The sequence below is a fragment of the Meriones unguiculatus genome, chromosome 1 (genome assembly GCF_030254825.1).
Source record: "Meriones unguiculatus strain TT.TT164.6M chromosome 1, Bangor_MerUng_6.1, whole genome shotgun sequence".
Lineage (NCBI taxonomy): Eukaryota > Metazoa > Chordata > Mammalia > Rodentia > Muridae > Meriones > Meriones unguiculatus.
Window position 1 is genome coordinate 1,688,572 of NC_083349.1, and position 133,482 is coordinate 1,822,053.

The 133,482-nt window shown below is 49.9% G+C and overlaps 11 protein-coding genes and 1 long non-coding RNA gene across 23 annotated transcripts in view; 5 read left to right on the forward strand and 7 right to left on the reverse strand.

Moving 5' to 3' along the window:
- Positions 1-1,353: 1,353 nt before the first annotated feature.
- Sit1 (signaling threshold regulating transmembrane adaptor 1) lies at positions 1,354-2,959 on the reverse strand. Its single transcript, XM_060387411.1, has 4 exons — positions 2,774-2,959; positions 2,521-2,656; positions 2,375-2,433; positions 1,354-2,267 (listed from the first exon to the last, which is right to left on the reverse strand). The coding sequence occupies exons 1-4, from the start codon at positions 2,844-2,846 to the stop codon at positions 1,891-1,893; spliced, it is 645 nt and encodes a 214-aa protein (XP_060243394.1). The 5' UTR covers positions 2,847-2,959; the 3' UTR covers positions 1,354-1,890.
- Positions 2,960-7,295: 4,336 nt separating this feature from the next.
- Ccdc107 (coiled-coil domain containing 107) lies at positions 7,296-9,804 on the forward strand. 2 transcript variants are annotated; one of them, XM_060378622.1, is made up of 6 exons: positions 7,296-7,528; positions 7,610-7,846; positions 9,095-9,155; positions 9,254-9,336; positions 9,408-9,520; positions 9,597-9,804. In XM_060378622.1, exons 1-6 carry the CDS (start codon positions 7,311-7,313, stop codon positions 9,773-9,775), a joined length of 891 nt encoding a protein of 296 aa, XP_060234605.1. In that variant the 5' UTR covers positions 7,296-7,310; the 3' UTR covers positions 9,776-9,804. The 2 variants fall into 2 exon arrangements, with proteins under 2 accessions (XP_060234605.1, XP_021514143.1); XM_021658468.2 differs by having other exon boundaries at positions 7,368-7,528; positions 7,610-7,755; positions 9,246-9,336.
- A 236-nt stretch (positions 9,805-10,040) lies between these two features.
- Positions 10,041-14,607, reverse strand: Arhgef39 (Rho guanine nucleotide exchange factor 39). Of its 3 annotated transcripts, XM_021658467.2 has the most exons (9): positions 13,811-14,600; positions 13,627-13,721; positions 13,296-13,416; positions 13,019-13,137; positions 11,933-12,003; positions 11,600-11,728; positions 11,096-11,325; positions 10,795-10,883; positions 10,041-10,646 (listed from the first exon to the last, which is right to left on the reverse strand). In XM_021658467.2, the coding sequence occupies exons 1-9, from the start codon at positions 13,946-13,948 to the stop codon at positions 10,604-10,606; spliced, it is 1,035 nt and encodes a 344-aa protein (XP_021514142.1). In that variant the 5' UTR covers positions 13,949-14,600; the 3' UTR covers positions 10,041-10,603. The 3 variants fall into 3 exon arrangements, with proteins under 3 accessions (XP_021514142.1, XP_060234601.1, XP_021514141.2); XM_060378618.1 differs by having other exon boundaries at positions 10,041-10,701; positions 11,600-12,003; positions 13,811-14,607; XM_021658466.2 differs by having other exon boundaries at positions 11,600-12,003; positions 13,811-14,604.
- Positions 14,608-21,545: 6,938 nt separating this feature from the next.
- Ca9 (carbonic anhydrase 9) lies at positions 21,546-27,792 on the forward strand. Of its 2 annotated transcripts, none has more exons than XM_060378614.1 (11): positions 21,546-22,133; positions 22,874-22,903; positions 23,130-23,300; positions 23,389-23,531; positions 23,612-23,704; positions 24,841-24,907; positions 25,903-26,060; positions 26,183-26,318; positions 26,465-26,491; positions 26,940-27,021; positions 27,117-27,792. In XM_060378614.1, exons 1-11 carry the CDS (start codon positions 21,794-21,796, stop codon positions 27,196-27,198), a joined length of 1,329 nt encoding a protein of 442 aa, XP_060234597.1. In that variant the 5' UTR covers positions 21,546-21,793; the 3' UTR covers positions 27,199-27,792. The 2 variants fall into 2 exon arrangements, with proteins under 2 accessions (XP_060234597.1, XP_021514110.1); XM_021658435.2 differs by having other exon boundaries at positions 21,749-22,133; positions 27,132-27,792.
- Positions 22,365-23,334, reverse strand: LOC132652530 (uncharacterized). Its single transcript, XR_009590148.1, has 3 exons — positions 23,209-23,334; positions 22,749-22,895; positions 22,365-22,535 (listed from the first exon to the last, which is right to left on the reverse strand). It is a non-coding gene; the product is annotated as an uncharacterized LOC132652530 (long non-coding RNA).
- Positions 27,793-28,690: 898 nt separating the features above from the next.
- Tpm2 (tropomyosin 2) lies at positions 28,691-36,930 on the reverse strand. 4 transcript variants are annotated; one of them, XM_021658461.2, is made up of 9 exons: positions 36,618-36,930; positions 36,095-36,220; positions 33,169-33,302; positions 32,948-33,065; positions 32,786-32,856; positions 32,236-32,311; positions 31,999-32,061; positions 31,812-31,881; positions 28,691-28,856 (listed from the first exon to the last, which is right to left on the reverse strand). In XM_021658461.2, the coding sequence occupies exons 1-9, from the start codon at positions 36,729-36,731 to the stop codon at positions 28,774-28,776; spliced, it is 855 nt and encodes a 284-aa protein (XP_021514136.1). In that variant the 5' UTR covers positions 36,732-36,930; the 3' UTR covers positions 28,691-28,773. The 4 variants fall into 4 exon arrangements, with proteins under 4 accessions (XP_021514136.1, XP_021514137.1, XP_021514135.1 ...); XM_021658462.2 differs by lacking the exon at positions 32,236-32,311 and adding an exon at positions 32,565-32,640; XM_021658460.2 differs by lacking the exon at positions 28,691-28,856 and adding an exon at positions 28,875-29,916 and having other exon boundaries at positions 36,618-36,889.
- A 7,729-nt stretch (positions 36,931-44,659) lies between these two features.
- On the reverse strand, positions 44,660-74,169 carry Tln1 (talin 1). 2 transcript variants are annotated; one of them, XM_021658436.2, is made up of 58 exons: positions 74,042-74,169; positions 68,424-68,586; positions 68,086-68,183; positions 67,652-67,781; positions 67,398-67,550; positions 67,073-67,215; positions 66,858-66,985; positions 66,126-66,186; positions 65,263-65,367; positions 64,535-64,690; positions 62,983-63,084; positions 62,773-62,849; positions 61,972-62,152; positions 61,705-61,818; positions 61,489-61,597; positions 61,088-61,296; positions 60,852-60,950; positions 60,432-60,482; positions 59,741-59,908; positions 59,272-59,566; positions 58,498-58,664; positions 57,668-57,796; positions 57,384-57,500; positions 57,169-57,282; positions 56,850-56,984; positions 56,560-56,688; positions 56,303-56,405; positions 55,984-56,192; positions 55,558-55,677; positions 55,175-55,372; positions 54,887-55,026; positions 54,626-54,719; positions 54,453-54,542; positions 54,218-54,340; positions 52,454-52,597; positions 51,983-52,144; positions 51,660-51,800; positions 51,390-51,571; positions 51,167-51,299; positions 50,742-50,843; positions 50,496-50,666; positions 50,260-50,409; positions 50,049-50,150; positions 49,853-49,972; positions 49,518-49,664; positions 49,217-49,383; positions 48,926-49,109; positions 48,712-48,837; positions 48,496-48,612; positions 47,654-47,839; positions 47,461-47,568; positions 46,938-47,043; positions 46,627-46,751; positions 46,389-46,514; positions 46,179-46,241; positions 45,900-46,082; positions 45,289-45,417; positions 44,660-45,174 (listed from the first exon to the last, which is right to left on the reverse strand). In XM_021658436.2, the coding sequence occupies exons 2-58, from the start codon at positions 68,551-68,553 to the stop codon at positions 45,049-45,051; spliced, it is 7,677 nt and encodes a 2,558-aa protein (XP_021514111.1). In that variant the 5' UTR covers positions 68,554-68,586; positions 74,042-74,169; the 3' UTR covers positions 44,660-45,048. The 2 variants fall into 2 exon arrangements, with proteins under 2 accessions (XP_021514111.1, XP_060234615.1); XM_060378632.1 differs by lacking the exons at positions 60,432-60,482; positions 74,042-74,169.
- A 303-nt stretch (positions 74,170-74,472) lies between these two features.
- Positions 74,473-79,830, forward strand: Creb3 (cAMP responsive element binding protein 3). Of its 2 annotated transcripts, XM_021658441.2 has the most exons (10): positions 74,473-74,627; positions 74,715-74,870; positions 74,952-75,117; positions 75,193-75,263; positions 75,380-75,469; positions 77,300-77,406; positions 77,501-77,569; positions 78,296-78,380; positions 78,466-78,550; positions 78,630-79,830. In XM_021658441.2, the coding sequence occupies exons 2-10, from the start codon at positions 74,724-74,726 to the stop codon at positions 78,953-78,955; spliced, it is 1,146 nt and encodes a 381-aa protein (XP_021514116.1). In that variant the 5' UTR covers positions 74,473-74,627; positions 74,715-74,723; the 3' UTR covers positions 78,956-79,830. The 2 variants fall into 2 exon arrangements, with proteins under 2 accessions (XP_021514116.1, XP_021514117.1); XM_021658442.2 differs by lacking the exon at positions 75,380-75,469.
- On the reverse strand, positions 78,075-91,607 carry Gba2 (glucosylceramidase beta 2). The gene is made up of 17 exons (XM_021658438.2): positions 91,273-91,607; positions 86,429-86,520; positions 86,128-86,243; positions 83,554-83,772; positions 83,013-83,252; positions 82,679-82,781; positions 82,374-82,527; positions 82,175-82,300; positions 81,844-82,016; positions 81,549-81,653; positions 81,242-81,349; positions 80,991-81,142; positions 80,758-80,864; positions 80,498-80,640; positions 80,302-80,417; positions 80,025-80,216; positions 78,075-79,603 (listed from the first exon to the last, which is right to left on the reverse strand). Exons 1-17 carry the CDS (start codon positions 91,605-91,607, stop codon positions 79,337-79,339), a joined length of 2,748 nt encoding a protein of 915 aa, XP_021514113.1. The 3' UTR covers positions 78,075-79,336.
- Positions 91,608-92,120: 513 nt separating this feature from the next.
- Positions 92,121-100,734, forward strand: Rgp1 (RGP1 homolog, RAB6A GEF complex partner 1). Of its 2 annotated transcripts, XM_021658439.2 has the most exons (11): positions 92,121-92,251; positions 92,597-92,731; positions 93,117-93,253; positions 93,459-93,542; positions 93,629-93,778; positions 94,012-94,158; positions 94,332-94,459; positions 94,632-94,821; positions 96,118-96,230; positions 96,999-97,106; positions 98,192-100,734. In XM_021658439.2, exons 1-11 carry the CDS (start codon positions 92,166-92,168, stop codon positions 98,195-98,197), a joined length of 1,284 nt encoding a protein of 427 aa, XP_021514114.1. In that variant the 5' UTR covers positions 92,121-92,165; the 3' UTR covers positions 98,198-100,734. The 2 variants fall into 2 exon arrangements, with proteins under 2 accessions (XP_021514114.1, XP_060234620.1); XM_060378637.1 differs by having other exon boundaries at positions 96,118-97,106.
- On the reverse strand, positions 96,567-98,192 carry Msmp (microseminoprotein, prostate associated). The gene is made up of 3 exons (XM_021658443.2): positions 97,335-98,192; positions 97,071-97,179; positions 96,567-96,747 (listed from the first exon to the last, which is right to left on the reverse strand). Exons 1-3 carry the CDS (start codon positions 97,462-97,464, stop codon positions 96,567-96,569), a joined length of 420 nt encoding a protein of 139 aa, XP_021514118.1. The 5' UTR covers positions 97,465-98,192.
- Positions 100,735-126,227: 25,493 nt separating the features above from the next.
- Npr2 (natriuretic peptide receptor 2) overlaps positions 126,228-133,482 on the forward strand; it is a 19,852-nt gene continuing 12,597 nt past the window's right edge. For both annotated transcript variants that reach the window (XM_021658449.2, XM_021658450.2), the window contains exons 1-2: positions 126,228-127,688; positions 128,397-128,602. In XM_021658449.2, the coding sequence (XP_021514124.1) occupies positions 127,022-127,688; positions 128,397-128,602 (873 nt within the window). In that variant the 5' untranslated portion in view covers positions 126,228-127,021. The remainder of the gene's footprint in view (positions 127,689-128,396; positions 128,603-133,482) is intronic.

Genomic DNA, 133,482 nt, shown 5'->3' on the forward strand with positions numbered 1-133,482 from the left:
AACCTGTTTCTCTATTACTGTTCCCATAAAACTACTCTCTCTCTCTCTTTCTCTCTCTCTCTGCTTTGCCCCTTAAGTACTTTCTTTTTCCTTTCTTCTCATGAAAACTGGGTGTATCCTATTCTGTCAAATCTTTCTCTGATTTGTCACTGTTTCTGCCACTCAATTAGACGTTACTTTCAAACATGAGAGCTTCCTTCTACAAACTAACTTTACTTTCATAGTTTGGGATTAAGGGCATGTACCACCAGACTTCTTGGACCTAAGCTTTTTTTTTTAACCTGAAACTTTCTTTATACCAGGCTGGCCTTGAACTCAGATCTGCTTGCCTCTGTCTCCTGGATTACAGGTGTGTTTGTATTCCAGACAGATCACACAGATCTAGGTCTTTGGATGTGATCTCTTGCCAGAGCAGCCATGTTTTGAATGAAAATTCCTCTACAATTACTGCTACTAATAAATATGACTCTTAAAAATTTTAAATCCAACAACAAGATAGACAGTGCCTGACAAGGAATATCCAGGGTTAACCACTGGCCTCCACAAGTACACACACACACACACACACACACACGTGCGCGGACCCTCCCTCATGAACACATATAATAATAAATGACGAGAATGTCTTCCCCATCACACAGACCAGAAGCGGAGGCCCCGTTACTCAGGAACTCGCAGTGGTGACCGGAAGGTGTAGAATTTGAACTCAGGCAGTCTGGCTCCCGAGCCCACAGTTCTCTCCTTGTTGCCAGCCTGCCTGCAACTATTGCATGTTATGCAGTGCAGAAGGCACAGGCCAAGAGTGAGGCAGGTGACGGCTGGCCAGGCAGGACACACTGGATAAGGGTTCCAGACAGGAACAGTGATACGCACAGCTGTGCCAGGACTATAAGTGACAACTAAGAAGGTAGAGTGAACAGTTGCCATAGTCAACAACAAGATAGACGAGGAGGACAAGGAGGCCAATAGAGGTATTTGGCCGATAGAATAAAGACAGGGCAGCTGAAGCCAGGTAAGGGCACAAGCAGCACTCACAGGGGATATGGGGCTGATGAAGGAGCTGGGCAGCAGGTGTGGGGACACAGTTAAAGAAGTCATGGATAGTTCAGGACTGGTGAGATTTCAACCCCACATGGCAACGGGTGGCTCTGGATATATGTCCTGTAAATGTTCTAGAACCGGGAATAGCATCTGGGCAAGCAGCTAGGCTCGAAGCCTTCACCAGCATCTACTTCTTCAACACTTCCCTGGCAGGGCACCCCAGCAATGCTCTACACAGTGACAAAGCTCACACCCCCACACTTGGGAAGTCTGTTCCCAACCTGCCGCTCAGGTTAAAATATAAACAGTTTTGAGATGCTTTATTTGAAAACCAGGGTATGCCAGATAGCAACATGGAGACCATTCTCCGTCCAGGGTTTCAGGTCAGAAACCAAGCCTGAGACCCCAGGAGCCTTCCAGTTGTGGGCTCCCATGCCCCGACACCCACCCACATCCTCTCTGGCTTTTACCTCCTCCTCCCTGCCCACTTCCTGTGTCTGAGGAGACAATGAGATATCTGGGTACACTGAGAGGGGAGACGGGGAACCCAGTTAAGCTCTGAAAGGAGGACAAAGTGTAAAGCAAAGAGTTGGGGGGTTACAGGAGAACATAGAAAAGATAAGTGCAAAGAGGTCTCCCTTTGCAACTCCACCCTCAGGAAGCCAGGAGTCTTCGTACATCTGAGATGTATGCCTGGCAACTTAGGAAGTTCCGGGGAGGTCTTCACCTGTCACTCAGCAACGGCTCAATGTTCTGGAGGCTGGTTAGGAACTGGGCATGTCCTAGCCGGGACAGCAGGAGTCGCTGACCTAGTAGCTGAGCCGTGGGTGCCCACAATTCGGGTCCTCCTCAGCTGGGTGCAGGCTGGCTGTTGGCATAGGCTTGATCTGGGAAGGAAGCCCTGGCTCTGCGTGTCTGGGCGCACACGGAGGCGTAGAGTTCCGGTTCGGGACCTAGGGCCTGCGGCTTTGACTCAGAGTCCAGCACCACCTCACAGTACTTGATGGGGGTCCCAGAGCTGGGGGCCCGCCCCTGAGGAGGCCGCAGCTGCAGGCTAGTGTAGCACATGGCCTCCTCTGCAGCCTGGAGAGGCGAGGCTTTTAGACGTTCTCCGGACAGGTCCCCTTTTCCTTCCCTCCCCTTTTCTTCGGCCAGCTGACTCACCCTGGCAGGGCCTCCAGAGGATGGGCCCTGTTCTTCCGGCCTTGGTTCTTGAGACAGCCGTCCTGGGACAAGGGCACAGAAATCTGGTCAGCTGCTTGCCCCTGGCATCTCTGTCTGTGCACTAGGCTCCCGGCCCTTGCGCCCTGCTCCTCCCGTCCACAGTGCCTACCTGTTTGTAAGTAGAGCAGGTTCCCGTACAGGGGAACTTCCTCCACGGACCCTCCAGGGCTGCAGTATAAAGTTTGGGAGATGAATGGGGACTTCGTAGTTAAGAGGGAGCACCCAGTTAACCCATCCCAGTTACCCTTCACTCACGGTCCCTGTCTCTCCCGATTCCTGCTCCGACCACAGGTCCGCTGGCTCAAGAGTGCCGCCAGGGAGATGAGAAGCAGCGTTGTCACCACCCCAAAGAGGGTCCATAGTCCCCACGCCTCGGTTACGGAGGGGATCCCTGCGGAGTGAGAATATGGGGTTACTACCCTGCATAACCCCCTTCCCCAGCCAGCAGCAGACAGAACAGGGAACGGCGTAACCCCTCCCCCAGGAGCCCCCGCCCCGCCCAGCTCACCGACGGCTAGTAGAGAGCAGGAGCAGTTGACATCTCCCTTCACGACTGCCGCAGGCGCGAGAGTCTGGCCCATAACCACAGAGTCCTGAGCCAAGGGCCGCCCTCCTCACGCCCTGACAGTTGTCACAGACCGCCCAAGCCCCAGTGTCTCTTAAACCTGGCCTCCACAGCTCAGCATCGCCAATACTGACGGTGACAAACTTGCTGGTTTCCGGAGAGGAAGGCAGAGAGGAGGGATGAGCAAAAGAACAAAGACCCCGCCCTGTGCCAGCACCTGCAACACCCGAGCTCTCAGAAATCCCCCACAACCCTAGGTGCCCTTCACCAGAAAGTAGACACAGGCCTTTATGTTGTGCAGCTGAGTCCAGAGTCTGACGAGCAGGTGATGTGAGACGGGACTAACAAGGACAGAAGCCATGGGATGTCCATCTTTTCTATCTGGCTCACTTCGCCATGAAGGAGATGGCACGCTCTAAGGAGGAATGGCTTCGGAATTCGTACTTCCATTACAGCAAATACATGTAGCCCAGGCTGGCTTCAAACTCAATATGAATTCCTGACCTTCCTCCACCTACCAAGTTCTGAAATTACAGGAATGTACCACTACACCCAGCTGAGAAACATCTGTGTATTATCGCTGTTGCTGTTATTATTACTAATTGGGACTCGAAAGATAGAGGAGGCTGGAATCCTTCCTCCCAACCTACCTCTTCCAAACTGTCCATTAGAACCTCACTCCATTAACTGCATTAAGGGAATCTCTTCCTAGGCTAATTCAGGCAAATTGGGCCTGTCTTTGCAGTTATTCACTTGCAGAGAGCCTAGTAGGGAGTTTCAGGGCTGCACAGTGAAACTCTGTCTTGGAAAGCAGCATTCTTCACAGGGGCTGGGTGGGGTAGTCAGTCGGTAAAGTTCTTGCCTAGCATGTGAAAACCACATGAAGGCCAGGCTCGGTGGCACACGTCTGTAACCTCAGCTTTACACGGTGGGAAGGAGACGGTGGCCCACTGGAGCTCACTGGTTCAGCGAGAGACCCTGTCTTAAAGAATAAAGCGGAGAGTAACGGTGAAATAAGTAAAGACAGTTGGTTTCCAGGCCCCACGGGAACATGTGGACACACGCGTTTCTTTTTAGATGTTTTGTAGATCTTAGTTCTAAACTGTCGTGAACATTGACGTGTCCCTCTGCTCACATGCCTCAAATTAGCACCGGGGTGGGGCAGGGTCTTACGTAGTCCGAGCTCAGTGGACAGTAGAGACTGGCCTTGAGCTGCTGCTCCCCTTCTGGGTGATGGGACTGCAGGTGCACTCAGCCAAGCCCAGCTGTTGCTTATCTTTTTAAAGAACATTGTAAAACAGGCGTGGTGGCTCATGCCCATAATCCTGGAACACTAAATTAGAGGCCAGTCAGACTGTTCCTGGAGCTATAAACAAGTAAAGAAAATAAAAACATCGGTTCTACATAGACATTGAATCAGAGAACATGAGCCTATGCAAAGGGGCCTTGACACAAGCAGATTCCTCTAAATGTGTTTTTATCTAGAATTAGTTTTTGAGAGTTTAAAATTTTTCAGGTGTCCAACTCCACAGATAATGAAATATTTGTACTCTTTAACCAGTAGATTTAAAACAACCAAGTTGAGCTGGGTATGATGGCTCATACCTTTAAACCCAGCATTCACAAGGCAGGCAGATCTCTGTGAGTTCAAGGCCAGCCTTGTCTATGTTAGAGAGTTCCAGGCCAGGCAAAGGCTACAAAATGAGACCCTGTTTATATAGGAACATACATACATGAACTAAATAATGATGGACTGAGGGTGTGCAAGCTCATTGGTAGGGCTTGTCCTGTGCTCAAGGCCCTGGCCTCGTCCCCAGCACCAGCCCCTAGCTCAACATTTAAAACAAACAAACAGACGGGGGCTGGAGAGATGGCTCAAGGTTAAGAGCACTTGCTGCTCTTGCAGAGGCCCCAGGCTTGGTTCCCAGCACTCACATGGAGGCCAACAACACTCTGTCACTGAGTTCCTGGAGATCCACATTCTTTTTTGAAAAGGGCACCAAACAGGCACACGTCACACAAGCATACATGGAAGCAAAAGATTCCAATGGCTCAGTTGTTAAGAGTGCTGGTTAGCCGGGCAGTGGTGGCGCACAGCACTGGAGGCAGAGGCGGGTGGATCTCTATGAGTTCAAGGCCAGCCTGCTCTACAAAATGAGTCCAGGACATCTGGGACTACCCTGTCTAGATAGATGGATATCTAGATGGATATCTAGATAGATAGATAGATACATACATACATACATACATAGAGTGCTGGTTACTCTTCCAGAGGTCCAGAGTTTGATTCCCAGCACCCGTGTGGTAGCTCACCACCATCTCTAAATCTAGCTCCAGGGGCTCCAACAGCCTCTTCTGACTGCTCTGGACACCAGGTATGTAAGTGGCGTACAGACAGACAGCTATGCAGGCAAAACACCCATACCAAAATCTTAAAAAACAAAAACATTATATAAAATAAATAAATCTAAAAAGACAATTTAAGCCCAAACATAACAGGAAAAAAGTGCTGGTTACAACATACAGGGACAAAGACCTGGGTTCACTCCCCAGAGCCAGTAAATAAATGAAACTAAAAATTATGGAATAGTAAGTATAAAATTGAGGAAAATAAACCTGTTATTTCATTCCCAATCCCCAATTCTTCATTCAAGGTGACCATTTGATGTTTTAATATGTATTTAAGGCTTTTCTTAAATTTGTTGTGAAATCTGAATATTTGCTAAAAGTTTCCTTATACTTAAGACATTTTCTAGTTATCTATCTGTTGTTTCATATACAAATTTTTAAAAATAAATTGTACAGGTGCCTGTGAAGGCTGGAATTACAAGTAACTGTGACCTGAATGCTGAGATTTGAACCCTGGTCGTCTGGAAGAGCAATCCCTCCAGCACCCTGAGGAACTTTTGAAATGAAATGTACGGCTGGGGGAGGGGGCTCAGCAAGACTGCTTGCTACGGAGGGATGAGAACTCGGGTTCGAATCCCCATTCCCAAGCCAGTGTTGGGAGCAGGTAGATCCTTAGGGTTCTCTGGCTAGCCAGTCCAGACAAAATCCATGTCCTTCCTACCTCCACAGGAGCGTGCGGGTGCACATACCCCTAGACACGACACACAAAAAGAAATAAAATGTAAAAATCAAAACACTGCTCATCACTCATTGCAACACGAAGATTCACTGTACTTTCTTTAAAACGTAATAATGTAGTTATTAAAGTAATACTTTTAAAATTATGTCCCACGCCTGTGTCTTTCCTGGTTTTTATTTTTTAATTCATTGAAAATAATTTTAACATTCAGAGAACTAAAAAAAAATCTACTTGGGTCTTGAGATGCGGCACCACTGATAGCATACTTGCTAGGAGGCACACAGCCCCGGAGTGGAGCCAGCACCAAATAAACCACACCTGCAGCCCCAGCACTCAGGCGGTTGTAGGATCTGGAAGTTCGCGGCGTCCTTGCCTATACAGCATGCCGAAGTTCGTCCTGGATTACACAGGATTTGACTCAAAATGTTAAAATCTACTTGGGTGTCAAACACAGTAGGTACAGCATCTGACTTCTTGTCAGCACTCAAAAACAGATTTCCAGCACTTGGGTGCTGAGGTGTGGGCTCATGAGTGTGAGGCCAATCGGCTCAGTAGTTCAGAAGATCAGGAGCATACTTGGCTGAGTTCTGAGGCCAAACCTGGAGTTCACGACTCAAAAGAAGAAGAGGAAGAAAAAGAAGAGGAAGAAGGAGAAGAGGAGGAGGAGGAGGACGAAGAAGGAGAAGAGGAGGAGGAGGGGGGAAAAGAGGAGGAGGAAGAAGCCAGCTGCTGAGCCACCCCTCCCACTGGAATGGACTTGAAGGCAGTGTCATGCACCGTGCCAGCTGGCAGCAGCTCCAGGTTGGTGTGTGTCCTACTTTTCCATGGAGGCCACCTGGTAGCAATCAGGCTTTAGGGCCCTGCCGCGCCCTGCCCTCTGCCCCCTGTCTTCCAGGCTGCAGGAAAAGAGCAGCCGCGCTGAGAATGAGCCCCGTGTGGTTGGCGCGCCGAGGGCGCGCTGCCTGCGTCACTAGGAGAGCTGACGGCCGACGCCCCGCCGCACGCCGCTCGGCTCGGGGCTTCTTGGCGGGGTAGCCGTGCGGCGGAGGGGTCTGCGCGCGCGCGCACGCGGCACTCTCTGCCCGAGGTCCGGGGACTTTCCCCTAGGCGGAAGGGGGGAACGAGTCCCCGTGCGTAGCCTAGGAAACAGGCCTTCAGAGCGAGCTGACGGGGGCTGCGGGCGGGGCCTATTTATGGCTCCACCACGGGCCTCATTTCTCGCTTGTGGTGAGGAACTCGGTCGCCTCACCCTGAAAAACAACCAGCCATTGCTTTACCCGAGACACGTTTACTCGAGACACTTTCGGCTGAAAGACTCTGGCGGCATTATCGCTTAAAACCCTGTAAGAAGACGGAAGGTAGCTAACACAGGACGCCGGCTGGGCGTGGCTTATGCAAATATGGCCTCGCCCCCCGTGTGGCCACCCTAGGCGACCGGGCGCGGGAGCCCTGCGGCCGCGCGCGCGTGCGCACTCCGGCGGGAGGCCTTCCCGGTGGCTCAGGCATGGCCGGCGTGGGCCGGGCGGCGAGCGTGCTGGGGCTGCTGCTGGTGTCCGCGCTGTTGGGAGTCCTCGGAGAGCGTCCTGTCCCCGACCTGGGGGCACACCCAGGTACCAGCGACGGTTGCTGGAGGGGGCTGGGGCCGCCCGGGAGAGGCGTCCCCGCCGCTGACGGCTGGCCTTCCTCCACAGAACGCCGCTCCCAGGGCCGTCCCGGGGCCGCCGAGCCTCGGCCGCCGCCCCGGGACCAGCGCGAGCGGGCCGGGCCTGGATCGCTGCCTGTGGGTGCGCTGTACACCGCGGCCGTCGTGGCTTTCGTGCTGTACAAGTGTTTGCAGGTGCGCTGTGGCTGTGGGCTGGGGGAGCCCTGTGCCTCCGTCTCCTGGGGTCCTACGGTGCCGAGAACAAGACACCCCTTCCCGGCTACCCGTAAGATGAAGTCTAGTTCCTTGGCTTTTACACGTCATGGGGGTCGAGGGTCCAGAGAGGTGATGGATGTGAGGCTCACGGGAAACTGTAGCCCAGGACAGTTGCATTTAATTCGCGACCCCAGTCCAGTGAAGCGCGCCGGTCTTATTCCAGTGGATCCACTTAGTGTCTCCTGGAAAGGGGATTTTAACCCAACACGAGTGCGGTTAATGCCGAGGCTGCAGCCTGGGCCCGGGGGGTTAACCGCTGCAGCAGCCGTGTGTCCAGTGAGCCAGCCGCCAGGCCTGCCCCTTTCTCCTGGGGAAGGCAGCCCTGAGGTGTGAACTGACAGTACATTCTGATGGATTTGAAAGTGTTGAAAAGATACCCAGTGCCGTGTCTTCAACCCTCACCAGTTCCTTGTACTAGGAAATAGAGGCTGAACTAGTGACAGAAAACTAGACGAGATTAATGAGCCCAAGCACACTTGACAGGCTAAGATTAATACTGGAATTAATGATAGGTGAATAAAGTGTAGCGGCACTCGGGAGACAGAGGCAGAAAGATATCTGAATTGGAGGCCAACCTCTAAAGAGCTAGTGGCTGCTACACAGAGAAACAAACAGAAAAGTGTGTCCTGTCTTATGCATGGAGTTAAACAGTCAGGAAGAGCTTTGGCACCTGTGGAAGGGATGTGGGCATTTCAGCTGACAGTTTCCCACTTTCCCGTTAAAGGCTCTGAATAGAGGCTTGCGCTTTATTTACCCATGGGAACGCTGGGAGAACCTAAAAATAAACCCAAGGACACTGCCTTTAAGAGCAAAGAGCACCATCTAATCAGTAAAAACCTGGAATGGGGATGTGAATTGAAAACTGAACAGATCAGGGATTTTATACCAGCGGAGACTGAGGGAATTGGACCTGGGAGGCACAGGTCTGTTATCCCAGCTACTCTGGGGGTTAAGGCAGGAGGACTGAAGTGCAAGTCCTGTCTCAAAGACAACGGAGGGTAAGGATGCTAAATAAGAAGGCAGAAGTATGGCCAGTCTTCAGATTCCTACTGTAGTTTCACATTCCAAGGAGTGCTTTAGCAGTCTGGCCATGCGTGGGCATACTGACACCTTGCTTCATGTTCTGGGGAAGCAGCTGGAGTAGAAGCAGTCGTGATTCTCTGAGGTGAATGCCCAGAGCTTTCTTTATGGCTCTTCTCTTCACTATGAAGTTCTGGGGCCTTTGCTGCAGCTTCACTCCTACCTGCTTCCACAACAGGGCCCAGATGAGGCGGCCACTCTCCAAGAGGAAAAAAACAAGAAGAAATCCTTGCAGTCAGGTGGGCTGAACAGCAGTGGTTCCTGGGCATGGGGGGTGGTGAGCAGATCAGAGGACTGCAGGAGTAACCGTCCATCTACCTTACTCCCAGAACAACAGCTGGTACAGCTGACACAGCAGCTGGCCCAGACGGAACAGCACCTGAACAATCTGATGACCCAGCTGGATCCCCTTTTTGAGCGGTGAGAATTTGTGGGGTGAGGTGGGAGCCAAGGAGGCAGATGGAGCAGCCCCTGAGTGGGTATCTCTGCAGAGTGACCACGCTGGTTGGAGCCCAGCGGGAACTCCTAAACACGAAGCTAAAGACCATCCACCAGCTTCTACAAGACTGCAAGCCTGGCCCAGGGGTGGAACTTCCAGAACCAGGTAATCGGTTGGGAGGTGTCTGATGGCTGGGAGACAAAGGCTGTGCAGCTGGAACAAGCTGATCTTTTTCTCACAGAGGCCAGCGTACCCTCTCCTGAGGACCAAGAAGCTGGAAACAGTCAGGCTTGGGAGGAGCCCATAAACTGGAGCCCAGAGACCTGGAACCTAGCTCCCTCGTGGGAGGTGGAGCAGGGGCTGCGGAGAAGGTGGCACAAGGCTGTGGCAAAGGCCCAGCAGCAAGGGGAACAGCACTGAAGGTTTAGTAAAACAAAGCTTGTACTGGGTGCTCCTCTGTGCTTTTCCCACTCCCAGCTGCTGGTGGACACAGGCATACTAGGTGCTTAAGCCAACCGAGCCTCCCAGAAAAGGTTCCCTTATTAGGAAGAGAAAGACTGCCTTCCAGACCGTGAATGGAGAAGACGAGGGAGCTATAGTTCTTCGCTTGTGTTCCTGAAGCTACCAATAAGCCAGCCATCAAGGCTCAAACTTTTTTTTTTTTTAAGGTTTAGACAGAAAGGCCTTTCCAAAAGCAAAACAAAACAAAACTTTATTAAAATCCAGTGGGAAAATAAATTATAGAACTTTTACAACATGAGAGGTAGTTCAGGAAGATCTGGAATTCAAGGCCAGAGCTACATGAAACCTTGTCTCAAGAAGAAACTAAATACAATAGCCAGGTGAGGCGGGATGGCAGTACACACCTGTAAACCCAACACTTTTGAGGCTGAGGCAGGAGGAATTCAAGCTCGTTGCCAGCCTGGGTCACATAGTAAGACCCTGTCTCAAAAATAAAAACAACCACAGGTAACAGAAAGTGGCTTCCTTTACAAAGCTACAAAATGAATAAACAGCTGGCCACAACAGCAGGCGCTTTGCAGTCCTGAGGCCCCTGGTGGCATGGTTCAACTGAGGCCCAGTTGGGTTGAATGCAGCCTGCTTTCTGATTCTTCAGGAGCTATTTAAATGGCTCTGGGGTGTCCTGAGTTCCGTCGTCTGTAAGCTTCTTCACAGGCATGCCCGGCTGCCATATGTACCCCGGGAGAGGTGTGACTATGGCCCGCACATCATCTGTAGGTGACAGTGTCATGTTGCATTGACACTTCTGTGAGTTGAGCTCTTCTGGCTTCTGTGGGAAGAATAGAGTCAGCCCAGGCACTGGAATGAGTACCCTCGTCCATCACCTGTGGGGGTGGGGGAGGCCCTGTTGTGAGAGAAGCACTCCCTTCCAGCTCTTCACGGCAAGCTCCCACTCCCCAAGGGAAGACAGGGCCTACCTAACAGCCAGAGTCAGGCTGTGGTACCACTGTGATAGTTCCTCTTGGTCAGCAGACATGAGCAGGAGCTTCTCATGGGGGAAGGACAGCTAGGGAGAAACCACTTAGTTCAGAACAAGTCAGGCTGAGGCCCTCACTGGTTCCACGACATTAATTCAGGTTTAAGATGATGATCAATTATGAAAGCTTAGCCCCAACAATCCCCTTATTCTTATAAAACAAGGGACCCAGGCCAAGCGATAGGCTGGTCTGTAAGTACTTGAAGTATGTTCTGGGCCCAGATGTCCCAGCTACTACTTACACTGAGCAAACCACCACAAGGTCCTCCTGAATGGCCAAAGATCTGGCTAAGTTGACACTGGGACATGGGGTACAGGGCTCTGCAGGCAAAGGTACCACTCTGCAGCAGGTGCAGTGGGGGCCGAGGCTTGGCCATGAGGAGCACATCAGAGAAAAGGAAGAACATGCGGGGCCGAGGCTCCCCAGTGGGAGGCACCACCAGTAGCCAGCCTTGTCTTAGGAACCAGCGTCCTTGAAAACAAGAGAGCATTGTCGTACAGCTCAAGAATCCATGGGAACACAGAAAGACAGGAAATCCGGGTATGGGAAGGTAATATGTATGTACGTGGAGTTAAGTCAGTTCTCTACTTCCACCTTCTCTGGGTTCCAAGTATAACTCAGTTCATCAGGCAAGTGCTATTACCTATTGAGCCATCTTGCCAGCCCAATATGCTGGCTTTGTGGAGGAAGAGGAGTGAGTAACAAAGGGGCAATTGAGGACTAAAGGGCAAAGTCCACAGTCTACCTGAAGTAAGCCCTTTCGCCTTTCGTCCACTGAGAAGAGCCTGGACACGCCGCAGGTGCTGGTCATTCTTCTGACTCTGGCCAATGGCATGGACTCTCTGGGCAGTCTCACTCACCAGGCGGGCAGCCCCTGGAACAGCACCCCGTACCTCACTCCCAACAGAACATTGGCTTTGAGTGGCTATCGACAGTGAAAGACAAGCTAGTCTAAAGGGGCCTGGATCAGGACTAGCTTGAAGGCAGGGCAGATAGGGACAGAGCAAACACTGTTGGGGGCCAGGGGCAGAGGGGCACTCAGCACAGGCAGCCTGAGTTGGGGAGGACGAGAACCTACGTGTGAGCAGGTGGTAGTCAGGGCTATTGGGAACTGTGTTCTCAGCCAAAGCCACAACAAGAGTCTCGTACCTGGAAACAGACATTAGGAAGTGAAGCAGAGCCTGGCAAAAGGCCTTAGTTTCATATGACCTGAGATCAGCTCCCAGGTGTTCCTTTCTTTCTAAGATTTATTTATGTATATGAGTGTTCTATCTACATGTAGCATCAGATCCCAATCGAGATAGCTGGGAGCCACCATGTGGTTGGATTGCTAGGAGTTGAACTCAGGATCTCTGAAAGAGCATACAGTGCTCTTTCCAGCCAGATACACATTTCTTAATCGTCAGATCAGGAAAGGCCTGGCTCCTCTGTTGCCCCTCTTTAACCTGGGACCCAGAATCTGGGCTCATTATAGTCAGGATGAAGAGTCAGGAGGCTGGGACAAGATGAAACAAAATCAAACCCAGAAGGCTACCACAGACAACCTGTGAGCCCTGGAATAGATCTTGAAGACTAGGCTTACCCCTCTTGTCAATCTCCAGCCCTTAGTGCAGGTTACCTCACTTCAGAATACAGTCCCATAGCCCCAGGCCTGAGGCTCAGGCCCTGGACACCCCTTGGGCTCACATTTACTCTGGTAAAAGTTCCTTAGAGGGGCCTGGAGAGTTGCCTCAGAGGTTAAGAGCACTGGCTGTTCTCCCAAAAGTCCCGAGTTCAATTCCCAGGTGGCTCATAACCATCGGTATTGAGATCTGGTGCCCTCTTATGAGCTGCTGGCACACATGCAGGCAAAATACTATTTAAAAAAAAAAAAAGTTCCTTAGAGGCGGGCTGAGATGGCTCAGAGGTCCTGAGTTCAATTCCTAGCACCCACATGGTGGCTCACAACCATCTATAATAAGATCTGGTGCCCTCTTCTGTCATGCAGATGTACACGCAAATAGAGCACTCATAGGTAAAATAAATAAATAAAATAAATAAATAAATAAATAAATGTTTGGCAGAGAAAGGCAGAATTGGGATGGAAAGTATGGCTTCAGCATACTCGGGGACAGCAGCTATGAAGCCTGAGAAGATTAATCCCAGTCTAGGGGGATTCACTCACTGCTGGAGCCGCTGCAGGGGCAGAGGGAGCAGGTCCTGGAGCTGAAGACCCCTAAATTCAGGGCGGCCTTCCTGAAGCTGTACGAACCTCCGAAAACGCTTATTCTTCTTGAGCTGCTCCTGGATTCAGAGGGTGAGAAGCCTCTCCTCACACTGTGTTCATCTGTGCGTGCTCTCAGCTAGGTTTCCCTCCTCGGGATGTTAGCTGGGCTCTAAGTGCAGGAAATTTTAGGTGTCTAGATTTAAAGTGAAGGAGGCAGAGACAGCCTGCAGGTTACCTGAAGGGTAGTCCGAGACTTCTCTGCATTGGCAGCAAACTGGACGTAGAGCTCCAGGTGTGGGCAGAAGCCTTGTAGCCCGGGGCCCCACTGTCCTTCTTCCAGGTAGGGAAGCAGCTCCCTGTGTGGGCAAAGGGCAGTAAAAGCGCAGACCAACGACTCATACACCTCCCATAACCCTGCCTCGGAGGTAGTGCTGTGATCCCATTTTACAGCTGCAGACGCAGGCAGGTTAAGGCACTGGGCCAAGACCACAGGTGAGAGAGCTGGCAGACGAACTTGGCCTCTCTGAGTCGGCTTGGTGCTCCCTCTCCCTGCAGCTTCCACTCACAGGCTGGCGGCATAGATAAGCTCCCAGGTTCCAAAGAGGGTCTGGCGCTCCGGTGGTCGCAGTGTCCCCTTGGCCTTCAGGATCCCCAGGAAGTACTATACCAAGAGGACGCCAGCGTCAAGTGCAGCCAGAGCCTCGGGGAAGCAAAGGCCTGCGGCCCTCCCACTCCCCCACCGCGCCCCACCGTGGCCACCAGCCCCAGTTGCTCCTGGTAGCGCCGCTCGGTCTCCAGCAGTTCCCGAGCGGTGCAGACGCGTTTCCGCTCCCAGCGAGCACGCTGCTGGCGCACCGGGCAGCGCGCGGCAGAGCCGGGGCTCTCCATGCTCGGCCCAGGGTTGAGGCTTCCCGCAGCGTCGCGCCGGAGATTCAAATTCCAACCGCTCGCGGGGCGGGGCGGGGCCGCGGCCGGGAGCAGAGAGCATGCGCGGGCCGGCTGGGGCGGGTCCCCCTGCCTGTCTCTGCCCCAGCCGCCAGGGCGGCGCCACAGCTGCTCGGTCGCCAGGTGCCGCCGGGGTGACCGGCCTCAGGGGCTGCAACTGTTAACGTGGGGATGATCGCGGTGCACACTGCGTCCTGGGCCCTTGCCAGACAGTAAAGCGACGGCCCCGTCACTCCCAGTGCTTTCCCTGACTAGGAACCTTGCGCTTTGGACACTGTGTAAGTCTTAGGTACTGTCTGTCCTGCAGCTCGTCTTTGCCGTCGTGGAGACCTTTAGCGTAGGCCGCCCTTGCACTGCTTTTGAGGACCTTAGCTTACCCTGCCGCTCCGGCTTCCAGTACCGAGGTTAGTCTTCACCTCCGTTACGCGGTGTGGATGGAGCCCACTCCTGCATTCTAGGCAAGCACTCTACAGTCTGCATCCCAGGGTCGGATTTTTTCATTTGATACTGATCTAAGCTGGACACCAACTAGCTTCCGGTGAGGAGTTAGGAGTGCGGCAGTCCGTGTTTATGCTCTCTTTCGCTCGGTCTTTCGAGACAGGGTTTCTCTGTGTAGCCATGGCTGTCTTGGAACTCTCTCCGCAGACTAGGCTGGCCTGGAACTCAGAGACCCGCCTGCCTTTGCTAGGACTAAGGGCGCGCGCCACCACTGCCCAGCCTTTTTATTTTTTTATTTAACTCTTCTCTCATACAATACATCCCAACTGAAGTGTCCCCTCCTCTCCCCGCCATTCTGACCAAAGCGGCTTTTTGACTCAGCTCCGTGTTCCCTCTCTGAGTGATTCACAGGCTGGCGGCATAGACGCGTTGCGTTACCTCATCAAAGAGAAAATGTTCTAAATTTTCCTTAGGACTGTGAGGAACTGGAGGTATACCCCTGTAAGGTAAATTAGCAGTGCTGTCTTGCCAGTATGCATCAGGAAACTCTTTTTGAATATTTCTTTTCACTTTTTTTTTCTTTTTAAGATTTATTTATTTACACAGCATTTGCACTCTAGAAGAGGGCACCAGATCTCAGTGTAGATGGTTGTGAGCCATCATGTGGTTGCTGGGACTTGAACTCAGGACTTTTGGAAGAACAGCCAGTGTTCTTAACCTCTGAGCCAGCTCTCCAGCCCTTATTTTCACTTCTAAAAAGTATATGTTCATGTGGGAGGGTATGTGTACATGGGAGTAGGGTATGTTTCTATGTGAGTCTGGTGCCCACAGAGTCCAAAGATGCCCCAGGAGCTGGAGTCATGGGCAGTTGTGGCCACCTGATGTGAGTGCTGGGAATCAAATCCAGGTCTTCTGGGAAAGCAGGGAGCACTCTTAACTGCCCAGCTATCTCTCATACAGATACAAACATAATTGTCTGCAGCTCTAGTTCCAGCAGATCAGACACCCTCTTGTGACCTCCTGAGGCACCTGGCATGCATGTGGTACACAGACACACACATAGGGAAAACACCTATACATGTAAAATAATAAAACAATTTTAAATAGAAAAAGTTCATAGCTGGGCACAGTGGTGCATGCCTGTGATCCCAGCACTCTGGGAGGCAGAGGCAGGCAGATTTCTGTGAGTTCAAGGCCAGCCTGGTCTACAAAGTGAGTCTAGAACGCCCAAGACTACACAGAAAAGCCCTGTCTCAAAAAAACCAAAAGAACAAATAAAAATATATATATACATATATGTGTGTGTTCTAAAAAACTATCAAAATTAAAAAATACCCAGAGTAAGTATAATGCCAAGAGAGAAAAAGAGTCGTTTATGTAATATGACTTCCTCTGCATAAAAATGAACATAAAAGACTGAAAGGCTAAGCAGTCAAAACCTAATTGTGGTTTTTAATCTCTAAAGATGAGACTGGAGATTACTGAACAAATGAGCGTCTCCCTGTGCCAGGCAGTGAAATACTGAGGTTAAGAGTCTAGGTGAAAATGGTACAAGTAGAGAGATATTTTAAATTCCCTAAGACTCTTCTCCAGTTCCCCAAGTTTCCTGAGCATGTGCTATTTTGTAACTGTAAAATACATTTTGTATTGGGAAACTAAATGTAAGAAACATTAGACCACTTTTCTTCCATTTTGGACCTTAGGAATCTGGGCCTCAAGCCAAGAAGCAGGGGACTGCCAGGGTTCTAAGCTCCCTCCAGCTCTGACATTCTAAGAATCCTAAAAATGTTAAAATGCTAAGCCTAGGCCAGAGAAGAGCAACCTGAAAGCCTTGGAGAAAAGGGCAGGTTGGACCAGATTGTTTCTTCTGTTTGGGTTCCACGAAAACTGTTGACACCAGGTGAAGGGCCAGTGACACTGTCTCGAGTGAGCAGAGACCGGTGGCTTACACCTCCAATCCCGGCCAGCACATGGAAAGCTGAGGCCGGTGACCGCTGTAGGTGTGAGACCAGCCTGGGACCAGTTTCCATGCAGCTGAAACTCTCTCAAATAATCAGCACGAGAGAGGAGCAAATGGAGGACAGTCCACACTAGAACAGTTCAAATGTGGCTGAGCACAGATAGCGGATCATGTCGACCTGAGCAGTAAGACTAGAACTCAGGACTGGAGACATGGCTCAGAGGTTACGAGCACTGGCTGCTCTTGCAGAGGACCTGGGTTCAATTCCCAGCACCCACATATCAGCTTGCAACTGCCTGACGCCCTGACGCCCCCTCCTAGGGCTCCTGCATGCACATGGTACACATAAATGCATGCAGGCACACACATGTGAAGAACGGAAGAGTCAGAGAACATGCCTCAGGTATAAAACCTGAGGCACAATTGGTTCTGGGTATGTTTGACTATGTTGTGAGCTTGTGAATATTCTTTTTTGTTTTTGCTTTCCGAGACAGGGTTTTTCTGTGTAGCCTTGGCTATCCTGGACCAGCTTTGTAGATCAGGCTGGCCTAGAACACACAGCAATCTGCCTGCTGGGGTTACAGGTGTGTGCCACTGAACCCAGCTTTGTGGGGGGGGGGGTGAGTATTCTTTAGGTGGGTGGGAGAAGGGCTGGGAATAGAGACCAGTATAAACTCAGGTTGGGAGTATTGTCTATTTGGCAGAAGAGGGTAAGGGTGAGGATGCACCCTGAGGGCATCTTGAAATTCATCCACTTCCCTTACCCTGCTGAACTAAATGGTGGCTACATAAAAACGTATTCATTTCCATGTCCATGGTAACCCCCAGACTTGGAGAAAGGGTCTTTGCAGGTATAAGTAAGAATTTTTGTGGCCTCATTTTTTTTTCTTTATTTGTTATTGCTGTTAGATTTTGAGACAAAAGTTTTACCATGTAACTCTGGCTAGCCTGTCACTCTCTATGTAGGTCAGGTTAGTTTCAAACTCACAAATCTCTGCCTCCCTCTGCCTCCTTCTGCTGGGGATTAAAGGTGTACACCACTAGAATCCAGGAATGCCAACGAAAGAGCCTTCCACAGAGCCTGGGAGGGAGCTTGCGCCTGTCAATACACTTCATTCAGCCTGAAGGCCTACATAACACTGAGGTTTTTCTTTAAAAAAATCCATTGCCATAAGACACCCGGTTTGCGGGTTAATGGTGTTTTTTGTGGTTAATGGTGCAGTGGGCTAGAACTACAGACCTCAAAGCAGCTTTGATCTTTGGTTCCGCCTCTTTTTTTTTTTTTTTTTTGGAGACGGTTTCTCTGTGTAGCCTGGCTGTCCTGGAACCCTCTCTGTAGACCAGGCTGGTCAAACTCAGAGATTCACCTGCGTCTGCCTCTCAAGTGCTGGGATTAAAGGAGTGTGTCACCAATGATCACCCTGATCTTTGCTTCCAATCCATCATGAGGAAGAAGGGGGCTTTTCTCCTACTCTACCAATAACTCCCTCTACTGGAACTGAGGGTTAGAAACCAGACCCCAGTAGCCAAAGACCTGGCTTTAAAAACTTGGAGGTGTCCTGGGCCAGGCAGGGAGTGTCCCCGTTGGTTAGATTCAGGATTCAAGGACTCGGAGCTCTAGCTTCAAGGTTTGGCAGAGTCCTGAGTTATAAAGGTGTGATCCAGGATCAAAGTCCACATCTCCACCCAGACCAGGGAACCAGCCGCATGAAGAGGCTGATACAGAACTGTAGAGAAGAACACATGGAAAGTTAGTGAACTCTAACCCAGTGCTGTACCTGCAGGCAGATCTGGGCTCCGAAGCACAGACACAGGCTCTATAGATGGAGAAAAGAGATATGGGAGCACAGTGATGTCAGGAAGTATCCAAAAGCCTGACCGGACAAATGTTCAGAATATTTAGAAAGAAGGGAGAGAATAAGAGCTGAGATTAGTGTTGGAAAAAGGAATCCACACAGCCTCTAAGCTCCAGTTAGCCTTTGCTCCTGTGGCCTCTTCATCCCAGACTAGACCAGCTCTTACCATAGTCTGCCTTTGACAAACCCAACCAAGGTTCTGAAAACAAAAGGCTGCTCTCAGAGTACACGAGTGAAAATGGCGGGGATGATGCTAAACTCAGCTTCAGAAAGGCCAACAGGGCCTTGTGCATGCTGAGTGACCACATTGCACTCCCCAAAGGCAACCTAGAGTCCTTGGCTAGCTACCCTCTAAGATGAGACAAGGAGAACAACTTTATTCAGCCATAGAAATGTTGATGTACAATATGACTGGCAGACAATTTGAAGTACCATAAAACTAATTTCACGTTGGTCATGGTGATACTTCCCTGTAATCTCAGCACACAGGAGGCTAAGGCTAAGGTTTAAGGTTACAGACTGAGTTCCAGCCCAGCCAGGACTACATAGTGAGACCATGTCCCAAACAACAACAACAGGAGGGTTTTGTGGGGGGCACTTGTGGTTTGGCACACCCAAGTCATTGACAATGAGCCCCTAAGATAAGAATACCTGACAGGGTGTTCTACAGGGAGAAAATACTTGATAATAGCCCTTGAATAAAAGATTGACTCCATGAACCCTGCCCTCATGGGGTACAAGGTTAATGGAGCAGATAAATGTCATCAATCATCATAATGTGAATTAAGCTGTGAGCAAGATTACTACTGAAGTCAAGCATCAAGCACAGGAGGGTTCAGAAGCACCACTGAACTCTCCAGACTGGCAGCAGAGGGTTGGCCAAGAAAGGCTCCCTTGCTTTAGCAAGGTGGTTCAGCAGATAAAGCCACTTGCCTGCAAGCCTGGCATGATGGGAGGAAGAGATGTGCCTGAGATGTGAGACCAGGGTGCTGCCAGGAAGTATGCAAAAATCCTGAGAAGGCTGAAATGTTCAGAGTATTTAGAAAGAAGGAAAATGAAATAAAAGCTGAGATTGGTATTGGAGAAAGGTATCCATGCAGCCTCTAGGCTCCGGTTAGCAGTATGGTCCTCTCTACTCCCGTGACCTCTGACAACCTGAGTTTGATCCCTGGAATCCACACAAAGTTAGAAGAGAACTGACTCCATAAAGTTACCCTCTGGCCTCCACATCCAAATACACACACACACACATGGGTCCAACACCATTGGCATCTATGGGTATCTGTTCTTACATGCATATGCACACATACAAAAACATACATGTATACTCACATATATGTACATAATTAAAAATTAAAAAAATAAAAGAAAAAAGCTTCCTGGAGAAGTTGTCTAGGAACTGAGTCAAAGTATAGAAGGGATTTAGAAAAGTAAGATAATGAAAACATTTAACACTATGGTGTTTAACACCATGGTTTACAAAGATGAATAACCAAAGTTAAGGGCTAGGGAGATGACCCTGTAGTTAAGGGCACTAGCTGCTCTTCCAAAGGACCTGAGTTCAGTTCCCAGCACCTACATGGCAGCTCACAACTGTCTGTAACTCCAGCTCCAGGGGCTCCAAAACCCTCACACAGACATACATTCAGGCAAAACACCAATGCACATGAAACAAAAATAAATAAATTAAAAAGTAATAACCAAAGTTAAACCTGATTGGGTCTCTCAGATGAGGGTCCTTGGACCCTTGTGTACTAGGCTTTACCCTTCAGACCAGGAATCAGCTAGAAAGGGCTAAGAGGGAAGCTGGGGAGGCAGGGTTACCTGGAGCCATGGGATGGACATGTATGCAACAGGAATAAAAACAGCTCAATGCATTCAGTTAACCTTTTCAGCCACACCAGTGCATGTCACTGCATAACTGAGATTTGAAGTGGCCTTCCTTTTGTAATTGCTGAGGCCACGGGGATCCCCTCTGGGTGTGCGCTGCAGAGCTAAAGGCTGTCTTTTATTTTAGGCTGCATGTTTGGAGACAACAGCAGGCTCTGGAAGACTTCGAGAGGCTGGGTAAATGTTCGCTAAGTGAACAGACTAGGAGCCCCACATCTGTTCTTTAGATCCAGCTCCCTGTGCAATCCATGCTCATAGCTGTCTTCAACACGGCCTAATATGAGAGCTGAGTTCTTCCACTCTCTTCAGAGGGTTTCTTTTTGCATCTCTTTATTTATTCATTGTGTGCATGTATGCACACATAGGGACAGAGGACAATTTATAGGAGATGGGTCTGGGGTTCCAAGTCAGGTCATCAGAATGGTGGCAAGTGTCTTTACACACCGAGCCATCTGGCCATCCTCTGTTCAAGATATTTCCTGTATCTTCTTTGCCCAGAATACCATCCTCCTTACTGTGATTATCAACCCCCAACCCATGGAGCTCCTACTTCTTCAAAGGGTGGGAACAGATTTTGCCTGCTTCCATATTCTTGAGGCGGAATTATGTTATTTTCCCTCACTCACTGGCATGAGAGCTCCTCAGATAGGGAGTCTTCATTTTCATTTCCGTACCCCTAGTCCATAGCCCAGTGCTTAACATACCGGATACAGAATGCAAACATGAATGGCATTCTAGACACCAAGCCTTAGATTAACAAGAGCAGTGAGAAGTTTGAAGAGAAAAATGAATAGTTCAGGGCTGGGAGTGTAATAGAAAAATGAATAGTTCAGGGCAGTAGAAGAGTGATTGTCTGCATGCATGTCACCTGGATTCTGTCACCAGCACTGAAAAACAAAGAAAAAAGTACACACACACACACACACACACACACACACACACACACACACACGAATAATCTGACTGGAACATTAGGGGAAAAAGCAAGAGACAAGACAGAATGGTTTCTTGGATGAGGTTTTTGAAGACCTGGAAGTCAGGAAAAGAAAATGGTCACACTTTTGGCAGGCAGTGGGGGAGACATCAGAGTCTCTCTCTCATATGTTCTCTCTCGAAAACATTCATGCCTAAATTCGCCTCCGTCTTCCCTGTGCGCCTCTCGACCTACTCAACCGTAGGCCCCTCCAGTATCTTTACCTGCGTCCTGACTGGGCCAGGATATATACATGGGTTTCTTGCCTTCTCAGCCCATCTACATGGGGGCACCAGCTCCCCCCCTTCTTTTGCCTTCCCTGTCGGGGCTGGGAAGCAGGCCAGGCCTTCCAGAGGCTGGCAGGCAGGAACTGGGTGGTGCCAGGGAGAACCTATACAGTGCCAGGTGGTGCCTTGGGCTCCAGGCTGAGCTGGTGACCCCGATAACCCTCTGCCTGTGGACACACCTGCCCCTCACCCCTGAGTCCAGGCTTTGGTATCGGGGAGGGGGCACATGGCCAGTCAGACTTGTGGGACTTTGGCTCCATCTCTACAAAAGGGCACTCTGTGAGTCAGCCTGCTCCCCTCAAGGCTTGCTCCTCCCCCACCAGCTCTTATTTCCGATGCACGTACAGCCCGTACACTGTGTCCTGGGACACCCCAGTCCGCAGCATGGCTTCCCTGGGCCCCAGCCCCCGGGCTGCTTTCTTGATCCCCGCCCCTACTGCGCAGCTGCTGCTGTTACTGCTGCTCCTAGCTTCTGCTCATCCCCAGGGCCTGTCCGGGATGCAGGGGGAGCCCTCCTTGGGAGAAAGTTCATCTGGGGAGGATGATCTGGGCTTGGAGGATCTGCCCAGTGAACAGGACGCACCTGGAACGCTGGATCCTCCTGGTGGAGAGGACGCACCTGGAGCGAATTCTAAACCCGGGAAGGAGGATTCCCTCAAGTTAGAGGGTCTCCCCGCTGTGGGGGCTCCTGAGGACAGTCAAGGTCCCCACCGGGATGAAAAAGGTAAGTGGTTATTAGCTTCCCGGTCTAGGCAGGTAGCCTATGCCTCCCCTCCCCAGCCAGCCTCAGCAGGGAACATGTGGCAGCTGCTCTACGAATAGCCTTTCTCCCTTTCAGGGGAGGACAGAGCCCACATTAGTTGGGAGAGATGGAAAAGAAAAAAGGGCAAAATTGAAGGGAAGGGAAGGAAGGGGCTTCTAGAGGACCCACGGGGAACCCACAGCCATCGCTCACCTCCAGTTTGCAGTGCTGGAAAGCAATCAACAGGTGGAAATACTTGGGATTGCTTTGTCGGGGAGGGGCAAGCAGGCTCGCCTTGTGTAGATCAGGGTGGCCTTGAACTGCTTTCACCTCTGAGTTCTGGGGCTTCAGGTGTGCACCACCACGTTGGCTCTAAGCCAGGAACTTTGGGGAAAAGGGGGATGAGTGGGAAGGTGAGATGAGTGAAAAAGAACGCTGATCTGGGTCTGCAAACTGAAGCCACTGTACAGATCCTAGCAGGTTCGGAACTGTCTCCAGTGGGTCTGCTGATGGCCCCCCCCCCCCCCCGTTGGCCGGCCATGGTCGGTGGTAGTTCACCATGCTTGGTACCTGTCCTGATGCTTTCATTTCTATTACCTGTAACACTCTTGCAAGACAGCTTTGAAGCCACTGCCAGAGTGGGAGAAAGTCTTTTTCATTCTGGGCGCCGGGAAGGAGCTGGGCTTTAACAGGGGGCTTGTGAATTCTTCTCCTTTATGCAGGGAGTGGCCACAGTCTTTGGAGCTATGGAGGTAAGACACGGTTCACTACACAGACCAAATCCGCAGATGGTCCAGCCCTCCTGATCCGCAGCAAAGGCACCCAGTACTAGTTCTAGTCTGGACCCAAGTCCACACTCTCCTCCCCTCCCCTCTCCCGCCTCAGCCTGCCTCCTAGAGTCTTGACTCCACCCCTCACTCGTCCTAACGGTGCCTATCCCAGTCAGCAGACTTCTTGCACCTTTTCCTCTCATCCTAGACACCCTACTCTGGCCCCAGGTGTCCCCGGCCTGTGCTGGCCGCTTTCAGTCCCCCGTAGATATCCGTCCGGAGCTCACCGTCTTCTGCCGCGCTCTGCAGCCCCTGGAACTCGTCGGCTACGGGCGCCAGCCTCGCCAGGAACTGAGCCTCTGCAACAACGGCCACACTGGTGAGGTGTCGGCGGGACCTACGGAGGGGAGGGGCGACCAGGCTGCGCTTTGGAGTTCTGCTGGTGCTCACTTGCTCCTCCCACGCAGTGCAGCTGACTCTGCCGCCGGGTCTGAGGATGGCTCTGGGACCTGGGCAGGAATACCTGGCCCTGCAGCTGCATCTGCACTGGGGAAGTTCAGACCGCCCAGGATCAGAGCACACGGTCAACGGTCACCGGTTCCCTGCTGAGGTGGGCGCTGGGATCCCAGGAGGAGCCAAGAGGGTGTGGTCAGAGCTCTAGCCTCTCTGTGTCCCCTACGTCCTCTCTAGATCCACGTGGTTCACCTCAGTACTGCTTTCTCGGAACTTCGTGAAGCCTTGGGTCGCCCAGGAGGCCTGGCTGTTTTGGCTGCCTTTCTGCAGGTACCACACTTGTCACTCAAAGCCAATGGGTCCCCGTGTCTTGCTAACAGAGAACCCATTCCAGCACATGCTCAAGCTGCTCAATCAGCTGTCAGCCCCATTCAGTCCTTTGTTGGTTCATTCAGCACCAGCAGGAAGGCTTTGTTTAGGGAGCCCTCAAACAGCAGAAGGCTGACTTGACAGTCGTAAACGGAGAACACTAAAAATAGTGGCTGTAGAGGAGGGTGAAACTTAAATCTTCACTTAAGGGAAAGAAGGAGGACTGTTACACAGAGAGAGGACAGTGAACAAAGACAGAGAGAGTATGGACCATTCAGGGAACGCCGTGTGCCACAAACTGGGCGGGGGAGGAGTCGTTTCTCTGTGTCTTCTATCACCCATTGCTTTCCTTTTATCAAGTGCAGTAGTCAGTGGCCTCTTTGTACCTGTTAATGATCAAGAGTGCACATGCCACGTAGAAGGAGGCCAGGAAGCGAGGAGATGAGACCCTACAACACTCACTAGTGTGAAGTTCACTGAGTTCAGAGAAGTGCCCCAGAAGCAGCATGCAGCACCGCGCTCCAAGAGTCAGATCCGGGGGTCTGGAGAGGTGGCTCCGAGCTTAAGAACACTCACTGTTCTTCCAAGGGTCCTGAGTTCAGTTCCCAGCAACCCCATGTTATGGTGGCCCATAACCATTTATAGTAAGATCTGGTGTGCAGGCAGAATGTTGTATAAATAATCAATAAATCTTTAAAAAAAAAAAAGAGTCAAATCCGTGAATTAGTAAAGCTCACACAAGTGCTAATACATTATGGCTTTCTTCAGGAGACCATGGAGTGTCTGTGGAAATAATGATGAGTTAAACCATGAAAATTAGTAGGGCTCATATCCCAAAGGGCCAAGCATCCTAGTAAATTTTCTCCTCCTTCAGTTTGCCAGTGAAATCCAGTATACCAAGGCAATTCATTTGCAAAGCAATAGTAATAGAATTTGAATAATATGATTTTATATTCCTCAGCATTCTTAATGGTGAGGAATGGAGAAAGACTGTGGGAGCCCCATCCTGAACCCCATCTTGTATTCAGGCTTCCAACTGTGGTCCAAAAAACAGGTATCAATCTGCCTTGCATTGTATCCCACGTCCACCCCTGCAGGAGGGCCCAGAGGAAAACAGTGCCTATGAACAATTGCTGTCACATTTGGAAGAAATCGCTGAGGAAGGTCAGTTTGTGGCTTGCCCAAGGAACTGCAGAGCTGAGAATGGAGAAAGAGAGGAGTTGAGGGTGAACTGGCTCTAATATTGGTAATAATGGGGAAAATGGGAACAGGGACGCGCTGTCCACAGGCTTGACAATTTGAAAGCAAGCCAAACAGAAAATAAAATTGGACAAGAAAAAAAAAAAAGCAGAGTTGAGGCCAACCTGGTCTACAGAATGAGTTCCAGGCCAGTCAGGGCTACATAGTGAGACCTGCTCTCAAAAACAAACAATCAAAAAGCAAAACAACACAAAAAATGTTTGGAACTTATAGGGTTGAGTGTGGAAAGCTAAGCTTTTTCTTTTGAGAACTGTCTGTCATTTATACATATCAAATATTTTGTATTTATAAACGTTTTAGAGCAGGAAACGGTAGTGCATGCTGATGCCAGGTCTTGGGAGGCTGGCTACATCCCAAGTGGGAAGCCAGCCTACGCTACACGAGATGTCTCCAGGAAGCCCAGGGATCTAGCTCAGCAGTACAGCAGGGCACTTCGAGGCCTGGGTCTATGCTGCAGACCTACTTCTGTTGAAAGCTTGTTCCCTTCCCAGTGACTGAGCTATTTAACCTTCCTTTAACTAGACTTCTAGGTTTCCTGTCTGGTTTCTATAGTTACAAATATTAAACTGTATTTACATGTTATTGTCCGTGGGGAGGGGTGTGTGTGTTCACTAGACAGAATGCAGGGCCTCTGCAGCCGAACTACATCCCAGCTCCACTTTATCCCACTCTGGGTGCAGGCAGCAGTCCTGCATGGTAAGGCAGTGCGCTCAGAAGAGCAAAGGCTCCAAAGGAGGCTGGAGCACTGGCTCATTAGTTCAAGGCATCCTCTAAGCGCTCAAAGCCCTTGCCTTCCTCTTGGATTAACCACACATAGTGAGAAGCGCTGAAACCGTGCTTGTGCCTGGAGCTTCCAGGGGAAGTGATGGAGGTGAGATCTCACACAGACCTGTCCCCAGGCTCCAAGACTGAGATCTCAGGTCTGGATGTCTCTGCCCTGCTGCCCTCGGACCTCAGCCGGTACTACCGATATGAAGGATCTCTGACCACCCCTCCCTGCAGCCAGGGAGTCATCTGGACTGTGTTCAACCAGACGGTGAAGCTGAGTGCTAAGCAGGTCAGAGTGGCGTGTAGTATTGGAGCATGGGAATGGCGGAAGAAATGAGATCGGGTCAAGGGGCCACGCAGTGAAGATGGAGGGTTAGCGACTTCCTTCTTTCGTCTGTTGACACTCCCCAGCTCCACACTCTCTCTGTTTCCCTGTGGGGACCTCATGATTCTCGGCTACAGCTGAATTTCCGAGACACGCAGCCTTTGAATGGGCGAACGATTGAGGCTTCTTTTTCTGCCGGAGTGGACAGCAGCCCTGAGTCAGGTGAAGGCTGTCTGATAGCCCGTGTTGCCATGCCCCCCCCCCCCCCGCGCCGCCATGGATCCCTCTCTTCCTGCGTCTTCATTTGTGCCACAGTTTGTCACAGGTTTTCATGCGCCCTGGCTCTAATGTCTCCTTCTTCTTTTCAGTCCGCTTGAATTCCTGCCTCACTGCTGGTGAGTCTGGGTCCCTCTCTCGTCTCTGACATGGGCGGGGGTTGGGGGACGGGGGTCGGGGGACGGGGGACGGGGGACGGGACTACAACACCCTTTCGGTGTTGGTGCCCAGGAGCTACTCTTTTCTTTTTCTGCAGAATAAATTTCTTCCTTAAATCAATGTAATAGGTCAGGTAGGGACCTATGCCTCTGGTTTAGTTCTCAGAAGGAGGTTCCAGAAATCTCCAGTTGATGCTTCTCCCACAACACACCTTTCACCTAGCTGCTGGGAGGGGAAATGGTGCTTGTCTTAGCCCTGTCACTATCCACCTCCATCCTTTAGCTGGTCTGTTCTGGAGACTGACCCCCCTGAGGGCTGCCTGAGCACTGGGGAAAGGCTCAGGAGGTGGGAAGCCAGCTCGGAAGGGACCCCATGGCTTCCCCTGAGGCAGCCCCTTTTCCCTTCCAGGTGACATTCTAGCCTTGGTGTTTGGCCTTCTTTTTGCTGCCACCAGTATCGCCTTCCTCATACAGATGGGGAGGCTGCACAGGTATCTATGGCCCTCCCGTGGCACAGCCTTTTTTGCATAACCCAGAGTTCCAGGACTGCAAATGAGCTCATTTGGTGGTGTTTTTCTGATTCTAGTTCCTTGTTCTATAGGCACAGAAGTGGGATCAAAGATAGAGTTAGCTACAGCCCAGCAGAAATGACAGAAACTGGAGCCTAATAAGGAGAAGCCAGCTAGAGGAATCTGGAAACCTTGTCCTGCCATTATACAGCTTCTTTTTAATCACTAAGAAATAATTTCCATCTTCTTAATTTTCTTCTTTTCCTTAAAGAAATGCAATGGAAACTTATAGTGAAAAGGCAAGACTGGACTTAATTCTTGCTCCTTTCTTGTTTGTTTTATGAGACAGGGTTTCTCTGTGTGCCCTGGCTGTCTTGGAACTCACTCTGCAGACCAGGCTGGCCTTGAACTCAGAGATCCAATTGCTTCTGCCTCCTGAGTGCTGGGATTAAAGGTGTGTGCCATCACTGCCTGGCAATTCTTGTTCTTACTATGCTCTACCACTGAGCAGTATACCCCTTGATCTTGCTATGTAGCCCAGGGTGGTCTTGAACTGTGTGTGTGTGTGATAATGGAGTTTGAACCCAGGCCCTTGTACATACTAGACAAGTGTTCTACCACTGACCTTCCAGGCCCTTTCCTTGAGCTCCCTAGACTCCTGTCTCAGACTCTTGAATGCTGGGATTACAGGCATGTACCATCCTGCCTGACTCATCCTGATTATTTAAAAAAATAAATATTTCTAATAAAACACATGTAGTTGCCTTTGTTCCTCGAATTGAAAGTATATTGCATTAATTTCTTATGGTTGCTGGGAAAAAACAAAACAACAACTCCCATAAGCACGGGTCATGCTCCTGTGACGCTCAAGACTTTATGCTAGTCCAGGCATGAGAGCACTGTTTCCTTCCTGACCTTCCTAAGTGGAGCACTTCCCTTTTCAGATTTTACCTCACTCAGGTCCCCTTCCCTACCTCACTCCAAGTCCTTGCTTCCATCGTCACCTCTTCTGCTGCCCTTGACCTTATTCTCACCCCTACCATCCTTCCCTTCTAGACAGTTACTCTGTAGCCCAGACTGGATCAAAACTTACAATCCTTCTAGACTCAGTGCAGGATTACAGGCCTGCACTGTCATGCTTGGCTCTTTCCCTACCTTTAAGGAACTTGCTGTTACACCGGCCCTGACCCGTTAGCCTAAAGAACCTCCTCCATCTCAAATTCTTTGCTCAGCCACAGCCCCTCTTTCTGGATTAGAATATGAACCTCCTTAGGGCAAGAGTACATAGCAGTTTGTTTGAAGACCTTGGCTTGGCCACCCCTCTAAACTTCGGTTCACACTGAGTGGGCTTTTTCCCCCTGTTGGAGGAAAATCTGTCCCTTCTTGCAGCTTTGCCTTCAGGATATCTGGTCCAGTGACTGTGGGAACAGAAATGTGCCATGGATGATGGATGGCTCTGCCCTGTAGGGACTAAAGGTCAGGATAGTTCCCCAATCCCTGGAAACCTGCTTCCTATAACGTGCTTGCTGAGTCCAGAACCCACACCTCATTGTCCCCATTTAAAACAGAAACCCACTGCGGGAATCAGAACCAGGCCCTGCTCAATCTGGGTCCTTCCAGCTCCACTGGCAACAACAACAACAACAAAGGCTTAACAGGCCCTGGCACACCAGGAACATCACTTTATTGGCTTGAGGAGGCAACTATATAGTCTGGCAGCAGCTGGGCCAGCCCTTACAGGTTGTTGAGTTCCAAAAGGGTCTGGTCCAAGGTCTGGTGAATCTCCACGTTCTCTTCCTTGGCACTAGCCAAAGTCTCTGTGAGGGGAAGCAGCAGGTGAGGTGGGGTAAACAGGAGGAAGGACATAAGGGAGGGAACCTTCGACAGGAAAAGGTGACAACGCATGTTAGGAGACACTCTATGGCCCAGGGGACATGTTAGGCTACGGACCTGGGGCCTGCAGAAGGGGCAAACGGGTGGACTGACCAGACACAGATCTTGCTCCAGGCCTTGGAGCCAATGGTATGGGGAGCGGGGGTGTCTGTATCATAAACAGGTTGGGTTGCCTTCCTTTAAAAGGTTTGGGGAAGTTGGAAACAGAAGGAAAGACAAAGGTCCAGCCAAGAAAGGGAGGGTCAGACAGACAGGACAGGGACAGAAAACAGACCTGCAGCTGCTGTGAAAGCCCCTCTTGGAGAGATCCAATACTTTTACGACCTTCCCTGGACAGTTTCTGATCTTCTGGCTCCTCTCCTGACCTCACCAACCCATTTCCCTTCTAGCCATTCCTGGAATCCCAGTTAAGTGCACCAAGGTTGGTGATGGGCTGCTGAGAGGGGGTAAGGCTGTGCTTGATGGATCCCCATATATTCACATGCACTGATTATCAGAAAGTGACAGGCTGGGAGTGCCATGCAGAAGAGTCTGTGTGAGCCACGGTGTTCTGTGGGAGGGCTGAGTGCCACAAGATTGAGGGTGTCAGGAAAAGCCAGGGTCTCAGGAGTAAACCAGTGCTTTGACAGTGATGAGGAGCTCTCTGGAGGTAGGAAAACAGCATGGAGACCAAGTTCAGAGTTTATTAAGTGGTAGAGGGGGTAGAGGTCAGTGGATGGTGACAGCAAGATGAAGCCAGTGCCAGAGTGGGTAGCAGGAGTGGAGATACACATGCTCCCTAGGCTGCCCTCAGCCTGGCTACTCGAAGTTGCCAATCATGCTCCTCCTTGGCTGCACCTCCCCTCAGAGAGAAGGGAAAGAGAAGAGAGAAGGGGTCTGTGATGGCCATGGTATTGTGGACTCAGAGGGAAGTGATGTCATTGAGTGCGTTGTCCAGCTCTTCACTGATGGCCTTGTACTTCATCTTCTGTGCATAGACTTCATCTGGACAGTCCGAAGAGGGGGAGGGAAGGGAGCATGGGGAGAGGAAATGGAGGAGGGGAGAAGGAGAGGATGGAGAGAAGATGATGAAATGGAAACTAGAACTAGAGGGATGGACAGAAGAGAGAGGCCGGAGGACAGGCCAAAGGCAGTCGGGCTTCCTCTTCCCCTTCTCTACCCTAGCTTTTCTTTGTCCTCTGCACCCCGACTTTTCTCTCCCCACATTGCAGTGTCCCAGAAGCCTGTGGGCAGTGCTCTGAGCAGACAGGCAGGCATGCTTAAGAGGGAAAGGTAGGGTGCTGACCAGGAAAGTCTAAAGTCCTAAAGTTGGAGATAAAATCCCTGCTTGCCTGAGAAGATTAGAAACAGAAGACACCAGAATTAATGAAAGTCAAAGGGTTATCAAAGTCAAAGGGGAAAGGCAACCTTTGTTGATAAAAGGAATAACCACAGGCCAGCAAAGACCTGGATTTCTGTTTTTGCTAAGTGTAACTCAAAAGTAGTATCTTCCATGAGCAGTATTGTGTAAACCCTGATTTTTGGTCAAATATTGGCTGGGGATATAGCTCAGTGGCAGAGAACTTGCCTAGCACACGTGGGGTTAGGTGTTAGGTTTAATCCCCAGCACTGGGGGCAGGGTATCTCTGTAATATGACTATTGAATTGTCCTTAGAGACGCCACTTGCTAGACTGGTGTTATACAAGACCAGCAACATCAGCTTTAAGATGCTGGTGGCCCAAGGCTGCAATCCCAGCACTGTGGAGCCAGCTTCCAGCCTCGTCTACGTAGCAAGACCATATTCAGTGAGTGAAACCAGCAATCACTTGGAGAAGGGTCTAGAACTGTGGGGTTTGGTGTTTTGTTTTGAACCAAAGCCTACTGCTCCAGCCCTCAGGAATCCAATTGAATTCTGTGAGTGTGTATGGTGTGTGTATGCTCATGTGGGGTGGGGTCTTAGCATCAAATGCTGGGCCAGAGCTTCCAGCCATTCTCCTGTCTCCAACCCCATTTCCTGTCCTGTGGTGACAGGAGCGCTGGGATTCACACAGGCTACTGTGTCCAGCTCTTCCATGGTGTCTGGGTATCGCATTCACGCCCCCATGTTTGTGGGACAAATGCTTTACCCTCCTTCCAAGCCTAGGAGGAATACACTTTCTTCTTTTCAGATTAAAAAATAAGTCAGGTGGTGGTGGTACACACCTTTAGTCCCAGCACTCAAGGGGTACTTGGGTCTCTGAGTTTGGGGCCAGCCTGATCTATACACTGAACTTCAGGACAGCCAGGGCTACTCATGTATGGGCGTGTGTTTCTCATGTATGGGTGTGTGTGTTTCTCATGTATGGGCGTGTGTTTCTCATGTATGGGCGTGTGTTTCTCATGTATGGGCGTGTGTTTCTCATGTATGGGCGTGTGTTTCTCATGTATGGGCGTATGTGTTACTCATGTATGGGCGTGTGTGTTTCTCATGTATGGGCGTGTGTTTCTCATGTATGGGCGTGTGTTTCTCATGTGTAGGTGTTTGCCTGCTTCTCTGTGCACTATGTGCACGCATGGTATCTGCAGAAGCCAGAAGAGGGTGTCAGATCCCCTAGGACTGAAGTTACAGAAGGCTGTGAGCGGCCACATAGGTGCTGGGTCTCAAGCCCAGCTCCTCCGGAAGAGCAGCCAGTGCTCTTAACCACTGAGCCAGCTCTCCAGCCCAGACATCGGTTTTTAACTCTTGAGGTAATCCTCACTTATTCAAAACTGGGAAAAGCACTAGAACAGCCTATCATGATTCCCTGGACTGTAGACACAGCCTACCAGTCTGTGGAACCCTGGGTGATCCACTTATTTAACAAACACAATGTGGTAAAGGTCAGGCTGATTGTGGGGTGAGGGGGAGTATCCTTTCTACCTTCCAGGTCATCGATGGTTTTCTCCAACTTTGCCACAGATCGTTCAGCAAACTCTGCTCTGGTCTCAGCCTGGAATAAAGAAGGAACAGGAGTATGGCCAGGACAGAAGCCTTCCCTGAGAGGCTCCCTGAAGTCACCATTCTTTCTCAGCCACACCCCTCAATTTCCTGCCACAGGCATTCTCACCTCCTTCAGCTTCTCCTCCAGAAGTTTGATCTCTTCTTCGTATTTGTCCTCTTTGGTGGAATACTTTAAGAGACATAAACGCGCCATCAGTGAACCGTTCCGTGATCCCAAATCCTTCAACTCTCCATTGAGCCCTCGGGCTCCTGCTCACCTTCATCAAGCACCTGGCCCTCCCTACCTAAGCCCTCTCCGCCCCACTGCACAGCCCCGTCCTCACGGCCCCTCTGACCCCTCTACCTTGTCCGCTTGGGCTTCCAGGGATTTCAAGTTGTTGGTAACAATTTTCAGCTCCTCCTCTAGGTCCCCACATTTACTGCAGGGGTGTGTGGCAGGATGGAGCGTGAGGGTACAGTGAGGTGAGACAGTGGGGGTGGCACAGTGGGGAAGGGGTAGAGGAGAAAAGAAAAGAGCAAAGTGATGAGAGTGACAGCAGGCTGAGTTTGAAGCCCCCACTCCACCCCTAGTTCCTACTGCGGGAGAGAAACAGCAGCCTGAGGTGCTGAGCTGGGAGGGATGTGAGGTGAGAAATGGAGCCAGTGCCTAGGAGGTCCCAGAGAGGCTACTACCTCCTCCTCTGAGGCTATCAGCGACTTGAGGGCCTGGTCCATGGTTCGGAGCTCCTCCTCCAGCTGCCTGGCTCGGCTGGGGGCAGCAGGCATAGATCAGACGACAAGGCCTGTTCCTGTGGCCTCTGGCCTGGGGAACTGCCTGACCACTGTGTGCAGTGCCCCACAGCCGACCCTCAGGCGAGTTCTACCGGTCCCCTCATGCCCCAGGGTGTCCTTACCTCTCAGCCACCTCTGCTCTCTCTTCTGAGCGCTCCAGTTCGCCTTCCAGGATCACTAGCTTCCGGGCCACCTGAGGGGAAGTGGGAGGGAGAGGTAGGCCAGTGGTGAGAACTGGAACTTTGGGGATTGCGGGTGAAAGTGAAACAGGACAAGGCTGTCACCTCCTCGTATTTGCGGTCTGAGTCCTCAGCAATGTGCTTGGCTTCCTTCAGCTGCATCTCCTGCAGCTCCATCTTTTCCTCATCTTTCATGGCCCGGTTTTCAATGACCTTCATTCCTCTGAGAAGCAGGGACAGCAGTGCATGTAGGTCCAGTAGGAGCAGAGGCAGGACCCTCCCTCTGCAGTCCCTGACCTGCCTCCCTCCAGGGACCCCTTCCCCACCTCTCGCTCTCATCAGCTGCTTTCTCAGCCTCCTCCAGCTTTTGCAGGGCTGTAGCCAGGCGCTCCTGTGCCCGATCCAACTCCTCCTCTACCAGCTGAATGCGGCGGTTCAGAGAGGCCACATCTGCTTCAGCCTGTGGGTCAGAGGGCAGGGGTCAAAAGGCTTTTACACCTTGGTGAGGATCTGCTAAGCTCCAGAATCTTAGCTTTCTGCTTTCTAGGTGTTCAACTTATTTCCCCCCATCTCAACAGTCCTCTGCCTGGGTGAAAACCTGAGTCCTCCACACAAGTTCCATTCTCCTGAGGTGGTGCCTCTTCTGGCACCATGCATGGTTAGCAATTAGGTAGGTAGATTGGTTCCTGTAGCTCCCCTGAGAGCACTCCAAATGCTGACGCCCACACCTGAGGCAGCTCGGATTCCTACAAAGCAGAGCCCAGCACAGGGGAGAGTAGAGAAAAATCAGGACAACTGGACTTTGCCGCTGCTAAAAAGCAGCCAATCCCAGAATCAAGGTTCTGTGATATCACCAGTTGCCAGGCAGACTTCCCAGAGAGGGACTTTAGAGGCAAGCCAGGTCTGTAAGAAACTGTGGCTGTATTGAGGGGCTCCCTGCCAAGGTGACGTGGGGGAAGGGAACATAAGCGATGATACTCAGACTCTGAATATGGAAAGAGGCTTTGGAGACGGTCCATAGGACTTCACACTCCACCCTGAGAGGTTGGATGAGGCAGCGTGACCTGTGGAGGAAGAGGGCAACCGCGGTGTGTTTTTTAAGGACTCTGGCTCAGAGTCAGGCTGTTGTCTCTGAGCCATAGCTCAGCTACTCCACACTTGCTATATGACCTTGGGCAACACGTTTGGCCTCTCTAAGCCTCAGTTTCCTCCTTCCTAGATGGGAGCCGACAACCACAGATCCTCTGAGACAATGAACTGTTAATCCACAGGACCACACAGGAGGCTCACCAAAGTGAGCTGTCCAAGAAGGGGTTGGGGCCTCTTTAACAGAGACACGTTTATCTCCTTCATGTGTGTCAGTGCATTGCCTGCGTGTATGCACACTGCACGTGTGTCCGGTGCCCATACGGTGCGAGCCACCGGCCACTGAACCCAGGCCCTCTGCACGAGCACTAAGAGCTCTTACCCACTGAACCGTCTCTCCAGCTCCCTCCCCGTCTTTTTTCAAGGCTCCCAGTTGGGTCTGACGATATAAGCTACTATGGGAAGTAGCGACACACTCTGCAAAGAGCATGCGCATACGTTGCCGGTGGAGCCCTTCCTTCATAAATGTGAGATAGCCTCAGCCCATCCTCCAAGATGAAACTGCAGAGATTTAGGAGACCAGAGACTTAAGACCAAGAAGAAGAAAGGACTGGACTGGTGGAGGGGAAGAGCTTGGTGGTAGCATGGGGCTGGGTGGGGCTGGCACAGAGGGCAGGCCCTGGGCAGCCCTGCGGGCAGGAGCGACACCATATATAGCAAGTGGTTTGGTGGTTTATAGCTTGTCCTCCAGGTGCCTTCGGTACCTGGAGTTTGGCCACTTAGAACAAGAGCCCATCATGGGCACAGGACCCAATGACTCAACGTGGAAACACTCTGGAGACAGAACGGGGAAGGACGACACTGGAGGACAGTGGGAGAGTAGTCTAGAGAGATGAGGTGGAAGGACAAGAAATGGCTGCCAAGCTTGGGAAGTCCTGGGGTCATCGCAAGACAGATATATGCCATGTCTGCTCTTCTATGGATGCTGGCTGCTCTCCTGCCACATGACAGTAACTACTGTCCCCACTGGATAAATGGCAAACAAGAAAGAAGAGAGAAACTGAGGCACTGCATAAGTTAACTGCTGTTTTCAAGGTAACACTATAAAATTGGGCCGCATTTCCTGTTTATTATTGGCAGGGCTTCCCCACTTCTCCACACCCCCCCCCAAGCTCCTTGGGTTTCCAGTCTTGCCTCCAGCTGCACTGAGCCTTGGTTATTTATAGAGTATCAGATGCCCAGGGTCAACTTTGCTAGCAGTTGCAGGTCAGTTCCCTCCCAAGTGCCAGGGCTGGTAGAGAGACTGGACCAAGAAGCCCAGCTGGGGGGTAGGGGGGGCTAGGGAATAGAAAATGATCAATACGAATGCCAACTCAGGTGTTCAGATGATGGCTTATGCTACTCACCCCCAGGCCCTACTGACAGACTCATCTTAAATTTAAAATGAGAAACTGAGGCAGGCACTGGAGATAGTGCCACGTCTAAAGTTATATGATCATTCTGCCTGAAGGTGTGAGCTGGGAAGAAGAGAAGTCTGGTTGGGGATGGGCAGAGAACCCTCAGGGCGAGTGGAGCCTGCCAAGGTGGCTACTTTGGCAATGGTGGCCCTGTCCCTCTGCCCTGTGGCCTGGCCTGGGCCTGAGGTTGACAGCTTAATGAGGGTAAATGAGGAGCCATTAGAACCTGAGCTGAGGCTCCAGGGTAGTAGGCCTTCTGGTGCCAGAGGTCAGGGGTGGGGAATTCCTAATGGCCCCTTAGTGCTGTAACTCAAATCAGGGCCCCATCTTTGGAGCACTCTCCACTCCTGCCTGCTGGCTGCTCACACTCAACCCTAACCCTCACACCCACCAAATGCAGCTGCAGTCTCCTCTCCTTCCTTCTTAGAGGGAGGATTAACTAAGGTGGGCGGTAAATTCTCACCTCCCACCCTCACTGTGACTCACCACTTGATCACTGTACATTCTAAGGGCTGAAATGAACAGGAATCTCAAGGCTGAGTCCTGGGGAAGTAGTAGGTGTCTTGGGCTACTTGTGTAAACCTGCCCTGGGTGGTGGTACAGAGAAGAAACTACGTCCGTTCAGAAGTCCCTTTCTTCCTTCACAAGCATGCCTGGGGCTCCTCACCAGTGTCCTAGTGCCCCTAACCCTCCCCGAGCCCACACTCACATCGGTGGCCTTCTTCTCGGCCTGCTCCAGTTTCTCCTGGGCATCCTTCACAGACTCGGAATACTTTTCCACCTCATCCTCTGTCCCCTTCAGCTTCTTCTGGAGGGCCTGCTGTTCTTCTTCCAGCTGTGGAAGAGGGGCGATTGATCAGCTAGGTCTGGGTCAGGGCCCTGAGGCAAGGAAGGCAGGTCTGGGAAGGGTGTGTGTGTGTGTGTGTCGGGGAACTCGTTCTAGAAGATACTTGGAGACTGTTGTGGGAGAAGAAGGATGAAAGGAAGGACAGTCCAGAAGCAGTGTTAGGAGGCCCTGGGAGGAGAATGTGACAAGCCTAACGGGACCTATTGCAGCTTTTTAATGACAGGAGTGGTAACTGGGGGCTCCCAGGCGATGGCGGGTGGGTGAAGACTCTAGGAAGGGCCGAACTCTGGACGGTGCTGTTAAGGCTCAGCCCCACACTGATGGGAGGCCTTGGAGAGCAGACCCGGGGCCGGTAGAGGGAAGCGGAGGTTATACTGGGCCCCACCTGCTTGCATCGGTCCTCAGCTTGCTTCTTGTCGGCTTCAGCCTGCTCTGCGCGGTCGATGGCATTTTCCTTGTCCAGTTTCAGCATCTGCATCTTCTTCTTAATGGCGTCCATGGCTGCAGTGGGAGGTGGGCCGGCGGGTGGGCTGTGAAGAGTGGGTAGACCGGGCTGGCTGCGGGCACTGGACGCAGGGGGACAGGTCAGGAAGAGCAAGAGGGACTGGGATGTCCCAGCAGCGAGGGCGCCTAAAAGGAGGGGAGGGACCGGGCGGAGCCAGGGGCCAGGACCCTCCCCCACCGAGGCCCAAACCTTGTAGGGGCAGAAGCACTGCCCGGTCTCGGGGCGCGGCCGCCCTTTGCGCCCACCTCTCGGGTCCTCCCCCTCGGCCCCGGCCCCGCCTCCTCTCTTGGCTAGCCAGCCGTCGGAAGGAAAAGAGCTACAGGCTGTGAAAGCCTTGGTCAGCAGAGGGGACGGGACCCTCGGGCCGGGGGCTCAGCACTTCCTCTGAGTGACAGGCGGGCCCTGCGGCAGCTGCGGCCGGGGGCCCTGGGGCTATTTCAGGGCGTGAGCTCACGGCAGCTGCCTGGGCGCAGGGACCGCATGCCCTCGCTCAGCTCGCAGCAGCCGCTACCCTTAATTTAGAAGTTTCCTGTAAATCCCCCCCAGATTAAATGTCTCTTGGGAGGCGGATCTCCTGCATGCCTCGAGTGCCTCAGTTTACCCCGAGTCCCAGAATCCAGGTTTGCGCTACCGACGTGGAGGTTGTGGTTGTCTTTTCTGTGCTTGGGGAAACTGAGGCAGGAGGCCTGCTGCCCCCGAGGGCGGGCCTGGCATCTGTTAACCTAGCGCTCCCTCCCAGTCTCGGTGGTAGAGCCAGGTCCTCCGCGCCTGCCCGCCCCGCCCCCCACGTGCCCCGCATATTTTCCACGAGGCTGAGGCCAGGCTGGCCGGGGCGCGCTCCCCACCCCCACTCCCACCCGGGAAGAGGCGCTCCCGCCCCCCCCCCCCCCGGGCTCTGCCTGCTCCCCCGCTCGCCTCCCTCTCCTTCCCTCGCGCCCGCCCTCCTCCTCCCTTCTCCCAGCGGGCTCGCCGGTCTTCCCCAAGGGGCCAACTTGACTCCGAATTTTCTTTTCTGCCCTTTTTTGGGATGTTTCCCCGTGGGGGAGGCGGGGCCGGGCAGCCGCGAGCCGAAGGGAGCTCGGGGAGGGATTACGCAGCCACCGCGAGAGGGGAGCGGGCGGTGAGGCGGCCCCTCCTCGGAGGCTGCTCTCCAGCCGCCGCCGAGCTGGGCGAGGGCGGCGCGGTTCTGGGTCTGCTCACGGGGGTGGGCAGGGGGCGAGGGCTGCGGCGGGGTGGGGGGGCAGGGCGCCCCGGGAGGGAGGACCCCCGGGAGGGAGGGCGCCCCGGGAGGGAGGGCGCCCGGGAGGGAGGGCAGCCCGCCCAGGACCAGCCGATGCAGAGGGGTCTGAGGCCCGGGGCCGCCGCCGTACTGGGCAGAGGGGCTGTCGGTCGTGGGGTCGTGGACCGCACGGGGTGAATCCCCGTCTGCTAACTACACTCATAACACTAACCGGAGCACACACGACCTCGGTGTTGACTCCAGCCCACTGCTGCGTGTTTCCTAAACTCCGAGAAAGTCCCATCCATCCAACAACCTCTGCTAGACTCCTAGGGTTTAGCTTTCTCCTTCTCCGAACTCTTCACTTTTCATATGCACAAAATTCTAGAGATCTTTTAAACTACGAGTTAGATTGCTCCTTGAAGTTGACGTGGTCTCTGAGCTTGCTTCCTTGCAGTCACATTCTGGGTCGGTTGTGGCCTTCCTTGTTCCTTGTTCTCTAGTTCATCCATTTATCTAACTACCCTTTGTTTTTGCTGCCAATGTTTTTTTTTTTAAGTAGTGGAATAGAAAAATCCTGCAATCCCCCCTCCCTATTCCTTTTGCGCCTTCAAGATTAAAAAAAGAAGAAACTGACTCATGTTTCTTAATATGGTAGAGCTGCTCTTTGTTTGGGTCCCAGCCTACGCCGCCAGCTTCATCTCCCAGCCTCATCTCCAATACTCAGACTTCCTCTTGCTTCATATTGAGCTATGGACGGGGGCTAAAAATGGCCATACCTTTCTGAATAGCGTCCACATTTTATGCATGCTGTTCCTGCTCTAAACACCCTTCCTCTAAACTGATTCCTCCTGGCCTTTAGGGCACAGATCAAGTATCAGCTCTTCTGGGAAGCCTTCCCTGGCCGCCTCCCTCCCGGCCCCTTCCATCTCATAGGTGCTTGTGAGCGTTGATTCTCAGCCTAGTGTCCTGCTACAAACTCTTACACTCTTGCGTCCTCTAGAGCAAGGTCCTCTAGAGAACTATTGTTCTCAATTCTGAGTGCTCAGCCCCTTGGACAGTACCCGGCTTAGCCAGAGCAGTCTTCATAAACGTTTGGGCAGATGTTTTTACACAGAAGCTTCCAGGCACTCAAGTATAACGAGTAATACGGCGAATTTAGAGAAATGAATGGCCTAATGCAAAATACTTTTGGTCCTAACCCTTATGTAGCCTGGCATGGTGGCACATGCCTTTAATCCCAGCACATGGGAGGCAGAGGCAGCAGATCTCTATGAGTTTGAGGCCAGCCTGGTGTACAAAGCAGTCCAGGACAGTCAAGGCTACACAGAGAAACCCTGTCTCAAAAAACACAAAACAAAAAACCTTTATGCTCTCAGAAATTATTGAAGATTACCCAATAGCCTTTTTTGAAATGTCATCAGACATCAACACTTACTGTATTAAGATACAAGCCCAGAAAACATAAAAGAAAATTTATGAATTCTTTATGAATTTACGAATTCTTTCATAAATTTATAAAATTTATGAATGTTTAAAAATCACAGAATCAAAGGCTAGAGATGTGGTTTAGTAACAGTGTTTGTCGAGCATGCAGCAGACTCTAGGTTTGTTCCTAGCACAGCAGGAACTGATCAGGGTGGTGCACTCCCGTGACCCCAGCACTCAGGTGGAGCTGGGGGGATTGGAAGCTGTCGGTTATCTTCTGAGGCCAACCTGGACGACAGTTAGATCTGCATCAAACAAAATACACACACCTATCATACATCACCATGTTAATATAAATACACCTGAATAAAAAGTATATTTTCCTCCTCAAATTAGTGAAGTATGCCAATTATATATATGGGTTGGGACAGGGCCTCACGTACCTGACCCAGGCTGGCTGGTCTTGAACTGCTGAGGACGACCATGAACTTTTTTTGGCAGGGGCACGGTCTCTTCTCCATGTAGCTCTGGCTAACCTGGAACTTGCTATGCAGACTGGCACTCGTAGTCATCTTCCTCCACCTGGGGTCAAAGGTGTGTGCCACCATGCCCACCCTGAACTTCTTACTTTTTGGGTAATTGTTTACTCATACATAATTTTGTCATGTCATTCATTGCTCATTTGGAAAATATTGACTCACTGAGCCACACTGATGTTCCAAATGTTGACACATCTCAACAAATGAATTGTATCAGAATATCACATTCTTTAATACCTTGATTTGTTTCGTCAGAGAGTTTACAACTATGTTGAGTGTTTGGGGAAGCTGTGAAGTCACAGTGTTCAGAGAAAAGCTATTCAAAATTAGAATTTTCACTTGAAAAATTGAATTGTAAATTTGATAACAAATCCTGTCAGATTTTCCCCTGAAGTTCCTTTTTGAGAACAGGTCTGTCTGAGAACCATAGTTTGTTTGTCAGTCATTTTTCAAGTAAATGTGCTGTCACACACACTCACACGTGGTCATGTGGCTCACACTTTAACATGGTCTGCTTTTCTCAGGGGATTCATCACACTTCGGTATGCACACGTCAAAGTTCATCAGAAGACTGCTGAAAGGGCCCCTGTGCAGACACAACCTGCTCATAGTTCTAGCCTGTGGGAAGCAGAGGCGGAAGGTTGAACAGTTCAAGGACAGCTTTGGCTGCCTAGTGAAGGAGGCCAGTCTGGTCTACATGAGACCCTATCTCAAACCAATAACAATCACTTGAGGAGGCGAGAGGAAGGGAGGGGAAGAGAAGGGGGAGGGAAAGAAAAGAGAGGAGAGGAGAGATGGGGAGAGGAAAGTTTTTGCTTAAGAATCAAGATGGGGACTGGAAGAGATGGTTTAGTAGTTAAGAGCTCTGGCTGCTCTTCTGAAGGACCCAGGTTCAATTCCCAGCACCCACATGGCATCTCACAGCTGTCTGTAACTGGAGTTCCAGGATTTGACATTTTCACATAGACATACATGCAGGCAAAAAACACCAACGCACATAGAAAATTAAAAAGAAAGAAAGAAAGAAAGGAAGGAAGAAAGAAAGAAAGAGAAAGAAAAAAGAAAGAAAAAAGAAAGAGAAAGAAAGAAAGAAAAAAGAAAGAAGAAAGAAGGAAGGAAAAAAGAAAGAAAGAAAGAGAAAGAAAGAAGAAAGAAAGGAAGGAAGGAAGGAAGGAAGGAAGGAAGGAAGGAAGAAAGAAATAAAGAAAGAAAGAGATAGAAAAGAGAAGAAAAAAGATCCAGGGCTGGATAGCTGGCTCAGTAGTTAATAGCGCTTGCAGCTTTTGTGAAGAACCCAGGTTTGGTTCCTATAGAAGCTCACAATTGCCTGAAACTTCAGTTCCAGAGGATACGGTGCGGTGCCCTCTTCTGGCCCATGCAGGTATTTCACACATGTAGAGCACATGTCAGGTGCACCAGGGTATGGAAGAACCACACATGAACATTAAAAACAAAAACAAAAACAAAAACTTCCACACCTGGAAGGCCTGTGCAGGCAGAGCTCTATGAGTTCAAGGCCAGCCTGGTCTACATAGCAAGTTGCAGGCCAGCCAGAGTTACATAAACAAGACCCTTTAAAAAAAAAAAAGAGAGAGAGACCATTCGGGACTGAGGATGTAGCTCACTTGTAGAGTGCTTGAGGCCTTGAGTTCAAGCCCAGAACTAAATAAACTGGTATGGTGGTGCACACCTATACTTCCAGTACTTGAGAGGTGGAGATAAGGAGATCAGGAGTTCAAGGTCACCCTTGGCTCTAAAGTGAGTTCCAGGTCAGCCTGGGTTACAGGAGAGCCTGATTCAGGTTTCCTGGATGTGTGTGTGCAAATGTGGAAGCCAGACATTGACACCAGGATCTTCCTCTATTGCTCTCTACCTTAGTTTTATTACATATTTTATTCTTAAGACAGGATCTTGCTATTTAGGCTAGACTGGCTAGCCACTGAGGCCCGGTACCTGCCTGTCTCTGATTCCCAGCACTGGGTTATAGCCACACCAGCTTTTCTGTGGGGACTGGAAATCCCAAATTCAGGTCTTCATGCTTGAGATTTCTCCACAGCCGTGAGGGTTGTTTGTTTGGTTCTGTTTCTAATTAAGGGGACTGGGATGGTTTGAGCAGGTAGAACTTACCCAGTGCCAGGCTCGAAGTTCATATCCCAGCACCCACATAATCTGGGTGTGGCCTTTAACGGAACTTTAACCCCAGCGTTGTGGGAGGTTGTGCACTAGACACCAGCCTGGGCCAGCCTCAGTGCCAGAGCCAGCCCCTAGGGGCTGAGTCAGAGGCCAGCAGAGCAGGGCACCGAGTGTCTTTTTCTGGCCACCTCATATTAACATACATATTAATACATACACATTCAGACATATTAAGTGTGCACACACACCAAAAACCTGAAAGACGGTAAAATTAATCATTTTTTTTTTACAATTTACTCAGGACTTTTTTTTGAGAAAAGGTCTCGTATAGTAGAGTTCAAATTGGCTTTGAACTCTTGATTCTTCTGCCTCATACTGGAACTTCAGGGCCATGTCAACGTGTCTAGGATACTCAAGAACATTCTTAAATAAGCAGGACATGGTAGTTTACACTGTTAATTCTTGCACTCGGGTGGCAGAGATAGGTGGATCTCTACAAGTTCCAGGCCAGCCAAAGCTACATAGCGGAACCCTGACTAAAAAAAAAGAGCGTTCTTAAGTCGCATCTCTGTCTTCTGTGCTAACACAGCGAGTAAATGAACATAGTGTAACTTGTGCTGAGGTAGCTTTACTCACGGAATTTTTACACCGTGTAATGCATGCTATGAAAAAGGAGTTCTTTCCAGGGCTTCGTTATGAACCTAATTTTGACCTCTGGATAGCTGAAAGGGTCTAGTTGAGTCTCCCGAGGGGAAAACCTCATCTGAAGAGCAGCCAAAGGCTGCCGGAGCATCCTTCCCGGTTTCTGAGCTACCGCCATGGAGATGGACGTGACTGGGGCAGTTCCTGAGGGCGCCATAAGGAAGCGGGCAGGAATAAGCAGCTGTGCTGGGCTCAGAGCTGGAGCTTAGTCTAGATTACTGTTCGTGTGGGAGGATGAGGAAGAGGCTTTGCTCCGAGGCTCTCACGTCGCAGTACAGGACACTGAATCCGGGGCTCAGAGCTCACAGCAATGTGTGCTGGAGTTGCCAGTCTGTGCGTCAGAGAAGCGATACTGCATCTTGATTTCCCAGTGCTTAGCACAGGCAGGGCTTGGTAAATATTGAATGAATGAATCACAGATGACAGCAGTGCTGGTAAAGTTGGCACTGTCCCTAACGGGTTGCCCTGGGGAGGACACAGTGTTTCCATCTACTTTAAACTCACCGTACTGGGGAGGAAGCTGATGGTGCTAGGTACCCAGTGCAGCAGCAAATGAGCACGGTCTTCTGGTTGGAGGGAGAAATATTGCAATAGTAAACTGGACAGCAGTGCTGGCTGAAAAGAAACCCACACAAAGAAGCACTAACAAAGAGGACTGTCATGCTATGAGCAGGGGTCGGGCGTGAATGCAGAGGGAGACAGAGGCAGCACTTCGTGACTGCTCTCTCCTGTAACCTTCAGATTAGCCCAGCAGCTATAATCCGTAACCAACTAATTCTAAATGATACAGATCTGCCTGGCCACCAGGGGACGCTCTGACCACTAACGATAAAGTCTCAAGCATGTATCAAGTGACCCTATGTTTTACAGAAGCACCCCAACCCAATCAGCCAATTATACCACCAGAGAAGCCAGAGTTTAGGTTTTTTGTTTGTTTTTGCCTGATAACTGCATTAGCCAATCTTTCACACACACACACACACACACACACACACACACACATTTGAGACAGGATCTCATTATGTAGCCAAACTCAGAGACGCACCGGTCTCTGCCTCTTTAATGCTGGTATTAAAGGGTGCATCACCATGCATGCCTAGCATTCTCTCTCTCACACACACAAATTAAAAAAGATTTGTGTGTCTCCCCTAGGGGCCAGAGAGGGCGCTTATAGCCTAGTCTTATTTAACGTATGTGAGTTGCCTGAAGAAGCATGCGGCCAGAAGCGGGCATTGTGCCCCCTGGAGCTGAAGCTACAGGCAGTTGTGAGCCGCCGCGTGGAGTGCTGGAAACTGAACCTGTGTCCTCTGTAAGGACCGCAAGTGCTCTTAACATCTGAGCCATTGCTCCAGGCCCTTAGTCCTATTTTTTTCTTTCTTTAGTAAAGTTGCTTTTGAAAAGTGGAATTTGGCCCCGGGCCAAATCTGAAATCTCATTATACTCTTCTGTTTTTTCAAGACAGGGTTTCTCTGGGTCCCTGGCTGTCCTGGACATGCTTTGTAGACCAGGCTGGCCTTGAACTCAAGGCATCCGCCTGCCTCTGGCTCCAGGTGCCGGGATCACAGGCACGTGCCAGGATCACAGGCACGTGCCACCCCGCCCGGTTTCCTTATGCACTACTGGTTATGGAGAATAGTGTACTGCTGGCCACAGGGAGCAGTGTGAGCTGCTGTCCCAGGTGCTTGGCCAGTGAGATGGGAGTAGAGAATGGCTTTGCAGGAAGTTTCCCATAGTGTGACTACTGGGTGCAGGGGAGGAGAAGTGGGCCCGATGGGCAGACTGCTCTAATATCCTCTGCTCCCATTTTGAACCAATCAAGCCAGGTAACGGAACTTACTCCTATTCTCCCCCAATGCCCCTGGGGGAAGAGGTCCCAGCTCCTCACAAAGCCAGGCTGCAGCTGTAGACAGAATCACCTTTATTGGAGCAGGACTTGTTTGGGGTTTGCAACCTCAAGCTCCATAGGTAACAAGGGTAGGGGATAGTATCAAAATGGGGTGGGTTGAGCTGTGTGGCCATGGGCCTGGCAGGTTCAAACGGAGGTACAGCAGCGTTAATAATACTCTGGGAGCGTTAATACTCTGGGAGGGGTAGGCACTTAGGGGTGCAAAGGCACTTGGAGTCGGGGAGAGAACAGGGCTTGCAGTGGGACTGGGCAGGGCCAGGTCCAGGGTCTGGCAGGCACTTTGGGGAGTGCTGGGGCTGGGCAGGTGGGGCCCACAGCCAGGAGGCTTTGGTAGTGGCAGGCACAGTCTCTGGGCTGGGTCTGCATTAAATACAAGGGGCTTCCCTAGTGCTCATCTCGAAGTTCTGAAGGCAAAAATTTGTACTGCTGCTGCCGGATCTGGGCGAGCTTTTTCCGAGCCTCTTCCAGCTCTCGCTCCTTCCGAAGCATCTCTTCCTGTGCTGCGATAATCTGAGGGATGAAGGGCCAAAAAGCTCAGCACGGTGTGCACTGGGAGCAGAGGCCGGGCAGGACAGCACAGGCAGCACGACTGTCCTCCCAGCACCGTCCCGCTGGGCGGCTCACCTGGGCAATGCCCCCAACCATCTTCTCCTTCACCACCACTGTCTCATTCTCCTGGTCTTCAAAGGCTGCAGCCTTCTGGGCCGCCTTCACCAGGTTATCCGAGGCTCTCTTTACTGCATTGCCAGCAGCCTACAAAAGGAGCAAAGAGTAACTCCTGAGAGCTTGGGGTTCTAGTTCAGAGAGTTCCTTGACTCCCTCAAACACAATTGTCTCAGGAGTGACAGTGTTAACTGCCAACTACTCACAATGTGGGACCACCTGGGAAGGGAGTGTCTGGATTAGGCTGGCCTGTGGGGACATCTGTGGGGAACTGAGCTAGGAGGAGATATCCACAGGGTGGGACTGTTCTTAGGCAGGGACTCTGGATTCTGTTGAGTAGGAAATGCGAAACACTAGCATGTACCTAGTAATTCACAGTTCCTGCTGCCCTGAGTTCCCAGCAAAGATGGCCTGTGACCTGGAATTGTGGGCCAAATAAACGGTTTCTCCCTTAAACTGCTTCTGTTAGGGTATTTTTTTATCACAGCAATAGGAAATGAAAATAAGACATCAGCATGGCCTTCTAAAGCAGAGCAGCTACATAGGGGCGGTGGATGGCCAGAGTTTCTTACCTGAAGCCGTTTCATTGCCTCAGAGTCCTGATCTGCTTTGACCTTGCAAGCTACCAGGAGCTGGGCTGTGGAGGCAGCTACCTGCTTGGCTGAGGAGATGAGTTTCTCCTGGCTAGCATGGCCCTGGACAGCTGCATTGGCTGCCTCACACAGATTGTTGGTGGCTGCGGCTACCATACGGGCCTAATGGGGACAAAGAGTTAGGATTAAAGTAAGTCCAGTCCATTCCAGCCTACAGGTCTACCCAACTCAGAAACACAGTGGGCATGATGCACTCACAGCAGAAATGAGGCCCTGGGACCACTGCCCGTCATCCAGAGCGTTGGCTGGGATGGCTCCTACCTGCAGAGGGAGGAAGTGAGGCCACTTAGCCCTAGGCTGGCCTTACCTGAAGGCCTCTCATGAGCAGCCTTCACAAGCTGAGCTTGTGCGGGGTGGGGTAACCAAGCTGCCACGTTGCCCTCACTCTTCTGGGGTTAAAACACTGACCTTCCCTTGAGCCACCAGCTCCCTCTGAGCTGCTGATGCAGCCTTTACCAGCGCACTGGTGGCTGCTGCAATGGACTTGGCAGCTTCCAGGATCTGTTCCTCGAAGTTCAAGGACTCGTCTGCCTCCTGGAAAGAGAAGATTGCAGAGGTGCAGTGAGTGGGGGAGACTGTGAGGAAGGGGACAAAGGTGGAGACCTCTTGCTGCTGTGAGGGTGGAAGGGGAAGGAGCAGGACTGACCTTGGGTTTGGCCCGGGGCTTCAGCTGCTCCAGCTTTTTGGCTGCAGCCTCAATGGCAGCGGCAGCTCCCAGGAGCTCATTCTCCGCAATGACAGTAGGGTCCTCTGGGTCCACCCATTCTGTTCCTGTTGGATAAAGATGGAAGGGGGAGGCTGAGGTAGGGCAGGGAGGTCAGAACCACTGGGGGTTTGCTTAGCATCACCAGGCTCTGGCATCGATGAGGACTAGACGCACAGGCCATCCAACCAGGAAGCAGGAAGCACACCATGACAAGAATTTACCCTCCCTCCCTGTCTCTCACTACCACTTACCCTTCATGGCCTCAGCAGCCTGGATAAGCTCAGTCACTGAGCCAGCCACCCGCTTTGAGTGTCCTGTCAATTGCTGTTTCAGCTCTGGGTTTGGCTTCTGAAGAGTCTGGGGGACGGAGTGAGCACAACAAAGAACATCAGATCCTAGGTTCCCTCCACCTTGATCTGTGAGACCAGGCAGCCCACGCTCCTGACTCCACACTAGAGCACAGCACGGCCCTCACACACACAGCGCATCATGCTACATACACAGTGCAGAGTGGAGCTGTCACTCACCGGCTGACAAGCAAGGAGAATGACGAAGTGAGAAGAGACGGGGTAGAGAAGGGGGAGGTCACATGGGAAAAAAAGGAGACAAGAGAAGAGGAAGAAGAGGTGAGTGGAAGAAGCAAAGACCAAAAGAACAATGGGGTCCCAGAGACAGGAGATTTGGGAACCTGTGGAACGGTGGTCTGGGAGTGTGAGAGCTTAGGAGACTGACTGTGTATGCAAAAGGCAGGCAGGAGGAGCAATGACTCCTTACCAGCAGCACATGGTCCAGCAGCTCCAGGTAGCCATTCGCACACTCCCGGCCATAGTGCAGAGCTCGAAGCCTCACATCAGGTGCCACTTCCGGATGGAAAGCTGCTTCCTGTTCCCAGAGCAGCAGGTTAGCTTTAGAGCTTCAGGCCTCCCGAATCCCTGTATTCTCACCAGCTCACCACCAGCATTTCTACCTTGCAAGCCCGAAGCATATCTGCAATGGCACGTCGGCTCAGATTGGCTGTGGCAATGACATCTTCCTGTCGACAGGAGTTGCCAGCAGCAACAGCTTTGGCTGTTGCCATAGTAATACCCTTGGTCATTCTGATGAAATCTTCAGGGGTAGAGGTCTTGGCAGGTGGCTCTGGGGAACAGAAGACCTGTTGGGAAAAAAGAACAGTGTTGGGAAAAAAATAGTGTCCAAGACTAGAAGACAACACGGTCACGTGATTAGGTCACACAGTCATGTGTTCAAAAAGAGCTTTTTTTCCTTTATTCTTCTCCCATACTTTATGTCTCAAGCAAAGTCCCCCTCCCCCAGATCCTGGGGCAGCCTCTCTGGGACAGCAACCAAACATGGCCTAGCAAGTTACAGTAAGACCAGGCGCCTCCCCTCCGCCCAAGGCTGGACAGGCGGCCCAGGAGAAGGAAAAGGGCCCAAAAGCAGGCCAAAGAGCCAGAGTCAGACCCACTCCCACTGTCAGGAGTCCCACAAGTTACGCAATGATAACATACTCTAGGTTAGAGCCATGCAGGCTCCCTGATTTGTCAGTTCAGTCTCTGAGCCTATGAGCAGCTGCTGAAGGTCAAATCCTTACAAATATTCCCCCATCAGGCTAGTAGAGAGCAGCATGGATCACGGCTCTGCCTGAGACTCTGTCTGGAAATTAAGTGGTGCCCTTTGGCCAGGACACAGCTCAGCAGAGACACGACAGGAGATCATGTGGGAGTCTGGTAATAAGCAGGCAGAGTGTGGAGGAATGCAGGTGAGGCCTAGTTCATAGTCTATCACCCAATGCCTGGGGCTTGTGCTCACCGCCAGTTCCTGCCGAATGTGCTCTGTGGTTGCCTCTAGGGCTCGAGTGCCTTTGGTGGCCTCATCTTCCACAGCCTTCACTGTCTTGAGCAATGACGTCACATTGGTCACCATCACCTGGGGGCAGCAGGAGAATGGGGGCAGTGCTGATTTCAGAAGCGGGAGGAAGTATGTTAACCACCCACCCCACCTCTGTTGCTCCTCACTGCCTCTAACCTTGGCAGAGTTCTTGAGCTGCCACACTGCAGGGTCGTCCCCAACTTTGCCTGCTGCGGCCTTGGTTGCACTGATGAGGTCTCCCAGGGCCTTGGCCACATCCTTAACTGCATTGATCAGCACCACCTGTGAGGGAAGAGGGGGCTGGTTTGCGAGAGGGAGAAGGGCAACAGAAGTGAGGCTCTGGACAGAGTTAGGGATGTTACGTAGATACCTGGGTTTCTGGGTCTTCGGCTCCTAGGCTGGCTGCACCAAGCTTGACTACATCAGCGAGCCGGGTAATGGTGGCCACTGAGGACTGGGCAGCTTGTGCCAACTTCTCCTGGCTCCCAGCTGCATTCTGCACTAGGACCTTGGTGTCCTCCACAAGAACCTTTGCTGTCTTTAAGATACCCTCCCTGGGGAGGCCCCAACCTGGTCAGCTTCCCTCAGAGTCCCAACCTTCTAGCCCAATCTTCCCCTGGCCCATGCCAACCTGCCTCCCTCTGGCCAGTCCCCTCCTCACCGGTGGTCGGCAAACGTTTCAGCACCCTCACGGTTAAGTGTGCCGGCAGTCGCAAACATGATGGTGGTGTCAAGGTCAGCAATGATACCAGATACAGCACTGGCTGCGGTAATGCAGGCCTGGGTACCCCGATTGCCAGCCTGGAGTGCAGCCAGGACATGGGAGACCTGCGGGCAAAGTTACACAGCACACAGTGAAAGGGAAAGGCCATCTATGCTTGAGGGAACAACGAAGACAGGTTTGGGAGGTACCGGGGGGGGGGGGGTGGGAAAGACAGGCAGCCCAGGACATCCGCGGTCACCTTCTCTGATACTCTCCGGGCACACTCTATGAGCTCCTTCTTGGTGTAGACATCACTGGGGCTACACTGCAGAGCGCCTGCCTTAGTGACCAGAGCAGAGCAGCCATGGCCCAGCTCCTGTACTCGGTGCTTGATATGGGCACCTATCTGTAAATGAAGGAGAAAACAGTAATTTTGTGAGAGTTCCCAGGCGCTGTGCACCATACCTAGAGCAATCACTGAGGAGGCACAAAGCTCTGGAACAGCGGGATGCTCAGTGGCCCTAGAAGCTGCCTGGGAACAACAGGCATGACCCAGAGTCTCCCGAGAGAAGGCAGAACGGCCTCCACGTTTACCTCTTCATTTTCAGCAGCCACAGCTGCAGGCTTGGCTTGTGAGGCCAGGCGGCCATAGTCACTGGTCAGTTGGTTGGCGAGAGGGCCCAGCTCCTCAGGGCTGGCGTTTGACTTCGTTACCTAGTGTTAAGGAAAGAAGTAACGTTCTGACCAAGCTCAGCTCTCTAAGGGCAGTTCTCTGATGTCCCGAACTTACCATCTCTTGAACAGTGACAGCAATGGCCTTGGCTGTCTTCACCATGGTTGTTTGATAATCTACGAACGAACCATCTGGTTCACCCATAGGTCCTTCATCTAGCTGAGGGAGGAGAATGACACAAAGAGAAAGACTGTCAGGGTCACTGCTACATAGCCCCAAGTCCTAGCCCAGGGCAGCCTCTGTGTCCACAGGTACCCAGAGCTCTAACCTGATTGATGGCCTGAGTGATAGAGTCCACCATGCCACCAACAACCCCTGCAGCACTGGCTGCTTCGTTGAGGGTTGTTGTCAGGTCCTCCACAGCCTCTGTCATCATCTGTACAGCCTCCTCCAGGGCCTCCTGGGTGTGTGCTGCTTGCTATGGGGACACAGAGTGAGGAAAGCCCGTAGCTCCTGCTTTTCTGGCTCAGACTAGCAATTATCCCTCCTGGGGCCCCTCACTACCTTGGGATTACCACCAGCCTCCTTGGCGGTGTACAGCAACTGCAAGGCAGACTCTGCCAACGTTTTAGTCTGGTCCAGAAGTGCCATTTGCTGCGGGTGGCTCAGGGTCTTAGAAGCAGCACCCACTGCAGCCAGGGTGAGGGGTTCAAAGTACTGGGCCATCTGGGACACCTGAACAAGAAGTTGGGGTTAAGGGCAGGTACTCTTTACCGATCCCCTTGTCTCCTCACATTATTCCCTAGGTACCTTGTGTCCCAGCTGGGAAGCTTCAGCCCGGGCAGCAGTGGCCAGTGGCTCAATGAGATGGGAAATTTCCTGCACTGCGGTGAGCATCTGCGTGTGCAGAGCCTGGGGAGGAAGCAGACATCAGTTCTGAGTGTAACTGTAACAGGGCGCTCTGGCCCACAGCTCCCATTCTTCCTCTCAACTGTCTGTGCATGTGCACGGCACGGGGATGGAAGCTGGGGCTGTGAGTGTGCACAGCACACACTCTACCACTGAGCCCCCGGGCTTCCCTCCACAGCTAACCCTAACCCTAACCCTAACCCTAACCCTAACCCTAACCCAGCCCCAACTTATCCCAGCCCTTGGATAGCTCTGTAAGCAACTTCTCCCCCTATGTACCCTTCCCTGAGCCTGACATCTCCATTCTTGAATGCATTTCATCTTACCTCTTGAGAGATTCCTTCACGAGGAGCCAGCTGTTGGCTGACAGCAGCAAGAGAAGCCTGGTCGAGGTCACGCAAGCAGCTGTTGAGAGCTGCAATAGCTGTCTCACACTCCAACTGCCCTGGGGCTTTGTCTCTGCAGATACATCACAAGTTCCACATAAAGGCATCTCTTTAAAGGCCTCATCCTATCCCCTCCAAATCTGGAGTAAATATTCCTCAGTACCTCATGCTTGTAATAAGTTTCTTGATGGAATCTGAGACAGTCCGAGAGTGGCCAGCCAGCACTGACCAGCGTGGGGGATCCCGAGGATTGACTGCTAGTGCCCGAGCTGTCTGGATGAGCCCTCCGGCACTCTCCAACATTGTCTTAGCAGAGATTACGATAGGCTCCATGGCAGCTCGGCCCTGAGGAGGGAGGAAGCAGGGAGGCAAGCTCATGACTTCTGTTCACAGAAATGCAGTGGCTCGCCAGCTGTCTGTCACACTGCCTCACCTCAGGGCTGATCTGGGCAGGGATGCTGGAAAATTCGGGATTGGATGCAAATGCACTCAGATTATCCACAGCTTCCAGCAGGGGGGCTGTAGCTGCTCGGCACTGGGCACGGTTTTCTTCTGTGAAGGCCCCATCTAGTGCCTGCAAGTAAACGGGGAGCCTCAGAACTCGGTGAGCAGACACAGTGCAGCCAAGGCTAGTCAGGGGCCCGGAGGGCTTCTAAGTCTGCATAGGCAAGGGCAGGAGGCCCCAGCAAAAAACCCCGGAGAATGACCAGGAGACTCAGGCAGGGGAGGTGGGATGGAAATTCAAACACTTGAAACCTTGATGGTCTTGACAAGATTGGCTGTACTGTTGGCCACCTCCTTGGCTGATTGTACGAACTGCCTCTTGGCAGTAGGATTGGCAGTCCGAGCAGAAGCCAGGCGACAGCTGTTACACAGTGCAGAAGTGTGTTTGGCCACAATAGTGGCTGCAGATAACACCTGAGGAGACAGGCATGGAAAAGCTGTGACAAGAGCAGGAAGGAAGAATGCAAACCTATGGGGAACCATTTCAGGGTTGGAGAATGAGTTCAACATCTCTAGAGAAGTTGGGACCTTAGCACTAAGTGGAGGAATAAGGAGAGACGTGGCAAAAGACAGAGAAGCACTGCGTGTGGACGGTGGAACATGGTTCCCTGCCGTTTCCTCCCTCACTTGTGCCTCCTCCCCCTCTTTCCTCCTGGGGGCTGTGCACTGGGGACTATCCATCCTTTCTCAGCCTTGCTTGCAGCACCTGTTTGTGTGCATTACCTGGGCCTGGGTACAGCCAGCCTCCCCCAAACTCTGACAGGCCATCTGAATTGCCTGGTTTGCACGGGCAAATTGTGTAGGTTCCACCAGTCCTTGCTGTCCAGCTTGGCTGTTGGGGTCAGAGACACCAACCAGGTATGCTGCCTAAGGAGACATGAAGAGCGTGGAGGGGATTATGGGGTTAGGGAAGAGACTTTCTGAGTTCTATGTGCAGAGAAGCAGTAATAACAAACCAGAGTTACCCTACTTAAGACAAACTTTCATCCTGCTAAACTGACCCAAACATTTCAGAGGATTAAAGGCTGGGTATGGTAGTACTTGCTACAATCCCAGGAGACAAAGATGGTGAGTTTGATGCTAGCCTGGAGTACAAGTGAGTCACCATCTCAGAAAAAGTAAAAATTATTTCTTTGTTTCAGTTTAGAAGTATGCGTGTTTGTGCTGGATCATGTTAAGTAAGCAGTAGTATAAATATCTGGAGGGCGTACGCATACACATATAGTCAGGAGTGTATGCATATTTGAGGCTAGCCCAGTCTACGTAGTGAGTTTGAAGCCAGCCAAGAACTATCTGCTCAAAAATAAATAAATAAATAAAAGAATAAATAAATAAATGAATAAATGAAAGAGGAGGTAATTCTAGAATTATAAGGCTATTAAGGTAATTAGCACAACCAAGCTTTGGCAATGGACAAATACAGTGTTTACCATTTTTCTAACAGGAAGACATAATGGTTAACTTGTACTTCAATCAACACAGGGTAGCTTTGCCTTTTCTTCTGTATGTTTTCCCAAAAATAAGAGAAGAAACAAACAAACAAACAAACAAAAATCAGGAAGACTCTGAAAAGTCATGCCTGGGGCTGGAGAGATAGCTGAGCAGTGAAGAGCACTTGTTCTTGCAGAAGCCCTGGGTTTAATTCCCAGCACTCACAGGGTGACTCACAACCGTAACTTGTTGTAGGGGATCTGGCCCCATCTTCTCATCTCTGAAGGCATCAGGCACTCACATGTTAAACAGACACACATGCAAGCAAACACTCACACACGTAAAATAATCTTTTAAGTATATAAATGCAGGTTTATTGGGAGCAGTTTTCAACTGCCATGCATGGGGAGGGGCAGAGAGAAAGAGGGGGAGGGAGGAGGGAGAATGAGCAAGAGAATATAAAATAAAAATTTTTAAATTAAAAAAAAAAAGAAAATTAAAAACTGAGGTCACTTAGAGCAGGTCACCTGGGATAGCAGGGCAAAGAGAAAAGTGGGTGAGGGAGAGAGGTAAGCTTTCAGGGAAAAAATGGTTGGAAAGAGATTCTCAGAACAGCTTTTTTTTTTTTTTGACAAGTTACCTGGGACTCACTGTGACTCACTGTGCAGATCAGGCTGGCTCAGAGTCAGATCCACCTGCCTCTGCACAGTGCTAGGACTAAAGGTGATCACACACCTGATTCTCTCTCCTCTGCAACTTACAAAAGTGCTTTGCCTAGGTGAGGAGTGTAGCTCAGTAGTGCACTGTTGACCTAATAGGCCACGGGGCTCTCGTTGATCCCCACTAAAAAAGCCTCACACACAGCTGGTCAGTATACTCAAAACAGAGTCACAGCAACCGGACCGCTGGTGGTCAACAACTTCTGGGAACCACCTCCCTCCCCTACGGGGGATAGGCGGGACCCAGAGCTCACACTAGCTTCCTGATTTATACCCTTGAAAGGGAGAAAGGGCATGGAAAGCAAGAGTTGCTGTCGGGTTCATCCTAGGAAATTACCTGTGCAGCCGCCTCAGTGAAGCCACAGAGAGCCTTGGAGGCTGTCGCAATGGCATCGCCAAACTCCGGCAGATTTCCATTCTTGGCATTTTGGGAGATGCCAGTCATGGCCTCGCCTAGGACCTAAGGAAGAGAGGGTACCAGAAGGTGCCGATCATTTCCACTGTGCACCAATGTGTCAGTGTCAAGCGCACCTTCCTGTCACCGCCTCTCTGGAGCTCCCTGTCCCACTAACCTTTGAATTCTCCATGACACTGTCCAAGCAACCGAAGTAAGACATGTCGTTGATGGGCTGGACTGGGTTCTCCAGGAGTTCTCGGACCGTCTGTGTAAGGGAGAGGGGCAGGAAATTCAAGACCTTCCCTCAGCCCCAGCTCCTTAGTCCCAGCTCCCATGCTAAAGGCTCACCTCTAGCTCCCGAAGTGCATTGTCACACTCCTTCTGGCCAGGTGCTTGCTGGGTGCACATGGTGATGAGCTGGTTGATGCTGTCTGTTACTGCCCTGGTTTGGGGGTGGGTTGGGGGGTGTGAGTAGTTCATCTTCCCTGAGTCCCATGTGCATAGAATTACATGCATTTTTCTTTTGCTTTACTACTGCTAAGCCTCATGAAATGTGTCCTCGCTGGCCTTCTTGAAGCCCTGGAGTTGGGCTTCCCAACTCTTGCTTACCGAGCAGCTGCAGCTAGCTGACTCTTGAGGGTGGGAGCGGCAGGGTCTGTGGACAGGGCCTTAGCAGCCAGAAGAAGTTTGCTTGAAGACATGGATATGCCCTTCAAGTTGGACACCACCTGGGCTCGGTCCTCCTGGCTCTGAAATGGGAGGGCATATATTAACTGTCTCCTTTCCCAAACACTAACTCTGCCAGACTAGAGACGAGGGAACCAGGAGCAGACCCAGACTCTGGACACCCACACGTTCCCTGCTGCGCTCTCAATTGGACCCTCTGCCCTGTCATACCGGGGCCTGTCCTGCCATCTCCACACCAGCTTCCAGGAAGGTGCTGAAGTCCTGTCCAAATCGACCGGAGGCCCGAGCCAGGTCCTGAGGGGTTCCTCGGGAGGCCTGCACTAGTTCTGTGGCTGCCTGATTTAATCCAGCAGCAGCTTCATTCAATCGGCTCTGAGCTTCTTGAAATGTTCCCGTGCTGGGAGGAAGCTGCAGAGTCAGAGAGGAAGTCAGAAGGATGAATGGGGATGATGCGTGAGTCTGGGAAAGGAAGGCCAGGAAGATGGGCACAAAACCTGGGACTAATGAAAAGGGACAGATCTGGGAAGGCAGGGTCAAAGGAGAAGCTCAGGGACAGAACGTTTTCCTCTGGAAGGCATGCCTGTTCCTCCTACCGAGTCACTCAGGAGCCGCTTGCTGGCATCTCCAACTGCTCTTAGGGCATTATCCACGTCTCTTTGGCCAGGCAGGCAGCTGACACAGCGGTTCAGTGCCTGGGTCACTGCTTTAGCCACCTGCGGTGGGAAAGAAACGGGGTTGCCAAAGGGAATAGTTTGGAAGAGCCCCCCCACCCCAGGGACATAGATAACTGGCTGTCCTGCCACTAAAACTGGAAGAAGAAAGGAACTTCTGCAGCTGAACAAGCGGAGGTCAGGGTCACAAACTTTAATCACCAACATCCCCAAACCTGCTGCTCAGCAGGGTTTGTGTCTGAGTCTAACATGCTTCTACTGCAGACCTGGGATGACATGTGAAGTGTGTGTCCTGTTAGGAAGAGGTTTAAGGGAGGGGTAGACAGGAGCCCCTTCCCGACACCTGACCTGAGCAAGCCTTTGCTGGCTCTCTGGGTCCCCTGGATGGCCAGCTGCTTTTTTTGCCTCCTCAATGAGGCTGCTGGCCTTGTCCAGGACATCACTAGCCGTGTCAAGCACAATGGCCTGCACTGCGGGATCTGACGTCAGCGCGGCTATACCCCGAGCGGCCTGGGCAAGTGACCGCAGTCCACCTGCCACGTCTCGAGCTGCAATACCTGAGGACACACAGACAAGAGGGGTTTGCCCTGTCAGCCTCTTTCCCCAACAGCTCCCCTTCTCCACTTCCCTAGCAGATATCCTACTCCTAGCCCTTCTGTCTACACACCTGCATAGTTCTCATTGCCCTGGGCAACTTCCCCCAGCAGCTTGGCGATGGCTGAGCTCACTGCTTTGGTGCTGTTGCCAAGATCCTGGGCACATTTCTCCATCTGCAGATACGGGGGATGAAGGCTCAGGAGGAGGAGGAAGTGAGAGGGCATGTGAGAAGGCTCTTGGGGATGGCTGCAGTGTAAGTGAAGGTTCTATAGCACAGCTCAGCAGGCTTGCAGGGCTGGAGTGAGAGCATGTTATAAGACTACTCACTGTCTCCCCGGGCAAGGGTTTAAGCTTGCCATCTCGAGCTGCTGCCTTTACTTCCTGCAAGTCTTTCTCCAGATTCTGTACGACACTCAGTGCAGAGTCCATCTCCAAAGGTCCACATGCCTCCTGGGCCTGTGACGGTGAGCAGCAGGGGTTACGGCTATATTCCTGGGCCTCAGGTTATAGTCATCCCTCTTAGAAGCTATACTGTACAAATTCTCCCCATCCCAGGAGTCTATATGCAGAGCCTTGTCTAGAACCTTGTCTTCTACAGCTAGAAACAGCTCCCCTACCTTCTGGGCAGCAGTACGGAGTTCTGCCAGTGCAGTGCCTAGGTTCTTTGCACACTGACTCAGCTGCATTGCTGAAGCCTGGTCCTGAATTGTTGGCACTGAGGCTTTTGCAGCTGCCACCATCTTCCCACCTGGCTGTTGGAGAACAGATATGCAAATGAGGTGCACTGCCCTCTCTCTACCCTTCAGACAGACATTGGTCAGGAGGTAGTCAGCACTCAGGTCTGGTCTCAGCTACCAGCAGATATTCAGAGGGGGGCAGATTTAAGGCCATGGAAACATGGGGAAGGTCTGGCCTCAGGAGTGGAGAGTGCCTTGCCTGCAGGAAGCTCTGGCTGGCAGCAATGAGGGCGAGCTGAGCACTAGGGCTGTCAGGTTGAGCTTGGCTTCCTCGGACCCCCTGCACCAGCAATGGAATCTGCTCTGCCACAGCCTGTAGGTCAAAAGGTTATAAGTACCAAGTTCTGGAACTTAAGGAAAGTACTGTCTCTCTTCTCAACCCTCTCCACTCCCACACAACTCCTGGAGATTTACCTTACAGCTCTGCACCAGCAGGGGCTGGGGGCCCGCAGAGGCCTTGGGGGTAGAGGCTGCATGTTGGGCTGCAGCGATGGTCTGCGTAGCAGAGGCTGCAGCTTGCTTGGCTGCATGCTGGGAGGACAGAGTAGTCAGAAGACCAGGCCTTCCCAGGCCCTGGCCTACCTGGCTCACATAATACCCTGAGAAAACCCTGACTTTACCCTTCCATTCCTGTTCATTCCTCTCACTGCATTCATGCATTTATCCCCCCCCCCCAAGCCCAGACTATCCAGCCTTACCTCCAGGCGCTGAACCAGCTTTTTCTTGATGGCATTCTGTGCAGCTGCATTGGTGGCCACGCGGAGCCCCTCGGCTGCTTCCCGCAGTCGCTGCTGCTGCTCTTCACTATCGGGGTGCGCGGCTGCGCCCTGACAAGAGACAGTCACCATTCACCATCACCTCGAACTCAAAAGTCTTCCTAACTCTTCTCAATCCAGTTTACAGCTTACCTGTTTTCCTGACCTAATTTCAAATTTCAAATTACCTGCATTGGGGCAGTAACTGCTGAGAGCTGAGAACTGTTTCAGAAAGGACAGGGTTGGGGGGTGGTGTGGGTGTGTCCCACGGTACTGAATCTCCACCGGGATGTGAATGCTTTAGTAGAACTGTACCCATTTCCTCTCCTTCCTCCTCTCTCTCGCTGTTCTCCCTACAGAATCCTCCATTAATTTAGGGTGAGTAAGGTGGTCTGGGGAGGACTTTCTCTGGAGAAGGCAGCTCAGAATCTGCAGCAGTTGCAAAGCCCAGGGGACCCTTGGGGCTCCCCGATGGTTTTTACACCTGTGTGTCAGTGTCTAATGCTATCTTATTCTGTATGGCTAGTGGAGGCCTCTGCGACCAACAAAAAGGCTATCTGCCTTCACAGGAGACCAAGAAAAGATGCCAAGCAGATGTGATTGCAACACAAGGAATGTGGAAGGAAGGAAGAGCGTGGACGGGTCAGTGACCCACCTGCAGGCTGGGAGCTTCATGATCTACTCTCTCCCATTTCCTGCTTTCCTTGGGTCTTCCCACCAGACAAGGTTCCATCATCTCTACCTCCCTTCAAGGTCCAGGTCAAGGTCTGTACCTTGGCAGCCTCCACCATCTTGGCGGTGGCATCAGCAAGGATCTTGGCAGCACTCAGGAGCTTTCGAGAGTTCTCCAGATCACTCTCCCCCTCAGCATCGGCCTTGATAGCATTGACCAGGTCTGAGGTGGCTTGGGCCAGGATGCGGGCCTGTCGCACCATCTCCCCTAGAACACAGGACAGCCTCAAGTAAGAAAGCTAGAATGACAGGGAACAAGGAGGGTGAGTGGAGCAAACAAGATAGTTGGGGCTTCCAGGAACAGAGAAGACAGCGGCAAAGGCTGAGCAATTCTGGGCTCCTTTGAGTTCCAGTTTTCTGGCTTAAGATCTTGGAGAACACATCTCCTCCCAATGAGTTCCCATGGGAGGAAGGCCAGTTTCCAGCTGGTATTTCTAGAAAATGTCTTTTCAGAAGATGAGACAGTCTCTTTGAATGTTTTGGGGGTAAAAAGCTGAAGCTGAGAAGGCTACTTTTTTCCCCTTCTTCCTTGTTTTTATGATTAGCTCCATGGAACTTGCCACCTGTTATCGTGTATAGTGAGTTTGGCATCTTCTTTAGAATGCTCCAAGGAAGACAGAACAAGGCTAATACTTCTGCTTTACCCATTGTGAAGTGGAGGCTCTAGACTCAACAATGAGTCTATAGTTATAGAGCTAGAAGGGCCACTGTGCTGAACCTCAGGGGTGGGGTGGCTGGGTCTGTAAGGGAAATGTCCATCGGGCTTGGGGTAACTACACTGGGGCTTTTGTTTTCCTGGAGGTGAGTACTCTTACCGGCATCACCCATGGAGCTGAAAATATTTTCGGTGACAGTGAGGATGGTGTCAGTGGCTTGGTCGTATCTGCCAGCAGGCCCAGCTCCTGTGGCATGGGCCTTCACATGCTGCAGCAGCTCATTGAGGGCCTGGGTGACAGCTGTGGCTGCTGCTCCTACCCCTCGCAGCAGCTGTCCGTCTTCGGTAGCTGCTTGGGAGGCAGACACACAGCCCTCCACAGCTTTGGCCACCAGTCGTCCGGCCTCTACCAGCTGTTCTTGGCAGACAGGGGAGCTGATTGTAGGTGCTACCACCTACAGGAAAACGGAATTTCAGACATGTAGGCAAGTTGTGAGATGGGGTGTTTGTGGTTTTCACAGTGGTTACCAGGATGGGTGATGAGGCCTCAGGAGTCAGAGATAAAATGAGAGGTTTGTGTGTGTGGTATTATTAGCCAGAGACTCAGGACACAGCAAGTCTGGGCTCACCTTGGTACAGGCCACCAGCTGGGAAGTGGACAGGGCACATTGGGTAGCTGCAGCAATAACTTGGGTCTGGAGCCCTGAATCCTCTGTACGCTGGGCCACACTCTTGGCCTTGAGGACCAGGGCAGCTGCAGCACTTGCCACTGCCTTTGCTAGCTGCATTAGAACGTCCTGTGAGAGAAAAAGCAGCCAGCGAGATCTGAGACTGAGCATAGGGCCCATGGGTGCTTCTCACAGGTAAGCTGCTTCATTATTCCCACTGACTCCAATCAGAGGACAGTGTATGCAGAAGCACCTAGAACCTACCCCCAAGCCCCTTTGCCTTGAGCACCCAAAAGAAAGAGACCCTCACCGAGAACAAACCCTCACCAACAGAAGTAGTCTACACCAAAGGGAGAGATGCATGAGGCGGATACACTCGGACAGTGATGGGGAGGAAGGAGTGGGAGGCACAATGGGATGGCACTTCCTATCTCCACGCCTCTCAAGCCCATTGTGCAAGGACTGATCCTGCAGTTTTTGGAGTAAGACCCTGTCCTACCCTATCTGATCTCTTTTCTCCAACCCTGCCAGTCTAAGCCTCCCCATCTCCCATCACATCTGTGTCCTTAGGAGGCTGAGGAAGAGGTGTGGAAGCGAGTGTATGCGGCTCAGAGAGGACCAAGCTGGGAAGGCCCAGGCCAGAGGCCATTACCGTAGGGGAATCGGGGGGAGATCGAGCCCCAGCCCCTCTGGGTACGCACATCTGCATGGGAAATCCAGGATGAAAAGTCAGCTGAGGCAACTTGCTGGGTGGGGGAGGGGGCAGCCGGAGTAACATCGTCCTCAGTGTGGCAGGGGGTGTCTGAGATAGCTTAAAGCTGGGGCCGTGACTCTACCCAGGGAAGTCAGAGCTAAGAATGCCATCAATGAAGCAAACTAGTAGATTATATTTGTATTTAGGGGTTCTGAATTCTCACCCCTAAGAGACTAGAAGTTCTTAGTATCATCCCTGGAAACAGGATCAGGCTGGTTTGGATGGGCCAATTCACAGAAAGAGGGACTAAGATCTGGATTTCGGATCAAAGTTTACCTCTAAATAGTGGGGGTTCTGGGAGCTGGGAACAACACCAACCTGGAAGTGGGGGTCAGTGTCACTTTCCCCGATTTGCTGCAACAGCTCCCCACTGGCCTGGCCCACGTTCCCAGCTGCCTGCAGCAGGTTCTGACGGGGCTGTGGAGAGTGGACACCTGTCAGAAGCTGCTTGATGCCTGGCCACATGGCCGCAGGTCTCACAGGCTCCCGGGTCACACTTCCTCCTTGGGGTGGAACCCTGTGTCCACCCTCACCCTAACCCTGTGGCCCCTAACCTCAGTGCTGGCTGGCTGGGCGCTGCGAAGCAGTTCTGACACTGCCCCTGCAAGGCCCTTTGCTGCTTGCAGAAGGGGCCGGCCATTGCCGCCTTCATCCTCCAGCAGGGCAGCCAACAACTTCACCCCACGGGACATCTCCGTCAGGTTGGAGGAGATTGTGGTGACTGCGCAGCCCACAGCGGTATAGTCTGTCTCTGCAGGGTCTCCTGAGAAGAGAAAGCGGAGGAAGAAGCAGAGAATGGGTGGGGAAGGAGCACCATTGCAGTAAGTTGCATATGCGCTTGAGAGAGATGTATATGTGCATAACCTTCCACAGTGAGTTCAGGAAGTCAAGCTATGCTTGCGCACGCTTGCTCTCCCCTCCCCTGCACACAAACATAGGCCGACGTCCAGCCTACCTGCTGTCAGGTTCACCACGGAGGCAGTGCCAGCTGTGATGGCATCTACCTGGGAGTGGATCTCATGTTTTGATTCATCCATCTTGTTCTTACGCCAAGCTTTCGAGGCCTGAGAGAAGAAGGCAAAACCTTACAGTCTGCTCTGGCGTAATTATCCTTCTCTATTCCTTAGTTTCAGCTTGAAATCACTTGGCTTCTTCTCTATCCCATACTCACAGCATCCTGGCCAAGAGGGGGCAGAGTATCAAAGTCATCCAGAGTAGCCTGGGCAGCCTGCACAGCCTGCATGCTGGAGTTAATGGTTCCAGTGAGCGCTTGCTGGGCTGAAGTCTAAAAGACAAGCAAAAAAGTAACAGCAACTGGAACTTAGAAGAAAGATCAAAAGATAAAGTCGGAGGCTAGGGGGAGAAGTACGAAAGACTGCTTACTCATGATACTTGGGAGAGGGAGCGGGCACCATGGCAAAGGTGGGAGCAGTCTTACCAAAGGCGGCATGTGTCCTCGGTGCATCTGGCCACTGGTGATCTGCTGTTGAGCAGGTGGCATGCTGCCCACTTGGAAATTCTCAGGACCAGAGGCTCCAGAGCGCATGATGGCTGGTAGAGCCACAGAGCCATGTTCTACTTTCCCCACTCGGTTATACTGCTGCTGGAGGACTGTGGACCTAGTGACAGGATCAACAATTGCTATATCTCTGCAGTCCTAGGACGTAAGGCAGTGCTTCTTAACATTCCTAGTGATGTGACCCCTTCACACAGTTCCTCACGCTGTGGTGACCCTCAAGCATAGAATGACTTCATTGCTACTTCCTAAGTGTCGTGTTGCTACTGCTGTGAACTGTAGCGTAAATATCTGACATGCAGGTTATCTGATTTGCCACACCAAAGAGGGTGTAACGCAAAGGTTGAAAACTGCTCATCTAGGGGTTCATAGGTCTCAGGATGGTGTGAGCCTGGAGAAAGAACCACAGGCTGGAGAAATGGATTAGCACTTCTAAGAGAACTCGCTGCTCTCACAAGGACCACAGTTTAGTGCCCAGAACCCAGTCAGAGAGCATACAACCACTTTTCTGGGGGATAGGTGTTGGGTCCAGTTCCAGGGACCAACACCCTGTTCTGGCCTGAAAGCACCTGAATTCACCCACACAATTAAAAATAAAATACACCTTTTTAAAAAGGAGAAAAAGGAAACACCATTCTAAGGATGTCCACTGCCTAGTGATCCCCTGCAGTCAAGCCTTACTTTCCTACTCAAGGAATGGTATTAGCCCAACTCCCTTCCTACTTTTTAGGAGACACTGAGTCCTCCAACATTGTAGACTCTTCATCTCCCTCCAGCCCAAAGTGGTCCTTGCTTTTTTTCTGTTAAGAAGAAAAAGGGAAGAGTTGAGGCAGTTAAGTAAGAGGCAGTCAGTCATTTTCTAGAGCATGGGTCCTCTTTCTAGATGGCTGGCTTACATGCCAAAGAATGCTCGGGCTGTGCACAAGCACTCACCTTCTTAAGGATGATATCGATGTAGCCAGCAATGAGCTGTGCAATCTGCTCGCCCTCAGTCGTCTGTACTGAGTAGTAGCCGTCCTGATAGTCTCCAAAGTCCTAGAGTGACAAGGTGGTGACTGAGCAGGGGACAAGTGTCTACCCAGGGTGGAAATGGGCAGGAGGAAAGGGCTCAAAGTCCACCTGATGTAGGTAACATGCCACCAACCCTCTAGGAAGCTGGCCCACCTTTCTTCAACCACCGCTTTTTCATCCTCTTTATTTTGTGTGAACAGTGGCCTTTCTGCTAGTTTCTGCTAGTTTCATCTACATTTAGAACATCTCCTTACTCATCCCCAGACGATACAATTAGGAGAACATCAGCATGGTTATTAAGTGACCATCCGTGAAGGTTGGCAGAGATCCAAAGTGGAAAACTGTCACCTATCATTTCTATTTCCATCATCTGGCACTCAATCAAGTTGGTATCAGTTTTCAATTCATAACCTCGAAACTATAAAGCCAGAGGGAGAGAGCAACCATAAACAGCTGGTGCCGAAGCAAGAGAGGCTGCCTTTCCGTTAGCTTTCTACAATCTAAGGTTCGTCTTTCTGTTAGCTTTTCTCACAATCCTCGTGATCTCAGGTTGCTGGTTAGACTTGTGTTCTGTTGGCTTTCTTTTTTATTTTTCTCTTTTTGATACTAAATAGCCCTGGATGGTCTGCTTCCCATTACTTAGTCCAGCCTAGCCTCAAATTCACAGCAACCCCCTTGCTGTGGAGTCTAAGTGCTGGGATCATATGTAGGACTATGGCCAACTTGTTTTTCTTAAAAAAAAAAAAAAAAAAAAAGTGCACACACACACATATATGTATGTATATGTATATACCCATATACATACAAATATAGTCTTACTTTTTGTGGTACTGGAGAGTGAACTCCTGTTTTTACACATGCTAGGCAAATGCTTTATCACTGAGGTTACAACCCCCCTGTGATGGTTTGAATAAGATGGCCCACACCCCGCACCACAGTCTCAGGCATTTGAACACTTGGCTATAGACTTAGAAGGTGTGGCCTTTCTGAAGAAAGTATGTCACTGGGGGCAGGCTTTAAGAATCCAAGACTTTCATCATTCCCAGTTTGCTCTCTGCTTCCCACTTGCAGTTTAAAATGAGAGCTTGTGGCTGTTCCTGCCTCCATGCCTGCTACCCCCCACACCCCCACGTGTGATGGTGATGGACTTTTATCCTGCTGGAACCATAAGCCCAAATATACCCTTCCTTCTACATGCTGCCTTGGCTGTGCCGTTTTATCAAGTAATAGAAAGGTAACAAATATACCCTCCCAGCCTCTGCTGAATTTAAGAAGAATATCCATCACCTGTTCCATTTATGCATCACCCCCTTGTAAGTTTCTCTATCTACTCTAACCTCCGATTCCCACGAGAGTTAGTTCTTCTATCTAGAGTCGTGTTCAATGCGCCTTCCCTAAGGAAGGGGGAAAGCTTTTGTAAGTGCTCTTCTTGGACACTCCCAAAGCCCTTTCCCATTGTAATCCCAATACCCACCAAAGTAAAGCTCTTGGGAGAGGCAGCCCAGCGTTTGATGTTGGTGAGGCTCCATTCCTGGATCACCTCCTTGGTCTTCTCATCCACGCGCATCACACACTCCTTAGTGATGCCCAACAGCCTGGGCACGAGTTTATTCTTCCCCTTCATCTTTTCCTGTGAGACAGAAGTTAGAACTGGTGTTATAGCTTCTGCTAGTACAAATAAAGCTGCTACAAACATGGTTGAGCAGATGTCCTGGTTGTGTACTTGAGCATCTTTTGGATATACGCCTAGGAGTGGTAGAGCTGGATCTTGAGGTAAAGGTCAAATGTGAGGCAAATCCTCAGATCAGCTCTAGACCACAAGGGGATGGCGTTGAGGTGGAAAGGAAGGCTAACCTCCTGTGGCCTTGAGCAGGCCGACGACCAAGCTCTACCAGGGACAACGGAACATGTTAGGGAAAGGAGGCAGTGGTGGTGATGAACGACTGCCAGCAGACAGGATCTTACACAGCCAAAGCAAGACCAAGAACGAGATTCTTGGGAACTGATTTTTCAGGTTTCAGGGAGACAAGAAAGGGCAAGAGTTAGACTTGGCGGGGAGGGATGGAGAGATGGCTCAGTGGTTAAGAACACTGTCTGATCTTAAGGGATCTGACACCTTCACACTAATATACATAAAATAAAATAAATTATTAAAAAAAAAAGTTAGACATAAGGAAGGTAACAAGAAGAGTCAGAACTCACCTTGACTAGGAAGAAGGAGACACCATAAGTCTTGAGGGAACGGGCCAGCTTCACATAGCGTACCTTGGCCTCAATTTCACTCATCTGCCCACAGTTCTTGTGTGCCTTCAAGTAGGAAATGAAGAAAAGTTGGCAGTCTGGGGATAGTATTGCAATGCAGGAGTAAAGCTAGGACGTTAAGTTTAAAATATGGCAGAGTATTATGGGCACACAGGAGGGTTAGGAAGGCAAGAGTGAGAATATGAGGTGTGGCTGGCTAAGGGGCAGAAGCAGCAACACAGGAAATATGGTTAAGAACTTGCAGACATTCTGGAGATAGGACTAGGGAGTTAAGAAGTAGGAGGGTCCAGGACCATAAGAGTTCAAAAGAGATCTTTGGGGCTGAGTATTTAGAGTGGGGATAACACTTTATATGTGGACAAAGATTACATCTCACAGCAGTTTCGGGTGTAATAGCCCAGCGATGCTCCTCTCTGGCTTCCACAGTGTAGGTACCATTATCCCATGTTAGAGGCAAGAAAAGTACTGAGTTGAGCCAAGCATCATAATTCATACCTACAATCCAAATTCTCAGGAGGCTGAGGTAAGAGGATTGCTGTGAGTTTGAGACCAGCCTGGGCCTCAAAGTGAGAGCCTGTCTCAAAGAAAGAGCAAAACCCAAAAGGAAATTCCACAGCAAAACTGCTGATGAGCTGAGACTAAACTCCAAATCTTCTGCTTTCTTTGCATAAGACAGGTGGGAGAACAGCTTGGAGGGCAGAAGCGAGGTGAGCAGAGATGGAGAGGAGGTGGAGCCACTTAGCCAGGAGAATCAAGCAGCCAAGCTCCCAGGTTCCCAGACACTTTCCCCTACCCCCATTCACCTGAAAGATCTTACGTTCTCCCTTCTGCTTCACATACTCCTTGGGCAGGAAGTCCTTCAGGCTACACCAGAAAAGGGAGGGTCAGCATGTAGTGGATAGCATCGGGGGCATATGGGCCATGAACTGTGGGCCTAGAGGTTTGAGGAAATGTCTAGGACAGTATCATCTCGGAGAAAGACTGAGGAAATTGGTCTGCACTGGCTTCTGAATAGTAGGAACTCAGCGTGAGCTCCTGAGTGATCTTGCCTTGTGTGGGGAGGGGACCAAGGAAACTTAAACCGGAGGCTTAGTTTTCTGAGAAAAAGAGGGAGCCAAGAAGAGAGGATGCTCCCTAGAAGGATGATCATGCAGGCAGGAAACTAGGAAAGCCTCAGAAGTCTCTGGATTTTGAGAAATACCAGTGAATGAGATCTGGGAAACCTTTTAATCTAATGTTCCCCACAAGGAAAATGCTGTCCTATTTTATTTTGGCTAATATAGCAAATTCTTCAGAGAATCTAAAACAAACAAACAAGTTACAGGGGAAAGGGCAGAGATACTGAACATTCACACTGATGGGGCCAGTGAGGAGACAGAGGATGATGGTGGATGAAGGGTGATGACCTGTGGTGTCAAATCCTCAGACCTTGGAAGAGGAAATAGAGAAGGCCACTTGGGGTGCAGACAGGTTATTTGGGTCACAATGGTAGGCGGTCCCAAGCCATGACAGGGTATGGGAAGTGGGTCACTTACTCAAGGAAGCCAGCTTTGTGCTTCTGCTCATTGTGAGGTCCAAACTGGATCTGGCATTGGAAGCCTGCAAATTCACAGGCCTTGTCAAAGGAGACAGGGTGGGAGCCATTCAGAATGTCATCTCGTGCCTGAAGAACACAGAAGGGACAAATGCATGGGTGTGGGGCTATCCCTGTTAGCTATGCCACCCAGCCCACTGCCAAGCCTACCCATACCTGCACATAAAGGAGGTTCAGCTGCACAGGGTCCCGGGAATCCACATTCTGGTCTGAGTAGAAGAACTTTCTCCGAAGCAGCAGCGTCTCATGCTCTTCTACTCCCTGTTCCCTCAGTGTCCGCCCATGGTCCAGCCAGTTCACTGGAACACAGAGAGCACCCTTCGCACCAGCCCCACAGCTCCCTCTGCCTAGTGTCTGGGTTTTCACTTCTTCACCACCTGCCTTATCTCAGGAAAATGTAAATTCCATGGTTCAGGGTACATAGAAAATAAACAGCTACCCTTCCCTCCTCTGTTTCTAAGGACCCTTCTACTTCTCCTACACTCATCATCTGTGTGCAATTTCTGCTTTAGTTTCTCCATCTTCTTTTCATCTCGCAGCAGGGTCTTGTCTTTTCTTAGGGTCCCTGTCCCCTCGTCCTTTTTTTCTTCCATCAGCTCTCGAACCAGTGAATATTCATCATGGTTGGTAATACCTAGGGGAAGGGGATGGTTTGGTTAACCCTTCAATCATAAAAGTCATTTGACAGAGTTGGAACCCCCCGGCATGGGCCTTTGCCCTAACAAGATTCCTTACCAATTCGGGCACAGATAGTCATAAGCATGTCAGTGACAGTCTTGGAGTCATCCACCATGATAGTCTTCACAGTTCCATCCAGCATCCGGATCTTCAGGGGTCTCTGTTTTTTTCTGTACTCCATGGTATCCTGTTGGAGCAAGGAGAGGTGGTCGGGGCCTATTTAAATTAGTTCCCTTTATACAGCCAAGGAGAAGGAAAGTAGATTATTAAATGGAAGACTATGGAGGCTCATCCATAGTTTTGACTGCCTGTAACAGAAAACCACATGGTCACATAGGAGTGTGCTGGCCTGGCATGTGCAAAGCCCAGGGCTGGGGGAGGGAACTAGTGGAAGAGAGGAAGAGAGAGGAGGGGCAGAGACCAATACGGGCTCTGGGAAGAAGTGAGACAGCGGGTAGAAGATGAGGGTGCTTGCTGATGAAGACACTCACCCCATTTCGGAGCATGTAGTAGTCCAAAGCTTTCCCGGCTTCTAGCCATATACCTTTCTTGGGGTCATCATCTGACAGAAATAGCCCAAAGTCGCTGGCTAAAAGAGATGGCAGATCACCTTAGACTTACAAAAATCTCACCGCAGCCAAACAGCTCCGCCATTGCCTAGTATAGTATTTACTAACGTGACCCTGGACTTCAAGAGGAAAAGAAGCCTTGGAGCACAGGCCTGAGAGGCGAGGAGCCTTAGAACACAATGCAGACACTGCTCACGACCAAGAGCCGAGAATAAGGATGGAGGACTCCCACACCCCACCACCTTGGTAGTCAGACTCACGAGGGCCAGCCAGGGCCTCTGGGATCCGCTCACGGATCATGCGGCAGGCATCATACACCATGGTAGATGGCTCAAACTGCATTGTCTTCACCACATTCCCAATGCTGATCTTCAGCGAAAGTGCAACCATGGTGGCGGCTTCTGCTCTTCAGCCTGGCTCTACCTGGCAGTGGCATCAGAGCATTAGAATATGTTAGAGACCCTCAGACAGCCCCAGAGAGGACTTTGAAGGCACTCACCACAACAGAGAATGTAAGTTGTTTTGTACTATTTAATAATTTCAAAAGGTGAAAGACTACTTATATCAAATGGACTAGTCTTGACCAGTTGAGGCATCCCAGAGAGGCTGGTCTCCAGAGCACAATAGCAGGCTTGAAATGCAGTGTCACCTGAGGACACTGTCTTGCCGGCACCACTGGAATTTGTGCCTCTCTGGTTCTAAGTGCCTGGGGCCACTTGCTTCTGCTCACCTTTTTCCAGCCCCGCCTCTATCTTGTTTTTTTACTTTTCTGGGGACAGCTATTTTTTTTTTCTTTTCTTTGTCTCCTATTCTGTCCTGGGATTCTCAGAGTGCTGCCCTGACCTATCATGTGGCCTTCCCTCTCACAGCTTTTGCCTTTTTTTTTTTATTATCCAAAATGCAGAATCCCAGAGGCTCCTGAATCCTCTGAACAGCTTGTAGCTACCATGTCAGGGAGACCTACTTTTGTCCCTGCTCTCTTCCAACCTGAACGGTACATGTAGGGTCTCTCAATTAGCTGTGCAGTCAAGGCGGAATTATGATTCTCTATCTAGGGACCTCTGAAATGACTTAGCCAATACTTCCTAGAGAGGAAAAAGTTTCAAGCAATCAAGACAAAGAGCCCAGACCTTTAAACTTAGTAGTTGATCCTTCTACGTGATCAAGTCAATGTTTGTCTTACTGCTGCTCTCTTGCACGCTCTTCATCAAGTCCTCCTCAGACTGCCCTCCACCTTAACTAGGTCCCCACACAATGCTTTCAGTGTACCCCAGCATTTGCAACACCAACTCCTTTTTCCTTTACCTTTCGGCCAACACTTCACAGTGGGCTAAAGAAGTCACCATGAGCAGCAAGTGATGTAACAGGCCTAAGAGGACAGTTCTGCCCAGCAGCTGATGTGATGTGTCCCCCTTACAGTATGGGATTTGGTGTCTCGTAACCAAAAAGGAAGGGAACGTGGCCTCCCATTCTCCACTTGGCAAGGTGCTAGTCCAGGGGGTAAGCAGGACAGGGGTGGGGTAGGGTAGGGACTGGGAAACAGGTGGGCATCACAATACAGAAGGCATTTGAGAAGCAGGTAAATTAGGAAAGGGCAGAGGGTAAAGAGGTTGGGAAAGATGCAGTGAGAGAGTTCCGGGTCTTGATAGAAACCGGACAAATGTAAAAAATACCAGGAGCAATGACTAGGAGAAAGTTTCTGACCATAGACACAGTCCAGGATTGCAAAAGAAGAGAAACAGTGCTTGTTCTCCATGTTTACCCAAAAGACAGGACCCTCCCAGCCTCTTCAGCCCCAGCTCCCCACCCTTTCCTTATTCGCAGGGACCCTTTCCCGGTAGTGGGACAGACCTGGCTGTGGGAGGAAGGGCTGGAGGGGCAGAGAAGCAGGAGTCCAAGGAGCCGGAGCAGGACTGAAAGGACTCCTCAGCCTCTGCTGAAGCTGCATGTATGCCCCTCCGCCCCCATTTCCTCCGGACATACGGATCCCCATTTCTTCCTCTGGTAAGACCCTGATAAGAGAGTTGAGTCATGCTTGCCCTAACCTCCAGACTGGCTCTGAGCAGCTATCCATACAATTAATTGAGAGTGAAGGAAGTCAAGGAATTGGACACTGAGTGGGTACCTGTAGTGGTACAAAGCACGACCCCTGGAACTATGAGAAGAAGCTATCTAAGAATGCTGGTCCCTTCTGATCATGTTCTATGAACAGAAACAACACCCTGTCCATGCCCCCTCCCAGAGAACTCCTCCTCCCTCAATACATTCCTGAGATGCATTCCAGAGGCATTGGGCAATTGGGGGTGGGGGGGAGTGGAGGACAGGAGGTCAAATCCTAGCAAGGAATGGAATGCAAGTATACTAGGGCTAAGGAATTTTGGGGTACATGGAGAATATCATCAATGCAGATACCTACAAGGGTACCTACAGAAAGATAGGGAGTTACAGAAGGGGCAAAGTGAGAGAGAAAGTTGAAGACAGAGTCAGAAGGGTTGGGGGAATAACACTCAGTCTGTTACCAAATTTGGCCTCTGAGTCCTCAACCGCTAGGAGGGGGAGGGGTTTGTGGGTGAGACTGACATATCCGGCCTCAGGCTGCTGGAGGCTCAGTTAGGGCTGGACTGGGCAGCTGAAGGGCTGGACCTGACTTCCTCCAACACAGGGTCTTCATATCCATACATGTATTCTTATTCTTCACCAAGGCACCTTAGCCTATACACAGGACTTGGTCCCACAAAACTAGCTACACTGTCTCTACATAGATCATATGTTGGTTTCACAGTCCTACAAAAGATCTATCTTCTTGCAGGTAGCACACACACACAAATTGCGTTCTCCAGTGCGCAGGTTCCCAGCATCTCCTTCCATTATGCACACAGTTTTTCCTCCATGCATTCTTTGAGGGCCTGCTGTGGGAAGGCCGTAGGCCAAACTTTCAGTGGCTGGGAACCAAGATGAGTAAGCTCTAGACTCTGCTTTCTGAGTTGCAAGCCTTCAGGTGGGTGAATAAGCTAAATACATAGTTACAACAGAGGGCAGGATGTGAAAAGAGCCAAAATGTGCATGCTCAGAAAAGGGATCCCTCGAGGTCAGAGACGTGGGACCAAAAAGTCTCCACGGAAGGTACCATTTGACGTTAGGATTTAAAAACAGGAAGATAATGAAAAGTAATTAAGCTGCGTCATTTATTGTCTATATGCTAATTGTGTTGTATACATAATTTCAGTTCATCCTTACAACAACCCTGCAAGGTAGGTGTAAGTATTTCCATTATTACAGATTAGGAAACCGAGGCTCAAGAATGTTAAATGCTTTTCCAAGTACTTGTCCAAATAGTAAGTTGTGAAGCCAAAATCCGAACCCAGGTCTCTCTGCCTCCAGAGCCCAGGATCGCTCCATTAGGTCAGTCGAAGATGAGTCAAAGGTAGCATCCCAGGCAGAGAGAATAGCATTAGCAAAGGTGGAGAAGCAGGAAATCGTGGAGGAACATCCAGGAAAGTGAGTAGGCAAGTTGGCTGAAACACAGGGACCTGCAAGGGAGCAGCGGTGGGGAAGTCAGGGTTAAATGGATAGGCAGAAGCTGAGAGAGGAGGATGAGGAACTTAACTGACTGGGGGGAGCAGGAGGTCAAGGAAGCTCTGAACAGGGACAACATCCCCAGAAGTAGATTTCAGGGCAATGTTGGGGCCAAATTAGGAGGAGACTGTATTAGTCCAAGAGATAATGAAGCCAGAGTTAAAAGTTGTGTGGAGAGGAAGCTGCCATGCAGAAGAAAAGTAGAACTGACGTAGGAGCCTCTTCTGTCAAGTCCCAAGAACCTGAGCCTAAAGTCAGTGCTGTGACCAGGAGCCATTCACTAACTTCAGTTTAAGTAATACAACCAGGAATGGGGATGGGATTAAGTTAGGGTGGTAATGTGGGGATGAAAAAGGGAAAAGGGATATGGTATGACAGTATTTGTAGGTAAAGGCACACAGGTAGGGCTACTCACAACATCAGGCTATGATTGGGGATGACAGGGTGTAGAAAAGAGACAGGGAAGGTGATGGTAGGAAAGAGACACATCTGATGAGCAACTGCATCAGGTGGGGAAGGAGAATGACTCCATGGATGGTGACTAACTTGGGGGATGACAAGAGTGAGGTCAGAGGCCGGGTCAGGAGCTGAGAAGAGCTAGGGATGTGGAGAGTGGCTAACTAGGCTGGTGGGAGTAGTGAGGGGCACTGACAGTGTCTAAGTAATGCTGGAGTTGGGAGCGGGAGCAGCATGGAGTAGAGCCAACAGCTGAATCAGGCTGGGTAGGGGACAGTGGCCAGTGGCAGGGTCAAGCTGGGCGTGACATGGGGGTGTGGTCAATGGCCTGGCTGGGCGTGGGATCAGTAAGACCCAGTTTCCTCTTTGGGTGTCATTTCCTCTTTTGCGTTGGGGAGTGGGGGAAGGGGAAGGGGATCTACAACTGGACCTAGAAGTTAAAGGAGGCTCAGAGATCAGGAGGCACACATATCAAGAGTGGGCGGGGGGGGGGGGGGGATTCAGCAGTTGACCAAGTGGTATGCAGGTATGAGAAAGTGATTTACAATGATGGGAAAGCTCAGGTTTGAGTGACAGAAACTGAAGTAGATGTGTGGATGAAGAGATGGGGAAAGAGGATGGGAAACGGATGGTTAAGATGAACTCTAGGAAAAAGCTAAAGACCAGGAAACTATCTCTAGTATAAGGGTGTGCAACGTAGAAGCAGGAAGGGGCAAAGACTGAGAGAGGGCGGTATGTGGGAATGAGGGAAGCTGTAGACTTAAACTGTCAGAACTCAGCTGACAACAGTGCTTCTGTGCTCAGCCTCCCCTGAGTCACCGCCCTCCTCTTTCTAAGTCTTCCCCACTCACGACTAGACTTTGTCTGACTCCTGGGTCTCTTTCCACTTCCCACCTGCCACCTAGTAAATAAACACGGTCCAGAAATCACCGCCTCCCAGTGATGGTGGCCTCAAAAAGTCTTGGGCTTAGGCAGTAGAATAAAGAAAGTGGAGTCCCAGATGTTGGCTTCAGTTGTAGCTGAAGCCCAGGGCTCTGGCCTGAAGTTAAGTTTGTAAAAGAAGCCTCTGTGATTACACAGGAATAAGAGACCTCTTATGTTTTACCTCTTCAGCTGTAGCTGTGACCTCAACCCCTAATGCTGCCACCAATTCCAAACATTAAACCTGATTGTTTTCTAATTCCCTGTACTTTGACATTCCTCCCTTTCCTGGCAGACACTCATACTAATTAGTTTTTACTGTAGGCCTAGGTCCCCCAACTTTAACCCTAAATACTGACACCCTAATCCCAAAGCTCATTTCTAATTTGCTTCCTAATTCACCTTTTCGCTCTTTATTCTTAATGCTGATCACGACAACTGCCCTTAACCCGTTCTAAGTCAATTCCTATTGTTGATCCTTAACCCGGTCCTGTACTCTTGAGTTATGCTGGTCATTTCACAAAACACAATAATGTACTCCAGCTTCCTAACTTCTAAAGGGATTCTTGCTTCCTAAACCCGACCGCACCTAACCCCAAACTCACCCAAAGCTTTCCAAACCACATATTCACTATCGGCTAACACCAAAGCCCATCCACGCCCAGTGCCTCACTACCACCCAACTCCTCACCCTCCAAAAAACCTAGCCGAGACAGAGAATTACCTACTCCCACGAAAGGGGCCTGCCTCTCGCAATACGGCTAGCTTAATTCCAAACCCAAACCGAAACACACTGGACGCTGACCTCCCCAACAGAACAGGACACAGGATATGCAGGAGGATAGGGGGCCCCGCCCGCCGCTTTCCGGGCCGGCCTAGCCCAGCGGCCCCACCTAGAAGCTCCGGCCCAGCCCGCCCGGCCTACCTGCGCTGCCCGGCTCTGCGCCCCGCCCGCCGGCCCGCTACCCGCTCGTCCTCCTGGTCGCTCAGGGGCTCCGGCCTCGCCCTCCCTTCGACACTCTCGTCCACTTCCGTCCTGGAAACGTCCCCCGCCCGCCAGCGGCGCCCTGGGCCCGCGCTCTATGGTCGCGGAGACTGCAGGAAGCTGCTCTGGCCGCAGCTCTCGATGCTCGGGCGCCCGCGGAGCCCGGCCGCCCCTCCCCAGCAGGAAGCGAGGGTGCGGCGCGCTGGAGAGAACGCCCGGGCTAAGCTGGAGTTCCCTTTTAGACTTTAGCTCTTTTTTTCTAGCTGGCGGCGGAGGCGGAGCCGGATCGCGAGAATGCCCGCCCTGGGGTGTGGGAAGCTGTAGGGACGTCCCCACAATTTGCATAGCCCCCGGGACGTGGCGCAGCACGGGAGCCACTTCCGAGTTGGAGGGAACTGCAAGTCCCAGGACGCCACGGGGCTAAGTGCATCACTTCTGTTGTGTTGGAAGCTGAGGCGAGTAGAAGCAGCTGGGAGGCGGCTGTGACTTAGAGTGACCGCTAGGCCCCTGGCGGGGAGTGACTAAGGTAAGTAGAGCGGGCTTGACAGTTAGACCGAGGGGTCGTGCCTAAGGTTCAGAGATTGGATCTGCGTGGAGGGATTTCTATTTATAGATATCCCAAATGGATCCTGGTGGTCAGGACCTGCTAGCTTTGGATCCTGGTGAGCAGGACCTGCTGGGCTTCCTGCTTGAGGAAAGCGGAGATTTGTGGGCTGCGACCGAGCAGGACGTAGAGGCTCCGCTGGACTTGCAGCTGCCGCCTTCCGAGGTAGGTGGGTGGACGTTTTGAGCTAATGACGTCTGTGATACCTAAGGTACGGAGATAAATCAAGGCCTTTGAATTCGCTAGAACTCCGTGCAAGCACTAAGCGACTGGGAGGTAGAGGATTTACTGAGCTCTCTGCTCAGTCCCTCTGCATCGCCGGATGTTCTCAGCTCTTCCACCTCCTCCAGCTCCTCAGTTCGCCATGATCACAACTACTCCCTCCCACAGAACCATGTCTCCATCGATCTAGGTGAGTGTGTAATGTTAAGTTTTGGGGGAGGAGAGAGTTCACAGCCCTAGCTAGTCCTACTTTGGCTTTTTGCAGATACTGGGAGCTTCAAAAAGGATGGGTTCCATGTGACTCCACTGCGTGTAGAGGAAACAGCAGCGGAGCAGGTACTGGACTTGATTTTTCAGAATTACCTCCTCCCCTTGCAGGGGCCGAAATTACCCCGTTCTGCTCTCACAGACCCGTGCATCTCTACTCTCTCCGCTATTTCCTCCAACCTTAGGAGATTTCTAGGCTGATACTGACAGAGGAAGAGAAGAGGCTCTTGGAGAAGGAGGGGCTTACTCTGCCCTCAACACTTCCTCTCACTAAAGTAAGGTTCCTGTTGGTGGAGCAATAGCTGGAGGGGGATTGTGTGACCTAAGTAGGCAAACTCAGTTTAATTTATATCAATTGCTTGAAAAGGACTGAGGTCAGAACCGAGGCAGACCACCTGTTGGCAGGAACCTGAGGCAGGAAGGTAGTAGGCTAGATGCCAGGGTAGGTCCCGATCTTATGGGGCATATATAAATCCTGCTGTTCCTTTCAACATTATCAGTGCATGGATTACTAAAAAAAGGCCCTTGCTTTCAGGCCTAATGACCTGGTATTTATCCACGGGACCCTCATGAGGGAAGGAGAAGACCTACTCCTACAAGTTCTGTGAACCCCAAACAAGCACACACCCACATAAAAAAGATAAAATTTTAAATGTCAGCTAACATTAGTACAGAGCCCTGAAAAGGACTGCAAGTGAAGGGCCTTGACAGATTTGTTATCATGCCACTTCACCTCTTTCTCAATGAGAGGCTGAACCAGTCTAGCAAAAACAATTGTCAAAGCTTGGCATAGTGCCTCACACCTCTATTGTCTCAACACTCTGGGAGGCAGAGGCAGGAAAGCCACTTTCCAAGTGCCTTTTTAACATAGTCACAGTATCTCTTGCTAAATTACTCGGGGCAGGAGGATCAGGAGTTAAAGGCCAGACATAGCATCATGTTGCGTTCAGGCAGGCCTGGGCTAAGACACTGCCTCCTATCCCTCTACCAACATTACAAGGTGAGTGAACAATGTATTAGTAGGAAAAAAAAATGGAATTTGGAAATTATCAATAGTGGTGCTTTCCTTAGGACATTAACTGTCTTGTCATCCTTTACCCTGGCCAGAGCATATTGTAATTCCCCCATCCACTGAGATTTGAATCTAGCACCTCATGCATGCTTGTCAAGTGCTCTACCACTGAGCTGCGTCCTCTAGCCCTTATTTATTAAGACAGGGTCTTGTAAGCCCAGGATGAGCCGGCCTCCAACTATGTAGTGGGTAAGGAACGCCTTTGAACTCCTGATCTTCCTGCTTCCAATGCCCAAAGACTAGATTACAGGTGTATGACATTATTCCTGGCTAGTGTCCAGGTTTGACAGGTGTTATCAGAGAATATGAGTTACCACCTTTATTCAGCTTTCTGGAAAAGTTTATGTGCCTTAAAATAAGGATATATTATTCTATGTGGCTCTAGAGAGTCTAGGTAAATCCAGTGGCTGGAAATTATAAGATTGATGTTGGTTTAGGTTAAGGATGGATGTTGTTAGTTTTGACAAGTGGTCTTATATGGCTCAGTCTGGCCTCAAAACTACTCTAGTCAAGGATGGTCTTGAAATCTTGATGTCCTCCCTCTACCTTCTAAGTGCTGAGATTACAGACATGTACCACCACACCTAGCTTAGGAGGAATTTTTAAAAAATATTTAAATTAGATGCTGGAAAGATGGCTTAGTGGTTTAGGGCACTTTCTGTTCAAGGGGGTCTGGGTTTGAGTCCCAGCAACGACATGGCAGCTTAAAACTGTAACTCCAGTCCCAGGAGCTATGACAGCCTCTTCTGGTCTATGTGGTGCCTGGCACACACATTATTTACAGACATACATACAAGCAAAACACCCATCTACATAAAAATAATAACCAAAAAAATAGTCTGGCTTTGAGTGTTGAACACCTGGTCCTTGGAGACATCCACACAGAAGGTGAATGCCTCTTGATCAAAGATGCTGTAGAGGGTCTTTGATTGGGAAGAAGGCTGAACTCAGCTGCCTTCCAACACACCTATGTAATGTATATAAGGTATATAATTATATACACTGGCAGACCCTTTTTCCTGTCTTCTCTTAGGTGGAGGAACAAGTTCTCAAACGGGTACGGAGGAAGATTCGAAACAAGAAAGCAGCTCAAGAAAGCCGCAAGAAGAAGAAGGTGTATGTCGGGGGGCTTGAGAGCAGGTAAGGAAGAAAGAACATGGGGGAAAAAGTTGGAAGCCTTAAGTTTTTGAAGGGAGGATATAGGCAATGCTTTGATATCTGTGTTATTCTCCAGGGTCTTGAAATACACAGCCCAGAATCAGGAGCTACAGAACAAAGTGCAACTTCTGGAGGAGCAGAATCTGTAAGCCGCCATTTAGAGCCATCCATTTCCAATGCTTATCTCTCTTCTCACTGTTCCTCGTGGAGAGCTCCCTAATGCAGAAATCTGGTGGTTGGCCTTTACCAGGTCTCCAGCTTAGAGCGATGGGAATACATTTGCAAGTAACTAAGGAGAAACTAAGTACCAAGATAAAGAAAGGGGAAAAGACTGAATAGAGGTAGTTAACAGGAGTTGCAATTATGGAGATGGGACTGGGTGGGGAAAAGCATTCAGGTGGAGAGAAGACAATATATTTGTTTGGCTGGAATCTTTAGCCACTGGGTTGTTGGCCATTACATGCACGGTTCATCAGCTTTGGGGATTTTTCTTTTTCAAGACAAGATTTCTCTGTGTAGCCTTGACTGTCCTGGAGTCACTTTGTAGATCAGGCTGGCCTCCATCTCACAGAGATCTGCCTGCCTCTGCCTCCCAGGGTGCTGGGCTTACAGGTGTGTGCCACTGTGCCTGGCAAGAATTTTTTTGAAGGTTATTTGGTTAAGTCAGGGCAGAGAGTTTTTATTTTTGTTTCAATAAGGAACTACAGGTATTTGTGCACAAAGAAGAAGTCATGTGGAGGAAAAATGGCAAGGGAAGTTAAGAGCTGGGATCCACTGTACCAGTGGAGAGGGTGGCTTCAACAGGAGGACTTCATGTGACTTAGGGTGCCAGGTCAGGGCCTGCTCACCATTGTTTGCTCTCTTCTCTTAGGTCCCTTCTAGGTCAACTGAGGAAACTTCAGGCCATGGTGACTGAGATAGCAAACAAAACTAGCAGTGGCAGCACATGTGTCCTGGTGAGGATGGGACAAGAGATCTTTTCCTTGGCAGAGACAGGACGTGTGACCCAGAGCTCTTCATCTCCTTTTTCCTGTGTTCTAGGTTCTGCTGTTTTCTTTCTGCCTTCTTCTGGTGCCTGCTATGTACTCCTCTAACACAAGAGGGAGTGTGCCAGCTGAGTATGTCGGTAAGAGGACACCTTAAGGCATGGGCTGGGGTTGAGGGCATCTTCTGTGTTGTCTCCTGATCAGTCTTTGTCTCTTCAGTGTTGCACCGCCAGCTTCGTGCCCTCCCCAGTGAGGACCAGCAGCAGCAGAAGCTGCCTGCCCTGCAGTCAGAGTTACCAAAGGACAGCACAAACCAGTTTCTGGACAGCTCAGAACATACGCTCCTGGCCTCCAACTTTTCCTGCCTACTATACCACATGCCTCAAGCACAGCCGCCCCTGCACTGGCCACTCCTTAATCTTTCCTCAGAGATCCCCTTCTCGAGTCCCAACCTTCCCCTGCAAGCAAATCTTTCAAAAAATGGGGGATGGCTGCCTGCCCACTGCCCTTCTTCTGTTACCTTACAGGGCAGGTATTCAGGTTAGATGTGACCCTGTCTGTACTCAGATGGATAAGAGTAGGGGAAGAGCTGGCCTCTGTTCCTGTGCCCTGTTAGCATGCTTGGGAACTTGAATGCACCACACTTACTTATTTTTATGGGTCTTTTATTTATACCCATGTGTATCTGTTGTCCCATGAAAAGACTTGGAGAAATTTACTGGCCTTGAGTATTTCATCCACAGAAGGAACGGGTAGTGTAAGAAATAAATAAGTAGTTGGTCAGCCCCTTTTTACTGGCACAGTCAGGGAGGAAGAAGGGAGAGGCATGATTGTCCTGTTGGCTCAGGCTGCAGTAGTTGCGGGAGGAAGGGGCAAAGACCAGTGCAGAGGCTGGGCCTCCTTAGTTCAGAGGGCTCACTCTGGATTTAGGCTTGCCAAGATTTCTTTGGTCCACGTTCTGGCTCTGTGCTTAGTTCTGTGCCCTGTGTGACTACTGGCCTGCTGCCCTTTTTATGCTGCTGCTGTTGCAGGGCCAGCTGCATGGCCCAGATGCTCAGGGGCCGCATGTAGGCCAGTGAGCGGAATACTCGCTGCTGGCAGTATGCCTCTGGGGTCTGGAAGGCCAGGCCCAGGCGTTCCCACACGGTGCGGTAACAGCCTTCAGCTGTCCTGAAACCTTCCCAAGTCAGGCCCTGTGGGAAGAGGGAGAAGACATTTGTAGTAACTGGCTCTCTTGGGACAATTACTGCTTAGCTGAGCAGGTAAGATAGTAGGCCATTTGCCCTAAAGGCAAGAACCTAAAGGCAAGGTGGAATGCATGCCAGGGAAAAGGGGGCTCTGTGGACGGATAAGTGGCCTTAGGGTATTTTTGGAATAAATTTGATGGAAATAAATGAATTGAGAGGAAGTTTTCTGGTTAGTTACCTTGTTTTTTTTTTTTGGTCTTTTTGTTATTTTGTCTTTTTTTTTTTTTTTTTCCAGAGCTGAGGACCGAACCCAGGGCCTTGCGCTTGCTAGGCAAGCGCTCTACCACTGAGCTAAATCCCCAACCCCGAGAGGAAGTTTTCTGGACCACAGTACAAATGATGAAGGATGGGAAAGGGAATATATTACCTCTTGGATCATGGTGGCTGCCAGCGCATAGACCACACCCACCCAAACTTCATCAGACTGCACACTGGATCTGTCAGGGACCCCATGAGGCTGCATCCCATTCACAGCCCCCATGGCTCCTCCTGCAAAGGCCTGGACATTGAGCTCGAAGATGGTTTGGAGAGCACGGATCACATGTAGGGTAGGAAATACCTAGAGGAGGAAGAGCAGAGACAGTCTCTTATACTTGCTTCCTTCCTCCAGGGAACCCATCTTTCTGGCTTTTGTAGTTTCTCACCTCAGTGTCTCCTTCTCCCAGGCCACAGGCCCTCAGGAACCACTGCCCAGCACATTGGTCAGACATGATGATGCGGGACTGAGGCTGGGAGCTGCTATCATAGTTGTAATAGCGGCCTGGAGGAGAGGAAGGGCAAAGGAAAGCTGTTTGTGTCCCTGTAGTTGGTTTTAAGACAGCCCAGGTTGCTTTTACTCACCATTCCAGAGCAGTCTCTCGTAAGCTTCTCGGCCTCGGCAGAGAATGGAAGAAAACTTATCCTGGACGTCCTGGGCCTCACACACAACAGCCATCTGAACCATCACCGCCACAGCTGCCAGCCACAGCCCTCCACAGTAAGCACTGGTCAGGGAAAGGGGCCGGGGTGAGCCTGGCAGCCCCAACCCCTCCCAGGCATGAGCACTACCATCGTTATGTGCCCACTGCCTGCCTCAGACCTGAAAACCCTGACCCCCAAACCTGGGGCCTGTGGTGACCCATCCATCATAGGTCTGGTCTGGGTAGCCGCTGTTCTCAATGAGTCCATCTTGGTCCTTATCAAACTTCATTTCAGACTCCATCACTGCCTAGAGAGGGATCGAGACACTGAAGACTTAGGTTCTAAGAAAGGTACTAGCCATCTGAGTTCTCCTAAGACACCAGTCCTATCCCTGGCACACTGGAAACTATGTACTCATTGCCTCATTGCTTACCAGACACACAGGCCACATGTCCTTCAGGAAGCCTTGATCACCCGTCAGGTAATAGTCCCGATAAACTTGGAGCACAAACTTCAGGTTTAGGTCCTTCCAGTCAGCAGTATCATGAATCAAATACGCATTGACCCGGAGCCATGGCTCGTCATCTGTTGGAGGAGGGGAGGGGATCTGGCTTATCCTGTGGACAGGATAGAGGGTATAAAAACTGATAGATGGAAGTGGACCTTGGTGTGGTGGAATCTTACCTGGGTCCCCTATATCATGAGGGATAACATTCCTCCTTTTCACAGGTGCCATTACTCCACTCATCAGGTACCGTCGCCGTGTCAGGTCCTCCTTCAAAGTTGCCAGAGCTGGGGGAGCAGAAACACAAGTATGTGAGGGAAAGCAGGGAATGGGCAGGCCTGGAGTGGGGCACAGTGCTGTGTGTGCAACCCCAGGGAAGAACTAATAAGCAAGATACAGGTATGTTCAGGGGGAAGGGGAATGACATATCATTTGAGGGACAACAAAGGTTCAAGGGTAAAGAAAGCTAAGAGAAGTCACCCTCACCCATATCATATTGTAGACTGAGCTCAAGTTTGGGCCACAGCATGACGAGGGCAAAAGAAGCATAAAAGTGGACATCGTATGTATTGTACATGCGATACTCCTGGCCTGGAGGAATGAGAGAGATGCTGTTGCCAGATCCCCAGCTTCCCCTTGGTAGCTCTGCGACAGTTGGAGGTAGGGCAGAGTCACCATGTATCCCTTACCCCATCAGTACCCTGGAATAGGAAGATCTGTCATCTTGCCTTACGCAGGATACTGACTAGTCTGACACACCCCACCCTCCAGCAGCCCGTACCCTCAAGATAGCCAAATCGCCCATAGTCCTGCAGAATGGGGCAGAGCTGATACATGCTCCCTCCCAGCTCCTCTGGCAGAGAGTCTTCAGGAACTTCCAGCCATACTGTGCCTCCATCAGCCAGGAAGTATAATTCATTGAACAGAGCAGATTTGTACCAGGCAGGCAAGGATCTGGGAAGCCAAGAGGAGGGAAAATGTCTTTATAAGCCTACCGGATAGCAAGGATTCTGGAGTTCAAAGGAGTAGGGGCACTGAGTGCATCTCAGTGCAGTCCTACTGAGACAGATCAAGTCCTATTTGGAGAAAGTACAAGAGGACCCTGTTGGCACCTGTCATCCAGTACTGGGCTCTGCCATGCCGAGATTCTGGTCTCCCAGTCTGCATATTGGCACAGTGCATAGTGGCTAAGGGCAGGAGCCACATCACCCCCTGAGCCAAAGAACCGTGTATACCGCCTAGATGGGAAGAAAGGTATAAGAGCAAGTGCTCTAGGCCAGAGCCCTGGTGCCTTTGGATCCCTGCATTTACCTGTAGTGGACTTGGCCCTTAGCTCCAAACATGATCCTAGGCATATCCCAAGCCAGTGAAAACTCCAAGCAGCAGCGGCCTCGTGGTGGCAGCTTACTGGAAATACAGACAGCCCCAGCAATACCCTCTCCTTTCTGTGTTCGGGTGCTTTGACCTAAGAAGCACAGAGGAATCAGCACAGGTACTTCCTTGAGCCCCAAACCTAGGGACTCCTAAATCCTATTCATTATTGCATTTTTCTTCCCTGGTCCTAAGACAGGATACAGCCTTTCTTCCCAACACCTCCCAATCAAACCCCCTGTCACCAGTGGGGGAGTCCAGCTGTCCATCTTGAAGTAGGTCCTGCCACACCTGCTGCCCAGTGCCGTCAGGGTCAAAGGCTGTGATGTAGGTTACCGTGGTATCTGCCTATTAAGGAGCAAAAAAGTCTGTGGGGGCAAGTACAAGCGCACTGTCTTCTGACTAGGTCTTCTACCCTCTTATCACCGTCACCTCTGAGACCCAGAGAAGGCGGGCTGTGAGGAGGATGGGACTCGTGAGTTGATGAAATGAAAGACTATGAGAGGCAGAAGTAGGTTCAGGGTCAGGTGTGAGGGCAGGGGTTCACAGGGAGAGGTACAGAGCAGACTATTCCATTACCCTGCATCGTGCAGCCACAGCCATGGTGTAGGGATTTGGAGGGGTTGGATGATGCAGGAGGAGCCCCTGGACAGTCGTCCCATCCTGTTCCAGACAGAAGGGTTCATTCCACAACCCTCCTGGGGCATCATCTTCACCTCCTAGTCCATTCCGCATGGAGAACATGATGGATACATCCAGAGTTTCATCTCCTTCATTTTCTACATCCCACACAAAGACTCCTACAGGGAGGCTGCTGTCCTGGGGATAAAAGATTGGACTCAGTCTCAGCGTGTCTATGCTGGCTCCAGTTCTCAGAACCAGTCATGGGCGCTGAGAGCCTTCTCAAATATTCCCCAGTATATCCCCTCTGTGCCGTGCGTCTCCCATATTCTCAGGAAAATGGCCTACCAGAAGATCTAGAAGGCTAGGATTAATTGGTCTGGGAAGGCAGTGTGATGTTCATAGCTCCAACCTCTCCCTCTTGTAAGTCATAAAATTTCCAGGAGCAGTAGATCTGGGGGAGGGAAAGTAATGGAGGAAATAGATGAGGAAGCCTCACCTGGTAGTCATGGGGCAAAATAGGTGTGATCTGGCGGCAGGTGAGGGTGACACTCTGGCCAGGAAGCTGATAGACTGTCCAGGCTCGGGGATAGAGGGCGTGGTAGAAAGCAAAGTAACCACACAGGCCCCAGTTCCAGCTGTGCAAGACACTTGGACGCTCCAGGGACAAAACTTGCTGATACACAGTCCGCCCGTCCCGCCGCAAGCACACTGTAAACTTGAAGAGAGCAGACAGGCGGGAACAAGTGACACACTGGTCCCCTCAACCCAAGGCCTCCTCCCTTTTCAGACCCTGTCACCACCAGCCTTGGGTTGTCTCCCAGGCCTTCCTCCCTGCTCGGTAGTCCATCTGCCTCCCTCTCCAGCTAGCTCCTAGACCTCCTCTCTTCATGCCTGATTTCAGCACCTTAATCAGGCCTATACTATCTCTGCCTCTTGGTAGCAGGAAAACCATCTAACAAACCAGTATGTGCCTGCTTAGAATGTTTCAGTGACTCCTACACTCAGGCTGAATTCTAAACTCTAACCTGGCTTTCAAAGCCTCAATAGTCTGGCCTCTGCCTCTTCCTGGGTAGTCTGATCATACAAATACTCTCCAGTCATTAACCACCTTCATTTCCTCATGACTGCCCCATAGTCATCTCCATCTAGTTAGATCCCTAATCTTTCAAGGAGTAAGTCAAATACCCCCTCTTCCTTTTTCCAACAGGGAGCCATTCTGTTTGCCCTCATTCTGTTCCTCTTCATTCTAGTATTTGGTGAATTATGTCACAGTGTTTTTATTTGCTACCCTGTGTCCCCAACTGTGCTATGGCTTTTTTTGAAGTCAGGGGCCATTTCAAACTTACTGAGGTGGACCTTACAGAGCTGACATGTGTACAAAGAACAAGCAAAGTCTCTGCAGTGCTGTCTGGTTCCCTAGTCTAGCAAGGCCCCTCATGGCAGCAGTCTCCATGTTCTCCAGGTCTTATTTCTCCCAGCAAAACTTTAGGCTCCAGAAAGGAGGAATGCTGAGGGTTTAATATCTGTTTTGTTAGTCTAAATATGCTTGGTATTTTCATTGTATATAAGGTTTTTCTTTCTCCTATCTCTTTTGAGATAGGGTCTTGCTCTGTAGCTCAAGTTGGCCTTGAACTGGTGATCCTCCTGCCTCAGTGTTGGGATTACAGATATGGGGCCAGCCATAAAATACTTTTTCATCTTGCTGGTAAAGTATAAATGGTTAACACCACCAGCTCTTTGTCACAGACAGGACTGGCTCTGAGTGGCATCCTTTCTCTACCATGTTGCCTTGAGCCTGTTACCATGCTGGATCCTGCTTCCTCATCTGTAACATAATGATAATGGTACTTCGTAGGATTGTTTTTAATATAAATATCCCCCAAAGCTACCACAGTGTATTGACACAGTATGCAGGCAATAATTACTGCAGAGCCACGTTTCCAAAGGGCATTCCCCTTGGAATACGGAAGAGATGAGTCATGGGCTGGGGGTGGAGCTTGGACATTGGGCACACCCACTAAACCTGAATTGAGAATGATACTGTCATCATTGGTTTAAGATCTGCCAGTCATCTCTCCTTTAAAGATAAACTGAAAGCTTGAGGAAAGGGGAACCTGCTAACTCAAAAAGGGAGGTCATTTGAGAACTTTGGTGAAGGGCAGGTCCCACACTGTCAGTTGAGGCCCAGATATGCTATAGAAACAGAAATGAAAACCCTGGGCAGACCACTAGAGAGGCACATTGGCTGAAGGCTTACAAATCTAGGTAAGGAGACTCAGTGCTTCAGCACGACTGTTTAGGTTTTATTTCCTCTCTTCTGATCTTTTCAGATAATAAATTGGGCCAGCCAAGATGGCTCAAGCAAGTGAAGGCACTTGCCACTAAGCCTGACCACCTGAGTTTGCTCTCCCAAGCCCACATGGTACAAGTGAGAGTCAGCTCCTTCCTACAGGCTCTTTGATCTTCACAGCATGGGTGCCTGGGTGAACAGTGCATGTAAGTTAAGCATGGAGGTTTGAAGAGAATTTGTAGGAGCTGGTTCTTGCCTCCCACCCTGTGGCATGGAACACTGGTGGTCAGACCTGTGTGGCTCTACCTATTGGACCATCTCACCACTCCCCCTGCCCCCTGTTTTGAGAGACAGGGATGGGTTGCTCAGGCTGGTCTCAGCCTCACTATGTAACTAATGCTGGCCTTGAACAACTAATCCTTTTGCATCTGCCTCCCAAGTACTGAGATTATACGGATGCACTACCCCATGCAGCTCCAAATGTTCTTTTAGCTAGTTTAAGTGACCCAGGAATTGTCTCCCCTTTGGTGGGTACTGGCTGAGCTACTTCCCAGAAGAGTTTGAGCTAGGCAGGAGACGTGCAATGAGCATTACTGGGGTTGTTTACTCTTTCAAAGAACATGGGTTCTGTGTCCATCTTAACCTGTTGTCCATCCTAGGACCAGGTGGGCACACAGCATCCTGAAAGCATGTACTGGGCATGTGACTGTCTAACGGTCACAACCAAAGCTGGCCAACAGTCACTTCTTTGCCTGGCCCCTCCCCCTTCCTGGCTCTTACTTGGTCTGCAATGACTGTCTGGTGCTGGTACATTCCAGGATTAAGCTGCCAACGACAGAATTGGCCTCTCCAGCCCCGGGTGATAGTGCCTCCTCCAATGCCACCCAAGGGACAACCTAGAGAGAAAGTCAGGAAGGTTAATGGAGAATTGGAAAAAGAAAGCAAGGCCACATCTTTGTCTGGGCCCTAAAAACCTAAGGAACAGAGCCATGTGATATGCATAAATTAGAAACCTCTGCCTGACTCTGCAGAAGCACAGAAGTTGACCGTCTCTGAAAAGAGCAGCCGAGCTGAGACTCACCGTAGATCTGTCTCAGGGGTACACAATTGAACATGTCGATGAAAGGGGTCTTCTTTTCCACCTGGGTCTTCCGGTACCACCACTTGAAGTACCTGAGGAGCAAGTGTCAATGCGAGTGTAAGGTAAGTGGGTTTTTCTCATAAGCCGCGGTCATCCCCCTTTACCTGCTGTGAGCTCTCGCTAACTGTCACAAGGACGGCAGGCTCCGTGAGCGTTCCTATAATCTTAGCCCTCTGAGGTCTGAGTCAGAAGGAAGTTTGAGGCCAGCATGGGCTACAGGGTGAGACTCTGTCTCAAACAATATCTTTCTCTCGATTACCCCAGTTCAAGGTCCCTTATCTTCCTAGTTGCTCAAGTACCATTGTAGCATGCCCTGTTTCTGTATTCTGAGAGAAACTGATGGCTCTAACACCATTACCACTTCAGGAGCATTTTGTCTGTGCTGAAAGGGCCAGTGGCCCTTCCCTGGCTACATCCTCTTCCACATAGCTCCCTAATTTCCAAACAAGCAGAGGCTGCCAAGAGGACTTCCTCCTTTAGAAAAGATTTTATTTATGATTATGAAAGGTAAAAAATAAATAGAGAATGTACCAGGTAGAAGGGAAGCAAATCATCTCAGCTGAAGATAACCACGTTTATATTTTCAGGAACATTTCTTAATTAAGCCCCATCCCCCCTTTAGCACTTAACTCTAAGTTTTCAGAGTTTGCTTTTCCAAAATACCCAATAAATTAACTGGGCATGATGGCTCACACCTGTAAAACCAGCACTTGGGGTTGAGGCTAGCCTGGGCTACATAATGAGTTCCAGGACAACCTGGGCATCAGAATGAGAACCTGTCTCAACAAAGTAAAGTCAGAATACCCACCACAGTACAGCTTCCTGAAAGTCACAGTGTTTTTCTGTTCCTGTTCCTGCTCCTTGCTCCGTTTCCACAGGAAAACGGTCAGGACTGTCACATAGGAATAAATGTCTGTACTTTGAAGGGCAGGACATCTGCCTCAGGCTGCCTTCTAATCTTACTCCTACATTCTCATTCAGGAGGGGCCGTGAAGCAAGCCCTGACAGTCTTTCCCACTTGTACTCTCCTCCTTAACCAACCATTTTATGCCCAACATTCAGTCACATCCACGCAAGTACTAGGTATGTGAGCCCTCAAGCTTTTGTTTCCTCATCTACAAAATGGGAATAACTTCTGCCCTAGCTACCTCACACAGTCATGGCCGATCAAATAACCCGACAGATAAGAAAGCCATGAAGTGGAATATCTATGACCGGCAGGATTATCGCCTCACACTACCTAAGTTCATAATTAGACACTGCTTTGCTATTACAGTGTGTTCCTCACATGAGCATGACAAATTTTAAAGTTCCTTGGGTTAAGGGACAATGACCAAGACTAGTTGAATGTTATCACAGCTCTAGATACAGGGCAAGGCCCATAAGTATTTGATGAATTTATAAATGAATGGATGTACAAACTGCAGACATAGAAAGAGCAATGGAAGACAGACCAGAGCAAGAGTTGGGAGGGGAGCAATATATTTAAAAGAAAGCAAGCAAGTGGGGCGTGGTGGTGTGCACCTTTGATCCCAGTACTCAGGGAGGCAGTGGCAGGGAGAACTCTGTGAGTTCAAGGTCAGCCTAGTCTACAAAGAAGCCTAGGACAGCCAGGGCTGTTACACAGAGAAACCCTGTCTCGAAAAAAAAAAAAAGTAGTTCATTCTGGGGGCAGGGTAAAAGGCATGGGAGACAAAGTGACAAAGGTAGCAAGTAGTAAGGCTTGAAGGTCCTCTGCCAGTTTAGACGAAATAGGACAGCAATGAGAAACCAGATAGGAATGGAGAAGAACTACAAGATACGAGCCAGGACAAAGAACTATCTGGTAGCAAACATTTATTAAGTGAACTGACTTTGGCTAAAGGAAGAGCAATCAAAATTGAACTCTCACTAAGTTCAGACGCCAGTAACTATTCCACCAGCACTCCTGATAAGGGAGCCCCTCAGTTCAGCTCAGCTCAGTATGTCAGGGTCATTCCTGACATACTCAGTTCTTTATAGTATCCATTCCAACTCAAAAATGATCATTCTGAATTCTCACCTCTGCTTTCTACTCATACGGTTCTAAAAGCTCTGTGTGGGTATTCCCACCCTATCCTAGTATGGGAAGCCAAGGTCCAAGGGGCTGAGCAAGAGCTTGAGGTCTCTGTGACTCAGCTCATATTTAGTGGCTAAGTGGCTAGGGTGAATACACACTTGTTCTTGCCCTTTTCCTGACCACATGCCATCCACTGTGCCTGTCTCAGCACCCTATGTCCCATTTTGACACAAAGGTTTTGGAGAAACCTTTGGACTGAAGAAATATTGCTAATTCTTACTGATAACTTGACCAGATCAAGAATCACCCAAGAGACAAGCCCTTGGGCTGCCTATGAGGAACGATTATATTCAGTTAGTTGACGTGGGAAGATGCACCATTCCATGGGCTGGAGTCTGGACTGAACAAAAAGGAAGAGAGCGGAGAGCTCCCATTCGTTGCTCACTGCTCCTGCCTGTCATAAAGTGTGGCCGCCACCATTACTTCTTTGCCATGACAGAATGTGCCCTCAAACTGTGAGCCAAAATAAACCCTTCCTTAAGTTCCTTTTGTCTGATTCTGATATCACATGGCAACAAGTAACTACACAGTCAGTTTCATAAAAGATGGGCCACCCACAGGAGCCAAATGTCCAGGCAGCACCAGGCCCTTCTCATTGCCTAGGGCTAGGGTTATGTAAGTAGCCTTCTCGCCACAGTCCCACACGCACCAACGGGGGCAGGGAAGGGTTCCCTATTTTAGAAGCTTTTGGGGATGAGTTTCCCAACTTTTATGCCTCCCTACCTAGCAGTGTGTTTATATGTGAACTGACTCAGAATGATGCTCTGTCTTCATATCCATTTGTTCCTGTTAGTAGGTATGGTTCCTCCTCACTAGTCTTTGAACTCAGAGGGGAGTCCAGAGGGTGAGTGTGCCAGCTCCGGAGTGTTTGTAAGCTCTGGCATAGGAGGGAAAGCTAAGGCTGGCTCTGCAGACCTTCCTACCAGGGCACTGGGAAGCTCTAGCATGGCTGGCTAGAAGCCATCTTTAGAGATCTGGGGAAGTGCTGAATGCATGCTCCCTACTGCTGAGCCTTTATCCCCAGTTCTCCCTCACCTGTTACTTGGGGATGCTTTCACTGTCATGCCCAGGCTTGCTCTGAACTTTTTTATATTAAATTATATATTTTATATAATTTTATATTAAATATTTTATCAAGATATTACATGAAATATAATTATATTTTATATAACTTTTATATTAAATTATATTTTATATTATATTAAATTTTTATTTTTTATATTAATTACAGTTTTATTCACTTTGTATCCCAGCTGTGTAGCCCCTTCCCTCCTCCCCTCCCAATCCCACCCTCCCTCATCTCCTGCCATGCCCCTCTCCCAGTCCATTGATAGGGGAGGTCCTTTTCCCCTTTCCCCTGACCCTAGCCTATCAGGTCTTATCAGGACCGGCTGCAGTGTCCTCCTCTGTGGACTGGCAAGGCTGCTCCCCCATCAGGGAGAGGTGCTCAAAGAGCCAGCCACTGAGTTCATGTCAGAGACAGTCCCTGTTCTCCTTACGAGGGAACCCACTTGGATACTGAGCTGCCATGGGCTATATCTGAGCAGAGGTTCTAAGTCATCTCCATGCATGGTCCTTGGTTAGAGTATCAGTCTCAGAAAAGACCCTGTGCCCAGATATTTTGGTTCTGTTACTCTCCTTGTGGAGTTCCTGTCCCCTCTAGGTCTAACTATCTCTCCCTTCTTTCATAAGATTCCCTGTACTCTGCCCAAAGTTTGTTTATGAGTCTCAGTATCTGCTTCGATACAGTGCTGGGTAGAGCCTTTCAGAAGCCTTTCTGAGATAGGCTCCTGTCCTGTTTCCTGTTTCCTCCTTCCAATGTCCGTCCTGTTTGCCCTTCTGAATGAGGATTGAGCATCTTACCCAGGGTCCTCCTTCTAGATCAGCTTCTTTAGGTGTACAGATTTTAGTATTTTTATCCTGTATTATATGTCTAGTGTCCACTTATAAGTGAGTATATACCGTGTGGTGTGTCTCTCTGTTTCTGGGATTTGCTCTGAACTCTTGAAGGCTCAAATTATCCTCCTGTCTGTCTCCGCCTCTCAAGCAGGTGGCACTATGGGTATGCACTACTTTGCCCAATTCCAACTTTGCTTTTCTGTATCAGAAGCCATCTGTCACAGAGCAGTGACCTTCTCACTCTCTCTTCAGGGCTGACAACAGCCAGACTCAACTATTCCAGGAACCAGAGCTTGAGGAAAGGAACAGATGAATGCTGGGCCTGAAGGAGTTCATGCTTAAATAAGGTACACGGAATGTTTCAGCTGCTGAGGCGAATGTAGGCTGGAGAACCTCCTCCTTGAAAAATAAAACATTGTATCAAGTACAACAGAGACTGGACTTCTACCTTGCCACAAAGTATAGCTAATCTCAAAGGGAAGTCTGGGAAGGAGGAAGTGCATGGAAGGGGGGCCAAGTAGGAAAGCCTGCCTACAGCACTCAATGCTCCTCCTTTTTCCTGCCGAGAAGACAAGATGCTAGGAAAAGAAGGTTGCCAAATAAATGAGTACATAAATAAAAATGTTCTTCAGTCTCACCCTCAAGAACTGCAGAACTGAAGAATGCAGGGTGTATAGCATACTTGACTGACCCAGGTGCTTGGCTGGCCTACCCTTTCCCACCCATGCAGGGAGTCTTGAATGGGAACAAAGGAATCAAGGCATTCTAGGCAACGAAATCGACTCACCTCAAGCCCATACCGAAATGCTTTATCAGGTTGCTTAGAGAGATGTTGTTAGCATTAAAGGGTTTCCTTTTCTCTGCAAACTCGTGAGCCAAGCAGATCCGCCAGCCAAAAGGAGGCACCTGGTAGCCTCTAGCTTTACCCTCATAGGAGGCCATCAGCTGCCCAGAGTCCTCTGAATTGCAGTAGCGTGGCTCATTCTGGGGTCCACTGTCTTCAGGGCTCCCACAGTCTGTAACCCGCACAGCCTCGGCGCCTCCGGTATCTTCAGGACAACAAACTTGGGAATCTCCTTTGGCACAGCCGATTTGCTCGGAGGCTGGTACGCAGGTTACCATGTTCACTGGATCCTGGGTCCTCACGACCTCGGTGGTCTCGGGTGCCTCTGACACGTTTCTGACGTTTTGAAACGCGGGCGCCAGTTGCAGTTAGGTGCGGTCCAGGAGGGCCTGAAAGCCGTGGGAAGTTGGTATCTGGGTTAAGTCAAGAGAGCTCTTGCTGCAGAGGCAGTGGCTACGGCAATAAAGTCGCCGCGGGCTCTCCTCGGGTCGCGTCTCTAGGCGGGAAGGGTTGGGCCTTGTTGTCATTGGGCCGCGGTGATTAGCTCGCTCGGCCGAAGGCCCACCAGCTCCACGGACGGGGGCGGAGCCGCGGTACCTGCCCGCAAAGTACCGCCCCTGGGGCCCGCCCGGGAGCTCGCGGCCACCCTCGGCCCTGCCCCGGGCCGCGGCTCCGGGGCCTCCAGGGCTGGGCACCGGGTCCCTCCGGCCGGGGTCCCCAGCGCCCGCGCTCAGGTGCCACCGCTGGGAGGTGACCCGCAGCCCCGGGACCACCCTAGCCCCTTCCGGCCGGAAGCACCCCGCAGGCCGGACCGGAAGGGGCTCCTCAACCCTGCGATGCGACAAAGGAAGTCCCGCCTCTGTAGCGCCACTGACACCGCGGACGCCACCGAGCTCCGAGCCGGTCTCGGAGGGGCGGCCAGGTGAGGACCCCCGTGTGGAAGAGTCTGCGTTTAGATCCAGAAACGGGATGGGCGACGGTGTCCTGGGTTAGGACGTGGAGCCTCAAGGGAAGTGGGGACCGAGATAGGGGCCCGCGGGAGGCGGCGCAGGGGCCCTTATCCCGACTCCGGGCGCAGAGAAGTCTAGGGCTAAAGCGACGCAGGCAGTACCGCCTACCCCATCCACCTGCCAGTGCTTTCCACCCGCACCGAAACTTGAAAAAAAGCCATTTTTTTTTGCCCCCTGGGACATAAACCATCCCTAGGTCTTAGACACTCCTTCCTCCCTTCCCCTGTACTGACTTCTGGCACTCTGTTTCCTTCCAGATTTGGTTCTGGAGCTGCCATGATTGAAGTGGTAGCGGAGCTGAGTCGAGGTCCTGTGTTTCTGGCGGGGGAGGCTCTGGAATGTGTGGTGACTGTCACTAATCCCCTGCCTCCGACTGCCACTTCTGCATCCAGGTGGGGATGCTGGTTCTGAAGGCGGTGCCCCTTCAGGGAGGAAGGCTGGCACTGCTCGTTCTAAATCAGAGCTTTGGTTGTCCTGTAGCTACACTACCATCACCGCCTCCTCCTTGTTCATTGTGCTCTCATTGTAGTGATGGGCTTTTTAACAAAAGATGTGGAGGACATGACTCTTACCCTCCTTTGCCCCTCCTCTCTCTAGCACTCCTTTTGAACTCGGTGCAGTTTTCACTGTGTAATGATTTCACTTGGGGGAGGGGTTCTGGATTCCCTGGTCACTATGACAGTCGCCTGACCTAGGTGATCTTGTCAGACAGTGTTGTAGGGACAGCATTTGTGAAGTCAAACAATCTTCTTATTCCTTCTTTTTCCTCTTCCACAGTGAGGCTCTGGCCTGGGCCAGTGCCCAGATCCACTGCCAGTTCCATGCCAGTGAGAGTCGGGTAGCACTGCCACCCCCTGACTCTAGTCAGCCGGATGTCCAGCCTGACAGCCAGACTGTCTTTCTGCCACACCGAGGTTAGAGACAGATTATTTATTTGCCTTGGAGGGAGAGGAAGTCATTGTTCTTGTATGACACGGTCACCAGCACATCAGTGACGTAGGGGAAGGGAACTGTTGATTTGGGGCTATAAGAGTGTTCCCATATTACAACAGGAAGAGTTGGCAGTTCTCAGTAAAAGACAATCAGTCATTTTATTGCAATCTTTCTTAATTTTCATAGGTGAGAGGGGTCAGTGTATCCTTTCTACTCCACCAAAAATCCTGTTCTGTGACCTGAGGCTAGACCCTGGAGAATCCAAATCATGTGAGTGATTGTCCCCTAACCCCAGATTGCCTGCTAAGTCTCCTGGAGGGAGGATTTGGCTACCCTGACTACTGTTTCCCAACCAGACTCTTACAGTGAAGTGCTGCCCACAGAGGGACCACCTTCCTTCCGGGGTCAGTCCGTCAAGTACGTCTACAAATTGACCATAGGCTGTCAGCGGGTCAACTCACCCATCACTTTACTCCGGGTCCCTTTGAGAGTTCTTGTGCTGACTGGTAAGTTAGGTTCCTGGAGGGATGGGGTAGCATAGAGGCTTATGAAGCATGGTCTCAGAGGACCTGCAGGGACTCCTGGTTTGGGGATGGTGCTGGGGTTGAAGGGTGGAGAGTAGGTTGAGATGTAGAGCTCAGGCATGGTTCCCTTCAGCCTTCACAGGTCGGAGTCTAAAACTAGCTGTCTGTTTACATGTCTGATGCCTCCCAGCATTACCTCTGTTCATTCATTGTAGGTCTTCAAGATGTCCACTTCCCCCAGGATGAGGCTGTGGCTCCATCTAGTCCGTTCTTGGAGGAGGATGAAAGTGGGAAGAAGGATTCGTGGCTAGCTGAGCTAGCTGGGGAGCGCCTCATGGCTGCCACATCCTGCCGCAGCCTCCGTAAGAATCCTCTCAGAATTGCCCTGCTCCAACCCTTTCCTCAGTGTCTACCACATCTCTTCACGGGTCCACTAGTGTCTTGTCCCCATTATGAAGAACCCCATGTTTTGGCCTCTGAGACTCAGTCCTAGATATTCCCCAGTATAAACAGTATCCTTTTGTATTCTTCCCAGATCTATACAATATCAGTGATGGCCGAGGGAAAGTTGGGACATTTGGTATCTTCAAATCTGTGTACAGACTCGGCGAGGACGTGGTGGGGACCTTAAACTTAGGGGAAGGAACAGTAGCTTGTTTACAGGTGAGAAAGAGCAGCATTTATTGTGCTCAGTCTGAAGGGCCAGGGTGGAAAAGGGACCTGCATGAAGAGGGGTGTCTTGTAGACGTGGAAGTTGGGGGCTTCAGGGCTACCTCTAACCTACCGTTGGTATTTCCAAATGCCTGCCGGTACACACCTCTCTTCTTGCTCCCAGTTTTCAGTAAGCTTGCAAACTGAAGAGCGAGTGCAGCCTGAGTACCAGCGCCGCCGCGGGACAGGAGTTGCCCCTTCAGTGTCCCATGTGACTCATGCCCGGCACCAGGAGTCCTGCCTACATACAACCAGAACCAGCTTCTCCCTTCCCATCCCTCTCTGCTGTACCCCTGGCTTCTGCACTGCCGTTGGTGAGAACCTGACACTGTGGGTAGGGAGCGACCGCTGGGCTTGGGTCGAGCGTCGTGGGCCCTGACCCCTAAAGCCCTCCAGGCGTGCCCGCCCACCTGCAGCCCGGCCCTCACACTTTCTTCCACTCGTGTTCAGATGTGTTGACCCCTAAACTCTTACCAGCTCTAAAAAGTACTGTTCCTGACCCTATGACAAGGCGCTGACCTCTGGTTCCTTAGCACCTTTACTTCAGGCCGCTTGCCCTTGACGTCCTGATCTTGGGTTACTAGAAACGTGATATTGCTGTCCTTAATGGCAGCTCTGGCTAACATGTCCACACCAGATTCCTTAAAAACAAAGCGAGCAAAGCTCTCTGCCCTGTGCCTTTTCCTCTTTATGGATACATTCTGGTTTGTTTTGTTTTGTTTTTTTTTTTTTCTTTAAAAAATTTTTTTGTATGTGTTTTGGGTTTTTTCGTTTGTTTTGTAAAGATAGGGTCTCTCTCTCTCTCTCACTCTCACTCTCTCACTGTGTGTCTTAGACTGGCCTGGAGTACACTATGTAGATCAGGCTGTCTAAAACTCAGACTGCCTCCACCTGCCCTGCCTCATCTTCCTGAGTGCTGGAATCAAAGCACGAGCCATCACACCTGGCAGAGAATGTTAACTGACCTAACTGTGTTATTTGGTGTGTAGATCAGGGCATTCGCATGTGTGTGTTTAGATCAGGTGACAACTTTCTAGAGTTGGCTCTTTCCATATGGGTCCTGTGGCTCAGTTTCACGTCATCAGGCTTGGTGGCAAGTCCCCTTAACCTGTGAGCCATCTTGATGGCTCTGAGCTTTTCAGTTTACTAGACAGTTTGTCACCGGCTTTTACTACCTACCATTTGCTTGCTTTGTGTTTGGTTGGTTTTTTAATATTAGGGTCTCATGAAGTCCTCCAGCTGGCATCAACCTGATCTTGAATTGGTGGTCCTCCTGCTTCGCCGAGTCCTGGGACGGGCCTATGCTACCACTCCTGGCCTTCTGCTTGTTCTTAGAGCAGTGGTTCTCAACCTTCCTAATGCTGCGACTCTAACATAGTTAGAGTCATGTTTCTCATGTTGTGGTGATCCCAACCATAAAAATCAATTTTGTTGCTACTTCATAACTATGATTTTGCTACTGTTACAAATCACAGTGTAAAATAAACATCTGTGTTTTCCCATGGTCTTAGGCCACCCTGTGAAAGGGTCCTTGGACCTCCCAGGAGTTGAAACCCACAGGTTGAGAGCCGCTGTTTTAGAGTCTCTATCTCTTTCTCTTTCTTTTGCAGTGTCCTTGAAGTGGCGATTGCATTTTGAATTTGTAACGTCCCGAGAGCCAGGATTGGTCCTTCTGCCCCCATTGGAAGAGCCTGAGCCTTCGACCTGGACAGGGCCTGAGCAGGTGCCTGTGGACACCTTCAGCTGGGACCTCCCCATCAAAGTGCTCCCCACAAGCCCCACCCTGGTCTCCTACGCTGCTCCAGGTCCCAGCACCAGCAGCGTAACTATCTGAAACTGCCTCACCTGCCCGCTGTGGCACTGGGTTTTCAAGACACCGAGAACTCAACACCTGGACTCGAGTGGGACCCGCTTTTCCCACCTGGGGTTCAGAACACAGGCAATGAGAAACGGGCTTTCAGCTGGAGCGTTAATTTATTTATTTGGAGTAAATTGGCAGCTGCTAGTGGTTTCCCTGGAAGTGGCAGCAGCAGTGAGCAGCCAGCATTTGGGTGATCCTTTAGCTGGAGTGGGGAGCAGGAGCCCCAGGAGCAGGGGTGTTAGCTGAGCCCCATTCTAAGTCGGGTCCTCCACCTTTGCAGGGCAGCCGAGGGTCAGATTTTTGCACCAGGGAAAATTGACAGCTTCCTGCCTCCTGGCGTACTTCACAGCCAGCAGGGAAATCAATGGGATGCTGAGACCTAGAGAACCAAAGATTGGGAGAGTCAATGCAGTGAAAAGTCACCTCTACAGCCTGCCCTCCCTCCTCAGACCAGCCTCCCTGTCCTCCTTTAGTGTGCCCCAGCACCCCTAACAGCTCTCTATTCCCACAGAAGGACTTCTTAGTGTTCTAAGCAGGAGTACTTCTCTCCAATCTACCTCGACTCCCCTCTCATTGGTGCCTTCACATCTGCAGTCTCCTGATACTCTTTTGTTTATTCTTGCCTCACAGAAATCTAGTTACTCTCTGGCCATCCCCCAGTCACATCAGAGGCATTCCCCCTGGCCATTCATGGCCACTCACGTGTCACAGCAGCCCACACCAACAGGATGCAGACAGGTACAATGGAAACAGTCCTTGCGGAGCCAAGATTCACCCAGAGTGAAATAGTTCCCTTCATAGTGGCAGGGGGCTGGGGAAGAATGAGAATGGTCTGGGGTGGGAGAGAATCTGCATCACACCTCCACGCAGCCCTTGCTTTTCCACGGGTGGATACCCTGAGTACAGGGTCACACCTCTGCCTTCACCACTGCCCTCCTCTTCCCCTTAAGCATCAGTCCTCCTTACCTTGAGCTTGGAAGTAACACTTGCCGTTAACTCCTGGGTGCTGGAGGAGTAGAGACACAACCAAGCAGATGATCTTCCAGCCTCCCAGGATTCCTTTGCTTTGTCCAGCCCAGAGCATCCTTAGAGCCATTCCTGCAATTCAGCTCTCTCAGACCCTTGTTGGCTTTTGTTCAGATTCCTCTGCTCTTATCCCTTTGCTTTCTTGCCTTGCTCCTGACTCTTGGGTTTCTCTCTCCTTGGGCTCTGGTCTCATACCATGGCAGTGCCCTCTCCTCTTACAGGCTGGGCATGTTTATAAAGTGAGGACCCTGGCCTCCTGCTGAGTAGAGCTGGACAGGCTGTAACTCTGTTTCCTGAGGTGAGGGCACGAAAACAAGAGGTCCAGCTTTTAACAAGCTGTGAGAGCTGATTCATGCCCCCACACAGCCAGGAGGGGGAGGTGGCCATGGAAGGGGCACTGGACTGGGCACTTCCCCAGCCAGGAGGGGAGGGTTTAAGGCCCCAGGTGGTCCCCAGATCTTGACCTGCAGAGAGGAAGCGTTCCATCAACCCTCCCTCCACCAGCAGTGTGTGTGCTGGGATCCCTGCCTGGACCGGAGGGAGGCATTTCCTGGGGATGGATAATCCTGTGCCCCAGCCAAACCAAGTTGCTGCAGAAGGGCACAACTGCCAGAGACTCCAGGAGGGCAGGCATCTGGAGTGGAGAGTGCTGCCTTCAGAGGCCAGGGCAGGGTTTCCCTGATGTGTCTAGAAAATGGCTACCCTCAGCATTGTGAGGAAAGGGGTTCATCCATAGGCACTGCAAAGATAAACTTTCTACTGTTTTGTTGTTTTGTTTCCCCGCAAATGGACATCAGGTGTAAAATTGTCCCTGGCAATGCTTCTGGCTCTCTCTCAAAGAGAAGTATCTCCTCCAAGTATCCTAACAAGCCAACCCACTTTCACAGAGGTGCCCCCTCTTTTCTCATGATGGAACGAGGCCTCACGGACTTCCGTCCTGTAAAGTCTGCAGGCTTGGGAAGTCGGTTGGGATCAGACCATGCCTGTACTCACGGGCCCTCTGACCCTGCACAAGTCACTTCACCTCTGTCGTCCAGTCTCCTCATCTGCAAACAGAGTAGAAGTGCTAGCTCATGGGCTTGTCACGAGCCAGCACACGGGGTGTTCTAAGCGCCATCTTTGACCCTTGGCCCTGAGAAAATAGCCATGGATTGAGGAAAGCTCAAAATGCTGAAGACCGCTGTTCTGCACAGCCGAGGGCTTCTGTTGTGGATTGCACTCTCCAGGCCAACTGCTGTCTTCCACATGTATTCTCCAAGGTAACCTACTGCCTCCTTCAAAAACAGATGTGGCCCTGGGAATATTTGGTTTCACTCCTTGACATCTGAAATTCTTCAGACCTGGTTTGAAAGGTGAAGTTGCTGCTAAAGCTGCTTTTCTCACCTCAGTACCTTGGGAGGAGGGATTGTGTCTTATATTCGGCTAACTTTAGGACTCTGTTTCTTCTTGTTTGGCTCCTGACCTCCCTACCCCCCACCCCCATCCTCTTATGTAGGTTCCAAGTCTCCTTTGTGACCACTTGTAATAATAGTTTAGCTGTCATTAAAGGCCTTGGTCAAACTGGACTTTTCTTTCCCACATTTCAAAGGCCCAACTGCTGTTCCAACTCTTCCTCTTCTGCTTGTAGGTTATTGCTCTGGTTTTCATTCAAGTCTGTAGTCCCATTCACGTCACTGCACTCTCCATCCTTAGCACAGTGGATATAGCGTGCTTCTGGCAGGCTTTTTCAGAAGCCACCCTGCCTGTCACCTCCTCATCCAGCAGCCGTGGCAGCACACCTCTCTCCTCGTAGCCATCTTCCTCCAAGATAGCTTTTGCCTTGGCTGGGATGTAGTTCGGTGATGGAGTGCTTGCCTGCCATCTCAATGTTCTAGTCGCCATTCCAAAATTGAGTGAAAGAAAACAAGATTTCCCTCCAGAGGGGTGTCAAGAAAGAACAAAGGAGAGCCTATCAGAGGACACCCAGGTAGGCTCCTGAGTTGGGGCAAGACCTTGACCCCTTGCTATCTTGACTGGAGAAGGGATTAAAAGAGATCAAGGTTAGAAGTCTGGTCAGTAGTTAACGTCTGGAACCTACCTGAAGGCTGAGCATAGACTATTTTCTGAAGTGACTAGAGACAACGCAAATGGGTATCTGCAGATGGTGGAGGCAGTGGAGGTACTGGAAATGTGACCTGGTGGGCATTGGTGCTTGAGCCATGCCGAACTGCAAGATGAGGATTAGCTTCTGGAATGCAGAAGCAGGCATGTGGCTGTGGGACCTTCAGGAAGGAGGCTGGGCTGAACAGGATTTCTGTCTGAGGTTGCATGGCCGTGTGGAGCTGGCTAACGGCCAGGGCATTGGTGTGGATGTGTCGGACGGTCAGTGGTTAGAGCCCAACTCACTTGAGTCCCGGGAGATCAGCCTTTGGGGTAAGGGGCGGGGCAGGGGGTGGGGGGAGGGTTGGCACCGGCTGCTCTGCAGGGACGAGGAAAACATCCGCTGGAGGTGGTCCAGACTGTGTTCCAGCAGCAGTGTAGGGCAGGTGTGCAGGGTTAGGAAGTGAGCGCTTTCCGGCTGAGTCACCCCAACCCTGACCCACTTTGCCCAGATGGGATGGAGCATGGCTTTGGAGACCATGACTCTAGAAGATTTGGGGACTGGAGTCTGGGGTGGGGATGAGAGGGTCTTGAAAAAGCTCAACGGAATCATGGGAGGGGCTATCCAGCTGTCACCACAGTGCGAAATGCAAGAGCTCCTAAATTCATAGCTTGTGGCTGAATATAAGCAGCGAGGCAGGGTAGAGCTGGGAAACGTGAGGGGAAGGGCACGGGAAAGGCCTACAAAGTCTTCCTAGAGAGGAAGGTCAAGGAAAACTGGGAGGAGGTGGTGATGCTCAGGCCGTTTGGTTAGGCTTCTGAGAACAAGGCGGCCAAGTGTCCCAGCAAGTCGCACAGTGGGACAGTCCAGTGAGGCCTGCAGGAAGGAAGGCTCCAGGGAGTACCCAGGGTTAGAGTATTTGGATCTCTGCAGTAAGCAGTTCCTGGTTCTAAAGAGGCTTTCTGTGCAGGAGAAACTACGTTGGGATTGCTTAGGTGGACTCTATCCATGCTGGGCTGTGACAGCCAAGGTAAAGGATAATGTAAAACACGGAATTCTGTGTCTACTCTAGTCAACAGCTGTGCCCTCCGGAGTCAGGCCGATGGGATTGTTTCCTTGTAACCAGCCAGCACTGACAAGGCAGGAAGGTTGCTACAAGGATGAGGAGGCCAGCTTGGGCTACAGAGTGAGACTTTTTTTTTTTTTAAACAATTTGCTCTTACTAAATCTTAAAATCTTGAATAAAAGTTGAAAAATCAATGTTAAGTGTTTGATTTAAAACCCAAACTTAGGTGATTAAGATTAGTTTCATGGGGCTGGAGAGGTGGCTTAGGTTTTAAGAGCACTTACACTTGCAGAAGACCTGGGTTTGACTCCCAGCACCCACATGTTTGTTCATAACCATTCATAATTCCAGTACTAGGACCTCTGACACCCTTTTTCTGATTTTGGCATCCAGCATGCACCTGGGGCACATTGATACATGGATGTAAAACACTCATACATATTAAGACATTTTAAAAGATTAGTTATGTGGCCAATCGTAGCGGCTCATGCCCGTAACCTCAGCACGTGGGCCGGGGAGACTGAGCAGTCAGAGAGGGGGATTGGCTCCATGGTGCTGAGTGTCCTCTCTGCTGACTTAAGCCTCTGGGCTTTGGAGGGCTCTAGTGTGCCAGCTTTGCTTCTTAGCAGCAGGACATCTGCTTCCCTTTCCTTTATTCAGTTGTCTTTATTTGTAGCCTTAACTTCTCCACAGCCTTTAGCCTGTCCTGTGTAACTGACCTTTGTGAAAGGCTTCTTGGGTTGGAGCATTGGATTTCAGTGTGCGAAGAAAAGCAGGTCAATCGCATCTGTCTAACGTGGGCTGGTTGGTTAGAGGAAGATGGGCTGTCTAGTTCAAATGGTACTTTTACAAAATTGCACTCACTCTGACTTCTGAAGTAGGATATGTTTGTGCTGTAATGCACACTGACACCTAATTCTATCACAGTCCTTATATTTTGTGCTATCTGGAACAAGAGGCAATTACAAAGGTTAGGATCTTTGTAGTTTAGTTTAAAGAGTTTTTAACTCTGCAGTTGTCTTTGGTTCTAAACAAGAAAATCTGGGTCAGTTAATGAAAAGAAAGAAAGAACTGAAATATCCTGCTTTGGGCCCTGTTGCTGTGTTCATGGTGTTCCAGCCCCAGCCCTGCCTCCCATACTTTTATTTCTTTGCTTTGCTGGACGTCTTGAGAGGAAAACTCCACACCAACTTCCTCTGCTATAAATTTTCTCCTTCCTCTCATCTCTTCACTTCTTTTTGCCAACATACACCACTACTTAGTCACTTTTTTTTTTTTTTAAGCCCTTGGCTCTCTTTGGCTTTTTTCCATGTTTAACACCCTTGTTGAAATGCTGTATTTTTCTTTGATGTGTCCTTTGGTCTCTAACAGCAATGCTTTGGTTATTTATTCTGCATGGTCCATTTCTGCCTTCCTCTTCTGTCACTTTTTTTCCCCCTTTTTATTCTAGATCATTTGTAAACTGCTTTTCATCACAGCTGTTACCTTTTCCTTGTGATTAAAATTCTTCCTCCAGATAGAGTAAAAGATATTTTTATATTTCTTCTTTTTCTTTTTATTATAATTCTCAGTGGCTGGGGATATAGCTCAGTTGGTAACATGCTTGTCTCGCTTGCACAGCATGCCAGGCTCCCCAAGCACCATCTGGGGTGCATGCCTCTAATCCAACGCTTGGTGGAATCAGGGTGCTCAGATGTTCAAATCCATTCTCAGCAACATAGCTCAAGGGCAGCTTAGATTAGTAAAACCTCATCTCAAAAAAAAAAAAAAGCAACACATTTTCAGAGTCACATTTCCGCTAAGCCCTTCCCTCGGCATTGCATGTCCAGAAGCACTGCTCAAGTTGAATGGCTGTTGAAGAGTGGCCTTTGTGGTTGGCGCTGTGTGAAGTGTCCACAGTTGTGGTGCCGGATCCTAAATGCTTTCCAAACAAAGATGCCATCGTATGTGTGCATGAATGCTGTCATATGGATGTACACAATAGCCCAATGCAAATATATATAAATCTGACTGTTTAGTATATCACAGAAGAGCCAAGCCAGGTATGTTTTGGAGATGAAGGATGACACAGGCTAAATTTACAGTTAGAAATTTAGCAGAAACTCTTTTTTGGAATTCTGTCTTGAGCCTGTGTGAGAAGAGAATCAGCCCTTCCTATGTGTGTGAAGAAACTTTACTGAGGAGACTATCTCAGGGCTGTGGTTTGTGAGGCTATGGTGAACAGAAGAAATGTGGAGGGCTGCAGACCTTGAAGAATGTAGAATTGCTATCTCCAAACAGCCTACTATTCTTATAGGCTATGAAAAATCATCTGCAGCCATGATTGCAAATATGACGTGTCTGTTAAGACTCCCTGAAGCTGGGTATGGTGCCGGCTAAGAGGAGGATTTCCACAAGTCGAGGCCATCCTGGGCTCAAATGTAAGCATTGCCATTTCCCATCCTGCCTTTGTACCACTGGAGCCATTCTTAACAGATTTGACATTATTTTTTGCTTGTAAGTTTTTACATTATGGTAGTTCCCACCACCATCCATTAATCAATGTTAGCAATCATTATTATGATTATAAGTAATGACTACCATGAGTCCTCATTAACTTCCCTATTTATCTGTGTGCTTTCTTTCTACCTGCTACAGAAGCTGATTGTAAAATTCCACTTGCTGCTCTATCACATTCGAAAATTGCTTGTATTTTACTCTTTCAGAATTTCACATCTGCGTACAATGTAATTTGATTCTATTTCCCCCACTGCACCTCTTAACTTCCCCAGATCCACTCCACTCCCATTCTCTAAAATACACTTTTAAACCACATTACTGAAAAGGCTCCCAGTCCTTTGATTAAGATTCTCCTCGTTGCTGGTCCAGTTTGCTGGGCTGTCTACTGAGTGGGCAGGTTGCTTCCGGATGAGGCTGCCTGCCGTCCTGTTAAATAGCTTTTCTTACTAAACTGGCCTGTTTTTGCTCATTTCTGTAGTTTTATCTTGGAAACAATTTGGGAGAATTATTTTTACAACATGGCTCTGTTTCTGTGATTTTGTGTGTATCTGTGTGTGTGTGTGTGTGTGGTGTTATATTTTGTTTTATTTCAAGAAAGTTTCACGATGTAAGCCTGGTTGTCCTGGAGGTCTATATAGACCAGGCTGGCCTTGAACTTAGACATCTGCCTGTGTCTACCTCCCAGGTGCACAGGTAGAACTCCTGGAGTTACAGGCACAGAAGGGTCTCTACTGAAGCCCTTCCGCTAGACTGGCTGGACCCATCTGTGTTTGTCTTCCCAGAGCTGGAGTTATGGGTGCACACCATTACATCTGGCTTTTACAAGGGTGATAGGGAGCTGAACATGGGTCCCCACACCTGTGCAGCAAACCCGTTACCCCCTGAGTTGTCTTCCCAAGCCAGAAACTACTTTTTAAAGTTAGTTTGCATGTGTATAGGTGTTTTGCCTGACTTTATAACTGTGCACCACATTTGTGCCTGGTGTCCACAGAGGCCAGAAGTGGGCATGGAATGCACTTGGACTGGAGTTAGAGATAGGAATGAGCTGCCATGTGGGTGCTGGGAATCAAACTGGGGTCCTCTGGCAGAGCAGCCAGTGCTCTTAGCAGCTAGTTCAGCTCTGCAGCTCCCCAGAAACTACTGTTTGTGAATTTTATTAAATAGATAGGGACCAACAGACAATAAAGGAGTGTAAGTAGGACAGTGACAAGTCAGAAAGAATCAAAGGAGGGATGAGACACTGGGTGAGAGCATAGGACATGACTGCCATGTCCACAGCAGAGGGAGGCCAGCCTGGTCTACAAAGAGAGTCCAGGACAGCCAAAGCCACACAGAGAAACCCTGTCTCAAAAAACAAAACAAAACAAAAACAAACAACAACAAACGAAAACAAAAAACAAAACAACAGAATTGAAGAGTGAAGAATTAGTGGCCAGAGAGATGGCTCAGCAGTCAAGAGCACTTGCTGCTCTTGCAAAGAACCCAGTCTTGATTCCCAGCACCCACAGCAGCTCACAACCATCTATACCTCCAGTTCCATGGGCTCAAATTCCCTCTTTTGGCCTCCATGGACACTACATAGTTAAGGCACATACATACATGCAGACAAAAACTTAAGCACATGAAATAAAAAGAAAAATTTTTAAATGCAAATCCAAAAGCAGACCCAAAAAATGTATATGTGGAAGCAGCTTTAAGGAGTATCTAAGCTTTAGGATCTGAAATGATAAGAAAACCTTGGAGATTTCTTCAAAAGAATGCTTAAATACTCTTTGAGCCAGTAGTGGTATCTGTCTGTAATCCCAGCACTTGAAAGGCTGAGGTTGCCTCAAGGATATATAACAGGCCAGTCAGGGTTCCATAGTAAAACACTGAAACAAGACAAAACACTGTCTTCAATATACTTGGTAGGAGACAGCCTCGTGGACTTGTTGGTTCCTAAACTCTTCCATCTACTGAATCAGAAATGCTGGAGGTGAAATCCAGAGGTTAAAATTTTATGACATTCCCTTTTACCCTCAACCAAGTAATTTTTCTGTCCTAAGCTTGACCCTCCTGTCCTGGGCATAACTGTTACATTGCCACATTTTTTTTCCTGCATGTCTTCCTGGTACTCCAGCTTTGCTTCCGCTCTTGGCCTCTGATGCCAATGCAAATAGGGAGGCCTCAGGTTACCAAGACAACTGAAGCACAGGAAACCATGAAGGCCCAGCACTCCCACAGGCATCGTGGCCAATGGCTGTGCTTGCTCTTTTCCTAGGGACTAAGTTGTGCCTCCTACATCCTATCTCCCAAGGGCCTGAGGCTAGAGGGTACCCCAGCCCACACCACACCCTGACTTCCTGAGGTGGTGGGACTTACTGGGTCTGGTGAGGGACAGTGAATGAAGCTTTTGATAGCAATCAGATTTTATAGTGGTGAAGAGCTGTATTTCCCCGAAGTCTGCCTGGAGCACAAGCTTGGAAGTCAGGATGCTTCTTTTTCTTTACATTACCTATTCTTATTTCATTGGACCTTAAGTCTTTTATTTTATTTTATCCTCCCTTTCCCCCACTAGATATCCTCATGATTTGCTTTGGACCGAAAGGTTTAGCTGTCTACTTTTGATGCCCTGGGAGCAGCTAATGCCCAGCCTGGGAAGAATAGTTGCTAAATAATAATTGTGGGTTCTATTTGCTTGTCTTTTTCAGAGCTAGTCATTTGTTTAAGAACATTCACCTAGCTTAAGTTCTTTCAAAGCCATGAGTAAATGAGGATCTACTCGCACTTAAATACTTGAAAATTGTGAATTGAAGCCACGTTTGGTAGCTCAACCATGTAATCCCAGCACTTAGGAGGTTGAGGCAGAAGGATCACTGTGTGTTCAAAACCAGCCTGGACTTGAAAGATCTGAAATGAAAAACCAGAAGGTCATCTTCATGCACTGTTGAGGGCAGGAAGGAGCGAGGGAGAAGAGATGGCAATCAGGCAGATTGGTTAGCGCTGTTCCCGAGAAGATGTTCAGGACAAACTGATTTTCTTGCTTTAGCTCCAAAAGGTAGAACAAGACCTTTTTTTCTTTTTTCTTAATGACAATAATGGGGAGGAATTTTGGCTTGATAAGAAAGACCTTTTAGTAAAGATGCTAGGTTAGAATGAGTGAAAATTATTAGGGAGTGGATTTTGTGGGCTGCATATACAATGTAGATTATGGCTTATATGGAGTTAGTGTTTGCCCAGGTCCAGGTGTTTGGGGCATTAAATTGTTATAAGGAGAGTCAGGCAAAACAAAACCCAAATCATCTTTTATATGACCTTATAGTGATTATTCAAATTCATTCATTCATTTATTCATTTATTGAGACAGGGTCTCACCGTAGAGCCCCAGCTCACCTGGAACTCACTATGCAGAGACCAGCCTGGCTCAAAGTGAGAGCTCTGCCTACTTCTGCCTCTTCTGGGCTTGTGCTGGGCTTAAAGGAGTGCCCGTCACACCCAGCATCAGCGCAATGCTTCCGAGCATTTACATGCAAGTAGTACCCCATTTTTTTCTAGCTATTTTTGCCAAGTTTACACCTTGGGCCACTGAATAATAGAGTTAGTAAGGTCTTTAGAGATTTCCCAAGCTTTCCCCCTGGCCTCCTGGAGGACGGAGAGTGCCTTGGAAGTGGCAGAGAGGAGTGGGACAGAGCTCCGGGGCCTTTACCCTTGCTCCAACTAGAACAATCTTGCTTCTATTTTATTTTTTTATTGTGTATTTATCTGCCTGCTGTGTGGGTGTGGGAGCCATGGTGTACGTATAGAGGTCAGAGGACAACTTTATGTAGTCACTTCTTTCTTATCCTCTGTGGGTCTGTGGATTATGCTGAGGTAACCAAACTTGGGCCTAACTGATCCTATTTGTTTTACACATTAGATTTCCTTTAAGACTTTTTTTTTTCTTCAAAAAAATGGGGGCTGTTAAAATACAAGTCAAAATCTCTGATTGTGTAATATAATTTTATTGACAAACTGAGATATGGAACAAAAAAATTATATCTCAAAGGCCACACAGCCAATAAAATTTACAAGTGCCCTTCAAGTCTTACCTTTTTTTTTTTTCTTGGTAGTGCTGAGGATTGTGGGATTCTGTGTGTGTTAGCTGCCACTAAACTGTGTCCCCAAGTCTTCAACTCTTTTAATTAGAGAGATTGCCTCTTTCATTTTACTAGTTTGCTTTATGAGTCATGAGTTTGCTGGCCGCCACTGTAATCTAGAATAGCATTTCTTCTGATCTATTGTTTATATATATTATCCTGTCTTCTCACTATTCCTTCCTGCTCTGCATAGCATATACCATTGCTCTCTCTGCGTGCTTTGAAACAGCTTCACTGTGAAGCTGCTTAGGTGGTTGGTCTCCCTACCCTGCTGCCTCTGCCTCTTGGCACTTGAGTTTCAGGTCCTTACTCTCTGCTACTGATGCAGCTCCTGAACACTGCCTCACGGGAGAGTTCTTCACTTAAGAACCTAATCCTGCACTATGGATGATGTCCCTGTCATGCACACAGACAATTAACAGTAATAGAAACAATAATAAAATTTAACAAACACTGTCTCCACTGTCTGCAGTGAGGCAGGGTGGAAAGGGAAATTTCCACCCTGCCAGGGTGGATGTGAGAGGGAAGTGAGCCCCTCATTCTGGAGTCCACTCAAGCCCCTCACTAGCTGAAAGGAATTCTAATGTAAGTAACATTTACTGTAAAGGCTGCCAACAGACAAATAATATCAATATATAGATACATTATTTTAAGCCGTTTAAAGTTACAATAATTTATTTAGTGTATGTGTGTGTGTGTTTGTGTTATGTGTGTGCTCGTGTGCGCTTGCAAGCCACAACAGCACATATGCGGAGGTCAGAAGACAGGGCAGGAGTCAGTTTCCTCCTGTCACGAGAGTTCCGGGAGCAAGCTCAGCTTGTCGGGCTTGGAGGCAACTGCCTTTACCGCTGAGCCATCTCACCAGCCAATATATATAAATGTATATATTCCTGAGATTTCTGTCTGCATTGAAGTCACACATCCCAGCTTGACCTGAGAGCAGTTCCTGAGTGTCTAGAGGAATGCTTTAGGCTGCTGAAGGAGGTGGGGGCTGTGCTCCCTGACTGTCCTCCTAAACACTCACATACAGGAATTCACAGTGACACTTCAGTATACTTCAGAATCACTTAATATTCTTTTTTATTGAAAATCATTTGTATACGATATATTCTGATCACTGTTTCCCTCCATCTTCTACTTAGCACTCTTTAGGATGGTCTTTGTCTGAAGAGTATGAGCCCAAATCCATCCTAGAGTGAATCATTAATGGGCTGTATAGTAGTGAGATTAACTAGAGATTGAATTTCAGGCCTCATGAATGTTAGACAGATGCTTTACCACTGACCTCTATCCTCAGAAGTCACTTTGCACACTTTGCGTGTGTGCAAAGTGCAGTTTTTATTAAATTATGATAAGGAGATAGAAAATAAGCCACAGGGCACATGTCCATAATCCTGGAACTCAAAAGGCAGAGGCATTATGATCTAAGTAAGAAGGCCAGCTAGGGCTGCATCGCAAGATCCTGTCTCAGCCTCCACCCAAGCAAATAAATAAGCACCACAGCTCATAAAATCTGCATACAATATATATGTATATCAAACAATATGCATATCAAACATGCATGCATTTCAAAAACCAAGAAGGAGACATAAAATTATCTGGAGGAGAACACATCACTCAAACTGAACAGAGACATTAATTCTGATGAGAGAAAAGATGGTGGCCAGCAGATAAGAGAAGAATTAGAAGTGTTTCTCTTATTACTGTTACTGTGTGTGAGGTGGTGCGTGTCTTTTAAGGGGGGGGGTTGTATGCCACACTGTGAGTGCGGGAGGGCTGAAACATGGGTGTCCAGGCTGGCACAGCAAGTGTCCTTACCTGTGTGTCTCCCAGGCCCTCAAGTCCTTGTCTTCAAGGACTACAAGTTGAACCTGGTGCTTGCTCATGACAAGCAAGCACTCCACTGTTGAGCCTTGTCCGAAGCCCTAAAGTATTTACAATATGACCCCAAAGCTGCTCACGGCAAGGGCACCACGGGGCCAGGTGTAGAGCTGGCAGGAGGCTGGACAGCAGGGCTGCTCAGTGGCTGGCCTGGCTCCTGCTGATGTTGAACCTTGCCTGGATTTTTCTATCTGAAATGCCAGCAGGTAATTTGGTTAGATGCCGTCCTCGTGGGAGAGCTGGCCCAGTGGTGAAAATGCGCTGCCGTTACTAAGTTTCCAGCACCCGTGTCTAGCAGCTCACATCTGCCAGGAGCTCCTCTTCAGGCATCCGTGGGCACTGGCATACCATACCCCGCCACACACACACAAATAAAAATACTAGATGTTTTTAAAAGAAGGAAAAAGGATAAGAACTGAAGGAGGAACATTGGGGAGTCCTCATTCCTATGACAGAGAGAGCTATTTTATTCTTCCAACAAGATCAGTATGTAGATGGGGAGAAATTTGCTGGAAAGGACAAAGGTGGCACATATGTTGTGACCCAAAATGACAGGTGTGTTCAGTGCACCGATCATGGTCAGGGACATAGTGGACTCCGGAGCCACTGGGATGCTAGTCTTCTTCTAAGGTAGGATTTTTGTAAGAAAAACTGCAACCAAGTAACAACCAGGTTATAACTAAGTAACAACCAACAAAACCCAGCAAACAGGTAGTAACCAGATAACAAAATAGCAACCAAGTAACAAAATCACAAATAGCTAACGACTAGGTAGCCAGGCTCGTAGGAAGCAATATTCTATCATTTGACTAGTTAGACAAAGTGTTTCTAACTGACCTTTAATTTGATTAATTCTGCAGTTGGGGGATTTTACAAAGTGTCCAGGTAGCAAAGTATACAAAATTTGAGAAATTAAACCATAGAGACGTATCATTGGAAGGCAGAGCCTGAAAACTTGAACTTAATTTCACCTTATAATCAAGATGGAGAAAAAAAAAAAAAAGGCTACAATTCTACTATGCTAAAAGCTGAAGCAGGTCCCAACAAATGCCAGCCTGGTCTGTACAGTAAGTTCCAGGCTAGCTAGGGCTCCATAGAGAGACTGTCTCAAAAACCGAATAAACAAATTCATAGAATAACTTGCTGTTTTTCTGGGGTGGCTGTGCAACCCAGTGCTTGCTAGGGCAGTCCGAGACTCCTGGTCACTTTGCACCCTCAACACAATATTACCTGGTTTGTTTGTCATTCTAGCAAGGGAACGGAGACATTGCAGACATTGTGGCTTTTCCAAGTGGCCGATGATAGGGAACATCTTTCCATGTGCCTGTTCATTACCAATACCTTATACTTGAGAAACTCAAGTCTATTTGAATCTTTCCCCCATTAAAACCATGAACTTTTACTTCTCATTATTGACCATTTAATGTTCTTTATTATGTAAGTCGTTTATGAGTATTTGAATTACGAATATTTCAGTCTGGGCAGTGGTGGCTTACATCTTTAATCACAGCACTTGGGACGTAGAGGCAGGTGGATCTCTGAGTTGGAAGCCATTGTAGTCTACAGAGTAAGTTCCAGGACATAGAGAAACACTGTCTCAAAAACAAACAAACAAACAAACAAACAAACAAAGAGGGAGGGGGATGAATATTTCCTCCCAGTTGGTGCTCTTCTTTCTCTTTCTTTCTCTCTCTCTCTTTCTCTCCCTTCCTTCCTTCCCTCCTTCCTTCCTTTCTTTCTTTCTTCCTTCCTTCCTTTTCTTTCTTTCTCTCATTCTTTCTCTCTTTTTCTTTCTTTCTTCCTTTTTCTTTCTTTCTCTCTCTCTCTCTCTCTTCCTTCCTTTCTTCTTTCTTTCTTCCTTCCTTCCTTCCTTCCTTCTTTCTTTCTTTCTTTTTCTTTCTTTCTCCCCTATGTGGTCTAGGCTGATTCAGAACTCACCATCCTCCTGCTTCAGCCTCTGTGATTTGGGATTATAGGTGTGAACCACCTTGCCCAGCTTAAAATTTTTTATTATATTTTTAATGGCATAAAACTTTGAATAGCCTAGTTTTAAAATTCTGAAGTCTAATTTATTGCTTCCTTTGGTTAATTATTGAATTTATTTTTCTCTCTCTAAACAAAGTATGACACATCTTTAGCCCTTTTAACTGAAGAATTTTGAAAACACACTTTGCTGACTTTTCTATTTATGTATTATTTTTATTTGGTTTGCTTTATGGGGAGGGAGGAAATAAATTATTTGCCATTGATGCCAACTTTCCCTCACTTCCTCCAGGCAGTCTTGTCTTTGGGGAGTCCTACTCTGAAATCTGCCCCTTTGTTGTGTGGCTCTTTTGGGGACTGCACGAACAAACATCTGTTCATCTCAGAGAAGGCGCTGAAGACAGAACAAAGACAGGACTCCACACAGGTAAGCACAGTAAGCAGGTGAGGCTCTCGGAGTTACAGAGTCAAGATGACAGACGATTACAGGAGTGCAGGCGGCCACATCATCAAAGGTCTGCCATGATGACTCATGGAAGCTGCGCCCCTTTAGATCCTGGCACAACTTGCCAGCACCTCACCCACTCCGAGAGTTTCCTCTGCCCAGCAGCTGTCACCATAAGCTCAAGGAGGGGCCTCACAAATCTTGGAAGTTCAGGCACCCTGGAAGCCATGAAAGGCCCGGACTCCTGAGTCTCAGGAGGGAATAGTTACTCCACGTCATCGCTCTTCAGCAACCTCAACATGCCTTATCTGTGTAGCAACAAGAGCACTCTGTTCACACCCATGAAGCAAGTCTTTGCGGAAGTGCATGTGTGAGGTGATAGGTGATGCCGTGACTGCGGGTGAACTCACCAGGGAAGTGGGCCTGGGCATGCAGAAACTCAAGGACTAGAGCCTCACAGGAGAAGCCCGCACACTCCCAAGGAGGAAGAGGGATTCCCAGTTGGGCTTGGGCTGAGAGGTGACTAGAGGTATGAGCTATTGGAAAAGCCATGATAAGAATCTCAGGAAGGAAGTGACTACCTACAAGGCCAAGTGTGATTCCAGTGTCACAGACATACTGTCATCTGTAAGCTAACAACTCAGATGGTATTTCGTCTACATCAGTGGTTCTCAACCCCTTTGGGGGTCCAATGACCCTTTCACAGGTCACCTAAGACCACTGGAAAACACAGATATTAACATTTTGATTTTTAACAGTAGCAAGAGGCAATTATGAAGCAGCAACAAAAATAATCTTATGGTTGGGGTCCCCGCATCAGGAACCATTCTAAAGGGTCACAGCATTAAGAAGGTTGAGGACTGCTCATCCAGGTCATTTGTAAAAAAATTACATTAGACAAACTAACCCTGTTCAAGTATTTAATTCATCTGTTTTAGTTTACTCTTCGAAACAAGGTAGCTCAGGCTGGCTTTGAACTTGTGGGTAATCATCCTGCCTTAGCCTTCCAAGTGCTGAAAGTACAAGCATGAGCCACTACACTTGCTCCTTCAAAACTTTTTTTTTAATCGAGACAGAATCCCTAGGCCTAAACCTGCCCTGTAGTCCAAACGAGCTTTGAATTTAAGCGTCTCCTGTCCCAACCACCTTTCTTCAGGCAGGAACCCACTATATAACCTCGGCTAACTCGGAACTCACTATGTAGACCAGGCTGGACTCAAGCTCAGAGGTTGCCGCCTGAGCGCTGGGTAAGAAGCGCAGAGGCCTCAGACTCCTGTGGCACTCCAGCCTCTGCCTCCTTCAGCCACCACACCTGGCTAGAAGCTAAGCAAGAAGGAGTTCCCTGGGAAAGAAGATACTCAATCCTCATTCAGAAGGACAAACGGGATAGACATCGAAAGAGGGAGAAGACAGGGAACAGGACAGGAGTCTACCACAGAGGGCCTCCGAAGGACTCTACCCAGCAGGGTAGTAAAACAGATGCTGAGACTCATAGCCAAACTTTGGGTAGAGTGCAGGGAATCTTAGGAAAGAAAGGGGAGACAGAAAGACATGGAGGGGACAGAAGCTCCACAAGGAGACCAACAGAGGTCTGTTCTGAGACTGATACTCCAACCAAGGACCATGGAGATGACTTAGAACCCCTGTACAGATGTAGCCCATGGCAGCTCAGTGTCCAAATGGGTTCCCTAGAAAGGGGAACAGGGACTGTCTCTGACATGAACTCAGTGGCTGGCTCTTTGATCACCTCCCCCCAACCCCCGAGAGGGGAACAGCCTTACCAGGCCACAGAGGAGGACAATGCAGACAGTCCTGATGAGACCTGATAGGCTAGGGTCAGATGGAAGGGGAGGAGGACCTCCCCTATCAATGGACTAGGGGAAGGGCATAGGGGGAGAAGATGGAGGGAGGGCAGGATTGGGAGGAGAAGAGGGCTACAGTTGAGATACAAAATGAATAAACTGTAATTAATAAAAAATAAAAGAAAATAAAAAAAGAAAAGAAAAAGAAGTGCAGAGGTTAGAGGAAGTCATTGCATCCCCTGGAGCTGGAGTTACAGGTGGTTGTGAGCCGTCTTCTATGAGTACTGGGAATGGAATGTGGGTCCTCTGTGAGAGAAGTATTCTCTTTTTTTTTTTTTTTTTTGAGACAGGGTTCTCTGTGTAGCCTTGGCTGTCCTAGACTCACTGTGTAGAACAGGCTGGCCTTGAACTCACAGAGATCCACCAGTCTCTGCCTCTACAGTTTTCTTTATTTTTTTAAAGTAAAATTTCCATCTTATGCTATTCTCTCCCTCCCAAAGACAGTCTTTCCTCTTTCCTTAGGAAACTAGCCCCCAGGGCGTGTAATTTGGGAAATCAGGAGGTGGAGGCAGGAAAACCAGAAATTCAAGGTCACCCTCAGCTACATAGCGGTTGTGTGTGTTAGCAAGCAGGCATGCACTAGTGAGTGAGGTGCGGGAGCCCGTGTGACCCACAGTGCACAGAGGTCTGACTTGGCGTCAGCCCTCACCTTCAGCCTTGCTTGAGACAGGTCTTTTTAATGTTTCTGCTGTGTGCTCCGGGCTTCCGGTTTTTGTTTTGTTTTTCTGTTTCTGCCTCCCATCTTCCCACAGGACTACTGATATTACAGAGTTTGGGAGACTTCATTCTGATCCTCACACTATGGCAAGTGCTTTTATCCCCTGAGCTGCCTCCTCAGCTCTTATGTAGTAACATAGCCTGGATGACATGAGTTCCTGTTTCTCCAGGGTGAGTCCCGTCTGCTTCCCTGTGAGTGGCACATGCAACAATAAAGCTTCATAGGAAAAGGGACACACACAGCACACACCTGTGACAACTACTGTCTTTTGATTGACGTCCCCATCCCCCAACCCACAAGTCACAACACCTTCCCTGTCAGGATTTCAGTTTGTGGTTCTGTGGCTTGTATACCAGGCTGTTTGTTTGTCTTGAGATTTAAAAACCATTTATGAGTGTATCTGTGTTTATGAGTGACTGTTGCCTTGTGTATGGAGCTGGGGCTACAGGCTGTTGTGAGCTGGCTGTGTTGGTGCTGAGAATCAAACTCTGGTCCTCTGGAGGGGCAGGAAAAGCTCTCCAGCTCCATCAGACTGGTCTTGAGCTAGAGACGGTCCTGTCAGGGGATGATGGTCCTCTTGAGGAAGGACATCCCCAGCCCAGCCTCCCCTGCCTCGTCTGTGCTGGCAGCTGGTTTAACTTGTTTTTCTCTGGAAGCCTCCAGGCCAGCCGTGCTGTGTGCACAGCAGTGAGCAGCAGATCCCCAGAAGCTTTTGGGTCAGTTGGCCTGGAGCACACAGCAGAAACATTAAAAAGACCTGTCTCAAGCAAGGCTGAAGATGAGGGCTGACGCCAAGTCAGACCTCTGTGCACTGTGGGGCACACGGGCTCCCGAACCTCACACACGAGTGCACGCCTGCTTGCTAACACACACAACCGCTATGTACCCGAGGGTGACCCTGGGCTGGGGAGTGTCTTGCAGTAGTCTTTCTTGGTAGTTTAGATTGGCCTTCATGCAACTGACTCAGCCTCCAGAGCCCTTGGTTTGCAGGCAGGACTGATCTCACCCACCTTAAAAGATGGGAATTTTGAAAATGTTTACACACTGACATAAAAACATTAAAATCCTATTTTCTTTTCTGTTTTTTTTTTTGTTGTTGTTGTTGTTTTGTTTTGTTTTGTTTTGTTTTTAAGGTGGCACTGAAGGTTGAAACCAGAGCTTTCCATGGGGTGGGCAAACACCTGGGAATTATTTTTAGATCATCATCCTTGATCAGGAAAGTATGCATCAGCTGTATCTTTGTCTGGTGTGTGCTTTTTCAGAGGTGCTTTATGGAAATAAAAGAATTACAGTTATTCTTGTATCAGAGAGATAACCCAACCAGTCTCTGTGTGTTTGTGGATTTTTGTTTTTGGTTGTTGTTTTATTTTAAGTTCTCTGCCAAGATTTAATTTTAAAGTTGATTAAAAAATTATTTTATGTTCTTGGGTATTTTGCCTGCAGAAGTTGGAAGAAGGTACCCAACCACTGGACCTGGAGTTACAAGCAGGGGTGAGGCGCCGTGTGGTGCTGGAGTCAGACCCGGAGCGTCTAGGAGAGCTGAGCCGTCTCTCTCAGTCTGCAGCCCCAGTTGTCCTGGAACTCACTCGTAGACCAGGCTGGCCTTGAACCCACAGAGCTCCATCTGCTCTGCCTCTCATGTGCTGGGACTAAAGGTGTGCCACACGCCACTTGGCTGTGATGTGCGTGTGACATTCTCTATGAAACAGGCCATGGCTAGTGACTTTTGGGGACAGCTATCTCATGCAGCTGTGTCAGTCCTGATTCTTTTTGAGATGGGCTGATTTTGGAATGCTCTCTCGGTAGTGGTTCATTAGTATCCTTTGCCCCAAATGACTGGTCTTCAGAAAAGCCCCTGTAATTTTGCTATCACGGTTCCAAACCTGTGGTGGGTCTCATCTCCCTGGTGTAGCTTTTTGTTCTGAACGAGGCCCACCTTGCTCACCACAGTAGACCAGTCATTGAAAGATGAGAACAGACATAGAGGTGTCAAGCCCACCTTTGCGAGACCATAGGCATGGCTTTCTGTGGGAGAGAAAAATACAGCCTGTGAAATGCAGAGAAAGGTGGTCAGAGGTCACATCCTCATGGTAAATACCTGCATAGGTAGTTTTCATGGCTTTTCACAAGATGCGTGTCCAGAAAACGGGGATTTTAGTGTGTTTTAAGAACAGAATATGACCAGATGTGGTGGCACATACCTGTGATCCCAGCGCTTGGAGGCAGAGGCAGGCACATTTCTGAGTTTGAGGGCAGCCTGGTCTTTAAAGCTAGTCCAGGATAGCCAGGGCTGTACAGAGAAACCCTGTCTTGGGGGAAAAAAGAATTCAATATGATCTTTTGATGTCAAAGGTCTCATTAAACACCTGAGCTGGCCCAAATGTGGCAGCTTCCACAGAAAAAGGCCTTTAAGGTCTTCAGAAGTAATCTAGGCAACCCACACAGGGGGCCAGGGAAGGTAATTCCGCCTGTACCCTGTACTTGGGAGGTGAGGACAGACGGATGCAAAGGTCAAGGCCAGCCTGGGCTAGAGCTAAGCCGTGAGTTTGAGCCCAGCTTGGGGTGGGAGGTGAGACCACCTCTCCAAAACAAAATCCACATTTCAGGGGCGTTATCCTTAAGCTGTGTGATCTAAAAATTAGGGCTTTAAATTTTTTTGTTTGAGACATGGGGAGAGAGGGGAAGAGGGGGAGAGAGAGGGAGAGGGAGAGGGAGAGAGACCTGGTTGAACTCGTTCTGTAGCACGGGAGAATTGGACTTCCTGCCTGGGGTAGAAGATGTGTACCACCATGACACACTAAAATGAAAATTTTTTTTTTTTTTAAGCCTAGACTGGCTGTCCTGGAACTCAGGGTTTTTCTTCTGCCTCAAGCTGCCAAGTGTTAGGATTACACACCACGTGATCTGGATGTATGGCCATATATGTGTGCAGACCAGGGGTCAACTTCTATGCCCACGCCATTTCTCAGGTGCTGCTTTTTTTTTTTTTTTAAATATATGATCTGTCACTGCCCTAGAGGTTGGTCTGGCTGTCCATCAAGCCCCAGAGATATTCCTTCCTCCCTTCTCAGCATAAGCGTGTGCTTCTGGGTTCTTTATGAGTTCTTCTAGGGGTCAGATTCAGGACCTCATGCTCACCCACATTTACAGCATGTTGCCAACTGAGTTATTTCTCCAGCCCCCCCTTTTTTGCTCTCTCTGGATTTTGCTCTACCCCCTCCCCCACAGGTAGGTTTTCATGTAGCCCAGGTTGGGTTTGAACTCCTTATTCTCCTCCTTCCACCTCATAAGTGCTGGAATTGAAGGTATGTGCCTTTGCTCCCAGCCAAAAATGGTGATTTAAAAAAATCAACAAAGGCACTGGATCATGATGAGTCCAAAGCTACACTGAGCTGAACTGAGACACTGGCTTAAAAACAAAAGTCAAGCATAGTGGCTTCTATCTGTAACCCCTACATTCAGGAGGTTGAGCTCGATAGATTACCATGAGTCTGAGGTAAGCCGCACTACATAGTTGGAGGCCAGCTTGGGCCACAGAGAGAGACTCAAAAACAAAAACAAAGCAAAACGAAAAAAGGTTCAGCAATAGAGCCCTTGCCTAGCATGCAGCCCTTGGGTTCAGTCCTTGTGCAGAGAAAGCGGGGTGTGTGTGTGAGTGTGTGTGTGTGAGTGTGTGTGTGAGTGTGTGTGTGAGTGAAACTTGTTTATATTAGCATACAACCCAGTGAAGAGGCCTCCAAAGAAGTTGCAATTGCCCCATAAGATAAGAGCCGGCGACCGGCGTCTGCCAAAGAAGCTGGGGTGGTCTGCCGTGCCCGGCTAGCTGGGGTGGTCCACCGTGCCCGGCTAGCCGGGGTGGTCCGCCGTGCCTGGCTAGCTGGGCTTTGCCTCGGCCTAGGCTACATGTTCCCACCCCACCCCTGAGCTCCCTGAAGTTTCCAACTGTTTGAAAGTAAGAACTCTTCTAGAGAACTTCCCGAGGACCAGGCTCCAGGCTTCTGAAGCCAGGGCTCCAGGCAGGGCTGGACACGCAGAGGAGGTGAATCCTGCATTGAACCTGAGAATGGCTTCCCTCTGACTGGGCTGCCTGTGATGGTTTTGAAGACAGGCATTTGAGGCTTTTGCTGTGACAGAGGTGACGTTTACGATGGCAGGAGGGCTTATATTTACACATGACTGAGGTTAAGGTACACTATATGCATTCACTTGTCACTAATCCATCCCTGAACAATGTCTCACATTGCCCTGCTATCTGCGGGGAGCTGTTTTTCCCCTTTAATGTGGATTCTTCATCTGCACCCGGTTTATCCCATGAAGAAACAGTTACCTGACATCTGAACGCGCACTCCGGGTGCAGAAGCACAGAGAGGCAGCAGGATCAGATTCTTCCAGCCCCTGAGGCGCACGGGATGGCTTAGGGGGAAGTACCTACTTGCCCCACATGTGCTGGGATGGCAGGCCTGAGCCACCACCTGGGGCACTGTGACATAAGTGTCTAGACCCCGAATGAGAGTGTATCAGATGGGGCTGGAGGGATGGCTCAGGGTGGAGAGCACTGCCTGCTCTTCCAGAGGACCCTGCACTAACGCTGGTCTGGGGAAATGTTCAGTTCTGGAATCTGATGCCCTCTTTTTGCCTCTGAGGTCACACATGCACATACATACAAATAAATAAATCTTTTTTTAAAAAAGAATGTATCAAAAGAAGAAATTTTGTTTTGTTGACCTTTTTACAATACATTTTAGATGTCAAAAAAAAAATCCTGAATTCTCCATGATTAGCTGTCTCAAGATTTATAAAAATCTCCCTGTCCCAACCTCCCTCATCTCCTCCCATGCCCCTCCCCAAGTCCACTGATTGGGGAGGTCCTCCTCCCCTTCCATCTGACCCTAGCTTATCAGCTTTCATCAGGACTGGCTGCATCATCTTCCTCTGTGGCCTGGTAAGGCTGCACCCCTCAAGGAGGGAGGTGATCAGAGAGCCAGCCGCTGAGTTCATGTCAGAGACAGTCCCTGCTCCCCTTACTAGGGAACCCATTTGGAGACGGAATCTATGGGCTACATCTGTGCAGGGGTTTAGGTCCTCTCTGTGCATGGTCCTTGGTTGGGGTATCAGTCTCTGCAGGGACCCCTGCCTTGTCTTAAAAATAATAACTAAGAGGATGAAGAGATGGCTCAGAGGTGAAGAGCACTTTTTGCTGCTCCTGTGAAGGACATAGTCCTGTTCCCAGGAGCTGCATGGCGACTCACAGCCTATCTGTAGCTTCAGTTCTAGGTATTCAGTGCCCCCTTGTGACACCCAAGCGCACCAGGCACACACGTGTTACACATCACATTCATACACATAGAATTAAATAAATAAATATTAATTAAAAATCAAATAAAACAAAGCTGCAGGTAATTATTTTGTTACTATCCAGCTTGACACCCTTGCAAGTATACTAAATGGGCTTTTCTTTTTAAAAACAAATAAACAGTAACAACCAAATAAAACAAAAATAAAGCCACACCAAAATATACACATAAACCTTTAACATAAAACACAGATCTAGGGAATACACAATTCTTCAGTCCCAGCCCTTAGGGAGCAGAGACAGGTGGATCTCTGTGAGAATGAGAACGTTTTTCTCCATTTTTGGGGGGTGGGGAGAGAAAGGAGTGTTGTCCTGGAACTTGCTACATAAAGCAGTCTAGCCTTGACCTTGCCATGATTCTTCCTCTTCAGCTTTGTGAGTGCTGGAATTACAGCTATGTGCTGTCACAGCCCAGGTCATTTATTTTTTATTTTTTTTTTTTATTGAAGGCGTGATAAGGACAGTGTGAATACAGTTTATTCTCAGGAAGATTATTCTGGGGAAGAATACAGAAGCTCTGGAAATGGGTTTCTTAAGGCCATCTTTACATATTCTTCAGCAAATCTTTCTGTGCCATCTCTGTTTACACGAAGTTTCTGGAGGGCTTGAGAGCCCTTGTGCGTCTGAGAAGGCTGTCAAAGCATAGGGTTCTGGGGCTGTAACTGCCCATCCAGAGCTCTTGGGCTTGCTCGTTTCGTTATTTATTTATTTATTTATTTATTGTTTAAAGGATTTTTCTGCTAAAAACAACAGTTTGAAAAACAGCTTCCATGGAGGATTTTTTTCTTTCCTTCTTTGAGATTTATTTATTTATTTATTGTATGAGTACCCTAGCTCCATGTACACCTGCATGCCATAAGAGGGCATCAGACCCCAGTATTATAGATGTGGTTGCTGGGAATTGAACTCAGGACCTCTGGAAGAGCAGCCAGTGCTCTTAACCTCTGAGCCATCTCTCCAGCCCCTCTACCCCCATGGAAGATTTTAAGCAGGGTTTTGTTTTAAAGACTGCTTTGGCACCTGGGTGGAGGCTAGATAGGAGGGAGTCCAAATTGGAAGCCAGGCCTCCTGGCTTACGTGCCCTGTGGCCTCTCCACTCACTTTTCCCTGGGAGGACCTTTGCGGCTCCGGAACCCCTGCCCGTAGTGAACCTTGTGTCCTTTTCATCTCACAAAGCCAATCTGCTACCAAGCCTGTTGTTTCTTTCTTCAAGTCCATTTCTCTGGCTATTTTTATCTTGTCATCTACATTAGTTTTGGTTTTGTTTGTTTAGGACAGGGTCTTGTTATGTAGCCTTAGCTGCCCTGAGACTCACTGTGTAGACCAGGCTGGCCTGACGCTTGAAATGATCCTCCTGCTTCTGTGTCCCACGCACCACCACATCCAACACTTAGTTTCCTTTTCCATCTCGACTTGCCTTCCTGCTTTTGCTCTGTCACAGCCAATCTTTCACTGTCACCCTTGGCTACTTTGTTTCTCATGAAATACTGTAGCACATATGAGAGAGTAGCTTTGTCCAGTTCTTCTTCAGCTCTTTCTTTCTATACTGAGTTTTGGACTTCTTTAGATAATTTTAAGCGGAACAGAATGTTAAAATAGCAATGAATACATTTTCATTCTCTGGGAGCTACTGTTTCCTTTGCTTCCTTCTCTATGTGCTGTTTGTAAACTTAGCAAGGCACTTAGCACTTCTTCTCAGGGAAAGGCTTTTGTGAAGAAAGTGGAGTTTTAAATGGCGTAGACTAGACACTGTCAGAATACTCTGTGTGAGACTTTCTGCTGTTAGCTGCTCCCAGTGCTGAGCATCAGGTAAGCATCTCGGACCTGAGAGAAGACAAGCTGTGTGTGTGTGAGCAGCGGAAGCATGGGGACCTTCCCGAGCACTCACAGGTGTGCTTGCCAGCAGAAACACTGATCACCTGGAATTTGGGTCATTAAGAATATAAATTTAGCAGGGCACTCCCAGCACTCAGGAGGCAGAGAGGCAGATCTCTGAGTTCGAGGTCAGCCTGGTCTCTTGGTCTCTAGAGTGAGTTCCAGGACAGCCAGGGCTACACAGAGAAACCCTGTCTCAAAAAAACCAAGCCAAAACAAAACAACAACAACAACAAAAATAATATAAATGTACATGATTCATAGCTACTGTTTCTACAATTGTTTAAAATAATAATAACAACAACAATAATAGTAGCTGTGTGTATGTATATGTATGTGTGTGTAGTCTCATGCAGGAATGTGTGAATGTCCTTACAGTTTAAGGCAGACCCTGGCAAAGATTCAATTGGAAAATGCACATTTTAGAAAACGAAACTACTGTCCCAGTTGTTAGGTGCCCCTCTATAGCACTTTCACAAAGGCGCAGATTCCCTCTCGTGCCGCTGTTAGAATCTCAGGAGCCCTTTACCCTTGAAGGACAGCTGTGTTCATAATTTCAACTTCTGAATTTGAAGTTTTTTTGTCCATTAAAAAGTATTTATAGGCAGTCCTGGTGGTGCACGTCTGTAATCCCAGCACTCTGGGAGGCAGAAGCACGTGGATCTCTCTGAGTTGGAGGCCAGCCTGGTCTACAAAGTGAGTCCAGGACAGCCAAAACTTCAAAGAGAAACTTTGTCTCAAAAAACAACAAAAACGTTCTTTATATGTTGATAATGTAGCTGTGTGAGCTGCCTTTCTCATTGCTGACGATCTACCTGACAAAAGCCATTTAAAGAGTTGAGCATAGTGACTCTAATCCTATCCCTTGGGAGGCAGAGACTGGTGGACCTCTGTGAGTTCAAGGCCAGACTGTACTCATAGAGAGCGCCAGGACAGTCTAAGAGGAGATGCTGTCTCAACCAAGAAAACAACAGCAACGGCAAAAACCTTTATGAAAGGATGGGTTTAAATTTGGCTCACAGTTTGAGGGTGCAGCCCATTGTGGGGAGACGGTGTGGAATGGGTGCAGGAGGCAGCTGCTCACAGTTTGCTTGCTGCTTTGATTCAGTCCAGAATCCCACCTATGGGATGGTGTTACCCGACACTGAGGTTGGGCCTTCTCTCCTCGGCTAATTCTATCTGGAAAGCCCTCACGCACACTTCCTAGGCAATTGTCTAGGCAAGCTGACACTGCAGAATAACTTGGGGACCTACCATGGAGATCAGTGTGAGTGTGACTTTCATGGTGGAATGCTAAGATCTTGAGGCTTCTTTGACTAAGTGTGACTCGAGTTAGGAGTTCTTTTTGCTAAGGAACATGGCTGCTTGGGACCCATAACCACTTATAACAGTTAACCAAATTCATGTTTTGTGGCTTAGTTCGGAACCGATATGATGGGCTATCTGTGGAATAGTGGGGACCGTACCAACAACAGAGGGGAACACTCAGGAGAATCCAAGATTTCCCAGGCGTGGCACACATTGTAGGGGGGCCACTAGACATAGCTCAGCACTTCCTGCCTACAGCACCCGGCTGCAGGTTCCCCTCCCTCCTCTCCACCCAGACCCTCCCCCCCAACCTCCCCTCTCCCCCAGATCCACTCCTGTTTTCCTTCAGAAAAGGGCAGGTTTCCCAGGAGTATCAACCAAACACAGAGTAACAAGTTACTATAAGACTAGGCATAAACTCTCATATTATGGTTGTAGAAAGCAGGAGAAAGGGGGTCCCAAAAGCAGGCAAAAGAGTCAGAGACAGCCCCCTCTCTCCCACAATCATAACGCATATGCGGAGGACCAAGGTCATACCCACACAGGTGCCCTGATTGTCAGTTCAGTCTCCGTGAGCTGCTATGAGCTTGGTTAGTTGATTCTGTGGGCTTTCTTGTGGTGTCCCAGACCCCTCTGACTCCTACAATCCTTCCTCCATCTCTTCTGCAGGATTCCCTGAGCTCCACCTAATGTTTGACTGTGGGTCTCTGCAGCTGCTTCCATCAGTTGCTGGGTGAAGCCTCTGTGATGACGGTTATGCTAGGAGGAATTCTTTCATTGACTTTTCTTTATTTTTATTTTTTTCTGGTTAGTCGTGTCTGGTTCTATCCTAGGTCTCTGGCCCTCCAGGCAGTGCCAGGCGTGGGCTCCCTCTTGTGGCGTGGGTCTCAGGTTGGACCAGTCATTGGTTGGCCTCTCCCACAAGTGCTGTGCTGCCTATAGCTCAGCACATCTTGCAGGCAGGACAAACTGTAGGGCGCAGACTCTGTGGCTGGGTTGGTGTCCCCATCCCTCCACCGGAAGTTGTGCCCACCTACAGGAGATGGCTGGTTCAGGTCCCATAGCCTTCACTGCTAGAGGTCTTTGCCAGAGCCACCTTTGCAGATTGCTTAGTTGCCTGGCTAGCTCAGTCGGTAGAGCATGAGACTCTCATTTATGATGTTTAACCTTCCTTTCAAAATTAAAGAACAAAAGAAAGCCTTTCAGTAGATGTTAAAAGCCTTGTAAAGCTGGGGCTGGGGGATGGCTCATTTGATAAAGTACTTGCTGTGCCAACTAAAGATCTGAGTTTGGATCCCAGCATCCAGGTGAAAGTTGGATGTGATAGTCCTAGTGCTGAAGAGGTGGAAGCAGGAGAATTGCCAGTTAGCTAGTCTGGCCAAATTTGTGTCTTTTTCAGTGAGAGATTCTGTCTCAAAAAAAACTAGAGTGATAGAGGAAGACACTCAGCGTGGACCTCTGGGTTTTTTGTTTTTATGCACGTGCACATGCAGTCATATCTGCACATATGTGTGGAAACACACAACACGTGTAAACAAGAAATAAATAAATAAAAAACCTGTTAAGCCATTTAACTTTTGTATTTGGCCCCTTCTAACTGTCTAGTATACACAGCTAATTGGAAGAAAGAACGAGGGACTAGGCGATGCTTGAATGTTTAATCCTTAAGATAGTGTCTTGTCCTAAGTACCGAGAATAATGAAGTAACCAAGCCCGTGCTTCCTGGGTCACCGCGGTACCTGCTTCTCACTGGGATCTGCAGGCTTCCCTGAAAGGCTTGTCTGAGACTTGGTGGCCACGACACTGTGAGTTCAAGAATCAGCCACTTGGGAATAGAAGGGTGGGGAGGGTGGCTGTGTCCCTTGGAGACTGTTTTCAGTTATTTCTAAATAGGAAGATTTGGAACCATTCTACCTCTGACACCCTGTGAGTCGTCAAAGTTACGACATTTTTGGCCTGCCTTTCTCCTGGGAACAGTGATTCAGTTGGCTGCTCTGGAGCTAGAGAATGTAGGCACTGTGCCACACACCCGTCACCCCGTGTCCAGGGGCCGAGGCAAGAAGTGTGGTGAGGGGGAGAGCAGCCTGAGCTAGGCAAACAAACAAACATATGGATGTGTACAAACACACACAGCAGGGTTAAGGGCATTTCTTTGAAGCATGCCATTGCTCTTTAAAGCTGTCGCTGAACTCACTATGTAGCCCAGGCCAACCAAATTCATGGTCATTCTGCCTCAGTCCTCCCAGTCCCGAGATGACAGGCCTGAGACCCTTGTGCCTGCTATTCTTTTTCTTGCGCAGATAGACCGTAACAGAGGTGGCAGCCTCCGACAAGAGCTCACTACCCTCGGGGTTCAGGCTGGAGCTGCTCATCGGCTTCTCTTTGTTTTGAGCCTCAGAAAGGGGCGCTGTGACTGGGGCTTGTCCGTAGCCTCTTTATTTTACCTGTGGACCAGGGTTTTCCGTTGTATGCCCTCAAAGACAAGGGCTGAAACAATCAGCTCCCTCCGTGTTGCTGGCTACAGCAGCCGCAACTCATGCCTTTCAGCAGAAAGACACCGTCCTTAATTTCTCCTCAAGCCACTAGGTGTCGCCTTCATGTCAGAGAAAGAGCCCGTCCTCAGCCCGCAGGCACTCCCTCTCTGCTGGGGAGCTTTTTAGCTTCTTGGCACTGTGATTTCTGGAGAAGTGGCTTTTCCAGGGGGAGAGAAACTGGCTGTCAGCACGGAGGAGAATGTGTTTATGTGCGCGTCCTTTATGACAATTTGAGAACTCCCCAAGGTCCCATAGCGGTCCGCAATGATGTCATCCCTCACAAGCTGTTCCTCCAGATGGGGTCAGCACTCCAGATGTGGGGTACCTGGAGGAACGTTCAGTCAGCAATCTTCGGAATGGGGTAGAACCCTAGGTGGGGTACAGTGGACTTTCATTGCTGAGGCTTGTTGGGGTTAGTCAGTCCTTAAGGTCCCATCAAGTGGGGCTCAGGGAGACAAAAGGACGAGGCCCTGGAGCAGATGGCTTATGGATCCAATAGGCGTAAGAACAGAATGGCCATGGAAACAGAAACAGAGTGGAGAGTTGAGTCCCCAGAGCAGGAGGACTCAAGTGGACTTCATAAAGAAGAATGGGGGTCCTTTGGTGCCATGAGGACCTGGCTTCCTTCTGCCTGAGGAAGAGGTATCTGGCACTGAGGAGATAGGTAGAGTTTTCCTTACCCAGGAATAGATAAATGGATCCCCAATGTTTGGGGATTCCTGATAGCTTCCTGGAGAGTGGAGCGACTGCGGAAATCAGATTGAGATTGAGTAAATGGATTCTAAGAAAAGTGGGGTGTCCAGATGAGCAGGGAGAAGACAGGCCCAGGGGTCCCTGGCATGAGTGAGGCAGAAGCAGCTTTGTGGACAAGGGGCTTGGGGAAAGCAGAGGAAGGCCCTCACAGTACGGGGACGCCCGGGAATCACGCTGGCCTAGAGGCCCGGGTGCAGACCCCCCTCCCCGCCCGGGGCGCTCACCGGGTGGTTTGGGGACTGGGAGGTCCCTGGGCGCCGGCAGGGTTGGGGGGGAGGCAGCGGCAGCCGGAGGGTGGGGCCGGGCGGGAGGGGAGGGGAGGAGGGGGAGGGGCGGGGTCGGGCGGCCTGCCGGGGAAGTCACACTCGGCCGCCGCGGCGGGCGCAGCGAGCGGAGACGCGCGGGGCCGAGGCGACCTGACCCGGACGAGCGGCGCGCGCGGGGGCCCAGGCGGGGGGCGGGGGGCAGCGCCGGGCAGCGCGGGCGGCCGGGGCCGGAGCGGCCGAGCCGAGGGGAGCGGGGACACGGGCGGGGCCGCCGCAGCTCCGGATGGGACCAGCGCCCGGGCCCGTTAGTCTAGGCAGGAGCTTCGGGAGAAGCCGTCCCCGGGAGAGTCACCCCTGCCCGCCCCTCCCCGCCGGCCCAGGCCTCGCTCTGCTCCCTGCCGGCCCGAGTCCCGGTCCTTCCGCGGGGGCGCCCTCCCACCTCTGCCCGGGGCTCAGGCTTGTCGCGGCTCCCTGCCCTCACGGCCCGGTCTGCTGTGAGGTGCTCCCAGGTTTCTTTGTACCAGCCTCCCCCAAGTCGCTCTCCCATCTCAGGCTCAGGACTCCCCCTTCTCGGCTTGGGGTTGTCCGGCCACTTCACCTTTCACTGTCCTCATCGCGGCCGCAGGCCCCCTCGGCCCCTCCCTCCCTCTGCCACCCTATCCTTAGTCCTCGGTCCTTGCTGTAAGCTGGTGGCCCACTCCTTCCCGACCCAGGCTTTCCCCCACCCCCTTCTTGCGTGGTCCCCAACACTTTCTGTGCGGGCTGAGCTTGTCCCCATTTCTCCTCCCGTCCCTCTTCCCCAGGCTCCAGGCTGGGTGGTGCTTGTGACTGCCCAGTAGGCCAGAGCGGCCCCTGGTTCGGGGGGCCGTGGGTCAGCTGCTTTATCCCCATGGCACTGCCATCCCTGCTGCTGCTGGTGGCAGCCTTGGCAGGTGGGGTGCGTCCTCCGGGGGCGCGGAACCTGACGCTGGCGGTGGTGCTGCCAGAACACAACCTGAGCTATGCCTGGGCCTGGCCACGGGTGGGTCCTGCTGTGGCACTGGCTGTGGAGGCGCTGGGCCGGGCGCTGCCCGTGGACCTGCGGTTTGTCAGCTCCGAGCTAGACGGCGCCTGCTCTGAGTACCTGGCACCGCTGCGCGCTGTGGACCTCAAGCTGTACCATGACCCCGACCTTCTGCTGGGCCCAGGCTGTGTGTACCCTGCTGCCTCTGTGGCTCGCTTTGCCTCGCACTGGCACCTTCCCCTCCTGACTGCGGGTGCGGTGGCCTCTGGCTTTGCAGCTAAGAATGAGCACTATCGCACCCTGGTTCGCACTGGCCCCTCTGCTCCCAAGCTGGGTGAGTTTGTAGTGACGTTACATGGGCACTTCAATTGGACGGCTCGGGCTGCCTTGCTGTATCTGGATGCTCGCACGGATGACCGGCCCCACTACTTCACAATCGAGGGAGTCTTTGAGGCCCTGCAGGGCAGCAACCTCAGCGTGCAGCACCAGGTGTATGCCCGAGAGCCGGGTGGTCCCGAGCAAGCCACCCACTTCATCAGAGCCAACGGGCGCAGTAAGTGTGGCCCGGGCTGTTGGGGGACAGGGGAGGAGGCCTACCGTGGAAGGCAGCACAGAAGATGGAGACAGGCATGGAAAAGCTGCAATGGTTGGGGTGGGGGAGCTTATGAGAACAGAGCGTCTGAGCGAGGGCCTCGGTTAGGAGAGAGCCTTAGCCTCACAGGCGAGGTCAGCTGGGCTGAGACAGGGCTGGGGGAGTGCAGAGTTGGGGAAGCAAGGTGGGTGCTCTGAGTGGCGGACACAGGCGATGCCCGCTCTGAACTGTGCACCTGCCTGGGAGCAGAGACCCTCAGATTGGAACGCAATCTCTTTGTAGCATAGAGATGACTCTGTGGGTTCAGGACTAGGTATATTTGGTTGGGAAAGCAGGGAAAGCTCATGCAGAAATTGTGAGATAAGAGCCTGCGGGCCTAGGGAGAGGCAGGCAGGAGGGGAGTATGGGTGTGAGGCACAGCAAACGCAGCTCTGGGGAAGGAGGCGCTTGAGTCATCACTCCTAGCTCTGGGGTCTGGAGTCGGGCTCTGAGTTGTACCAGATGGTCCATGTGGCCCAAGGGCACTATGGCATGAGCTCTAAGGGGGAGGGTGGGACATCTGCCGGCGGTAGGTGGGTAGGGTCCTCGCTTTAATGGGATGGCTGGGGGGGGGGGGCTGGGAGGGAAGCCGGCCGCTGCCTCAGGACGCCTCTTCGCCTGTCTTCCCAGTTGTGTATATCTGCGGCCCTGTGGAGATGCTGCATGAGATTCTGCTTCAGGCCCAGAGGGAGAACCTGACCAATGGGGACTATGTCTTCTTCTACCTTGATGTCTTTGGGGAGAGTCTCCGAGCAGGGCCCACACGTGCCACAGGCCGGCCATGGCAGGACAATCGAACCCAGGAACAGGCCCAGGCCCTCAGAGAGGCCTTTCAGGTATCTTTGGAACCCAAACTAGCGATGGGAGGAGGCACTGGTTGGAGGTCTGTTTGTCACAAGGCCCCTCTGAGGCCTGGGGATAGGGCAGGAGCTGGAGCTGTGGAAGTGAAACAGTCAGAAAATGTGTCTGGGACCATTCTTCCTTCCCCAGGTTTGTGACTGTGACTTCATGTGCTTGCCAAGACTGACTTTGGCCACTGCCAGAAATCTTAGGTACTTTCCTGGGTGCCAGCAGTGAGCTAGAATGCAGGAAGGGAAAGGTCTGAGCCTTTCCCTAGAAAGGGTGGCCATCCTTACCGGAGAGGCAAGGTGAAATTACAACACAGTAAGTGAAGAAAGGAGACAGTTTTGTGCACGAAGCAGAGTCAGTTCTGGGGAGAACAGTAGTTACAGGCTTTTGTAAAGGAAATGAGACTTTTGTAATTTTCATGGGACAGAGTGGTGGGACAGGGGTCCAGAAGCCTGCGTGTGCAGGGGGAGATGATCTACACGGCCTGGTAAGAAGGGAGGGTTTACTTAAGGAAAAAGAAAAGGGTTTTTTGAGAGAGGGTCTCATTCAGGCCCAGACTGGCCTTGAACAAATACTGGTATTACAGATGTGAGCTTTAAAAAGGGTTTACTTAAAGCACATCTGGAAAATAGGGTGACAAGGACATAATCAGAGTAAGAGGACTTCGAGTGTTAAGGACTGGGATTTGAGTTTCGTGTCTGTGTATAACATAATTTAGGCTGTGTTAGAAGAGGAGCGTGATTCATGCTCAGCAAGGAGCGAGGTCATATGGTTTGGACTATGGCGATGCTAGGAGGAATGGAAAGATTTATTTACAGAAGAACTTGCAGAGAAAGTTGGTGCTGCTGAGCATTTTCTGCCTCTGCCCCAAGATGTTAGCAACCTGCTCCCTACAGAAGGAAACCCCAAGTCCTTTCTATGACAGCTAAGACTTTGTAGTTAGCTCTCTACCTGTAGCTTCTGTCACTTCCTGAAGCCCTCATCCTGATTAATCTCTGGCCAGCCTGGGCCCCCTAACTTTCTGCCTTTGTGCACTTTTGCTCCTTTTGTGTGCACTTTGTTTTTCTTCTTCCCTCATTCTAAACCTCCCTCTTGAGATTATGCCCTAGAATCTCCCTGGTTCCTCAGCAGTTCCACACTGATTTGTGTATGCACTTATCCATAGCCCTCAAAAAGTACTTGAGGTGGCTTACAGAATAATGGTAAGGCCCTTCCCACTCCGAGATTCTCTGGTTCTAAGGAGAGTGTATACGGGCTGGACCTGGGTGGCCATTCTTCTCCAGTGGGGAAGGTTTTATGTGGCTGTGACTGTGTATTTGGTTGTGACTGGTGTGTCTGACTGGGACATATCTGTTTGCATGTCTGCCTCTTAGTCTGAGTGTCATACATGAACATGGGCAGTGACGGGGCAGGATCTGTTTATGCTGTGACCTTTTCCTGAAACACTCATCTCACCTGTGTCTATATAATGATTCCATGCTCTGTAAGATTCAGAGCAGTACTCGGCCTTCTAAGGAACAATCCCCAAGTCTCAGCCTGAGTAAGTCTCTTACTCTGCTGCTTAACTCTACCTACCAGAGAGCACAGCACTCAGTTCATGTTTGAGTCCCTTAGAGGCCAACTCACTGTTAGTATTTACTGAATAGCTGTATGGCTTCATCGCTTTCCTTGGTACTGCTATGCAGTGCAGAAAGCAGTAGAAATGCACTGTCTTTTTGGAGTTTACAGTTAGTAGGCGAGACAGACAAGAAACAAGCTGGTTCACGGGTGATAAGCTTTACCAAAAGAGAAACAGCTGACTGGCATGAGAAGACCCTCTTGTGAGGTTCAGGGCTGCACCTCTGCCAGCTCAGGCAAGGCATGTCTGCACCTTTCCTAGATCATGGCACTCTGTGGTCATCTGGGGAGGAATTTTGGTTTTGCTTTTTATTTAAGTTCTGGAATTCAACCTAGGGCCTTGTGCACGCTACATCCCCATTCCTGAGCTGTGGTCTTTGCACAGAACAAAAATCTCTTCCTTGTTTGAGAGTCTCTAGCAGCATAGAGACCACAGCCATTACAGCAGGGAAAGAGAGATCTAGTCAGTAACAGCTATATCAGTTAGTTAATTCTTGGTTCCTCCCCACACTGTAGGCCTCGTCCAGATGAAAAAAAAGGGGAGGTTGTTGTTACAACGTTAGGGAAGGGAAACAGGCAGTGACGCTTAGGCTCAAGGGGGACCGAGGCTTGGGGTGGGTGAGAAGGAGGCAGCCTTAGAAAAAGCGCTGCCCGGACTGGAAGAGGGAGAGCTGCCCGGGGCACAGTGGTTAGCCCTGGCCAAGAGCGAGAGAGCAGCGAGCTCTTCCTCTAGAGATGCTGGTCCCCTTGGGTCTCAGACCAGGCCAACCCTGAAAAGATGGTGGGTAAGGCAGGGAGGCTGTAGACTCCCAGAGTTTTGGTAAGAGGCTGCCAGGTCAAGTCAAGGGTGCCGGCACAGTCAGGGTGCCAGCGACCGGGGGGGGGGGGAGACAGCTGAGATTAAACATATTGATAGGATTCTTCTTTTCCATTCAGTCAGCGCTGCTCTAGGACATGAATTATGTTCATCTTTGCATTCCTCGTACCTAGCATGTAGTAGATGTTTAATATGTATTGAGTCAAATTGAACAATGTGTGTGTGTGTGTGTATGTGTGTGTATGTGTGTGTGTGTGTGTGTGTGTGTGTGTGTGTGCGCGTATGTGTGTGTATGTGTGTGTGTGTGTGTGTGTGTGTGTGTGTGTAGGTAGGTAGAAGGGTGGATAGGTTTAGGAATTATTTCCGAGAGTAGACCTTCCAGGCACCATAAACCAAGATAATCATCCAGGACAGGCAAGAAAAGTCAACAGAGTGGAATGTAATAAGCAGCCACACTGGGAGGATTCAGGTTTGCACTGAGCAGCTGAGGATACAGGGTCAGAAATCCTGAACCACGAGGGCTCCTAATGGGAACACCTGCCACAAGAATGGAGGAAAGGAGCTGTGTGTGGTAGCACTACTCTCTAACCTCAGCACTTGGGAGGCTAGCCTGGGCTACCTGCCAAGATCCTACCTCAAACAAACATCATCAAACAACAAATAGGCTAGAAGAAAGCACTCAGCCAAAGGCTATGGAAGACAGTCTCTCGTTCTGGAAGCCATGCATGGCTTCTTCAGGCCATGGCTGGCATCACTTCCTGCTGTGCCCAGAGCAGGTCTCGAGATGGGCGGTGCCCACCTGGCTTGCCCCCCAACCCCTTAGTTTTGGCAGTGTTGCTTGTTCAGTTTTCCACTTGGGGGCCACCATGAACTGAGACTCAGCTGCTTTTGCCTTCTTTTTAGCTCTTGAGTAAGTACGGAAATTGTTTGGAGGTCTTTTTTTGTTTGTTTTTGTTTTTGTAGCTAGTTGGTAACCACAGTAAAACATTTTCAAATAGCCATTTTCTAAGTGTGGTCTTGAGATCCTGGGAACCCCAGAAACTCCTTTAGGGGGCTGTGGAGTGAAAGCTGCTTAAAACTAACATCAAGATCTTACTTGCTTATGTCACTGTTCTCTGGTGATCGCACGGTTGGATTTTTTAGAAGCTACACCATGTTCAGTTCCCAGCGATGCCACTCCAGCTCCAGCGGCATCCGAAGCCTAAGGGGGTGCTCTCTCACTCTCTTTCTCTCAAGTGAAAAGGGATTCGGAGTTTATGAAAATTTTTGTTTTTAAGATAGGACCTGCTGTGTAACCCAAACTGATCTTGAAATTCCCATCCTTCCGCCTTCCTCTCCAGAGTGCTGGAACTGCAGGCATGTGTCACCACCCATGGTAAAAAACTTGATTCGTGTTAGCTTAGGGATAAATCTTCCACCTGAAGAGCTACAGTGTCCAGAAAGTAATAAAAATCTATTATCAGCTTTTGTTGAAGTATAAATTGTGCTACTCTGATCTTTTTCCAACTCTTTGCTGACTATGTCATTTGTCAACATTACCACACCTTTCTATTTTTGGAACAGGTGTTAATGAATGAACCCTTCTAGCCAGACCCCGAGGAGTACTTCCTGTCTTCCCCTTCCCTCCAGAGCCTCCTTTCCTTTTTTCTTCCTCCTTCGTCCTTTTCTTCTTTTTCTCCTGCTTGAGAGTGAATGTTAAAAGTGTAAAATCACCACTTTCATTGTGTCCCATAAGTTTGAGTATGTTGTGCCTTCATTTTCATTTAATTCTACAAAATCTTTCATTTCTTTTTTTTCCTGACCCAGTGGTCATTGAGTAGAGAGCTGTTCAGGTTCCATGAGTTTGTAGGCTTTCTGTTGTTTCTGTTGTTGTTGCATTCTAGATTTAACCCATGGTGGTCTGAGAAGATACAAGGGGTTATTTCAATCTTCTTGTGTCTGTTGAGGCTTGCTTTGTGACTGAGTATATGATCAGTGTTGGAGAAAGTTCTCTATGGTGCTGAGAAGAAGGTATGTTCTTTTGTGTTTGGGTGGAATGTTCTATAGATGTCTGTTAGGTCCATTTGACTCATAACATCAGTTAGTTTCATTATTTCTCTGTTTAGTTTCTGTCTTGTTGACTTGTTCATTGGTGAGAGTTGGGTATTAAATCAGGTCTCTGATGGGGTTGAAGAATAGATAGTTATAGTTTCACAGTTAGACTTAAGTTGTTTAGGATTTAAGAAAATGTTTTAAAGTCTAGAAAGATTTTTTAAGTTGATAAATACTGTATATGATAGAGAATGATTTAGGTACAAAACTTTAGACCCACCTAGAGAGGATAGATAGTATTTTCTTCAAGGTTGCCAAATACAAATGAGCTAAACATTTTGAATGTAACTTTTACATAAAATTTTCCTGATTGTTTCATAACTGTTCTTACTGTATGTAGTT

Excerpts from the sequence above, each read along its gene's own strand:
- Creb3 (XM_021658441.2), top strand. The coding sequence starts at position 74,724 with ATGGATCCTGGTGGTCAGGACCTGCTAGCTTTGGATCCTGGTGAGCAG. Across the intron at positions 74,871-74,951 it reads TGCAGCTGCCGCCTTCCGAG|AACTCCGTGCAAGCACTAAG; the intron begins GTAGGTGGGTGG and ends TGAATTCGCTAG. Across the intron at positions 77,407-77,500 it reads GTCGGGGGGCTTGAGAGCAG|GGTCTTGAAATACACAGCCC; the intron begins GTAAGGAAGAAA and ends GTTATTCTCCAG.
- Ca9 (XM_060378614.1), top strand. The coding sequence starts at position 21,794 with ATGGCTTCCCTGGGCCCCAGCCCCCGGGCTGCTTTCTTGATCCCCGCC. Across the intron at positions 23,532-23,611 it reads GTCACCGGTTCCCTGCTGAG|ATCCACGTGGTTCACCTCAG; the intron begins GTGGGCGCTGGG and ends CGTCCTCTCTAG. Across the intron at positions 26,319-26,464 it reads GGACAGCAGCCCTGAGTCAG|TCCGCTTGAATTCCTGCCTC; the intron begins GTGAAGGCTGTC and ends TCTTCTTTTCAG.
- Tpm2 (XM_021658461.2), bottom strand. The coding sequence starts at position 36,731 with ATGGACGCCATTAAGAAGAAGATGCAGATGCTGAAACTGGACAAGGAA. Across the intron at positions 33,303-36,094 it reads CCGAGAAGAAGGCCACCGAT|GCTGAAGCAGATGTGGCCTC; the intron begins GTGAGTGTGGGC and ends TCTGACCCACAG. Across the intron at positions 31,882-31,998 it reads TGGAGGAGAAGCTGAAGGAG|GCTGAGACCAGAGCAGAGTT; the intron begins GTGAGAATGCCT and ends TCTTTATTCCAG.
- Gba2 (XM_021658438.2), bottom strand. The coding sequence starts at position 91,607 with ATGGTAACCTGCGTACCAGCCTCCGAGCAAATCGGCTGTGCCAAAGGA. Across the intron at positions 81,143-81,241 it reads TCATGATATAGGGGACCCAG|ATGACGAGCCATGGCTCCGG; the intron begins GTAAGATTCCAC and ends CTCCTCCAACAG. Across the intron at positions 80,217-80,301 it reads TGGGAGAAGGAGACACTGAG|GTATTTCCTACCCTACATGT; the intron begins GTGAGAAACTAC and ends TTCCTCCTCTAG.
- Sit1 (XM_060387411.1), bottom strand. The coding sequence starts at position 2,846 with ATGGGCCAGACTCTCGCGCCTGCGGCAGTCGTGAAGGGAGATGTCAAC. Across the intron at positions 2,657-2,773 it reads CTGCTCTCTACTAGCCGTCG|GGATCCCCTCCGTAACCGAG; the intron begins GTGAGCTGGGCG and ends CTCACTCCGCAG. Across the intron at positions 2,434-2,520 it reads AATCGGGAGAGACAGGGACC|CCCTGGAGGGTCCGTGGAGG; the intron begins GTGAGTGAAGGG and ends TTTATACTGCAG.
- Arhgef39 (XM_021658466.2), bottom strand. The coding sequence starts at position 13,948 with ATGGAGAGCCCCGGCTCTGCCGCGCGCTGCCCGGTGCGCCAGCAGCGT. Across the intron at positions 11,326-11,599 it reads GGCGAAAGGGCTTACTTCAG|GACGCTGGTTCCTAAGACAA; the intron begins GTAGACTGTGGA and ends CTTGTTTTCAAG. Across the intron at positions 10,884-11,095 it reads CTTGTGGTGGTTTGCTCAGT|CTGTCCTTCCCCCATGAGAA; the intron begins GTAAGTAGTAGC and ends GTTTCTCCCTAG.
- Ccdc107 (XM_060378622.1), top strand. The coding sequence starts at position 7,311 with ATGCAAATATGGCCTCGCCCCCCGTGTGGCCACCCTAGGCGACCGGGC. Across the intron at positions 9,337-9,407 it reads CTGGATCCCCTTTTTGAGCG|AGTGACCACGCTGGTTGGAG; the intron begins GTGAGAATTTGT and ends GTATCTCTGCAG. Across the intron at positions 9,521-9,596 it reads GGTGGAACTTCCAGAACCAG|AGGCCAGCGTACCCTCTCCT; the intron begins GTAATCGGTTGG and ends TTTTTCTCACAG.
- Tln1 (XM_021658436.2), bottom strand. The coding sequence starts at position 68,553 with ATGGTTGCACTTTCGCTGAAGATCAGCATTGGGAATGTGGTGAAGACA. Across the intron at positions 60,951-61,087 it reads CCCAGCCAGCCAGCACTGAG|CCCCGTCAGAACCTGCTGCA; the intron begins GTTAGGGGCCAC and ends CACTCTCCACAG. Across the intron at positions 51,801-51,982 it reads ATCTTGTCAAGACCATCAAG|GCACTAGATGGGGCCTTCAC; the intron begins GTTTCAAGTGTT and ends GTTTACTTGCAG.
- Rgp1 (XM_021658439.2), top strand. The coding sequence starts at position 92,166 with ATGCGACAAAGGAAGTCCCGCCTCTGTAGCGCCACTGACACCGCGGAC. Across the intron at positions 92,252-92,596 it reads GGTCTCGGAGGGGCGGCCAG|ATTTGGTTCTGGAGCTGCCA; the intron begins GTGAGGACCCCC and ends GTTTCCTTCCAG. Across the intron at positions 96,231-96,998 it reads CCTGGACAGGGCCTGAGCAG|AAATCTAGTTACTCTCTGGC; the intron begins GTGCCTGTGGAC and ends CTTGCCTCACAG.
- Msmp (XM_021658443.2), bottom strand. The coding sequence starts at position 97,464 with ATGGCTCTAAGGATGCTCTGGGCTGGACAAAGCAAAGGAATCCTGGGA. Across the intron at positions 97,180-97,334 it reads GTGTTACTTCCAAGCTCAAG|CCCCCTGCCACTATGAAGGG; the intron begins GTAAGGAGGACT and ends ATTCTTCCCCAG. Across the intron at positions 96,748-97,070 it reads GGTGTGGGCTGCTGTGACAC|GTCTCAGCATCCCATTGATT; the intron begins GTGAGTGGCCAT and ends TTGGTTCTCTAG.